This window comes from Oncorhynchus mykiss, chromosome 8, assembly GCF_013265735.2.
Source record: "Oncorhynchus mykiss isolate Arlee chromosome 8, USDA_OmykA_1.1, whole genome shotgun sequence".
NCBI lineage: Eukaryota > Metazoa > Chordata > Actinopteri > Salmoniformes > Salmonidae > Oncorhynchus > Oncorhynchus mykiss.
The window spans coordinates 28,736,325-28,850,254 of NC_048572.1; the positions used below are offsets into that span (position 1 = coordinate 28,736,325).

Here is a 113,930-nt window from a genome sequence, read left to right on the forward strand (position 1 = left end):
TCCCTGCCTGTACCTTGGCCTATCGGATTTCCTGTTATCAACCTAATGCCTGATCTCCCGGGCAACGTTACTAGCCTCTTCCCTGCCTGTACTGTTGCCTTGTTGGACCCCTGTGTATGACCTTTTTCCTGCCCCTGGACCCAGCTACCTGCCTCCTCCTGTGGTCCTTTACAAATAAACGCCTGCTGTGCCCTGAGCTTGAAACCAGCTCTCTGTCTCCCATCATGTTCATTACAGTTTCACACAATGAAAAATTATCCTGTTCATTTGTCCATGCTAATCAAGACAGGATCAGTGAAAATAAATTGTTTATTGTGTAGAAAATGTTTGTTGTGAGCACAAATAAAGCCCTTACTAACACTGAGCCTATTACAAACATCCCAATGCACATACTATTCTATTATGTCTGGTGCAAATTAATGAAATTAAAGGTACTGATCCATTTTTTCAATAAAGGAACACTCCTTAATTTGCCTTTAAAAAAATTACTCTTTATTTTTTTTATGCCTTTTAAACAAACATTAAACTAAATGAACACACTTTCTGAAGGGAGTGGTTCATGTAAAGTAATCAGTCTAATGATTGATAGGTAAAACATTTTAGAATTTATCCACACCTTTCTCGAAAGTGGACATTATATTGTGAAACACAATATTTTGGTAGTATATTATCATCCCCCCTAAAGGACCTTCAGTTCATGAAATGTGACCCAACTTTCAAACCAACTCCAATTAATTTGCCCCATCCTGGAATCATTAGAGCAGCGTTTCCAACGTTATCCAGAGCTAGCTTCCACATTGAGGGCTTAGCTTTTTCCTGTTCCTCCTGCTCCTTCCTGAGGTCCTTTATCTGTGCCTCCATTTCTTGTGCTTTGCAATGAAACCCTTCCTTGAGGAGGTCTTCCTTCTCCTGAAATGACCAACATTGCTTAAATCACTAAAAAGCATTTTACCTCTCTATTGAGCTGTAATCTTGTCCTCTGAATTAGTACGCCCAACTACCAATGAAGAATGTCAATTGCAAATGAAGAAAACACTTTGCTACTGTAGTTTGCAATAGATGTATATTAATTCTGGATAACTTTACAATACGGTAAGCACAAATCAAGTCTATCGAAAGTACCAAGCAGTTACTACAGCAAAAAATACTGTATCATAGTTATTAGGCTGTGAGGCTAACAAAATCTTACAAAACTTTGTGAAATAGAAAACCAATTCGAAGTGCAAAAGGTGACTAAAATGCAGACAAACTGTAAACAAAACTGTCAAATAAAGACTGTTTTGGAAAATCATGTTAGGTATTTTGAGGGGACTATCCCTTAACCCAAAATCAATATACTGCCTGCTGGTCTCCATTATTACAGTTCCTACCTTGAGTTTGGCCTCCAGAACTCTATTGTACTCCACTTTAGCAGTTTCCTTGTCAGCCTCCATCTTCTCCAACAGCTGTTTCTTATGCTCTTCATGTGTTCTCTTCTGATCGTCCATCAGCATTTCCTGGACTCTGATCTGCTCTTCCATGGTTCGTTTCTCTTGCTCAGACGCCTCCCTTTTCGCTTTCTCCTCTAAAGAGAGAGAGAGCAAAACCAAGAAAATGTATTTCATTTATATAATTTTGGGCAACACAATAGGTTACATTTTCCTCGTCTGTAATGGTAAATGATTTTAGGAAACCCATAGTACACAGCCCTTGTATTTTTATTAAAGGTAAAGTTGCAAAGAATACTGTTTGCCACTCGCATTTACTGGATGGATAATTCCAACACAGGTCCTCACCTTCGGCCTTCAATTCAGCTTCAGTTAGAGACTGGTCTGCTGACAGGATGGCCTGACCAGTGCTTTCCTTGTCATTCAGGTACTCCTTCAGTACCTCTTCAGCCTAGAACCACACACATGTATGTACGCACACACACATGATAAGAGTCGATAAGAACAGAACCTCAACCTCCAATACACACGGCACCAGTCTTCCGTTTTAACCAATCAGTGAGGTTGTGTTAGATGCAAGTCCAACATACCTTCACTCCTTTGCCTCCTGTTGATCTGTATTCACTGGTCATCATTTTGAGATCATCGCAGTAGTGTTTGTATCCTCCAGGGGTCATGTAGGAACCTTTCCGAAGTTGAACCTTTAGGGGAGCAAATATGTGTTCGATGATGTGCGTGCATGCCCTCTGGGATTCCTGCGAGTTTTTATCACAGATTGTCGAATATACTTCTTGAAGCGCTTTCTAAGAGAAACATGGAGGGGTTGGTTAGAGAAAAGAGGTTAGGTCCAAACATGTATTTGAACTCCACTGTGATGTTTATGACATACTTTTGTCTAACAGAATTCAAATAATTCAATGTTTTGTGTTTTTATTGGTCACATAAAAATTTGAACAGATGTTATTGTCGGTGTAGCGAAATGCTTGTGTTCCTAGCTCCAACAGTGCAGTTGTATCTAACAATACACAACAATATACACAAATCTGAAAGTAAAATAATGGAATTAAGAAATATAAGGACGAGCAATGTTGGAGTGGCATTGACTAAAATACAGTAGAATAGAATACAGTATATACATATGAGATGAGTAAAGCAGTATGTAAACATTATTAAAGTGGCCAGTGATTCCATGTCTATGTATATAGGGCAGTAGCCTCTAAGGTGAAGGGTTGAGTAACTGGGTGGTAGCTGGCTAGTGATTTGTGGTATAATGTCAGAAAGCACCAAAACTCTTCTCAAATTAGGTATTTTGTTTGACCACTTGAGGGGGGTGGGGGCATGGGTCAAATGTCTTTAAAGGGATGGTTCACCCCAATTACAAAAACATATTGGTTTCCTTGTCTTGTCAGCAGTCTATGGGCAAGATAAGACAACAATCCACACTTTGTCTTTGTTTACCTTGGCTTTGTTTCCAAATGCTAACTTTTTAGCATTTTTGTCAAAAAAACAATGCAAGTTGATATTTCCGATATTAGCATTTTAGCATAGTTTCATGCTCAAATAATCTTAATGTAACTTTTTTGTGCTAATACATTTTGGAAACTTGCGTATATTTGTGTGATGTGAACTATCCCTTTAATTTATACATTTTTGCATAAGTATTGATTGATTCATTAATTGGTTTGAGATCCAAAACAATGATTTATGACCGTCCATTAAGAGTGGAGCAGATATAAAATCCAATTTACATATACTTCCAATATACAATATACTTCTAATAAATACCGCTACACGTTAAACGCAAATGTGTTGCTTGAGGGGAGAAAAATGTTTGGGCTATTTTGCAAAGAGCAAACTGTTTTCAAAGTTTAGTTAATTGTTTTGAGAGCATGGAACTTTTTTTCCCAAGATGCACCAAAATAAAGACTTTCATCCTCCCAAATGCAACCCATGTAATCATGGGTTGCACCTCCAGCACTCGGTCGCATCATACATACCATTGTTATGAACATTCTAAAGACGCCTTAGCCACAGTGACCCCCGAAAGTCGAGGAGTGCTCAGTCATTCTTAAAGGCTTATGATTGTTTAGTCTAAATTACACTATAGTTGCTTGGAAATACATTGACATTGCTAATGTATGCAATAATTAGTAAGAAACAACTTTGTCACCATTATGATGTCATCAAATTTACTTTAGACAGATGGCAATGTTACCATTAGCTAGCAAAGTTTGTCAAAAATACCTAGCAATGCTAATGTTAGCTAGCTAAAACCCGTTGCTCTCCCCTCACTTAGCTAGCTAGCTAACATTATACGACATCTAAAGTAAATCTGATGACATCACAATGATGACAAAAGGTTTTCCTACTAATTATTAGCCTCCTATTGAAATGTCATCGCGTTTCCAAGCCACTATAATGCAAGTCAGAGAAAATCTTCATCAGCTCCAATTGAGAATGAATTGAGTAGACTGTTCAGTCCTCCAGAGTAGTGTACTACGATGCAAGATAAAAGAGTTAGCTATTTAACTTCGGTCAACTCTGAGTTCAACTCGGGATAGCCGGTGACACGAAGGTGGCTCAACTTTTAGCCACCTACGAATCCTTCAGATCTAACCTGCTCTGGGTCAAGGTAAGTCAGGACTAATTCATAGAGACAGATATAGAGGACTCTAATGCCCAAAAGGTTTTACATGGGCATCCTCCATTGAAGACTTTCAAAATTTTGAAGTAGTCAGCTGGATGGGTCTTCCTTTAGGTTAAGGAAGGATCACATGATTCCATCTGGTTCATCAGGAGGGATTGACCAATGAATTATACTCGTGAGCAAACAGTCCATAACTGCAGGTGGCAGTAAATCGCAAACCTTGGCTTTATACCTGTTCAAACAACATACTCTAGGTGGCAGCACACACCCTTTCAGTTTGTTTGCCAACTCATAGAAGTAGAAGAAGACAATTGACTATTTCAAAATGTATATGGCCTCAATGGCGCTGCCCATGCTCTCACAAAGGCCAAAATGGGACAGATACAATAATGCAATTTCTATCTAAGTCCATGGGCTATCTCCATTTATTCTGAATGAAGTGTATGTTGCAAGTTGAAGACCAATGAAATCATATTCCCTCCCTCTCAAAAAGATTGTGTCATCATCCTCTTCAGTTGTATTAATATATATTGTATTAATATTGTATTGATCAATGGTTTTGTATGTTAAAAATAATATTATTAAAATGCCTATCACATTACACATTCAATTTTTGTAATAACAGGAAACATTTACAACTTCACGCAGAAGAGATTTCGGTCTAAATGTAAATGTGGCACTGACTCGCCCATGGATTGATGTTGCCACTTGTGACATGAACGCGCACTAACAAGCCTGGCTTGAACAGGCTCGGGTAAGAGGCTGGTGCACAATCAATATCCACCTTCGTAACATGGTTGAAGCTTGAGCTGGAATGTGAAGCTAACTGAACCTAGCTAACTTTAGAAAAGCCAGAGTACATCTAGATAGATGTGTAGTACTCCACTCAGTCCCAAAGAGAACCTTAATGACAATATTATGATGCAATGTGCAAACCACGAGTATAATATATTCCCATACCATGAGCTCCTTCTGGTACTTCTGTTCTTCATCCTTGAATGAACTATTCATGAAGATGGCCACTGCCTCCCTCTCCATGGAAGCATGAACCATAGACAGCTGCTGCTGGGTCTCAGTGGGAAAGACCACCATCTTTGCCATGCTCTGCTGGTAGTAGGCCTTGGCCTTTTCAAGGGCACTGGAGTTCTCAATCTGGGCCAGCGCCACCACAGCATTGTCCAGGCAGGGTACCTGCCCACTCCGTATCATGTCAACGTACATCTCTGTCAGGTTCCCGAGCACTGCATAGGAAAAATGGGGCTCAGCACATCTGGCAGTAGTATTTGTAGTAGTAGTGATGGTGGTGGATGTAGTAGTTTAAGTAGTAATGATGGTAGTAGCAGTAGTAGCAGTGGTGTTGGTAGTGATTTTAGTGGTAATGATGGTGGTTGTAGTAGTAGTAGTAGATGTTGTTAGTGGAAGTGGTGATGGTGAAAGGTAGTGGTAGTAGTTGTCTGTTGTGATTTTAGTGGTGGATGGTTGTTGTGTTACAATGAGTGTACAAAACATTAAGAACTCCTTCCCAATATTGAGTTGCTCTCAGAACAGCCTCAATTCGTTGGGGCATGGACTCTACAGGCTCTGTCGTAACCGGCCGCGATCGGGAGGTCCGTGGGGCGACGCACAATTGACCTAGCGTCGCCCGGGTTAGGGAGGGCTTGGTCGGTAGGGGTGTCCTTGTCTCATCGCGCACCAGCGACTCCTGGGGCGGGCTGGGCGCAGTGTACGCTAACCAAGGTGGCCAGGTGCACGGTGTTTCCTCCGGCGCATTGGTGCGGCTGGCTTCCGGGTTGGATGTGCGCTGTGTTAAAGAAGCAGTGCGGCTTGGTTGGTTGTGTTGGTTGTGGTTGTGTATCGGAGGACGCATGACTTTCAACCTTCGTCTCTCCCGAGCCCGTACGGGAGTTGTAGCGATGAGACAATTGGATACTACAAAATTGGGGAGAAAAAGGGGTAAAATACTCATCCAGAGGCGGTGCTCCTAGTGGCCGTGGACTTCAATGCAGGAAAACTTAAATCCGTTTTAGCTAATCTCTACCAGCATCTTAAATGTGCAACCAGAGGGAAAAAAACTATTTTCTCCACACACAGAAATGCGTACAAAGCTCTCCCTCGCCCTTCATTTGGCAAATCTGACCATTACTCTATCCTACTGATTCCTGATTACAAGCAAAAACTAAAGCAGGAAGAACCAGTGACTCGCTCAATAAGGAAGTGGTCAGATGACACAGATGCTAAGTTACATGACCTTTTTGCTAGCACAGACTGGAATATGTTTCCCGGGATTCTTCCGATGGCATTGAGGAGTACACCACCTCAGTCACTGGCTTCATCAATAAATGCATCGATGACGTCGTCCCCACAGAGACCGTACGTACATACCCCAACCAGAAGCCATGGATTATAGGCAACATCCACACAGAGCTAAAGGGTAGAGCTGCCACTTTCAAGGAGCGGGACTTAACAGGGAGGATTATAAGAAATCCCGCTATGCCCTCCGACGAACCATCTAACAGGCAAAGCGGCAATACAGGACTAAGATGGAATCGTACTACACCAGCTCCGACGCTCGTTTGATGTAGCAGGGCTTGCAAACTATTACGGACTACAAAGCGAAGCACAGCCATGAGCTGCCCAGTGACATGAGCCTACCAGACGAGTTAAATAACTTTTATGCTTGCTTCGAGGCAAGCAACACTGAAGCATGCACGAGAGCATCAGCTCTTCCGCACGACTGTGTGATCACGCTCTCCGTAGCCGATGTGAGTAAGACCTTTAAACAGGTCAACATTCAAAGGGCCGCAGGGCCAGATGGATTACCAGGACGTGTACTCCGAGCATGCGCGGACCAACTGGCAAGTGTCTTCACTGACATTTTCAACCTGTCCCTGCCCGAGTCTGTAATACCAACATGTTTCAAGCAGACCACCATAGTCCTTGTGCTCAAGAACACCAAGGCAACCTGCCTAAATGACTACCGACCTGTAGCACTCATGTCTGTAGCCATGAAGTGCTTTGAAAGGCTGGTCATGGCTCACATCAACACCATTATCCCAGAAACCCTAGACCCACAATTTGCATACCGCCCCAACAGATCCACAGATGATACAATCTCTATTGCACTCCACACTGCCCTTTCCCACCTGGACAAAAGGAACACCTACGTGAGAATGCTATTCTTTGACTACGGCTCAGTATTCAACACCATTGTGCCCTCAAAGCTCAACACTAAGCTAAGGACCTTGGGTCTAAATACCTCCTTCTGCAACTGGATCCTGGACTTCCTGACGGGCCGCTCCCAGGTTTTAAGGGTAGGTAACAACCCATCTGCCACGCTGATCCTCAACACAGGGGCCCCTCAGGGGTGCACGCTCAGTCCCCGCAAGGCACTACAGAGGGTAGTGCATATGGCCCAATACATCACTGGGGCCAATCTTCCTGCTATCCAGGACCTGTATACTCGTCGGTGTCAGAGGAAGAAATTGCCAAGATCTCCAGCCACCCTAGTCATAGACTGTTCTCTCTGCTACCGCACGGCAAGCGGTACCGGAGCACTATATCTAGGTCCAAAAGCCTTCTTAACAGCTTCTTCAAATGGCTACCTGGACTATTTGCATTGTCCCCATGCAACCCCCCCATTTTTACACTGCTGCTACTCTCTGTTTATTATCCATATATAGTCACTTTACCTCTACCTACATGTACATATTACCTCAATTACCTCGACTAACCGGTGCACCCGCACATTGACTCTGGACCGGTACCCCCCGTATATAGCCTCGCTACTGTTAATTAATTAATTAATTAATTTTTTACTTCAGTTAATTTTTGTAAATACTTTCTTCTTAAAATTGCATTGTTGGTTAAGGGCTTGTAAGTAAGCATTTCACTGTAAGGTTGTGTTCTATTCGGCGCATGTGACAAATAGCATTTGATTTGATTTGATTGAAGTAGATTTAACAAGTGACATCAATACGGGATTGTAGCTTTCACCTGCATTCACCTGGTCATTCTATGTCGTGGAAAGAGCAGGTTTTCTTAATGTTTGATATACTCAGTGTATGGTAGTAGAAATAGAGGTTGTAGTAATAAAGAGGTAAAAGTAGACATGGTAGTTGTGGTAGCAGCAGCACAATTGGAAAAAAGCCATTGTAGTGGAATATTTTCAATTATACCCAATAGACATACACTGTATTTTCTCACACCTATATAATAGTTTAAATACTCACTTTTACCAGTGACTTTCAGGCCACCTATCATGGTCTTAGTCTTGACTTCTTTAAACAAGTGGTCACAGAAGTCTCTGGACTGCTTCACAAAGGAGGGTTCCAAGTCAGCATCTGTCAACTCCTCCATGCGTTTCATTTTCTCAGAGTTGGCAGGACGTTCAAAGACAAAACACCAACGAGGGGAAAAGAATTTCCTCAGACAATCACGAGGCAGGTTGTATTTAACAATCTTGTTGCTCGTACCTTTGAAAAAAAAAAACATAAATGAACAGATAGAACAAATTACAAGACAACAATCCATGTTGTTGTTTTGTTTACCTGACCACTGTCTCCAAATGTGAATTGTCCAAATCATCTTAAAGTAACTTAATTGAGCTAAACAATCAATTGAAGAAACTTTAGGATGATTTGGATATGAAATGTCAAAAATGCTAATATCAGGACCATTGATGTGAACAAATTAGCATTTGTAAACAGTGGCCAGGTAAACAAAACCAAAGCATGGATTGCTGTCTTACTTTGGCAATAGACTGATTGCAAGGTAAGGAAACTAAAATGTCATTTGGTAGAACTGTCCTTTTAAGTAGAACTTTAAGTACCATATATTAAGTTTCATTGATCCATGTGTAGTATTCTCACCTTGTTTCGGTTTAAGAGCATTCTCCAGGTACTGATGTGCGGTGATGGGTTTTCCATCAAGCTTTAACTCTAGTCCGAAATCTCTGACTGCCCACACAAAAGACGGAAAGAAACGGACATAGTCTGCAGATTCATCAATGTCTCCCTCAACCGACTTCACCTTAATGTGGTCTGTCAGTTCTGTCACATAGCTTTAGGGGGCGGTGTTGAGGACAATAAACCCAGACATATCCAGACTTAGTTAGATGACACATCTTTGTTTCTGTCCCATCATGGCATCTGTGAGAGCATGGGCAGCGCCATTGAAGCCATCTCCATTTTGAAGTAGTACATTTTTTCCCACTACTACTTCTATTAGTTGGTAAACAAATTGAAAGGGTACATACTGCCACCTGGAGTGTTGTTTGAATAGGTATAAAGCCAAGGTTGGCAAATTACTGTCCCCTGCAGTTATGGACTGTTTGCTCATGAGTATAATTAATTGGCTGACCCCTCCTGATAACCTGGATGGAATTGTGTGGTCCTTTCTTAACTCATAGGAAGTTATAACCAGTTCACTACTTTAAAATGGTGGAAGTCCTCAATGGCAATGTCCATGCAAAAACTGGTTATGTAGTGATCTCTATCTCTCTATGATCCCCACACTGAGGTTGTGACCAGATTCTACAGGGTTCTGCTATTTAGAACATTATTTGGTAACACTTTACATTAAGTTGCCCTTTTTACTATGTAACTAACACATTAATAACATGGTAGTTAAATAGGTTTTGACCATGTAATTACATGGTAATTGGTGTGTTGTGGAATTAATTACAACACAATTGGAGCAAGGAATGTGTAATTACACTTTCACTTGCTGAAGGTTATTCCACCTGTGTAATTACTGTGTTCCACATGTGTTATACCACATTTTCTTGTTCCACTATGTAACTGTTTTGTAATTACACATTTGAAAGTCACCTGTAAATTACCATGTTAATGACTCAAACCAAAATATTCAATATAGACAAGAAAAATACAATAATTTGTGTGTTATTAGTTTAAGCACACTGTGTCTATCGTTGTGACTTAGATGAAGATCAGATAAAAAAAATTGACCAATTTATGCAGAAATGCAGATAATTCCAAAGTGTTCACCGTATTTACATTTTTCCATTAGGAAACGCCTTCTCTGTGAAGTGCACGTCTGCAATAACTCAATTCGCCCTTGCACTCCTTCTAAACAACGCAAATTGAAAAAACTTGACAATGGGTAAATTCCACAGAAATTAGTACACTCTGTTCATAACAGATTATAGCTTTGGAAACAGAAAACTGTATAGAGATTCGGGCTGTCCCCGACCCCAAAAATATCTTTGTCGACCGAGAGTCGTCTGTTCTTTCAACCAATCGATTGTTTGACATTTTTAAACATGTATTTTTCCATACATTCTATGTGGTTTAATAAATTCAACTATATGCACTGAGCTTGTCTAAAGCTTTAAGAGCTCTGTTTGATGAAATAATTAAGACACACAAATGACTAGAGGGAGTCTGACCGCAATCGATATGGTTGTGCCGCCTGCGCTTTTTAAAAAAAAGACAGCGAGTAAATGTGTGACTAGCACCGATTGTCTCTCTCTCCTCCCAGCTACATCAACCTCCTCAGAACATTAAAAGTGTTTATGGTGCTGTCCGTGTTGCTGAAGCTGCAACATAATTACAGACATTTCTGACTGAAATGTTTTGTTACCGAAATCCCTCAATTGTTTCAGAAAAATATTCCCTATTTCCTCAAACCTTGCTCTCTTTATGTGACATATCATATCATAGCATATCATAATCATATGACTAAATTGGTTATAACAAACTCTGAACATGATAACACACTTGACAGTAAAATGGATGCAGAGGACGTGACAAATAAACTCAAAATAGGGGAATGTTCACTGGTTTCTCAGGAGGTAAAGGGGAGGTCAGATGCGTGGAATAAATTTGACTAGTTGTGGAAAATACTGGAGATCAAGAAAAATAAGGAAACGAGCAAGCGCTACATAGATATTATGTGTGCCAAACAGGTGCTGTTAGATTACAATATAATTGTTCCTGACCCACTGGAATTGTGATACAGTGAATTATAGGCAAGATGGGACATAAAGAGGGACTTTATCGAACTGAACAAACATTTATTGTGTAACAGGGCCTCTTAAGAGTGCAAATATATGAAGATCATCAAAGGTAAGTGATTAATTTTATCGCTATTTCTGACTTTTGTAATTCCTTTACTTGGTTGTAAAATGTTTGTATGCTTTTGTAAACTGGGCGCAGTCCTCAGATAATGTATAACACTTATATTTTTATGAATGTTTAATTTGACTATTTCTGTATTTTGAATTTGGTGCTCTACAATTTCACCGGATGCTGCCCAAAGGAAGTTAAAACTCGTTTTTCAACCACTCCACAAAATTCTTATTAACAAACTATAGTTTTGGCAAGTCGGTTATGACATCTACTTCGAGCATGAAACAAGTAAGTTTTCCAACAATTGTTTACAGACAGATTATTTCACTTATAATTATAATTCACTGTATCAGAAGTTTACATACACTAAGTTGATTGTGCCTTTAAACAGCTTGGCAAATTCCAGAAAATGATGTCATGGCTTTAAACAAAACAAATGCCCAAAGAACAAGTGAGGCAGCATAAAGTACAACAACCAAGTACAAAGTACCGGCTGCCACAAAGCACGGGTACAAACCAAAACCCGGTGCAAACCAGCCGGAAGCGTGCCAACCTTGACAATAAACAATACCCCAAAAAGACATGGAGGGAACAGAGGGCTAAATACACATAGTAATTATGAGGAGATGTAAACCAGGTGTGCAGGAAAACAAAACAAAACAAATGGAAAATGAAAGGTGGAGCGGCGATGGCTAGAAGACTGGTGACGTCGATGCCGCCCGAACAAGGAGAGGGAACGACTTCGGCGGAAGTCGTGACATCTCTCTACTATTATTCTGACATTTCACATTCTTAAAATAAAGTGGTGATCCTAACTGACCTAAGACAGGGAATTTTTACTCGGATTAAATGTCAGGATGTCACACCCTGACCATAGTTTACTTTGTATATTTCTATGTTTTGGTTGGTCAGGGTGTGAGCTGAGTGGGCATTCTATGTTTCATTGTCTAGTTTGTCTATTTCTATGTCTGGCCTGATATGGTTCTCAATCAGAGGCAGGTGTTAGTCATTGTCTCTGATTGGGAACCATATTTAGGTAGCCTGGGTTTCACTGTGTGTTTGTGGGTGATTGTTCCTGTCTCTGTGTTGTTCACCAGATAGGGCTGTTTCGGTTTTTGTTACGTTCTTTGTTTTGTAGTGTTTGTATCGATTCGTGTTTTACGTTTGTTTATTAAACATGGATCGCAATCTACACGCCGCATTTTGGTCCGACTCTCTTTCACACCTAGAAAACCGTGACACAGGAATTGTGAAAAACTGAGTTTAAAAGCAATTGGCTACTTATTATTATAATGATGATCATAACAATAATAGTAGTAATAATAACAATAAGAAAGAGATCAAGAAAAAGGAGGGTTATTTTTCTGACAATTTGGAACAGTTTAAACAACACTAAATAAATAATAAGTAATACCAGAGAGGGTGTTCTAATGAAAAAAACAAGTGCAACCCTTGTATTACAGCCTAGCAAATATTAAAAACAGTCAAATTTATGAAATTGTTTATCTGAAATGTTGTGGTTGTGTGAGGATTGGAGCTCACTGAATTAGTAGGCTATTAAACAAACACTCAAACAGGAAACACAAGCAGGATCTGTCTTATTTCTGTAGATATATATGGATGATTTATAAAGTCAGGCACATTTAACAGTTAGGCTATTGATTATAGACCAAATTAAGATGGGGTTTCCTCTCTCCTCACTTTTCTTAGACAATTAAGGCAAGGGCTGTTTTCTCGTCTTCTGACTGCGCTCCTGACTCCGCCACATTGTTCTCAACACCAATCTGCTTGTTAACTTTGCTATTATGCACATAGCAACATAGTCTAGGAAAAGGCACCAATTTAACAGCACACTGATGTTTCAGAACCGCAGACAGCGAACACTATCAAACGCAGGAGAAAGTGCATTTGTTATAAAATAATGCTGTTTTTATTCATATTGCACCATTGTCCTTAACCATATATATTTTCAGTAGCACATGCCTTAGAGTACCATCCCCACATCCTCCACAATGGATTAGTCCACTCAGACTGGCGCGAATCAGAAAGCTGTCTTGTACACCATGATTTCTTATTTTTTTTTGCTACTGCTCGACTAAAGAAATCGCGGTCGACCAACAGCCTATCGACCAAACAATATAACAGTCGACTAAATGGGGTCAGCACTAATAGAGATCAAATGTTCCATTGATAAGAACATTTGCAGAATGTCAGCCAAAATCCATCTCGCTCCATCTTCACCTACTACTGAGCTTCCTCTCATCAACATATTTGGTAGTGAGTGGAAACACCAACCGGATGCTTCACATTTATACATCCGGTAAAATATCTGTCTCATTGTTCTATCTGTGGCTTAGCTAGCCAACGTCGCCATGATGGCCTACAAGGGTGATCAGGGATTTCTACTGGAGAAGCAGTTTCTGCCTATCTTCATTCATACTGTACTGTCTTTGGACATAGCATGTGGCTTCCATTTTGGCTGCAAAGGAGAGTATGAGATGTCAGTGTGATGTCACTTCCTGGTGACAGCCCAGCGTTCTTCTGGCTTCTTATTTTTCTTATTTTGAATGTGCAAAAGTGCAATGTCAGTCACTAAATAGGGAACAAAAATGTTTCATGAGTTATGTAGCACTATATTGGATCACTCCAATATGGCTCTGCTGTCCCTCCACTCGGTTTGGCTTGTGCCATCTTGTTTGGGTTTGGTCCTTCTTTTTATTACTTGTGACAGAGTGTACCAACCTGGGCGATACTTGGTTTGGTCGAGCAGTATTGGCGGCGCTGAGGATTTGTCTTAGTTGTCTGTGTGACTTGTCTGTCCACCAACCTTCATGGTTTTAGCCTTCGGATCCGGGGAGCCGCCTACCCTGCAAGATCGGGAGACTGTGTACGTTTCGCTCCGGCAGACTTGCAGTTCTCACCTGAGAGTGAGCTAGGAGTCGTGAGGCGCATCACGGTTTCATCTCTCACAGGGCGCAGCCATCTTGCCTAGACTCTTGTGTGTATCACGGTGAATGAGCTATGCAAAGTAGCTAGCTTAACCAGAGTTGATCATTGCAGGACAAAGCACAGTTATAAACACACTTTTCCTTATGTCCTGCCAACCTGAACCCCCACGTCTATAGCAAGAAATAAGCTATAAACGTGTGTGAGGTAGAATGCCTTGCCCCTTCATGGTCAGGCAGTTCACTCTCCACGCCTCCTCCTTCAGATAATGTATGAGACAATGGCTGATACTGTATGTCCCATTCTATACTATCATACAGTATTGCATATTATATACTATAGACACAGTAATCTTACACTGTTGGTCTGAGTATATGCTAGCCTCACCATAGTGAGATTACACTGGTGTTGTTTTTTCACAGCTGAGTTGCGATAGTTTTCTGTCACTATTTTACAGTACAGACAGTAACTATCTTAGTTTCCCATGGAAACTCACATCTCAGCTCTATTACACTGAGGGTTTCAGTGTGTAGCTGTGTTTACTATAGTTTTTCTGTTACACTACTTTACATTACAGACAGTAACTATACTAGTTTCCATCATAAACTCCCATTACAGCTCTATTACACTGCTGTTTTTCACACAGTGTGTAGCTGGCTACCATATTGGAAGGATACCATATTGGAGTGATCTAATAGCTCGCATAATCATGGTTACATTTGTAACATTTCTTTTTCTTTTTTTTTGATTTTGTAGAAGTGAGTTCACCAGGAAGTGATGTCATACTGACCTCTCACCTCTCACAAGCTCCTCTGCAGCCAAAATAGAAGCCACATGTTATTTCTGTCTCTTAATTTGTTGTGTTAATAAAGGTTTGTTATGTAAGTCTCAAAACAGTGAAATAATATTGTTAACTAAATGTTTCATAAGTTTAATGACGATTTTGTCTTTATTGACCAAGTTGGAAAACGCTTTGACATTGTGCCAGTGCTTACAGTAACTTGCTTTCTAGCTATCAACATTAATTAGCTAAATTCTAGCTAGCTAGCTTTACCACCCTGTGTTATTACATTTTTACCAACTAGTTAGTAGGTTCTACCAATAGTTCTTGCTTTGAGTCTGAAATGGGGAATTGAATTTGAATGGTTTGAATATGAATCTTTGTCAAATCCACTAAAGAAAAGTCTAAATGTTCTCCAGTCTCCTTAATTCTCCTTGTTAGCCTATTGTCTGCAAAGGTTGTTACATTGTAACTACAAAGTCATAAACCATTTCACTTCACTTTATATTAAAGATGCACTATGTAACTTAGTGGGTGACCCAAAGTTTAATTTTTGCAACTTTTACTTTCGGGTTTTATACACCAGCTTCAAACAGTTGAAAATACAATGTGTTTTGTTAGAGAAAAGATATTTCACACCGGTTTAGATGATTGTCTATACTATACATCACATAAACTGAAATTCGGCAATCTCTCCATATTGCACCTTCAAGTTGCTTGCTCCTGGATAAGTACATTGCAAATACATGTATATCCCTTGTAACAACATTTTAATTAGAGATTTGGTTGACAAAGATTCTTACATAGTAAGTTCAATGTAAGTAAATGTTCTCCTAATGTTCTCCTGTCTCAATTTCTCCTGGTTAGTCCATTGTCTGTAAAGATTGTTACATTGTAACTACATACATGTAGTAATTATAAAAGTTATGACCGACTGGGTTTCACTTCACTATAAGTTGCTTGCTCCCGGGTAGGTACATGATAACTACAAGTTTATCCTATGTAACTGCATCATTCTTACATTACACTCGAGCCAGCCTTTGAGCCAGGTCAGAACACAGAAATAAACCCGTTGAAAATGACAGGTAGCTAATAACAGGGTGTGCATTGTTACACCTGTTGTTACCAGGTCCTAACCTATTTATTAACCCGGGTTATTACATGCAGATTCAGTGGTAGGGGCACCTTGTAGTTGCGTGTAACTCGGTCACATTGTGGTTTGAGTTATTAACAAGGTAATTCACAGATGACTTTCAAATGTGTAATTGCAAAACATTAGTTACATAGTGGAACAAGAGAATGTGTAATAACATCAGTAGTTACATGTGTGGAATAAACTTCCAATTGTGTAATAACTGATTCCAAAACAACCCTGTTACAGTACCATGTAATTACATGGTAAAAACGTATGTAACTACCATGTTGTTAACAGTTATGACTGTATCAGCTACATAGTAATAGGGGCAACTTAATGTAAAGTGTTACCCATGATTTATTTTGTAGAAATGTATGCAGCGAGCCACACAAATAAACATATTTGTTGTTTACATTGGATGAGATTGTATTGGATAGTATAACACCACCAGGTTGCAAAGGGAATAATATCGAGTTTGAGGGTGTGGCCTGTAACCCTTTCAGCTTTCTGCAAAGTCAAGTCGCCAAAGCTAAGTCTCCCAAAGTCACCCAAACCTTACCACAACTGCTGCTATTTTTCATTACAGTGGCAGAAAAACAATAGCCTGGTTCCAGATCTGTTTATGCTGTTTTGCCAACTCCTAACTCCATTGTTATGCATGACAGCACACAGATCTGGGACCAGGCTAGAAAACTACCCTTTGCTCTGGGCACTATCTCCCCTTCCCCATCTCTGCTGAAGGATACTGTAGTTTCTCCAGGGCGTAGTTGTCGATGGTGCCCATGCTGTTGTACACCAGGGTGCTGCTCAGAAGAACAGCCAGGGAAAATATCCAGTTGTCATTACTATCGTCACCCTGTCAACACAGAAAGATGAGGTAGGTGTTACTGGAGTGATGAGTGAAATAAAGTCAGGGAGTAGTTCAAAGTTCAAGGAGAAAAAGTTAAAAGTTTGTATAATTTCTAAAATGTGCCTTTACTCTGCTGTATGTTTTATATGTACTGTATGCATTTTCATTGCATACAATATTTTGACAATGAAGAGCCTCTTTTTAATCAGTACAGTAGTAGCCTTGCATGTAACTATGTTAAATGTATAACCTTGATCTCCCACCTTCTCCACATCCCCCAGCCCCTCTGTATCCAGCAGCACCAAGGTGTGGTCTGATTTTATTGGGTGGGGCACACACCACATCCAGATGCCCTTAGTCTGGGACTGAATTGTGGCTCCAAGGGCAAAACCTTGAGGAATGAGGATAATAGAACAACATTTTTAGTACATTTAGCTTTGGGCTAGAGGCAGCTGAATGAAGTGTAATAGTGTCACTTCTTTTTTTGTATATCGCTTTCAATTTATAGGCAAAAAGCAAAGCTCTTTAAGTGCAGAAAATAAGTGCAAAAAGATCATTACAAATGTCATGTGCTTAACACAAAAAAAGACCAGTACAAGACATGCAGACAACCGACATGGGCAACCAGGTCCTCCCCACAAACATAATTCTCCTGCCCTAATACATGGACTTATTCAAAATTTATTTTCAGTGTTGATATAGATTTACCAGACCAGGCCCACCTCAACTCAGCCCAGCTCTACACAGCACCGACCACTACCCTAGGGTCTGGCAAAAGAATGTTGGGGGTAGTGCACCACATGATGTAGTCCACACCATGTTTCATTCACATCATGAGCCTACACATGCTGAGAGTTTGGAACTTTGCCAGCCACACTGCCCTCCAAACCATGTTGTGGAAAATATTGAATCAAATACTTCTCAGATACCGGAGCTTGTGAATTCAAATAGACTTTCTTACAGAGAGCAACAAAGCTGAGCAATTCCATGGAAGAATGGTGGCAAATGACCTGAGGGAAGTAACTTCATTAACATGTGGAATGGACTCATATGCTGTGTGTGTATAAATATGCTCTGGAAAAGTGTGTGTTCCGCGGACCATTTAGGCTTCTGATGTGTTTGTATTAAAAACCTATATTGAATTCACAAGTTCTTGTAAGTGTTATATTCTGAAACAAATCTTCACGAGACTTCACAATAACAACATTTACAGTTGACCGGGGCAGCTCTAGCAGGGCAGAAATTTGATGAACTGACTTATTGGAAAGGTGGCATCCTATGACGGTGCCACTTTGAAAGTCATTGAGCTGTTCAGTGTTTTGACACTTATTCACAAGTTTAAAGGTGACATTCTAGAATCTACATCTTCACAAGACGGCAGATGGGTCATAGTAACTGTTAAACTTGACAATGCTATTTTCATCATCTGTAATGTATACGGACGGACATAACTCACCTGCTCCTAATAAGACCCTTTTTACCCTTTTTACCAGGAAAGTACAGGATTAAAGCAACAAATACTCTGAGGCTTTTCTAATTATTTCAGGGGATTTTAACGAAACACCTGATGCATCTGCTGATCGTTTTCCTCCTAGAACGAGTCAAAACCTTCAAAATAGTAACATTATCATTACATTATGCAAGGATCTCTGTGTTGAGGATGCCTGGCGTTATTTCAATCCGGATGCTAAGGGTTATACCTGGACCAACAAATCTATGTCACGTAAATCTAGAATAGATTTATTCCTAATTTCCCTTTTTTTGTTACAATTTGTTATAGATGTAGATCATCAGTTGGCTCCCTTTTCTGATCATCACTTGATTTCCCTGAATTTACAAGCTACTAAAAAATCAAAAGGTACTCGAGGATATTGGAAATTAAACAATACACTTCTTAAAGATACTGATCTCATTGAAAACATCAAATCATTAGCTAGAGATATTTTTGCAAGGAAAGACTTGGGTCATGGAAGTAGATGGGAATTTTTCAAAAATAAAGTCATAATGGTAGCCATTAAACGCACCAAAGAGCTGATGCAATTAAAGAACCTTAGAGAAAAGGAGATGATGAGCAAGCTTGACAGTTTTCAAAAGAAAGATATTCTATCTGAAGAAGAGGAGTCTGTGTTCAGGTCTTTACAACTAGAATTAGAACAGACTTACACGGATTTGGAAAATGGCGCCTTTGTAAGGTCAAGAGCAAAATGGATTGAAGAGGGGGAAAGAAACACTAGTTACTTTTTTGCACTTGAAAAGAGAAGCTACAGAAGAAAATCAATAACTGCACTCAAAATTAACGACGTTTTATGCAAAGATCCCATTACAATATCATCATTTGTCAATTCCTTTTATGAAAACCTTTACAGCTCTCAATTTCAGGAAGATGGTTGTGAAAGCTACATTTGCCACATTCAGAATTATGTTCCTGTAATTGAGGATGATTTCCACTCAGTTTGCGATTCACCTGTGTCAATTGAAGAAATTAGAGGCTCTGAATTCTATGAAAAAAGAGAAATCACCTGGCCCTGATGGCCTGACAGATGAAATCACCTGGCCCTGATGGCCTGACAGATGAAATCACCTGGCCCTGATGGCCTGACAGTTGAATTCTATAGACAGTTTTGGGAGTTACTAGAAGACCCGATTTTCAATATGTTTCAAGATTGCATTAAAAATGGGGAAATGGTCTCCACTATGAAACAGGGCCTTATTTCATTGATTCCGAAGCCTGATAAAAGACCCTTCTCTCATTGACAATTGGAGACCAATTACTTTATTAAATGTTGATTACAAATTGATTGCTCTGGTTTATGCCAAAAGATTAAAGAAAGGAATTAGATACCATTATAAATGAAACTCAAACAGGATTTATGAAGGGATGTCACATAAGCTCCAACATTTGTTTAGTCTTGGACCTTATAGATTATTCAAATGCAATTGACTCAGATGCAGTTGTCTTATTTTTGGACTTCTGTAAAGCCTTTGACACAATTGAACATTAATTTCTCTTTAGGTCTCGTAAACTTTTTGGATTTGGTGAACATTTTATTAAAGTGATTTGCATGTTTTACAAAGATATAAATAGTTCTGTGCTACTAAACCTTAACACTTCCAAAATATTTAGTATCAACAGAAGTGTACGACAGGGATGCCCAATTTTGCCATTTTTATTCATTTTGGTTGTGGAACTTCTATCTTTAAATATTCTGAATAATGCACATTTGTATGGCTTAACCATTTTTAACAAAGAAATCAAAATATCCCAACTGGCTGATGATACTACTCTTTTCTTTAGAGACAAAGACCAGGTCGCACATGCCCTTAATGCTATAACTGCATTTTCTATTGCATCAGGATTAATGTTCAATGTTTCTAAATGTGAAATCTTATGTTTATTTGACTCTGATGATAAAGAAATAGAAAATATTCCTGTAAAGGACTGTGTTAAATATTTAGGAATACATCTGTCAAAAAACCACTTAGTCAGACAACATTTGAATTTCTCTCCTAAAATTAAGAGAACTAAAAATATATTTAATAATTGGCTACAAAGAGATCTTTCTATACTTGGGAGAGTACTTCTGTCCAAGGCAGAGGGACTGTCTCGTTTTGTGTACCCCTCATTATCGTTATGTGTAAATCCAGCTACTTGTAAAGAGATCAATAAGACCTTTCTTGACTTAATCTGGAAAAATAAGTCTCACGAACTAAAAAAATCTGTCCTTTCTAACAAAAGAGCTGAAGGCGGTCTAGAAGTGTTGGATTTTGTTGACATAAATAACACTTTCAAGATAAACTGGTTGAAAAAATGTTTCATCGATACTGATTCAATATTGTATTTAATTCCAAATAATGTGTTTAATAAATTGGGAGGTCTTCAATTTTTACTGAAATGTAATTATATTCCTGAAAGATGACCTGCTAAATTGGCTAGGTTTCGCCAACAAGCTTTAATGGCCTGGAAAACATGTTTCCTGCACAATTTTTCCCCTCATAAAGCTCTTTTGCGGAATAATTCTGACATAACTGTAAGTAATAAGTAATTGTTCTACCCCAGCTGGCATGAGAGGAATATTGACTTTGTTCTTTATATTTTCTACAACAAGGGTAATATTCTCACATATGAACAATTTTTAACATTGAAAGAGTTTCCAATACCTTTCAGAGAGTTTATTTCTGTGATCAAAGCCGTTCCCAGTGGTCTAACTACACTTATGAAAACTCATCTTAATTTTGGGAATGATCACAAAGTTTATCCAGAACTCAGATTGGAAGGCGTGGGCTTACTTGAGAAATCTTGTTGTAATAAATATATAAGACAAATTCTTCATTCACAAAACCAACTTACACCGAGAGGAAAGTTTTTCTGGAACATGCTTATTCCTGACATTGTCTGGAAAAATGCATGGTTAAGGCCTTACAAATACGATATACCAAACAAAGTTAAGGAAGTGCACTTCAAAATGTAAGATATATCCATGTAATTCTATGATTTCCACATTTGTGGCTATTGATGATATCTGCGTTTTCTGTGAAAAAGGTGAGAATCTGTCTCACTTGTTCTTTGAATGTAAATTTGTGGCAGAATTTTGGGAAAACCTTGCAAAGTACTTATTTACCATTATGAACACTGCCTATATTTTTTACATTAAATATATATTATGTTACTATTGTAATGATAACAAAACCACTGAGATTATTGTTATTTTTTTAATTCTTGTTGCCAAATACTTTATACACAAACAAAAATGACAAAATTCTATACCAAAATTACATATTTTTCTGATTGAATTTAATTATCTTATTAAAACATTAACCCTAGTGAATAACAACAAGAATAACATCTTCATGAATCATTATAATAAGATATTTTCAGAGTGAATATAATTGCACTTAAATTGTTTATTTTTTGTATTATTTTGTTGATATTTTTTGTATGTTTGAGTATTGTTAATACCTGTGTTTGGTTTGCTAGACATGTTTGATGTAGCAATGTAAGTTGATTTTTGTATTATGAAAACATTTGAAAAAAAAATAAAGCTAACACGGAACCCAAACCGGCTGCCCGCGTGCACCATCACCTCATTGGTTATACCAACGTGGGTGACTGAAAGACGAACGAGGTTGGTGGCGGTAATGCACCTAATTTATGAAAGTTGTCAATCGCAATATAAAGTCAAGAGAAGAAAAAGACTAGAAGGAGGAGAGATGATTGGAAACGATTCGGTTGACCATTTTATGTGTGGATTAATTGTTGGAGTAGAGGAACTTATGCATTTCAGGTAAAATAACAACTCAATGTTTATATCCCAGGACAAATTAACTAGCAACAGCAAGCTAGCTAAATAGGACAAATTAGCTAGCAAGTGCAAGCTAGCTAGCTGAATTGCCATAAAGGTTTAATGCTTTTTAATGCTAAATCTCCAAATTAATGTAATTGGTTCAGAGTTTTTTTGATATTTTAACCTGCGTGTCCTGATCACGTTTGGTGCCGGTCACAACTTGCAGACTTGTTTACGTGTTGCTGTGCGGTTTGTGCATTTTATTGCCAACCTTACTTTGCTACCTGACAACTTTACGGTTTTTTCTTTTTAATTACCGTTTAAATTTTTGTTTTTTCCCCTCACTCATCTTTCTCACTCCGGATGCTTTATCTGGACGTGGTTCGTCACGACCTCCAACAGCCGAAGCTAAGTAGTAACATTAACATGATGCCTTCTAATTGCAGTCGCTGTTGCAAGCCCAGCTTCAGACGCAATCGTTAGGCAAGGGTAATTTCAGTGTAGGAAAGGATGAAACAGCGTCTGTGCCACCAGCAAGTACAGATAGTAACGTTAGTATAAATCCCCTCGCATGGTCCCCGCAGCCAGACAACTTTCTCATGGTTTCTGGAGGGAAATGCTGTAGGAATGCTCAACCGGTGTCGCTCATTCAGCCGACAGAAACTTTCAACCGGTTTCCCCATTAAGCAGCGAGTCGGAGTCTGATGCCGAGCCTTCTCTTGTCTCTACTCCTCCCGTTACGGGGTCTGAGACGCCGAAGCTTCCCACCATTAGCTCTGACAAATTGAAAACCCTAGTCATTGGCGACTCCATTAACCGCAGTATTAGACTTAAAATGAATCATCCAGCGATCATACACTGTTTACCAGGGGGCAGGGCTACCGACGTAAAATACTTTTTGTAACTAGGGGGCAGTATTTTCATTTTTGGAAAAATAACGTTCCCAAAGTAAACAGACTATTTTGTCAGGACAAGATGCTAGAATATGCATATAATTGACAGCTTAGGTTAGAAAACACTCTAAAGTTTCCAAAACTGTAAAAATATTGTCTGTGAGTATAACAGAACTGATATTGCAGGCGAAAGTCTGAGAAAAATCCAATCCGGAAGTGACTCATGTTTTGAAAGCTCTGCGTTCCGATGCGTCCCTATTGAGCAGTGAATGGGCTATCAACCAGATTCCTTTTTCTTCATATTCCCCAAGATGTCTACAGCATTTTGACGTAGTTTCACGCATTTATGTTGAAGAATGAGCGTAAGCAACTATATTGCGTGGTCACCTGTGGTCACCAAGTGGTCACCTGATGGCTCTCAGAGTGATTATTGCGTAAAATACAGAGGTAGCCATTTTTCCTCTCGGTCCTACTGAAAAGCCAATAGTCCCAGTGGATATATTATCCAATAGATATTTGAAAAACACCTTGAGCAATGATTATAAACAAAGTTTGCCATGTTTCTGTCGATATTATGGAGCTAATTTTGAATATTTTTCTACATTTTCGTGACCGCAATTTCCGGTCGATTTCTCAGCCAAACGTGAAGAACAAACGTAGCTATTTCGCCTACAAAAATAATATTTTTTGAAAAAAGGAACATTTGCTATGTAACTGGGAGTCTCGTGAGTGAAAACATCCGAAGCTCATCAAAGGTAAACAATTTAATTTGATTGCTTTTCTGATTTTCGTGACCAGGTTGCCTGCTGCTAGCTAGGCAAAATGCTATGCTAGGCTATCGATAAACTTACACAAATGCTTGTCTTGCTTTGTCTGTAAAGCATATTTTCAAAATCTGAGATGACAGGGTGATTAACAAAAGTCTAAGCTGTGTTTCAATATATTTCACTTCTGATTTCATGAATCCGAATATTTTCTAGTAATATTTATGTCAGTTGCATTATGCTAATTAGTGTCAGATGATGATTACGCTCCCGGATCCGGGATGGGTAGTTACAACAGGATTTATTAAGGCTAATCTGAAGATGGTGCTGGCTAAAGCTAAAACTGCCGAGTGTAGAGAGTATAGAGATATTGTTATCCACGTCGGCACCAACGATGTTAGGATGAAACAGTCAGAGTTCACCAAGCACAACATAGCTTCAGCGTGTAAATCAGCTAGAAAGATGTGTCGGCATCGAGTAATTGTCTCTGGGTCCCCTCCCAGTTAGGGGGAGTGATGAGCTCTACAGCAGAGTCTCACAACTCAATCGCTGGTTGAAAACTGTTTTCTGCCCCTCCCAAAAGATAGAATTTGTAGATAATTGGCCCTCTTTCTGGGACTCACCCACAAACAGGACCAAGCCTGGCCTGCTGAGGACTGACGGACTCCATCCTAGCTGGAGGAGTGCTCTCATCTTATCTACCAACATAGACAGGGCTCTAACTCCTCTAGCTCCACAATGAAATAGGGTGCAGGCCAGGCAGCAGGCTGTTAGCCAGCCTGCCAGCTTAGTGGAGTCTGCCACTAGCACAGTCAGTGTAGTCAGCTCAGCTATCCCCATTGAGACTGTCTGTGCCTCGACCTGGGTTGGGCAAAATCAAATATGGAGGTGTTCGCCTCAGCAATCTCACTAGGATAAAGACCTCCTCCATTCCTGTCGTTATTGAAAGAGATCGTGATACCTCACATCTCAAAATAGGGCTACTTAATGTTAGATCCCTTACTTCAAAGGCAATTATAGTCAATGAACTAATCACTGATCATAATCTTGATGTGATTGGCCTGACTGAAACATGGCTTAAGCCTGATGAATTTACTGTGTTAAATGAGGCCTCACCTCCTGGTTACACTAGTGACCATATCCCCCGTGCATCCAGCAAAGGCGGAGGTGTTGCTAACATTTACGATAGCAAATTTCAATTTACCAACAACAAAAAAATGACGTTTTCGTCTTTTGAACTTCTAGTCATGAAATCTATGCAGCCTACTCAATCACTTTTTATAGCTACTGTTTACAGGCCTCCTGGGCCATATACAGCGTTCCTCATTGAGCTCCCTGAATTCCTATCGGACCTTGTAGTCATAGCAGATAATATTCTACTTTTTGGTGACTTTAATATTCACATGGAAAAGTCCACAGACCCACTTCAAAAGGCTTTCGGAGCCATCATCGACTCAGTGGGTTTTGTCCCATGGAAGAGATGTTGTGGATCTTAATGTTTTTCCCCATAATCCTGCACTATCGGACCACCATTTTATTACGTTTGCAATTGCAACAAAAAATCTGCTCAGACCCCAACCAAGGAGCATCGTGCTATAAATTCACAGACAACACAAAGATTCCTTGATGCCCTTACAGACTCCCTCTGCCTACCCAAGGACGTCAGAGGACAAAAATCAGTTAACCGAGGAACTCAATTTAACCTTGCGCAATACCCTAGATGCAGTTGCACCCCTAAAAACTAAAAACATTTCTCATAAGAAACTAGCTCCCTGGTATACAGAAAATACCCGAGCTCTGAAGCAAGCTTCCAGAAAATTGGAACGGAAATGGCGCCACACCAAATTGGATGTCTTCCGACTAGCTTGGAAAGACAGTACTGTGCAGTATCGAAGAGCCCTTACTGCTGCTCGATCATCCTATTTTTCCAACTTAATTGAGGAAAATAAGAACAATCCAAAATGTATTTTTGATACTGTCACTAAGCTAACTAAAAAGCAGCTTTCCCCAAGTGAGGATTTCCCAAGCCAAATCTTGACCCAGAAAATATAAAAAACTATCGGCCTATATCGAATCTTCCATTCCTCTCAACAGTTTTAGAAAAGGCTGTTGCGCAGCAACTCACTGCCTTCCTGAAGACAAACAATGCATACGAAATGCTTCAGTCTGGTTTTAGACCCCATCATAGCACTGAGACTGCACTTGTGAAGGTGGTAGATTAATTTTTAATGGCATCAGACCGAGGCTCTGCATCTGTCCTCAGTGCTGCTTTTGATACCATCGATCACCACATTCTTTTGGAGAGATTGGAAACCCAAATTGGCCTACAGGTACAAGTTCTGGCCTGGTTTAGATCTTATCTGTCGGAAAGATATCAGTTTGTCTCTGTGAATGGTTTGTCCTCTGACAAATCAACTGTAAATGTCGGTGTTCCTCAAGGTTCCGTTTTAGGACCACTATTGTTTTCACTATATATTTTACCTCTTGGGGATGTCATTCGAAAACATAACTTTCAATACTATGCGGATGACACACAGCTGTACATTTCAATGAAACATGGTAAAGCCCCAAAATTGCCCTCGCTAGAAGCCTGTGTTTCAGGCAGAAGGAAGTGGATGGCTGCAAACGTTCTACTTTTAAACTCGGACAAAACAGAGATGCTTGTTCTAGGTCCCAAGAAACAAAGAGATCTTCTGTTGAATCTGACAATTAATCTTAATGGTTGTACAGTCGTCTCAAATAAAACTGTGAAGGACCTCGGCATTACTCTGGACCCTGATCTCTCTTTTGACGAACATATCAAGACTTATTTCCATCTACGTAACATTGCAAAAATCAGAAACTTTCTGTCCAAAAATGATGCAGAAAAATGTATCCATGCTTTTGTTACTTCTAGGTTAGACTACTGCAATGTTCTACTTTCCGGCTACCCGGATAAAGCACTAAATAAACGTCAGTTAGTGCTAAATACAGCTGCTAGAATCAAAAAAATTGATCATATTACTCCAGTGCTAGCCTCCCGACACTGGCTTCCTGTCAAGGCAAGGGCTGATTTCAATGTTTTACTGTTAACCTACAAAGCATTACATGGGCTTGCTCCTACCTATCTCTCTGATTTGGTCCTGCCGTACATTCCTACACGTATGCTACGGTCACAAGACGCAGGCCTCCTAATTGTCCCTAGTATTTCTAAGCAAACAGCTGGAGGCAGGGCTTTCTCCTATACAGCTCAATTTTTATGGAATGGTCTGCCTACCCATGTGAGAGACGCAAACTAGGTCTCAAACTTTAAGTCTTTACTGAAGACTCATCTCTTCAGTGGGTCATATGATTGAGTGTAGTCTGGCCAAAGAGTGTGAAGGTGAATGGAAAGGCTCTGGAGCAACGAACCGCCCTTGCTGTCTCTGTCTGGCCGGTTCCCCTCTTTCCACTGGGATTCTCTGCCTCTAACTCTATTACAGGGGCTGAGTCACTGGCTTACTGGTGCTCTTTCATGCCGTCCCTAGGAGCGGTGCATCACTTGAGTGGGTTGAGTCACTGATGTGATCTTACTGTCTGGGTCGGCGCCCCCCCTTGGGTTGTGCCGTGGCAGAGATCTTTGTGGGCTCTACTCTGCCTTGTCTCAGGATGGTAAGTTGGTGGTTGAAGATATCCCTCTAGTGGTGTGGGGGCTCCCTCTAGTGGGTATGGTTATATCCTTCCTGTTTGGCCCTGTCCGGGGGTATCATCGGATGGGGCCACAGTGTCTCCTGACCCCTCCTGTCTCTGCCTCCAGTATTTATGCTGCAGTAGTTTATGTGTCAGGGTCAGGGTCAGTTTGTTATATCTGGAGTACTTCTCCTGCTCTCTAATTCTCTCTTTCTCTCTTTCTTTCTCTCGGAGGACATGAGCCCTAGGACCATGCCTCAGGTCTACCTGGCATGATGACTCCTTGCTGTCCCCAGTCCACCTGGCCGTGCTGCTGCTCCAGTTTCAACTGTTCTGTCTGCGGCTATGGAATCCTGACCTGTTCACCGGACGTGCTACCTGTCCCAGACCTATTATTTGACCATGCTGGTCATTTATGAACATTTGAACATCTTGGCCATGTTCTGTTATAATCTCCACCCGGCACAGCCAGAAGAGGACTGGCCACCCCTCATAGCCTGGTTCCTCTCTAGGTTTCTTCCTAGGTTTTGGTATTTCTAGGGAGTTTTTCCGAGCCAACGTGCTTCAACACCTGCATTGCTTGCTGTTTGGGGTTTTTGGCTGGGTTTCTGTACAGCACTTTGAGATATCAGCTGATGTACGAAGGGCTATGTAAATAAATTTGAATTGATTTGATTTGTGGGGACAAAACAAATTTATGCACGATGGCGCACGCGCGCAGCCGGTTTGTATTCCGTGTAAGTGCAAACTACTGGGGCAAATTCAGAGAAGTGTGCAAGTATTTGTGTGCAAGTATTCCATTTGCTGCGGAAATCTCACAAAATCATATAATGCATGGAAAACCTAGAGAATATCAGTAGCTACTGTATGTGTTGTATTTGGGGAAACTAATACCCCTAAATGTCTTACAGCCTTATTATGGGGTCGGATTTGAGAGTGTTGTCAGCAAAACAAAATCAATGTTGATTTTAGAAAGCATATGTCGATCCTGATGGAGCAGCTGTAGAGTTTCAAATTCCTGTGCGTAAGAACTGGCAAGCAGAGCCTACATTCTGAGGCATCTAAGGAAATGTGCCATATACTGTAGACTGTCAGACCCTAATAATCACTAACCAGGCCTACTACCAGCGTATAATAATATATTGTATTAGGTAATAAATTAAGGTAATAATTAATGTTCCCACCTTTGTTCGTCCCAGCCAGTTTGTTCATGAGGTATGACTTGCCGGTGCGGTACAGGCCGACCACTGCCACCACTACCACATGCTGCTCAATCTGGCTCAGGGTTTCCAGTGCGCTGCGGACCACACACAGTTTCCCGTCACTGTCGTTCTCAATTAGACACACTGGCCCCTCCATGGACACTGTTTGGCCTGCCATTACTTTGTCCTATAGAAACACACTGGCAAAGACACAAACAAATAACAATATAAACACAACAAATAAACGCTCTTTATTTTGTTTGGGGATCAGACAAATACAACATTCTCCCAGTGCAGTAATACAGGATGTGTGATTTATTATGCTGGTATGCCTTATCATACTGGTACAGTGCCTTCTGAAAGTATTCACACCCCTTGACTTTTTCCACATTTTGTTTTCCAATGCCTTGCAAAGAAGGAAACATATTGATAGATTAGTTTTTAAAAAAGCAGATATTGAATATCCCTTTGAGAATGGTGAAGTTATTCATTACATTTTGGCCTGTACGGAATAAAAAATATTCCAAAACATGCATACTCTTTGCAACAAGGCACTAAAGTAATACTACAGGAAATGTGGCAAAGCAAATAACTTTTTGTCCTGAATACAAAGTTTTATGTTGGGGCAAATCCAATACAACACATTACTGAGTACCACTCTCCATTATTTTAAGCATTGTGGAGGTTGCATCATGTTATGGGTATGCTTGTAATGGTTAAGGACTGGGGAGTTTTTCAGGATAAAAAATACATGGAAAGGAGCTAAGCACAGGCAAAATCCTAGAGGAAAACCTGGTTCTGTGTGCCTTGCACCAGACACTGGGAGATGAATTCACCTTTCAGCAGGATAATAACCTAAAAAAACAAGGCCAAATCTACACTGGAGTTGCTTACCAAGAAGATTGTCAATGTTCCTGAGTGGCCAAGTTACAGGTCTGACTTAAATCTGCATGAAAATCTATGGCAAGACCTGAAAATGGTGGTCTTTTTTTAAAGATTATTTATTTAATCTTTATTTAACTAGGCAAGTCAGTTAAGAAAAGCTCTTAGAAACCTACCCAGAAGAACTCACAGCTGTAATGACTGCCAAATGTGATTCTAACATATATTGATTGACTCGGGTTGAATACTTCTCTTATAAAGATACTATATTAGCATTTTGCTTTAAAAACATTTTTTTCTCATATTGACATTACAGAGTATTTTGTGTAGATCGTTGACCAAAAACTACAATTAAATGCAATTTTAATCCCACTTTGTAACACAACAAAATGTGGAAAAAGTCAAGGTGTGTGAATACTTTCTGAAGGCCCCAATTCTGAGTTGAAGTATTTGGAACTTGCAATATTATAATATGCCTCCCCATTTATTTGAAATATGATGGTTATTTTTGATAACTCTGGACAAATTTATGCTCACACTAAATGTCCTCCTGAAGTTAGACCCGGAGCAGAGATGAAGAAATTACAATGTTGCAATAATAAATAAAATCTCTGCAAAGTACATATTGTCACTGATGCATTGTACATGTACATCTATGTACATCTAGGATCTAATATTTTTCAAATAAATAACTACAAATAAATGAAGTGAAGAAGATCTTACCTGTAGACCAGAGCTTAGCTTCAGCTGTGCAGTATGCTTGTTGTTCAGAGTTCTAATGATCTGTTGGCTACAATACAAAGCTTGAAATATTGAAACTGAAACTCTCACGTTTCCAAGAAAGCACATGGGGTGGTTTCCTGGCCCACAGTAATGGACTGACATCTGTTCAGGAGGAAGGCTCTGGTAGCGCCGGAGAGGCGGGAGACTCCGGCAGCGCTGGAGAGGAGGAAGGCTCTGGACGGATGGGCCGGAGAGACAGCCTGGTACGGGGGGCTGCCACCGGAGGGCTGGTGCGTGGAGGTGGTGACGGATAGACCGGACCGTGAAGGCGTACTGGAGATCTTGAGAGCAGGGCTGGCACCAACCGCCCTGGCTGGATCCTCACCCTAGCCCGGCAGATGTGGGGAGCTGGGATGTAGCGCACCGGGCTAAGCACGCGTACTGGGGACACCGTGCGCACAACTGCATAACACGGTGCCTGACCAGCACCACGCCCGCCACAGTTAGCACTGCTATGAGCACTGTAGTGCTGAGATGGCACAGGACGTGCAAGGCTAGGGAGATGCACAGGAGGCCTGGTGCGTGAGGCTGGCACAGTCTTCACCAGACCCCTCGCACGCACCTCAGGATGAGTATGGAGAGCTGACCCCGGTGCCATTAAATCCCTGACACGCTCCGTCGGGCGAATGTCGTGCCTCATGCACCAAACCAGCAAGTCCCTCATATCACTCTCCTCCAATCTCCCCATTAACTCCTTCACAGTCTCTGCTTCGCTCACCTCCAACACCAGCTCTGGTTCTGAGCTCCTCCTTGGCTCCTCACGATAAACGGGGGGAGTTGGCTCAGGTCTGACTCCTGACTCTGCCACACTCCCCCTGTGCCCCCCCCAAAGAAATTTTTGGGGGTGACTCTCGGGCTTCCATCCGCTCTGCCGTGCTAGTTCCTCATAATGCCGCCTCTCTGCTTTTGCTGCCTCCAGCTCGGCCTTGGGGCGGCAATATTCTCCTGGCTCTGCCCAGGGTCCTTTCCCGTCCAGTTCTTCCTCCCATGTCCATTTCTCCAGGTGGTGCAGCCTCTCCCACTGTAGCTGCTGCTGCTCCTGCTGCTGCTGCCTTTGCTGCTGCTGCTGTTGCTCCTGCTGCACCAGTCACTTCTCCTGCTGCTGCTGTTGCTGCTGCCTCTGTTTACCACGCCGCTTGGTCCTTGGTAGGTGGGTGATTCTGTAAGGGCGTTCGTCTGTAGGAGGAAGAGAAGCGGACCAAAGCGCAGCGTGGTGGTTATTCATGTTTTAATAACTCAATACACATGAACAAACTAACAAAACCAAGAAATGTGCAAACGCAAAACAGTCCTATCCTGTGACAAACAAACACAGTGACAGGAACAATCACCCACAAACACACAGTGAAACCCAGGCTACCTAAATATGGTTCCCAATCAGAGACAATGACGAACACCTGCCTCTGATTGAGAACCATATCAGGCCGAACATAGAACTAGACCAAAACATAGAAAAACAAACATAGACTGCCCACCCAACTCACGCCCTGACCATACTAAATAAATACAAAAACAAAGGAAATAGAGGTCAGAACGTGACAGTAGTACTTACAATATAATTTTGCAATATACTGTAGAATACTACACCCTGTAGTATCCCTCTATCATGTGTAGTACTCACTGTAGAAAACTGTAGCATACAATAATACACACTGTAGTATTCCTCAATCATGTGTATTACCTACTAGTGATTGAAGTTATTGAACATCCACTCGTCCCCCGCAATATAATTCTACTACGTTGCACTCTGGCTCTGCCTGCAACAAAATTGCAGACTCAATCTGGCAAAGTTAGATTTGTTTTGGTTTGTTGCATTGAAAAAGGCTGATATAATGTTGATTCGATAACAGAAAAAACGTACACTACCAGTCAAAAGTTTTAGAACACCTACTCATTCAATGGTTTTTCTTTATTTTTTACTATTTTCTACATCAAAACTATGAAATAACACACATGGAATCATGTAGTAACCAAAAAATTTGAAGTTACCTATACATTTCAATCGCGATATAACGTGGATCTTCCGGGCTACAGATTGAATCTAGCCCATGGTCTGCGAATTCTGTTGGAATAAACTGAAACTGAAAATATAATTTACTAGTTATTATATATCTCAATGGACTAGATTCCATTGTCATTGTAGCATATAATGGACGGATAAAGCAGGCTACTATTTTATTCTGCTATGATATTCAACACTGTTACAGACAGGCCAACCAACGTCAGACAGTAAAAACAAGGACATATAAGTAGCCTACACTATAAAGATACAGGATATACAAATAAAGTGTATCATTTTGATTACACTTCATGGTACATCTAGTGGTCTGTAAAGTGCTAGTACATGAGGGAAAGAGAGTGCAGAGATATATGGGGCATGGGTTATGAAAAGTTCCGGGTTTGCACTGCTATGTTTTTTAGGTGTCTTGTCCTGATTGTTAGTGCTCTGTAAACACCTTCAGGAGAATACAAGTGCCCTTCATCTGAAGGGAGCTTGTTAAGAATGTGTGAGGATATGCATTTGACAGGATCAGACAAGATGAAAGTGATTAAAATGGAAATTTCATGAGAGTGGCTTGTACCACTGTGTCACATGTTCCATTAAACACATGAGCCATCCAATCCAGGTCATGTTCAGTAGTCTGGTAAAGTAGCACCACCCATAAAGTCACCTAAAAAATAAAATAAATTGGTTAAATCCAAACATATCCACAAAATAAAGTGAGAGTAGTGACTGTTTGCTGAAGGCGGCCTTGGTTCAATAGTGTTTATTACACCCCTGCACTAACTGCATCATCTGGGGAAAGGTTGTGATGAATGAATAGGGTCCAGCAGAGCAGTATCAGGCCATGGCCCTATTGTTGATTAATGGGCACCATAAAGAGGCATTTGAATGAAGTAGGCCTCTAGTCTTAGCCAGAGAGTGGTGAGAGAGAGAATAGGAAGAAGAGAGATGGGGTAGGTAAAAAGCAAAGGGAATAGAAAGGAGGGACAGACAGACAGATTTAATGTATGTGCTCTCTGACACCTGGAGTTGCATGGGAAACGGTCCAGGAACAAAGGACAATGCCAAAGGACCAGTCAGCTCATCCCCCTCTGATGGGCTAAAATGTATCTCTGCTATAGTATCCAGAGGACTATAGAATGAGTGATAGAATAGTACTATATTATCCATGTCTGGTATCTATCTGAAACTAGTTCACTGAGGATAACTCTGATGCTATCTAAATGGATGTCTGACCTGCCACTCTGACATTGCTCGTACATGTATTTATATATTCTTAATACCATTCCTCTACTTAGCTTTGTGTGTATTGGGTATATGTTGTGAAATTGGTAGATATTACTTGTTAGATATTACTGAAATGTCGGAGCTAGAAACACAAGCATTTTGCTACACCCGCAATAACATCTGCTAAACACGTGTATGTGACCAATACAATTTGATTTGATCTCTGTGGTTACTTGTGTCTGTCTGTACAGGGTGAAGTCTGAATTACTATATGCAAAAAGGTTTTATGGTCCTCTCAGGAATTGTCTCATTTACTTCGGTCTCATTCCCCACACAAGCATTTCAATCACAGGAGGTTGGTGGCACCTTAATTGGGGAGAATGGGCTCGTAGTGATGACTGGAGCGGAATTGGTGGAATGGTATCAAATACATCAAACACATAGTTTCCATGTGTTTGATGCCATTCCATTTCCTCCGTTCCAGCCATTATTATGAGCCGTCTTCCCCTCAGCAGCCTCCACTGATTTCAATGCTGCGACATCCCGTCGAGATTGGGTCTGGGAGTGTTAAGGTTACTGTAAACTTGGTATTGTTTGATTGGTCAATGGTGGTTGGTTTTGGGTTGAAAAGTTATACCTTCATTTGTTATAAAAGGAATGAAATGCCTTTGTTCTCTCTCTTATCCTGTATCCAGTCCATGGAGGAAGGTTGTATGATCAATTATAATTTCGTAGGCTTCTGGCCTAGTAGGCATCTCTTTGTTCATGCTTTGTCCTGTAAATTAAATCTATATACCTGAAATAATGCCTTGTAATGCTTGTTAATGCTTGTAACTGAAGCTTTATGCATTGTATGTGTATCCATTCATTGTACAATGTTAATTAAATATCGGCCTTTGATATAGACCATTCCCAGAGAAATTCTTGCTAGTCTATGTCAACTCATTGTCTAATGCTTGCGTGTATATTTTAATTATCTTTATGGAGTCAGATAAACATTTTAATAGGCTAACTGCTTAGTCTTATTACGAGTCACATGAGAGGTATATATAATATCATATATACTGTATATACACATGTCAAATATTACTGCCCACTACACAGACTCTAAACTCATTATGAGTTTAAATCTTATGTATTTCCTTGGTAAAAAAGTTTTAATAAAAAGTTGGGTCACTATCTGTATTTAGGCATTCTGTCCCACTGAATCTTAGGTCATTTGATTAGTCAAGAGCACACTCTGTTTTGATTATGGAACCATTTGGCATTCAGCTTAATAACCTCTTGCATCATTGGCCTTTTTAGTACTCTTATGCTAAAACGCACAGATTCATGCCCACCAGCCCATGGTTCAATGAGACTAAAGCTGCATCTCCTCTTTTGTGGACTCTGAAACAGATATCTCTTATTTACCTGGATGAGTTGCTAGGTGATAGGTCCCTGAAACATGACAGTGTTTGACAAAGTTTGATCCATTTTGTTAACTTGTGACCTGATTGGAAGGGGGGGGGGGGGGGGTCGGTGGAGGGGTTAGGGGCAGATTGAAAGGGATTATTTTCCATTTCATAACCCATGAATGGGACTCAAACAATATATGGATAACATCAGTTGGACAGGTAAATATTTGCGTTTCATCTCCATCATTCACAGAATAGGAGTAAATATTACAGTGCATATTATTACGACTATTTACAACGTTTGTGTTCCATCAGATGAGCAGGTGCTTTTTGTAAGCCTATGCTACTTACCATCACATTGTTCCTGAAGGTCTTTGTTTAGACAATGACTAGTTGTCATGTAAAAAAGCAAATGAATAGAAAGACATATAAATGGTAATAAATGATGTCATCTGATGCACCACTACACTTTTTAAAGTCACAATGTTTCACAGCTAAGATTTAATTTAACAGACACAGCTAATGGATAAGACTTACTTGGCCCAGATAGTCTCCTCCCTACGTTGATATGAACAATACTTAATTGAATTACCCTGAGCTTGGGAAAAATAGAGTTACAGTCATATTAGGGTGAATAGTGGCTGGAGCGTCAATAGATAATGTTATGAAATGAATATATGACTATAAGTAGAGATCAAGTAAAATACATTCATAATGAGACGTGGGGCTCTATTCAATCCGCATCACTGAAGTTCAGCTTTACAGTGTGATTGAAATTTAAAGGTGCAATACGTAGAAATCACTACACTATTTCCTAAATTCAAATAGTTTGAATAATTTCAGTTTATGTGACAAAACAAGTAGTAATTGTGTAGAGAATTATTGTACCATCTTGTACTCCTGTGAAATATATTTTTCATAAGCAAAAATGTAGAATTTTCAGCTGTTTGAAGCTGGTGTTTCTCAGATAGCACAGCATCTAGAATGACGTAGCGAAGTCAGCACTTTCCTAATGTGGAGGATGACCTCCCTGCAAAAACAACAGCCCAGTCTAACCAAGTTTCACCGAGTTATCAACAAAAATAGGTTTTGAGCGATGTAAGTAAAGTAACGGACCCAGAAGTGTTTTTCGGTTGTAAAGTTGTGTTGAGTTGTTTAAGGTTCCAAATTAATGTTTTTTTTTTTTAACCCATCTATTGACTAAATGAGAGCATAAGTTTCAAGTATCATGCTAGCTAATCTTGGGTGTTAGCCTGGGAGAAGTTACAGGAGAGACGGGTGGGACCAAAGTAACAAAATGTAAACTGATGACCTGGAATACAATTTTAAAACATTTAAGCACAGGCCATTGTCTCCTCTAGTTCATATTGCTTTTATAATGTTAGCAAAATATCAACAAGTGACTGAATGTTAGAAAATGATATGACATCATAAGAATTATCCCTTAATCAATTGAGCTTTAAATCGACAGGTTAGTGGTACAAAAATATATATATCTTTATGATTCTGGTGGTCAATTACCTTAGGTCAAGCCATGGAAATGTGATAAGCATGCTGAGTTTGCCGTTTGTAAAGAGAATAAAGATGTTTATTCTATCAAGACACGAGGAGCGTGCATTACAAGAACAGCTGAAGCACACTGATTGGTACGAACAGTCATTGAAAATGGGGGAAACCATCTTCTACTACATTCTCATTAAACTGAGATGGGAAGATGATGGTTAAATCTGCAATTAGTACCTTTTTGGGCGACCAGGCCAAATTCATATAGAAATTTGTGTTATAGATCTGTCATTCTCATTGAACGCAAGTCTAGTGGTAGATGTATTCTACGTGCACTATTTCTGTTTCCTGTTTCATTTTTATGTCTTTTACTTTCGTTTTGTACACCAGCTGAAAATAAAACATTTTTGGTTTGTTTTGTCGCATAAACTGAAATTAGGCAAACTATTTGATTTTTAGCAACAGGAAATGGAGGAGTGATTTCTGCATAGTGCATCTTTAATACAGCTATTATGTGATCCAATTTAGTCAGATTAATATTTTAAGGCAAAATATTGTGGTTGTGCAACATTGCAATGTTGACGCATGGTTCATTTTCATAAATTGTTAACCATTAATTAACCAGCATTCATTTTTCAAATCGACACAAACATGAAATTATGGCTGATAGTACATTTGTTGAAAGTAATGAGCATTACAAACCAGAAACGTGGAGATAAGATATTGTGCACTTCTCATCAGCTGTTACTTCCATCCCAAGGCTGTGTTACTCCCACCCTGCCTGCAGGTACAAAAGTAAGGTTGCGCTCGTTCTGTTCTCGGTCTATTTGATTTCAACTCATTTACCCTAGAAATTAAATTACATTTGCTAATGGTAGAGGACATGTATAAATTGTTTGTCATAAAATATGGTGTCTCTATCTCTATCTACAGTATCTCTGAGTAATTAGTAAAAAAAAAACAAGGTGTACTTTCCTGCTGGTTCTCCCCTACAAAACCAAAAGTAAAAGATACAAAAATAAAACTTAAGAATAGGAAGCATAGAAATAGCATACATAGAATATATCTACAGCTTCTTAGACTTGCTGTCAATGAGAATGACAGATCTATAACTCACATTTCTATGTGAATTTGGTGGGGTCACCCAAAAAGTTACAGATTGCAGCTTTAAAGCTAATGTTCCTGCTTCAGCGGAGACTGCATTCACGGTAAACGCTGCATATGTAGGTTCAATCTGAAATTCCCTTTACATTTCTATCCCAGAATCTTTTAGCTTCAGCTTTACAGATTGAATAGAGCCCTTACCTTAGATACATGATTCACGAAAGTTGTGTCTATTTTCAAATGATTGTACATCCAGCGCTCGTCACACTTTAGAGTTTGACTGTTTCTGCACAGACATCTCATTGTGTTAGGAGATGGCACTGTCATAGGATGTATATACAATCATTTACATGTTGGTAATTTAGTAGCAGACACTCTTATCCAGAGCAATTTACAATCAGTAGTCTGTAATACAACACACTGGGTGTACTAGATTTACTACAACAATAAACAGGAGGTCAAAGGTCATTCTCCAATCTCCATGGTATATCATCAAAAATCTGATGCATCCTTCTGGAGTATAAATGCATGATTATGTTTTCATCCTGTTTAGTAAGTATAATAATATTTTTGTTCCTTACTTAATCATCTTTTTGTTCCTTACTTAAAGATACACTTAATTATATTATTTCAATAATGTTCCATATTATAATGGGAGGGGAAGTTGTTAAAAACCCTTTATGAAGTGACAGCAGCTATCTTCAGAACAATCCCTTTTTATGGATGTGTATTTGAATGTATTGTTGATGGCTGCTGTGTTAGGTAGGTACAATACACTATATAATTTGAAGGAAGAACAAACCTGATGAAACAGCAACTTTTCTCCCGTCTTCTTTCAATCTTATAATGGATTTTACATTTGCTTTAATGATTTTTAAAGCAGTTCCTGGCCTTGCACCTAAATATGTGCCTGGTCGGTCCGTCAGATCCTCTGGCACTGACCTTTTAGTTGTTCCAAAGGTCAGAACCAAAATGTTTGGTGAGGCTGTATTCAGCCACGATGGTGGTCCTGGCCTTTGGAAAAGCCTGCCGGTGGACATGAGGGTCTAGGTAACTGTAGACATTTTTAAGAAAGATCTTAAGATGCACCTTTTTAGCCTTGCTTTACTTATGGTGCAATACTATACAGATAGTAATACTATCTGTTTTTACCGGAAACTATTATCTGTGCATGGTACATCAGCCCGAGGCCTGTAATGCATGTTATGTTCTGAATGAAGTAGGTCTACTTGGTCTCATAGACTAGACACAGCATAGTCGCATAGTAAAGTAAATACGGACACTCAAATTAATATAATATGTTATGCTTGGTATGGTATGGTAACATCAGACAGATGGTTACATAATGCAAAATTGAAAGTAGGTTGGTTGGTCAGGGTGGATGGGTAGGTGTATAACGTAAATGTATAGCAACCCAGAGGTTGCGAGTTCAAATCTCATCACACACAATTTTAGCTAATTAGCAACTTTTCAACAAAATACTACTTTTTAGCTACTTTGAAACTACTTAGCATGTTAGCTAACCCTTACCCTAATCTTAACCCTTTTAGCTAACCCTTCCCTAACCCTAACCCTAACCTAAACCCTTTAACCTTACTCCTAAACTTAACCCTAACCCCTAACTCCTAACCCTAACTCCTAGACTTGCTAAAGTTAGCCAGCTAGCTAACGTTTGCCACCAAGCAATAATTTCTAACATATCATACATTTAGCAAATTCATAACATATCGTACGTTTTGCAGTTTCGCAACATATAATGCAAATTGTGATTCGTAACATATCATAGGAAATAGGTGATGGACATCCGCAAATGACTACATACCATACGAAAGTAACATATGGAGTGTCTTGGATCTGCATACAGAATAATGCTAAATGCTCTGAGACCAGGTTGGGCTCAGTGGCAGAATTTTTAAGAGTGGAAAGGGGATAATGAAGTGCATTTTATATAGGCCTCCAACATACAGTATACAAGTCCGTACATCAATTACAAATATTTTGCACTGTTTCGACCTCTTCACCGTTCCTGCTGCATGACTAAAATCTTTGATGAATTGGGGGCTCAGATTGTGAATCCTGTTACTCTTTCCACCTCTTTCACCAGAAAAGAAGGACAATTTAATGAAAAGCGAGAAATAGACGTACGGACATTCAGCAGTGTTTGCAGGCTCAAATTTCCTATTGCACAGCTCTCCGAGAGCTCAATCAGAGTGCTTTCTTAGAACTAATAAAGGCAGTTTTGCGTCAGAGGTGGACCTGTGTTTGTCCTGTATCAAATGATTGTATGGTTGTGTTTGCACAAAAACAGGGTTTACAATGAACGCAAGTCATTATTAAATCCACTGAAACACTTACGCTGATGGCAATGACAGTTACGTAGAACCAACCAAGATAAATTGTCAAAAAGGTCAGTTACAAAGAAGACTATTAGGCCTAATATTCATGGCAAATATGAGAAATACATCAACCTTTATTCATTTTACCAAATAAAATGTAGTATTTGTTCTACTAATGTTATAGAAATGACCAGTAAGACACTTTCCATGAGTTGAATTGCCAAACTGTTTATTGCCCTTTAAAACAGATACACAAGGTTGACCGTTGAAAAACCAATTATCCCATGCCTATAGCCTATGGGACACCTCACAGTTTACATGTTCACCTAAATATGTTATTTTCAGAGCCAGCCCATTATAATCTCAATGCAACTCAATGTTTATTATGCGGTTCTTGCTATTCTAGTCTAAAGGAAACAGAAAATGCTCAAATAATTAGCCTCAGAGCAAACCCATTGAAACAACACGATGAGCTAAATTTAGCCATCACCTGGCCTTTTTGTTTGGTGTGGTTTGTTATTGTAGAAGGGGTTCACAATTAGATGAATGATGAGCAGGCTCTGCCACAGCACAGGGGAAAATCACAATGCCTATTGACAGTCCCATCCCCCTCTCAATGATAGATAGATAGATAGATTTCTAAAGCAGCTTGTGTCATTCTGTGTGTATTGGACGTCACCAACACGCACAGATTGCACTGACATATCGTGTCCACCTCCAATATCAGATTTCCATTGTTGGTCTTTTTGTCTTCTCAGTCACAGCCATAGAGATAGATAGAGAACTCATATTTGTATCTGTGCCATTATAGTGTCTGTGACAGCATGGGCATATCCATTTTGAAGTAGTCAATTTTCTTCTTCACGATTAGCTGATTCCTCCTGATGACCTGGTTGGACATGACTCCAACAGGGTCACCAGGAGGGATCAGCCAGTTGTCTACATGAAAATGGTAGAAGACCTCAATGGCGCTGCCCATGCTTATAAGACCTTTTGGTCACTAGAGGCCTCTATCATTCTCTATGGTCACAGAACACAGGGGTTGGTAGAGGCCCAGGGTCAGTGGGCCCTCTTGTGTTCAATACTTGACAATGCAGGCATGGCAGCAACAAAGAAAACACCCACAATCATTACAACTGCAACCATAATGTTACCTATATTCACCCCACGTATAAGTTTATTAGTGTTATAGAGAGGCTAAAGCAGTGATGGCCCAGGACAGAATACCAGCCAGGACCACAAGGTGAGACAGAAGAAGGGTTTCCCGCGTTGGAATAGCCGACCTGGGGACAACGGGTATGGTGGACTGGCCTCTTTTGGCAGGTCGGGTGTAGATGTAGGGGTGATCCTAAACATCCAAAACAGCTTTAGTCACGAAATAAATTGAGGTCACTGATAAACAGCTTCTATCTCCAGGCCATCAGACTGTTAAACATTCATTACTAGCCGGCCTCCTCCCAGTAGACACTGTCACTAGCCGGCTACCACCCGGTACTCAACTCTGCACCTTAGAGACTGCTGCCCTATGTACATATAGTCATTGAACACTGGTCACTTTAAAAATCTTTACATATTATTTTACCCACTTTATACAGTGCATTCAAAGAGTATTCAAACCCCTTGACTTTATCCAAATTGTGTTGCGTTACAGCCGTATTCTAAAATATATTAAATATTCACAACCGTTCAAAAATTTGGGGTCACTTAGACACTTCCTTGTTTTTGAAAGAGTTGCAAAGAAAAATACATATTTCAGACTGGCAAATAAAAATAAAATATTAAGTTGGGCAAAAGAACACAGACACTGGAAGAGGAACTCTGCCTAGAAGGCCAGCATCCCGGAGTCGCCTCTTCACTGTTGACATTGAGACTGGTGTTTTGCGGGTACTTTTGAATGAAGCTGCCAGTTGAGGATTTGTGTAGTGTCTTGTTTCTCAAACTAGACACTCTAATATACTTGTCCTCTTACTCAGTTGTGCACCGGGACCTCCCACTCCTCTTTCTATTCTGGTTAGGGCCAGTTTGCGCTGTTCTGTGAAGGGAGTAGTACAACGCGTTGTATGAGATCTTCAGTTTCTTCACATGGAATAGCATTCATTTCTCAGAACAAGAATAGACAGACGAGTTTCAGAAGAAGTCTTTTGTTTCTGGCCATTTTGAGCCTGTAATCGAACGCACAAATGCTGATGCTCCAGATACTCAACTAGTCTAAAGAAGGACAGTTTTACTGCTTCTTTAATAGCACAACAGTTTGCAGCTGTGCTAACATAATTGCAAAAGGGTTTTCTAATGATCAATTAGCCCTTTAAAATGATAAACTTGGATTAGATAAAACAATGTGCCATTGGAACACAGGAGTGATGGTTGCTGATAATGGGCCTCTGTACGCCTATGTAGGTATTCCATTAAAATTCAGCCGTTTCCAAAATTAAAAATTCAGCTACAATAGTCGTTTACAACATTAACTTCTCTAGGGTAGGGGGCAGTATTGGGATTTTGGATGAAAAGTGTGCCCAAATTAAACTGCCTGCTACTCAGCCATAGAAGATAGAATATCAATATAATTAGTCGATTTGGATAGAAAACACTCTGAAGTTTCTAAAACTGTTTGAATGATGTCTGTGAGTATAACAGAACTCATATGGCAGGCAAAAACCTGAGAAAAAAATCCAACCAGGAAGTGGGAAATCTGAGGTTTGTAGTTTTTCAACTCTTGCCCTATCAAATACACAGTGTGTACGGGGTCATATTGCAATTCCTAAGGCTTCCACTAGATGTCAACAGTCTTTAGAACCTTGTTTGATGCTTCTACTGGGAAGTGGGGGCGAATGAGAGGTGAATGAGTCAGAGGTCTGCCAGAGAGCCACGAGCCTCACGTGTTCACGTGAAATTTAGCTTGAGTACCATTGCATTTCTGCAGGAAATTCTCCGGTTGGAACATTATTGAAGATTTATGATAAAAACATCCTAAAGATTAATTCTATACATCGTTTGACATGTTTCTACGGACTGTAACGGAACTTTTTGACTTTTCGTCTGCTCCTAGTGATCGCAAATCGTGAGTTTGGATTGTGTACTGAACGCGCAAAACAAAAATGAGGTATTTCGACATAAATTATGGACATTATCGAACAAAACAATCATTTATTGTGGAACTGGGATTCCTGGGAATGCATTCTGATGATGATCATCAAAGGTAAGTGAATATTTATAATGCTATTTCTGACTTCTGTTGACTCCAACATGGCGGATATCTGTTTGGCTTGATTTGTCGTCTGAGCGCCGTACTCAGATTATTGCATGGTTTGCTTTTTCCGTAAAGTTTTTTAAAAATCTGACACAGCGGTTGCATTAAGAAGAAGTGGATCTAAAATTCCATGTATAACAGTTGTATCTTTCAGCAATGTTTATTATTCTGTAAATTGATGTGGCTCTCTGCAAAATCACCGGATGTTTTGGAACTACTGAACATAACGTGCCAATGTAAACTCAGATTTTTGTATATAAATATGAACTTTATCGAACAAAACATACATGTATTGTGTAACATGAAGTCCAATGAGTGTCATCTGATGAAGATCATCAAAGGTTAGTGATTCATTTTATCTATTTTCTGCTTTTTGTGACTCCTCTCTTTGGCTGGAAAAATGGCTGTGTTTTTATGTGACTTGGCTCTGACCTAACATAATCGTTTGGTTTGCTTTCGTCGTAAAGCCTTTTTGAAATCTGACACTGTGGCTGGATTTATAAGTGTATATTTAAAATGGTGTAAAATACATGTATGTTTGAGGAATTTTAATTATGGGATATCTGTTGTTTTGAATTTGGCACCCTGCAGTTTCACTGGCTGTTGACGAGGTGGGACGCTATCCTAGAGAGGTTTTAACAATGTCTACACTGTATTTCTGATCAATTTGATGTTATTTTAATGGACAAAAATGTTTATTAAAAAAAACAAGGACATTTCTAAGTGACCCCAAACTTTTGAACAGTAGTATACATATGTAATGAGTAAAGTAGTATGTAAACATTATTAAAGTGGCCGGTGATTCCATGTCTATGTATTTAGGGCAGCAGCCTCTAAGGTGCTGGGTTAAGTAACTGGGTGGTAGCCAGCTAGTGATTTGTGGTAACGTCTTTAAAGGGATGGTTCACCCAAATTCCAAAAACATATTGGTTTCCTTGCCCTGTAAGCAGTCTATGGACATTAACCATGTCTACACTGTATTCCTGATAAATGTAATGTTATTTTAATGGACAAAAAATGCGCTTTTCTTTCAGAAACAAGGAAAATTCTAAGTGTCCCCAATTTTTTCACGGTAGTGTATATTTACACACAATACCCCATAATGACAAAGCAAATGTTTTGCAAATGTATACAAAATAAAAACCGTATTTATATAAGTGTTCAGATCCTTTGCTATGAGACTCGAAATTGAGCTCAGGTGCATCCTGTTTCCATTGATCATCCTTGAGATGTTTCTCCAACTTGATTGGAGTCCACCTGTGGTAAATTCAGTTGATTGAACATGATTTGGAAAGGCACACAACTGTCTATATAAGGTCCCACAGTTGACAGTGCGTGTCAGAGCAAAAGCCAAGCCACGAGGTCAAAGGAATTGTCCATAGATCTCAGAGACAGGATTGTGTCAAGGCACAGATCTGGGGAAGGGTACCAACAAATGTGTGCAGCATTGAAGGTCCCCAAGAACACAGTAGCCTCCATCATTCTTAAATGGAAGAAGTTTGTTACCATCAAGACTCTTCCTAGAGCTGGCCGCCCGGCCAAACTGAGCAATCGGGGGAGAAGGGCCTTGGTCAGGGAGGTGACCAAGAATCTAATGGTCACTCTGACAGAGCTCCAGAGTTCCTCTATGGAGATGGGAGAACCTTCCAGAAGGACAACCATCTCTGCAGCACTCCACCAATAAGGCCTTTCTGGTAGAGTGGCCAGACGGAAGCCACTCCTCAGTAGAATGCACATGACAGCCGTCTATGAGTTTGCCATAAGGCACCTAAAGACTCTCAGAGCATGAGAAACAAGATTATCTTGTCTGATGAAACCAAGATTGAACTCTTTGACCTGAATGCCAAGAGTCTGGAGGAACCTGTCACCTTCCCTACGGTGAAGCATGGTGGTGGCAGCATCATGCTGTGGGGATGGATTTCAGCGGCAGGGACTGGGAGACTAGTCAGGATCGAGAGAAAGATGAACGGAGCTTAGTACAGAGAGATCGTTGAAGAAAACCTGCTCCAGAGTGGTCAGGACCTCAGACTGGGGGCGAAAGCTCACCTTCCAACAGGACAACGACCCTAAGCAAGTCTCTGAATGTCCTTGAGTGGCCCAGCCAGAGCCTGGACATCGAACATCTCTGGAGAGACCTGAAAATAGTTGTGCTGCAATGCTCCCCATCCAACCTGACAGTTTGAGAGGATCTGCAGAGAAGAAATGGGGAAAAACTCCCAAATACAGGTGCCAAGTTCTAAAACCCTTTTTTATGCTTTGTAATTATGGCGTATTGGGTGTATATTGATGATGTAAATGTTCTCTTTAATCCATTTTAGAATAAGTCTGTAACGTAACAACGTGTAAAAAGTCAAGGGGTCTGAATACTTTCTGAATGCACTGTATGTATATACTGTATTCTTGTCATGGCTCATCCTATGCAACTACTACTGTACACACATTTCTATTCACATACTGTCCATACTGTCTATGCACACCATTCACATACACATACAGTGGCAAAAAAATGTATGTTAACTCTTTGGAAATACCAGGATTTCTGCATAAATTGGTCATACAATTTTATCTGATCTTCATCTAGGTCACAACAACAGACAAACACAGTCTGCTTAAACTAATAATGCACAAACAATTATACGTTTTCTTGTCTTTATTGAACACACCGTGTAAGCATTCACAGTGCAGGTGGGAAAAGTATCTGAACCCTTGGATTTAATAACTGGTTGACCCTCCTTTGGCAGCAATAACCTCAACCAAACGTTTTCTGTAGTTGCGGATCAGACCTGCACAACGGTCAGGAGGAATTTTAGACCATTCCTCTTCACAAAACTGTTTCATTTCAGCTACATTCCTGGGATGTCTGGTGTGAACTGCTCTCGAGGTCATGCCACAGCATCTCAATCAGGTTGAGGTCAGGACTCCATAAGGTGGATTTTCTTCTGTTGAAGCCATTCTGTTGTTGATTTACTTCTATGTTTTGGGTCGTTGTCCTGTTGCATCACCCAACTTCTGTTGAGCTTCAATTGGCAGACAGATAGCCTTCTCCTGCAAAACGTCTTGATAAACTTGGGAATTCCTTTTTCCATCGATGATAGCAAGCTGTCCAGGCCCTGAGGCAGCAAAGCAGCCCCAAACCATGATGCTCCCTCCACCATAATTTACAGTTGGGATGAGGTTTTGATGTTGGTGTGCTGTGCCTTTTTTTCTCCACACATAGTGTTGAGTGTTCCTTCCAAACAACTCAACTGTAGTTTCAAACTTCAGATGTGCAGCAATGTTTTTTTTTGGACAGCAGTAGCTTCTTTCGTGGTGGCCTCCCATGAACACCATTCTTGATTAGTATTTTACGTTTCGTAGACTCGTCAACAGAGATGTTAGCATTTCTGTAAGTCTTTAGCTGACACTAGGATTCTTCATAACCTCATTGAGCATTCTGCGCTTACAGTCATCTTTGCAGGAAGGCCACTCCTAGGGAGAGTAGCAATAGTGCTGAACTTTCTCCATTTATAGACAATTTGTCTTACCGTGGACTGATGAACATCAAGGCTTTTAGAAATACTTTTGTAACCCTTTCTAGCGTTATGCAAGTCAACAATTCTTAATCTTAGGACTTCTGAGGTCTCTTTTGTTCAAGGCATGGTTCACATCAGGCAATACTTCTTGTGAATAGCAAACTCAAATGTTGTGAGTGTTTTTTATAGGGCAAGGCAGCTCTAACCAACATCTCCAATCTCGTCTCATTGATTGGACTCCAGGTTAGCTGACGTCTAGGGGTTCACATACTTTTTCCAATCTACACTGTGAATGTTTAAATTATGTATTCAATATAGACAAGAAAAATACAATAATTTGCGTGTTATTAGTTTAAGCACACCATGTTTGTCTATTGTCGTGACTTAGATGAAGATCAGATCAAATTTGATAACCAATTTATGCAGAAATCCAGGTAATTCCAAAGGGTTCACATACTTTTTCTTGCCACTGTATTCTCTGGTCTGGAAGCTAAATCCCTACAATTCTATCTATTTTGCCATGGGATTTTGTACTGTATTTAAATGCTGTATTCTCGACATGTTCCTTCTATTATTTCTACTACTGTACATTGCATTTCAGTTACCCTGCTTATACACACTGCATTTGTGTATATACTGTATTCATTTATATACTGGATACCTCACTCTAATATATCTACTATTGTACATATTATATCTGTGTAAATTAATCTGTTGTGTATACATATAGATTGCATTTGGCTTACTGTTACAGTGCTACAGTATTTTGGTTAATTGGATTCATTCTGAAATTTCACAATCATTTTTTGTGTGTTTTTTTTTGCATTATTATTTGTGTAGTTTGACATTTCACTGCATTTTTAAGAGCTAGTAACATCCGCTAAACTGGGTACGTGACCAATAAACTTTGATTTGAGTTGTATCCTATTCCTACTTCCATTCTCTTATCGTAACATAATATAGTCTGTAATATATACAGTGCCTTGCGAAAGTATTCGGCCCCCTTGAACTTTGCGACCTTTTGCCACATTTCAGGCTTCAAACATAAAGATATAAAACTGTATTTTTTTGTGAAGAATCAACAACAAGCGAGACACAATCATGAAGTGGAACAACATTTATTGGATATTTCAAACTTTTTTTAACAAATCAAAAACTGAAAAATTGAGCGTGCAAAATTATTCAGCCCCCTTAAGTTAATACTTTGTAGCGCCACCTTTTGCTGCGATTACAGCTGTAAGTCGCTTGGGGTATGTCTCTATCAGTTTTGCACATCGAGAGACTGACATTTTTTCCCATTCCTCCTTGCAAAACAGCTCGAGCTCAGTGAGGTTGGATGGAGAGCATTTGTGAACAGCAGTTTTCAGTTCTTTCCACAGATTCTCGATTGGATTCAGGTCTGGACTTTGACTTGGCCATTCTAACACCTGGATATGTTTATTTTTGAACCATTCCATTGTAGATTTTGCTTTATGTTTTGGATCATTGTCTTGTTGGAAGACAAATCTCCGTCCCAGTCTCAGGTCTTTTGCAGACTCCATCAGGTTTTCTTCCAGAATGGTCCTGAATTTGGCTCCATCCATCTTCCCATCAATTTTAACCATCTTACCTGTCCCTGCTGAAGAAAAGCAGGCCCAAACCATGATGCTGCCACCACCATGTTTGACAGTGGGGATGGTGTGTTCAGCTGTGTTGCTTTTACGCCAAACATAACGTTTTGCATTGTTGCCAAAAAGTTCAATTTTGGTTTCATCTGACCAGAGCACCTTCTTCCACATGTTTGGTGTGTCTCCCAGGTGGCTTTTGGCAAACTTTAAACGACACTTTTTATGGATATCTTTAAGAAATGGCTTTCTTCTTGCCACTCTTCCATAAAGGCCAGATTTGTGCAATATACGACTGATTGTTGTCCTATGGACAGAGTCTCTCACCTCAGCTGTAGATCTCTGCAGTTCATCCAGAGTGATCATGGGCCTCTTGGCTGCATCTTTGATCAGTCTTCTCCTTGTATGAGCTGAAAGTTTAGAGGGACGGCCAGGTCTTGGTAGATTTGCAGTGGTCTGATACTCCTTCCATTTCAATATTATCGCTTGCACAGTGCTCCTTGGGATGTTTAAAGCTTGGGAAATATTTTTGTATCCAAATCCGGCTTTAAACTTCTTCACAACAGTATCTCGGACCTGCCTGGTGTGTTCCTTGTTCTTAATGATGCTCTCTGCGCTTTTAACGAACCTCTGAGACTATCACAGTGCAGGTGCATTTATACGGAGACTTGATTACACACAGGTGGATTGTATTTATCATCATTAGTAATTTAGGTCAACATTGGATCATTCAGAGATCCTCACTGAACTTCTGGAGAGAGTTTGCTGCACCGAAAGTAAAGGGGCTGAATAATTTTGCACGCCCAATTTTTCAGTTTTTGATTTGTTAAAAAAGTTTGAAATATCCAATAAACGTCGTTCCACTTCATGATTGTGTCCCACTTGTTGTTGATTCCTCACAAAAAAATACAGTTTTATATCTTTATGTTTGAAGCCTGAAATGTGGCAAAAGGTCGCAAAGTTCAAGGGGGCCGAATACTTTCGCAAGGCACTATATATATATATATATATATATATATATATATATATATATATATACATATATATATGTATACACACACACACAGTTGAGGTCGGAAGTTTACATACACTTAGGTTGGAGTCATTAAAACTAGTTTTTCAACTACTCCACAAATTTCTTGTTAACAAACTATAGTTTTGGCAAGTCGGTTAGGACATCTACTTTGTGCATGACACAAGTCATTTTTTCAACAATTGTTTACAGACAGATTATTTCACTTATAATTCACTGTATCACAATTCCAGTGGGTCAGAAGTTTACATACACTAAGTTGACTGTGCCTTTAAACAGCTTGGAAAATTCCAGAAATTTATATCATGGCTTTAGAAGCTTCTGATAGGCTCATTGACATAATTTGAGTCAATTGGAGGTGTACCTGTGGATGTATTTCAAGGCCTACCTTCAAACTCAGTGCCTCTTTACTTGACATCATGGGAAAATCAAAAGAAAACAGCCAAGAAAAAAATTGTAGACCTCCACAAGTCTGGTTCATCCTTGGGAGCAATTTCCAAGCACCTGAAGGTACCACATTCATCTGTACAAACAATAGTACACAAGTATAAACATAATGGGTCCACCCGCACAGGATGGAGATGCATTCTGACTCGTAGAGATGAACGTACCTTGGTGCGAAAGTGCAAATCGATCTCAGAACAACAGAAAAGGACCTTGTGAAGATGCTGGAGGAAACAGGTACAAAAGTATCTATATCCACAGTAAAACGAGTCCAATATCGACATAACCTGAAAGGCCGCTCTGCAAGGAAGAAGCCACAGCTCCAAAACCACCATAAAAAAAGCCAGACTACGGTTTGCAACTGCACATGGGAACAAAGATCGTACTTTTTGGAGAAATGTCCTCTGGTCTGATGAAACAAAAATAGAACTGTTTGGCCATAATGACCATCGTTGTGTTTGGAGGTTAAAGGGGGAGGCATGCAAGTCGAAGAACACCATCCCAACCGTGAAGCACGGGGGTGCTGCAGGAGGGACTGGTGCACTTCACAAAATAGATGGCATCACGAGGATGGAAAATTATGTGGATATATTGAAGCAACATCTCAAGACATCAGTCAGGAAGTTAAAGCTTGGTCGCAAATGGGTCTTCCAAATGGACTCAATCCTATAGAAAATGTGTGGGCAGAACTGAAAAAGCGTGTGGAAGCAAGGAGGCCTACAAACCTGACTCAGTTACATCAGCTCTGTCAGAAGGAATGGGACAAAATTCACCCAACTTATTGTGGGAAGCTTGTGGAAGGCTACCCGAAACGTTTGACCCAAGTTAAACAATTTAAAGGCAATGCTACCAAATACTAATTGAGTGTATGTAAACTTCTGACCCACTGGGAATGTGATGATAGGAATAAAAGCTGAAATAAATCATTCTCTCTACTATTATTCTGACATTTCACATTCTTAAAATAAAGTGGTGATCCTAACTGCCTAAAACGGGGAATTTGTAATAGGATTAAATGTCAGGAATTGTGAAAAACTGAGTTTAAATGTACTTGGCTAAGGTGTATGTAAACTTCCGACTTCAACTGTATGTATATATATGTATATATAATAGTATCAAATACAAACAAAGGACACTCAGTCACAGCTCAGGTCTTACCATCGGTGGGCAGATGAGCTCGATGGGGTCAGAAAAGCTTGACACCATAAACTTCCCTCCCTCTGGCTGGAACTGGGGAAATTAGATAAGAAACATCTGATGGTGACATCGCTAATGTTTCAACTATTGTACCTTTCTGTTATTTCTTGTCATGCTCCCTTCCAAATACTCCATGAACAATTACACATATGCAGTGTATGGAGTTACAATCAGCATGTATTTAAAAGGGTGTTGGGATAATTCTGACCTTTCAATAGAAAGGCTCATAAATCAACACAATTCAATTCAGAATCAGCCACTGTCCCTCTTCTTTGTTGATGTGTCATGGTTTTGGATTGTAGTATGTTTGACAACGGGATCGTGGCATCTTTCATTTTTAGACCTTTCCAGGAATGAAACATCTGCAGTAGGACTAATTACCAGCCTTCACTCAGCCAAAGTGACATAATTAATACCAGTCATTAGTAGCAGACTGAATGGAGAAATTGTATGAGCAATGCTCATGACCTTTGATCCTGCTAGCTAGATATTAGCATATTGTTAGCATCCTGTTAGCATTATGTAGCGCTCACCATGTTGTTCCACAGCCCCTTAGCTAGCTCCTCATGGCCCTTTATGGTGAAGTGAAAGCAGTCATGGGTGAAAAAGGTCATGTCGATCTTGTCATTCTGTTCGGAGAGACACAAACATCACAACAGTGACAGGTCATGGGAATAATTTAAACTATTCTCACATAAATGTCTCTGTGAATGTGTTACCATGCATGATTTTCTCACATAGTCTTTTGTATACAGTATCAGTCAAAAGTTTGGACACAGCTACTCATTCCAGGGTTTTCTTTATTTTTACTATTTTCTACATCGTAGAATAATAGTGAAGACATCAAAACAATGAAATAACACATATGGAAGTAACCAAAAAAGTGTTAAACAAATCAAAATATATTTTTCTTCAAAGTAGCCACCCTTTGCCTTGATGACAGCTTTGTACACTCTTGGCATTCTCTCAAACAGCTTCATGAGGTAGTCACCTGGAATGCATTTCAGTTAACAAGTGTGCCTTGTTAAAAGTTAATTTGTGGATTTTTTTCCCTTCTTAATGCATTTGAGCAAATTAGTTGTGTTGTAACAAGGTAGGGGTGGTATACAGAAGATAGCTCTATTTGATAAAAGACCAAGTCCATATTATGGCATAAACAGCTCAAATAAGTTAAGAGAAATTACAGTCTGTAATTTATTTAAGACATGAAGTTCAGTCAATGCAGAAAACTTCAAGAACTTGAACATTTCTTAAAGTGTAGTAGCAAAATCCATTAAGCTCTATGATGAAACTGGCTCTCATGAGGACCGCCACAGGAAAGGAAGACCCAGTGTTACCTCTGCTGCAGATTATAAATTCATTACAGTTAACTGCACCTCAGATTGCAGCCCAAATAAATGCTTCAGAGAGTTCAAGTAACAGACACATCTCAGCATCAACTGTTCAGAGTAGACTGCGTGAATCAGGCCTTCATGGTCAAATTGCTGCAAATAAAACACTACTAAAGGACAGCAATAAGAAGAAGAGACTTGCTTGGGCCAAGAAACACAAGCAATGGACATTAGACTGGTGGAAATCTGTCCTTTGGTCTGATTAGTCCAAATGTGACATTTTTGGTTCCAACTGCCATGTCTTTGTGAGACGCAGAGTAGGTGAACGGATGATCTCCTTATGTGTGGTTCCCACCGTGAAGCATGGAGGAGGAGGTGTGATGATGTGGTCGTGTTTTGCTGGTGACACTGTCTGTGATTCATTTAGAATTCAAGGCACACTTAACCAGCATGGCTGCCACAACATTCTGCAGAGTTACACCATCCCATCTGGTTTGCGCTTAGTGGGACTATAATTTGTTTTCAACAGGAAAATGACCTATCACACCTCCAGTCAGTGTAAGGGCTATTTGAGCAAGAAGGAGAGCGATGGAGTGCTGCATCAGATTACCTGGCCTCCACAATCACCCGACCTCAACCCAATTGAGAGGTTTGGGAAAAGCATCCTATGAAAAACAGTCAAAAGTGGTCAGCATATTTGGGAGCTCATTCAAGACAGAAAAGCATTCCAGGTGAAGCTGGTTGAGAGAATGCCAAGAGTGTGCAAAGCTGTCATCAAGGCAAAGGGTTGCTACTTTGAAGAATCTAAAATAGAACATATATTTTGAAATGTTTAACACTTTTTTGGTTACAAAATGATTCCATATGTGTTATTTCATAGTTTTGATGTCTTCACTATTATTCTACAATGTGGAAAATAGTAAAAATAAAGAACAACCCTGGAATAGTAGGTGTGTCCAAACTATTAACTGGTACTGTATGTATAAACTATGTGAGATAATCACGCATAGCTCATAAATATAATATATATATATATATATATATATATATATATATATATATATATATATTGAAACAGGCTTGAAACAGCAAAAGAATTCCAGATAAAAGCCAAGAGACTTTACCGGGAGGCGAGGAGGGTCTGCTTGTTTCATGAAGGGCTGGAGAACAACGGCAAAGTCCTCCCTGAAGAAGCTATCGCTGTGGAGGAGCTGCTCCAGACGTTTCTGGAGAGTTAATGAGGTGTGTGTTAGCGTAGGGCTAGAACAGAAATATGCACACTGCTGTGAGGTCAGACATTGAAAAGACGTATTTTCCAGACATTCAAAATAAGTATTTTTACGGAAGTTGACATTGATAAAAAAACTACATGTCAATGAAGAAATCATTATTTCACATTCCAAAATGTTCTTTAAAATTTAAATAGGAATATGGAGCCAACTGAAGATTGCAGTACAGAATATTTATTTTTGCTCCCATCTGTCACATGTATTTATGTTAGCTTTTTCCAAAGCTTAAGAACTGGCAGTGGTCAAGTTTAAAGTTTCCAGACCAACAGAAAGAAACACACAGAAGAACACTTCAACTACATTAACAATCTCAGTAACGGTTTCAGAAACTTTTTTCTTGTTATGACTGTGATATGTGGTTGTTTATCTACCTTAGTAGAATGTCACTCTGGATAAGAGTGTCTGCTAAATGACAAATGTAAATGCAAAAATTAACACAGGTTATTATTTTAATGAGCTCCGATTTCCAAACAAGACCACATTTGGTCTTATCTGAACCAATCATAGACGTCTACATTTCACAAGTTTGGACAGTATAGCACAGTACAGTAGAGCACAGTAGAGTACAGTAGAATGCAGTGTAGTACGGTACAGTAGGGTGTAGTCAGGTACAATACATTACATTATACTGTACTATACTCTACTGTACTGAACTATACTACTTTTCTTTACTGTCCTGTACTCTGCTGTCCTGTACTCTGCTGTGGTCTACTGTTTTGTACTCCTATACTATTCTGTCCAAACTTGTTTATGTTTGGTCAAAATCAAGTCCAGTCCAGATCAAATCTGAACCAATTATGGACTTCAATGTTTGGGCCAAATCAAGGCCAGTCCGGACCAAATCTTAAACAACTATAGATGTCTGTTTGGGCCAAATCAAGTCGGGTCTATCCCAGACATCTGTAGATGGTGGAATGAAATTGGATCAGATTTGGTCCGGTCCGAACCGGACCAGAAATGAACGGCTGGGGACGTTGAAAACACGTCTGTGAATGGGGTGGAAATCAAGGCCAGGGGAGACTAAGCAAATTTACACTACTTTTCAATGTCCATGGACGTCGGTCAGTGCCCTCGGGCTACATTTCAAATACTCAAAGAATCTGTTAAAGATCTTTTAAAGAGTCTGCCTGGAGTGCCAGATGGGAGGGTTTTGCAGGTTTGGGTCTTTTCTATTAGTTTATTAAACCCTACAGGTTCAAACAGGCACAGATAAAGTAAATTAATAGATTTTTTCCGTTTTTGAAACCCAGGTCTGCCGACACTGATAGGTTTCTGTGCTGTAGATGGTGGCATTAACCTCCAGGCCACCCACCTGAAACTCTAGGTTGATCTCCACTAGCTCCTTCAGTTCAGGGGAACCAGCCCCGGGCTTGATCAGGCAGGAACAGAATGATCTGGAACAAATTATGGGTCAAGAATCAAGGTCATGTTCAATAGGCCCGAAATGTGGTACCTTCTAAATTTCTACCAATAAGAAACGCTGTGAAACATTTTGCTACGGTGTGTTTTAATGAGAATGACCCTAGGATCCAACTCGGTTACATAACAATTCAGGGCATCCTACGGATCTTTAAAATATTGACGTGGGGTCCCACATAAGCGACATCATCATACACAATAGAGCGAGTTGATCACACCAATATTTAAAATCTGCCACGATTGCCATTATTGGCTCGCCTTAATTTGTTCCCTCCTTAAAGGAACATAAACATTGGGAAGAGACAATAATACCATCAGAAGTTGCCCTGCCGTAACCTGACAATGCCATATTGCAGAGTCTACCTTTGATGCTTATTGGGAGCCCCTAGAGCCCTCAAACTCAACTCTGGACCTCGAAGCCAGTCCCACTCTATTGTTTTTGTTGTTGCCCTCTAATCAGGGACTGATTTAGACCTGGGACACCAGGTGGGTGCAGTTAATTATCAGGTAGAACAGAAAACCAGTAGTCTCCAGACCTCGTAAGGAAAGAGTTGAAAATATTTTCAAGATGATGTAGGTGCAAGGGAAGAGTGACTGTGTTCATTATGGTTTACATTTCAAGGAGATTTGGACAATTGGCTCAAGGAGGGGTGAGGCGAGAGGCTTGAGGGTGCTCTAAATGTACACCGTAGTAGGCTGAGGGTGTCCTAAAATGTACACCGTAGTGCATAGTGGTTGCATTCTAAGGTCAAAGGTCAAAGCCAGGTCACTCACCGTTGGAGCAGGCAGCCTGGGGTGGGCCTCTGGACCTGCCTCAAGGTTTCCATGGGCAGGATTTGAACTACATTCACAATCATACGGGGAACCTAGACCGCAACCATAGAATTAGAATCATTCTATTTCTATGACCGCAACAAAGAGAAATGCAAATGCAAATGTTGCCATGTTAACACACACACACATACATTACACAACGGGTGGGTCTAATCCTGAATGCTGAAGGCTGGTTAAAACCACATTCCAGCCGGTTCCAGAACAAAAAGACTGAACGACTGGGTCGCGTCTCTGGCAACCGAACCAATAGAACGAACGACCAGCCGGCTTGGGTAGCAACCATAGATTTGTGTCGGGATCATTTCTTGTGGAATGATAAAATAGTATGAATAAATTAATCCAAATAACGTTTTTAATTAAAATATGTCAATCATTGTTTGAATAACCCGTTGTATGATAATGCATGAGAAGCCGGTGTTTGAAGGATACATTGGCAAAGTCTTGGCAATATCTCCTCCAAAAACCAGCTTTGAGGGCATTATCAGTTCTTAATACCCCTATTTTGTGGTATCCAATTGGTAGTTACAGTCTTGTTCCATTGCTGCAACTCCCGTACGGACTTGGGACAGGCGAAGGTCGAGAGCCGTGCGTCCTCCACACCAATGTGTCAGAGGAAACACTGTACACCTGGTGATCGTGTCAGCGTGCATTGCACCCGGCCCGCCACAGGAGTCGCTAGAGCATGATGGGACAAGGACATCTCTGCCGGCCAAACCTTGCCCTAACCTGGACGGCGCTGGGCACCGTCCCATGGATCTCCCAGTCGCAGACAGCTGTGACAGAGCCTGGACTCGAACCAGGATCTCTAGTGCCACAGCTAGCACTGCAATGCAGTGCCTTAGACCACCGCGCCACTCGGTAAACCATTGTATAAAAGCCCTTTTGTACAATGGTTTACCAACATATTCAAATAATGATTAACATATTTTCACTAAAAATGTTATATTTTTATCCCTTGCTTGCTAGCTAGCCAACTATGACTAATTTACAGTCACGTCAAATAGTGCAGCCAGAATAACATAAGCTGTTTTCTAGTGACATTTATTTGGATAAATCCATAACAATGAGCTAATGAGGTGCAATTTTACCTGGCACAGAAAATGTGCTCACTCATCAGGACACTGTTGCTCAGTGTCCTAGCCAACAACACACTAACACAATCACTTCAAACTGATGCTGGAAAGATTGCAAATTAGCTGTGTTTCGTTTTTACTTTTTTTCAAATCTTTTTTTTTTGTATCCATAAAAATGATGCCAGCTGATTCATGATTTCGATTGACTGAGAAAAGATGCCTGCCTGTCTGTCTTATTCTGACTCCCGACAGATTCATTACTGGAGATGGAATTAGAATATTGTAACAATGTTGCAAATGTCGGAGTGACAGACTGCAAGGTTTATACAAATCTCCGCTGTTGAAAACAGGGCTGTATCCAGGCACTCTGCGGTTATAGCAAGCTAGGACTGATGGTTTGGTTAGCTAAACTAGCAAGTTTGTTTGTTTAGCTAACAAGGCAACTAATGTAGTTATCTAGTAAACTTGCTAGCTACTTCAGTGGATGTTGAACAAACTTTTACCTGCAAATCAACACATTTCTAGCCGTACATGTGCTAAATTATAGCCATGGTATAAAACGGATAATGAACTCGGGGCTCTATGCTTTCTCTGGAAAATAATGCAACTCTGTTGAAGGTTAGTTCCACTCCGCTAGCGCATCTTGGAACACACCTTCCACGTCATTCATTATTTTCCAGAGAACGCATAGCCCCTCGTTGATTATCCCTTACCTATACTCTACCGTTGTGAGTGTTAAGTGTTGTAAATCATAATTTATAATGTGATAAAACAGTAGTCTATGTATTTTCCCTATTTATTCAGGGAAGACCCATTGAGAAGTATACTTTAAATGGGCAATCTGCAGTTGCTACGTCCAATTAATGATATGTACCCACTTATTATTGAAGAAAATAACGTATAAATACCTCCTGAGCTTAGTTCAACTGTCGTACCCCATCAGAACCCAGAATATGAGCTTGTTTTTTTCCCCATGTTTAAAAACAAGGTAAATATAAACAAACACTATAGCCTCAAAACATCGTTAAAACTATCATTTGTATATCATAGACGGTCAGAACTGGCATCCATAGCTCTGTCTATGAATTTGAGAGTGATGGCATTTCTCCACTGCCATCCCTCATCTTTTTACCAAAACAGGGGCGGGGAGTACGCTTTCTTTGTTGTTTCAACTGCCGATTGCCGCTTTAAGGGATTGTAAAAATACAAAAAAATTCATAGATAATATTTGTGAGCTCTCCCGATGTTACCTCGTTCATTAGCATTTCCAAGGAGTTCGTCATGTAGTGAATGTAATTGTCCACTGAGAAAAGAACCTGGGAAGGAGAGTGTTGAAACAAGCGCCAAAGTAAACACCTTTGCTCTTTCTTTATGATATTGCACATGAAGTTGCATAGCCTGCATATTACAATGACACAGACCTTATCCTTGCAGTAATCACAGATGTCGTTCATGCCTATGAGAATGGTCAGCAGCTTCCAGTCCTCATCAAAGTTCAGGCCCTGTGTAAAGAAAGGGATGAACGAGGGGATACATTAGTCAGTCAGTACTTCATTTACCACTGTAATAAAATTGCTATTCAAATCAATAAAGCATTCTTAGACATTGGTTGGAAAAGAGAGTTGCTGATCTCAAATGTAATCATAATCAAATCCCGGGTGGGTGCCAGTCTGTTTGTCTAGCTGTTTTATTTTGGCAAGATAATGATTCCCCAAAGGTTTGGTTTGGTATTGAAATGTATTTATTACCAATTTCACGTGTGTTTATGGTATTTCCAAATGTATTATTACCATAATCTTCATAACCAAATAGAGCACTGATGAGATGGAGTGGTACACACTTCTAAACACCTGATGTCGTTTTTGAGTTCTGCTCTTCTTTAGTTGGCTAAAGCAGAAACACACCGTAACCTATGCTACCATTTTTTTTCAGTGATAAGGTCTAAATAGCACAAGTTGTTATCAGACGCGTTTGAATATAACAGGGTTTTATCCTATACAGTATGTTGGAGACGTAGGGGGGTTCTTACCTCATAGTTTCTCAGTGTGTCGATGAGATGTCTGGTCTGCCCTGGTAGATTACTAAGGGACAGTTACGCAACATTACAATACACATCATAACACTGAGGCAAAAAGCACCAGCTACAGTCTGCAATTGGTACATTCCTTTTGGGATTTTAAATTGATGATAGCCATTGATTATTGCGGGAATGTAACTTATAAACACTGATGAGCTTAGTTCAACTGTCTTACCCCACCCAAACACCAAATAGAAGCTTGTTTTAATGTTGTTGTAAGCAAACACTGTATAGTTTCAAAACTAGGTAAACTATTTTGAACTCATGGCTGGTCAGTCTTGGCATCCATAGCTCCAACTCGAGTTATGAGTATATAGTATATATGAGTTTAAGAGTGGTGACATATCTCCAGCCCCATCCCTCAGCTGTTAACCAAAACAAAGGGCAGAGTGGTCAGTTTGTTGTTGTTTTTTTTCATCCCAGACTGTGGCTTTAAGCATGTTAAATGTGAAATATGTCTCCAATAGTATTAATGACGTGAATGAACATTTGCACATTTTATTGAATACCAGAAATACTGAATTTACAAGTGGCTGAATCAGACAAATGTGTTTGTTTGTAGAATGAGTTGTTTAAATTTTTTTTTTAAATAGCAGCATTTTGATATTTCGTGAGTTGTGCATAACATAAAATCATAAAATCATTTAGATTGTGATATTAGTGAAGGTCAAAACTGTGACACAATGTCCTGTCTTAGCATGGAATAGGGAGATAATATTATCAGGAGGAATACTGGGAAATATGACTCTTTCAGAACATTATCAGAGAAGGGTTGGTCAAGGCTAGTATCACCATAGAGTTGGATAGAGAGCAACCCTGGACACTGCCTTAATTCCAATCAGGTCAGCAGGAGGAGTCAGCCAATGAATTATACTCCTGAGCAAACATTCCATAACTGCAGCTGTAAATGGCTGTAAATCACAATCCAGCACAACAGCACCTTTTCAGTTTATTTACAAACTGCCAATACACTCTTGGAAGTAGAAAAATAAGCAATTGACTACTTTAAAATGGAGATAGACATCACTGTCTCTGTCCATGTCGTCACAGAAGACACCATTGCAAGGATAGGAGGTGTGGCATCTTTCCATATCTAGAATTGCCACATTCATATTTTTCTTATTTTCAAAAGTCTAAATGAAAAACTTTAAAACGAACAACCCAAATATCAGATTATTTTGAGCTGTTACAGAATGAAATGAACAATAAGTCCACAGACAGAAATAAATAAATGAGTGTAGCACAGGCAGCTACACATAATATCGCTGAAATCGTCAGATTGTGTATGTAACTCTGGCCTCATCAAGAAACGAGGTGTGACAACAACGTGATTTCGAGGTATGGCTACACGAGACTAGTGTAACTAAAATGTGCAGTGTCATTTAACTAAATTCTGCAGCCACTTAAAAGCTAGTTTAGATATGCTATGAGACATCAGACCACTGTGTTATACAAGCATTGTGCCAGTATCATGGCACAAACTTGCGTTTTAGTGCACGCAACTCTATGCATCACTTTCATTGGTTAAATCTCTGGCAGACAGACAGTATATTTGCATATTTCACCATAGTGGTTTCTTACAAGGTGTTGTGTCCGGTCACGGCCAGGTTGAATCCTGTTTCACTGAGGGGGGCTGAGGTTCCATGGACAGTCTTGGCCGGTGCAGCACCAAGCACATTGGGATTGAAAAGCCTTACGATATCTAGAGCACATGCCAAGGAGGGTTCACACAGGGAAAGAAAATCAAATATATATATATGTATTGTGTGTAGATTGAGGATATAAGTGATATAAGTGAGTGCTGGCCTTTTTTATTTGATTGATTTTTGGTTCCAAGTACCCTTTCTATTGGGTTACACAAGAGGATTTAGAGCTGAGCACATTCTCTTCCTTTGTCTCTGGGGTGAAGTTTCCCCTCCATACAGATCTAGGATAAGCTTTCCCTCACCAATTCTAACCTTAACCATTAGTGTGGGAAATGCAAAACTGACCCCAGATCAGCATCTAGGGGCAACTTCCCCCTACACCTTACGCTCACACAGGTAGAACTTGAAGGATGATAGGACACTGTGCATTCTATCGTCAAGGTAGATGTTGCCTCTAACCATAGATCAAGGTTCTGCTATTACTTCAAACCTAACCATAACCAGGCAAAAACTATGCAAGATAAAGCCTGAGTGCCAGTATTGCTGTTCTATTACACCCACTCCTTGTTATCTATGGCTTTACAATTATAGAAATTAAGTTGGCAAGAGCACAAACAGATCTGGGACCAGGCTGCCCAAGCTCCGTCTGGTTAGAATTCATTTGTGCCAATGAATGACTAATGTTCTTACAAAGCTCAAGGTGGTATTTGAGTCGAAAGGCACTTACTTGCCAGTGTAATGACATCTTGGTATGATCCATGGCCCCCGATGCTGCAAGGTACAATACATTTTCCACTATAGGGTCATTAAGTTGTCATTCAAAACAATTGCATTGCTTCCAAATTATGACAATAATTGACTGATTATTATTAGACAGAGAACTACCATTCAGAATACCCAAATAACGGATAAGAAAGCATACATTACTATGTAAAGTTGTCTTATTCTTATCATATTCTCATCTAAAGACAATTAATTGGGTACCTCCATGACACGTGACGGAACTCGATAGGAATCCCAAGGACGTTGGTGGCATTGGCACCTATGGCGGTCTGAATAGAGAGGGCAAGACAGTCCATGTAGCAATTCATCAAACAATCAACCACAAGGTGAGTCATATGATTATACCTGTTAATAACACTTTCCTTTCAAGTGAGACAGTAACCACAAAACTGTCAATAGCAAACTACAGTGTGTTAATCGAAACAGTAACTTCCAGTATGATACAGCCATGACTGCAATTAATGGTTATTCAACTATGACATTGACATACAGTGCCTTCGGAAAGTACTCAGAACCCTTATTCTAAAATGGATTAAGAAAAATCTGAAATCTACACACAATACGCCATAATGACAAAAAAAAATGGAATTGCTTTAAAAATAAAAAAACAGAAATACCTTATTTGTGTAAGTATTCAGACCCTTTGCTATGAGACTCAAAATGTATCTCAGGTGCATCCTGTTTCCGTTGATCATCCTTGAGATGTTAGTACAACTTCATTGGAGTCCACGTCTGGTAAATTCAATTGATTGGACATGATTTGGAAAAGGACACACTGTCTAAATAAGGTTCCACAGTTGACAGTGCATGTCAGAGAAAAAACCAAACCCTGAGGTCGAGGGAATTGCCTGTAGAGTGCATAAACAGGATTGTGTCGAGGCACAGATCTGGGGAAGGGTACCAAAAAATGTCTCCAGCATTGAAGGTCCCCAAGAACCCAGTGGCCTCCATCATTCTTAAATGAAAGAAGTTTGGAACCACCAAGACTCTTTCAGGAGCTGGCCAGCCGGCCAAACTGAGCAATCGGGGACAAGGGTCAAGAACCCAATGGTCACTCTGACAGAGCTCTAGAGTTCCTCTGTGGAGAAGGGAGAACCTTCCAGAAGGACAACCATCTCTGCAGCACTCCACCAATCAGGCCTTTATGGTAGAGTGGCCAGACAGAAGCCACTCCTCAGTAAAAGGGACATGACAGCCTGCTTGGAGTTTGCCAAAAGGCACCTAAAGACTCTCAGACCATGAGAAAAAAGATTCTCTTGTCTGATGAAACCAAGAGTGAACTCTTTGGCCTGAATGTCAAGCTGGAGGAAACCTGGCACCATCCCTACGGTGAAGCATGATGGTGGCAGTATCATGCTGTGGGGATGTTTTTCAGTGACAGGGACTGGGAGACTAGTCAGGATGGGGAAATGATTAAAGGAACAAAGTACAGAGAGATCCTTGATGAAACCCTGCTCCAGAGAGCTCAGGATCTCAGACTGAGGAGAAGGTTCAACTTCCAACCACACAGCAATCCTAAGCACACAGCCAAGACAGCGCAGGAGTGGCTTTGGGACAAGTCTTTGAATGTCCTTGAGTGGCCCAGCCAGAGCCCGGACTTAAACCCGATCTAACATCTCTTGAGATACCTGAAAATAGCTGTGCAGCAACATTCCCCATCCAACTTGACAGAGTTTGAGAGGATCTGCAGAGAAGAATGGAAGAAACTCCTCAAAAACGGGTGTGCAAAGCTTGTAGCATCATACCCAAGAAGAATTGAGGCTGTAATCGCTGCCAAAGGTGCTTGAAACAAAGTACTGAGTAAAGGGTCTGAATACTTATGTAAATGTGATATTGTATTTTTTCATAAATTAGCAACAATTTCTAAAAACCTGTTTTTGCGTTATTTTATGTTATTGTGTGTAGATTGAGGAGGGGAAAATGATTAAATCCATTTTAGAATAAGGCTGTAACGTAACAAAATGTGGAAAAAAAATGTTGGAAAAGTCAAGGAGTCAAGGATTATTTCCCGAAGGCACTGTACGTGCCAAAGATTAGCAAATTCAGCCATTATGATTAACGCAATCTGCCCGAACGATTAGAACATTCTGAGTTCAATGTTAACTTTTTTTTTCTCTCACTGGCCTGAACAGAATTTCTAATGGCCCTGACCTGCGGTGGTTTAATGGTTTAAATGCATTGAGGTCTTGAGCCCACAACAGCTTTAAATGAATTGGTTAGTTGTGTTGGTCCAGTCCAGACAGTTCAGTTAAACTCATTACAGTAACTACTTTCCATATATTTCCATGCAGCGTTGAGTGAAACTGCTCCATTATGCTAGATGGCATGGTTTCGCATTTACTAGTTTTAGTTTCGAAAAGGTGACACACCAGTTGCTTTAAAGGGGAAATACAGGTTTTGAAAAACAACAAAGCAGCCACCCCATCACTTGTTTTTGGTAAACAGCTGAGGGATAGGGATGGAGAAATGTAACAACTCTTAAATTCATAGACTGAGCTGTGGACACGAGGACTGACCATCCATGACATCAACGTTATAGTTTTAAAGGCCCAGTACAGTCAAAAAACGTGATTTTCCTGTATTTCATATACATTTCCACACTGTGAGGTTGGAATAATACTGTGAAATTGTGAAAATGATGATGATGCCCTTCTAGTGTAAGATAATAATGGTTTTGTTGAGATGGAGTTTTTCCAAACATCTGCCAATAACAGCTAATTTTCAGTTTTCCCTTCCCCACTCAGACCTTCCCAGACAGTCCAAACAAAATTCTTGCTTGACAAATTGGTCTTTGCTAAAATGTTCTTATATATATTTTAATTTGTTATTTTTTTTATTACATTCAAAACCATCACAGTAAGGTATTTAATTGGTTCCCAGAAATGATTAGATATTGAGATACAATTGTCTGCATTGGACATTTAACCATGGTTTGAAGCTATACAACGTTTGTTTATAATTTAATTGTTTAGAAACAATGGAGCAAAATGAGCTTATATTTTGGGTTTTGATGGGGCACGACTGTTAAACATGAAGCATTTGTAAATTATATTCTTAAAGAATCAATGGCTATTTATCATTCATTGCAGTCCACAAATGGATGTACCAATCACGTACCCCTTTAAGTAACACCCACAGCCCTAAAAACTCTGGTCAAGAGTCGAGTGTAAAGTGTTTGTGTTTTAGACAAACTCAACGTTGAACTCACCGTCAGAGAATCCCCCAGGGCAGCAATGACTTTAATGTCCGCTGCCTTTACCAACTCAACTAAAGAGCAAGAAGAGAGACAAAGTCAAGAGAGAGGACACATTGGTGGATATTGAGAGAGAGAGAGAGATTTATAATGACCAGCCATAATGCACACCATTGCTGACCCAGGTGGCCTCCTACACTGTCCACATATCATGTTAGGTTGTAGAGGGCTAATATAAGAGGTGTGTCACTGTGCTTGCCTCCTTTCTTGTCCCTCACTGGGATTGGACCGGGGACCATGCTTGACAAGCGGTCACGTCTTTGTTTATTACACTAGAAAAGCTAGCGATACAATAGCGTGATTCGATTTCAAGCTAGCGATTGGATTTACAGCTGGGGAGGGAGGTTATGAATCCTACACCATTACACTAACAACATTGATTCAATTGTTCAACTCCCACAAGGAGAACATACAACAGGGTTCCCCAACTGGCGGCCCGTGGATGATTTTATTTGGCCCCCCAAGTTTACTGTGCAAAAACAATAATAATAATATAAAATATATATATTAAAATATTGCTTCACACAAAAGACTAAAAATCCAGCAAATAACCTCCAAGTGATTCAAATTTTGGAATCTGTTCCAAAGTATTCCCAAGTATACATGCATAGCAGAGAGATATACAGTGCATTCGGAAAGTATTCAGACCCCTTGAATTTTTCCACATTTTGTTACGTTACAGCCTTATTCTAAAATGTATTAAATTGTTTTTGTCATCTCATCAATCTACACACAACACCCCATAATGACAAAACAAAAACTGTTTTTTATACATTTTGTAAATGTATTAAAAAAAATACAAAAAATAAAATATCACATTTACCTAAGTATTCAGATCCTTTACTCAGTACTTTGTTGAAGCACCTTTGGCAGTTATTACATCCTTGAGTCTTCATGGCACACCTGTATTTGGTCTGAATACTTTCCGAATGCACTATACGTGATCATATACAAATGCAAGCAAGGTTTGAAATTATTACATTTTAGTCAAATATAATATCTGTTGGGCGTCTTTGCAATCAATTTAGTCTACAAATTATTTGTAATTATGTTCCGGGCCCCTGACCATCCACTCAAGAAAATCTAGTTGATGATCTCTAACATACAGTATTTACTCAGAGAGAAGGCAGTTGAAGATGTCTCTAAGGACTGGTCTAGGATCTGCCCCTAAAACCCTAGCCTTGCAATGAATAAAACTGGCCTGGGATCAGTTCACATATTGACTTTCTAAATCAACTCTAATGGATGGTCCCATCTTACCTGATGAGGGGACAGTGGGCGAGCGACTCATGTCAGGACATTGAAAAGGAGAATGTGTGAAGTTCACCGGTCTGGTATTCTCTGGAAACTCCTGAAAAAAGAATGAGAGTGAAGGAGAGAAAAGAATAGATACACAGATAGAAATTAGACCGCAGTAAATATGTCTGTACATATTTCTGATTATAATGGGGGAAACGATGGTCCCCTGGTACCAATACGAGTTGCAAGGGAACAAGAATCCACATCAGACCAGAAAGATGTTCCAACCTCTAAGATACAACTGTGTGTGTGTGTGTGTGTGTGTGTGTGTGTGTGTGTGTGTGTGTGTGTGTGTGTGTGTGTGTGTGTGTGTGTGTGTGTGTGTGTGTGTGTGTGTGTGTGTCAAATGCTATCAATGCCGAACAAACATCTACAAACATTCAGATAACCTGACATGACACTGAATATTAACTTGAATAACAAACAACCAAGGTCATGTAGTCATAGCAGAATCAGTCAGTCATGTCATTAAAGAGATAGTTCACCCAAATTACAAAATTGGTTTTCCTAACCTGTAAGCAGTCTATGTACAAGTTATTACAGCAATCCATGCATTGGTGTAGTTTCCCTGGCAGTGGCTGGCACTGTTACCAAATGCTAATGTTTTAGCATGTGGCAAAAATCCCATTCAAGTCCCATTCAAAATCCCATTCAAGTTTTCACACATCATGTTCAAATCACGCTAATATCATTCCAATGACTTAAATGGGATTTGTGGCACAAATGCTAAAATGTAAGCATGTGGAAACAGTGCCAAGGAAACAAACCAAAGAATGGATTGCTGTCATACCTTGTCCATAGACCGCTTACAGGGAAAGGAAACCAATATGTCATTTTGCAATTTGGGTGAACTATCCCTTTAACTGTAGCATGATGTACAACTACACATACCAATGTGTAAGTGATGTACACAAAGACCAATGAAGTATCTTCAGGTAATTCAAGTCAGGTAACAAATGCTTAATTAACATACTATAGATCAATATCTAGCATAGGTCTCCTTGATGTGAGATGACATAACACACTTATAAGCACTAAATAACCATTCAATCAAATGTTATGAAGGCCTTTACATTACCAAAGGTTACCGAAGGCGCATACTGAAAATAAAAGCTCTGGGGAGAAGTTTCCCCTAGGTACAAATCTAGGATCAGCTTCCCCTCCCCCAATCATAACCTTAACCATTAGTTATGTAAATGTACAACTGCTCCAACATCAGCGTCTAGGGGCAACTTCACCCTAGACCAATCCTACACCAAGATGATAAAAGCGTCAAATGGGACAGTACCTTGTGGAGAGCCTCCTGGCTGTAGTGTCGTATGCCTTCCTCATACTGCCACCACCACTTGTTGCCTTAGAAGGAGACAGTATCCATGAAGGGGTGTCTTCCCAGCAGGCAAAACTGGTTGGAATGATGTCATTACAACAACCAGAAACTGGTTGAAATGACATCATTATGATGTCATTACAACCAGTTTTGCCTGCTGAGTTTGTCCTGGTGCTTACATAACCCAGCCAATACAAAGACCAAGAGAAACTGAAGTCAGGTTATGAGGAAAGCATATTTTTTCTGTTGTGATTACGATCTACTTCTGTAGTCTTCATCATCACTGCTGCGGGCTGCCAAACTTTTATATGTCTAACTTTTGAAACCAAAAATCCCTGATGTTCCTTTTTAAACAGGTCCTCCATTATCTAAACCAACATCGACCTACCCAAGCCAGGCCCCTCTTTCAGAAAAAACTGCTCGCCCCAACAATGTGGCCACAGTAACTGACAAGTGTGTGGAATGTGTGTGGAATGTGTGTGTGTGTGTTGTGTGTGTGTGTGTGTGTGTGTGTGTGTGTGTGTGTGTGTGTGTGTGTGTGTGTGTGTGTGTGTGTGTGTGTGTAAAATGTGAAATATGCACAGATAGGGACTCTGTGCATGCTGTTCTCCTGCTGGTTCCAGCACTTACCTTTGGCAGAGGAGACTAGCGCACAGGTTGCCACGGCAATCAAAAGCCACCCCATAGTGGCGTGTGGTGTGTGGGGACAGCACAATGTGATGCACGGCCAGAGGGCACGGCCATTATATGAGGCCAACCTTATCTCCCCCACCCAAAACAGCTGAGTGACAAAGTCCGGGCCCAGTTATACAGAAAGCATAAAGGATCGGTCATAGAGCTAGTAGCACAAGGGAACTGACCTCCACACAGCCAATTAGCCATTATTATAGACAGGTCCGGCTTTAGTCTTTTGGGGGCCCTTAGCGCAATTTGGTTGCGAGGCCCCCCCACCAAGTGGATACATTTGTATTTTTTTTATATTTCCTGCAATTCTACACATTTTTGCCATGGGGTTTAAAGAAAATTAAACTGCAAAAGAAAACTGCAGAAAGCTTGCTTTCTACACATTTTGCCATTGGGCGGAGAGACAATTTGGGAATTTTTTAACAAATGTCATGGAATTCTACTAATTTTGCCATGGGGCACAGAGACATTTTTGCAGTTTTAAAGCAAATTTCATGCAATTCTACACATTTTCCAACATATCCCATCATATGCTACAACAAAGATCATGTTATATGATCCCATGACATTTGGTTTGAAAAACTGGGCCCAGGTTATACAGTGTCTAGGATAAAGCTGGGGGAGTACCATTTCTACAAGTACGGGTACTGACATGGACTACGAGACCGCTGTCATCCACTCTAGGCTGGCCTCGGAACAGCAGCACAGTGCTCAGGCCATGTTCAACTTGGGCTACATGCACGAGAAAGGCCTGGGCATCAAACAGGTGGGCACACGCACATAAACAAACTCATTCATACACACATGCAACCCTATAAGTCTAACCCCTTACTTTCCCCCCTCCTGTAGGATATCCACCTGGCCAAGCGTTTCTACGACATGGCTGCTGAGGCTAGTCCTGAAGCTCAGGTGCCCGTCTTCCTGGCTCTGTGTAAACTGGGTCTGGTCTACACCCTGCAATACCTGCACGACCTCAACGTGAGTGTACAGTACAGAGCACTTCCTGGAACCGGTGCCTCTGGGAGTTTCATTTCCCTGGTCGTTTCCATTTCAACTCATGGGGGCCAGGCTCAATGTTTGAGGCTAACTTAATTTATTACATTTGTACAGGATTCATGGGATTGTACTATGTTTTTTCAATGTAGTCAATGCTCTCTCTCTCTTTTTGATCCCTCCGACCGACCCTCTCTCTTTCTCCCCTCCCACCCTGTATCATCTCTCTCCCCCCTCCACCAGATGAGTGAGGTGGTCAGTCAGGTGGACCTGGACCAGCTCCTGGGCCCTGAGTGGGACCTCTACCTAATGATGGTAATCGCCCTGCTGCTAGGCACCGTCATCGCCTACCGCCAGAGACAACACCAGGCAATGCCCCCTCCTCCCCCTCCTCCCCCAGCCAGGCCTGCTCAGGAGCAGGCCCAGCCGGAGGCCCAACCTGAGGCCCAGACCCAGCCTGAGGCCGAAGAGGCGCAGCAGTGAGCGATAGAGATGGAGTGGGAAGAGAGAAAGGGAAGGTGATATCCTGACCCATACCCTCTTCTCTGGTGGGGTGGGTAAAGGCAGACTAACATGCTCCCATCTTGGGCACCACCTTTTCCCTCCTGACTCCGGCATGTTGACCACAGACTGTAGGCTACTGAACAGGCCAGACTCGCCCTACTTAACTCTCTGTCTCTGTCAATGCTCTCAGACCTTCCAAGTTGAAGAATGAAGAAAGGAATCGGTGAGAGGGAGAGTGGAGTAGGTTGATGGACAAGGCCATGGAACAGAGGCTGTAGAAAAGACAATATAGACTCAACCTCTTAGTGTGTGACTCAGGGTACCGGCAGCAGAATCACTTCTCAGAACTAGCCACGGGGGGCGATCGAGGCATCATCTTAATTATCGTCCGATCTGGGAATGAAACTGTCTTGTTTTGTGCACTCTAGTAGTGATTGGGCTTCGGAAACAGCAGCCAGATTTTTTCCCCGCTTTTCCTTTTCAGATTTGATGTACGAGTTTAAGGTTACAACTCTACTTATCGGCAAATAAGATTCCAGATGTCTACATAAACCTTGAAATACCAACATATTCGTCAGGTGGCAGCAATCAGAACTGGGCATGTGAAGTCATCTTCATCTCCTTGTTTTTAGCAAAACATTTTTCACAAATACTCTTTGTTAGGAACATGTTTTGTAAGCATGTTCTGTTCATAAACAATGAATATTTACAAGCTAGTTTTTTCCAACATGGTTTTGTCAGCACATTTGCTTGATTAGCAAGCGTTAAAGCTTTTTTTGAGCAAATATTTATTTAGCAAACATGCATTGTTTGTCTTTCAATGTAGACGTTTTCTTCAGGATCTTATTTTGTTAGCGAATATCCTTAGTTAGCACAAATGTTGAACTAATGAAGTAAACATAAACGTGCTCATTTATTTGACATCCAGTTCAAAATCTTTCAGTACGTAGCTGAACTTTGGTCAACTTACTTGTTTGAGTGGACCAAGTAATGAAAGATATTATTGTCAGTCATTTCAGCTCTGCTTTGGTATGGTCAAGGATCAGAATGAAGGATAGAGAATCCTTTGCTACCCCTTCACTAGCTACTCCATTTCCTTCCTCATTGCAGCGCATGATTCTGTGTCTCAGATAAAGTTTGATTCTTGAGATATTATCCATATAGCCTAATACAGATAATATCCTTAAGATAATATTATAGGGATATTGTAGAATGCTGATCCTCACCATAGATGCTCCCTTACACCAAAATCCTGAGTGAATGCTAAGTTGAAGAAATCTGTTGAAGAAAACCCTTAAGTCTCTACACCGTATGTGCCTGATGGTGGTGCACACTGCTAAACTCTTAAAGGTACACTTAGCAAGATGACATCATCAATAGAACAACATTAGACAATGGCAACAACAGAATTCAAATCTGCCAAGAATACAGTTATTAAACCTATGTAACAATTTGCATCCTCTCTTGTAGCACGCCCACATTGGGAATAGCCAATCATTTCATTCTTGGCAGATTTGTATTCTCTTGATGATGTTGGTCACGTTCCCCTGCTCTGACGTTGCATGCATCAACCAATGTTTGCGTACCACGTCGTCGACTGTGCCGTCGGGCACCAAATTGCGATAACATAATGTGGTTGGCTGATACGTAATGCCTATCCAGGGGTTGTAAGGTCTGGCATGTGTCAGAAACGTCTGGGTATAAGGAACACGACCGTTGTCTGTAAGTAGGAAGTTTCCCCATTTTGTATGATGATGTCAACTTGCTGAGTATAGCTTTAACCCTTTGTGGCATTTTATTTTATTTTACAATTCTCTGTATTTGTTTGTAGTCTGTCTACATTGACAATTTATTATGTTATTGTAGGTACATTTTCAGGTGGCTCCATCTACTAGTAATTGGTAGTTTCTGGCACCATGGTTAATTTTCTCCTGTTTAAACTGTTTGATTTGATAAGTTGAACTGCAACAGGAAGACAGATGGTGGCCTTTTTGTCAAGACTCATTAGAAGAAAGCAGTGACTTTTTCAGACCATTTGACTTTGTTATACATGGTTCCACTCAGGGTCATAATCGGGGTGTGACTATAGGCCACACCCCCTCACCAATAGAGCAGGTCGTTGCTTCTCCAGCTTCTGCTTCGATCAGCTCAGGGGCTCTGTATCAAACTTTTCAGAGTAGGATCAGTTTAGCCTTTTAGATCATAATGAATAAGACTACTATGAACAGGAGGGATCTGATCCTAGATCAGCAATCCTACTCTAAGAATCTTAACATATATGGCCTCAGATCTTCGTATTTGAGTATATGGTGGAAATGGGAAATGCTGTGTGCCAAGGTAAAAATCATTAGAGTACTTTCAGCAAGATGAGGTATAATACCACTGAGAGAAAGAGAACATTTTCACCATGCATGTACTATTTCCAATGGAATATGACCCCTATTTTATTGCCTACGGAGGAGGATCTCTCCTTTGCATAATGTACAGAGAAATACACATATTTATTAGCAATACATAACATTCAATGTATGAACTTATATAAGATGTAAAGAGAATGATTCCGATTTTGTATGGGAAGATGTTTCAAGTAAGATCACTCACCATAACATACCAATGATGTTCTCCATGCTCAGTTTGGTTTGAATAGAACATCAACACAAGGTACGATATAATAAGTCACACACTATTTCCTTGTCTGCAATGAAACATTGGCCCAGGTCGTCGAAAGACTACAATGGGGATCGTAATAAATACCAAAACTCCCCACTGTACACTGAGTGTACAAAACATTAAGAAACCTGCTCTTTCCATGACAGACTGACCAGGTTAAAGCAATGATGCTTTATTAATGTCACTTGTTAAATCCACTTCAATCAGTGTAGATGACGGGGATGAGACGGGTTAAAGAAGTTTTTTTGAGCCTTGAGCCAACTGAGACAAGGATTGTGTATAATGTGCCATTCAGAGGGTAAATGTGCAAGACAAAAGATTTAAGTGCCTTTCAACGGGGTATGACAGTAGGTGCCAGGCGCACAGGTTTGTTTCAAGAACTGCAGTGCTGCTGGGTTTTTCAAGCTCAACAGTTTCCTGTGTGTATCAAGAATGGTCCACCACCGAAAGGACATCCAGCCACCTTGACACAACTCTGTGAAGCATTGTAGTCATGGGCGGCCCGTCAGGAATTTCAGGATCCAGTTGCAGAGGGAGGTGTTTAGTCCCAGGGTCATTAGCTTAGTGATGAGCTTAGTGGGCATTATGGTGTTGAAAGCTGAGCTGAAGTCACTCTCACATAGGTGTTCATTTTGTCCAGGTGGGAAAGGGCAGTATAGAGTGTGCTTGAAATTGCGTCATCTGTGGATCTGTTGGGGCGGTATGCAAATTGGAGTGGGTCTAGGGTTTCCAGGATGATGGTGTTGATGTGAGCCATGACCAGCCTTTTAAAGCCCTTCATGGCTACCAACATGAGTGCTATGGGGCGGTAGTCATTTTGGCAGGTTCTTTGCTTTCTTGGGCACAGGGACTATGGTGGTCTGCTTGAAACATGTTGGTATTACAGACTCGGTCAGGGAGAGGTTGAAAATGTCAGTGAAGACACTTGCCAGTTGGTCCTTGCATACTCTGAGTACACGTCCTGGTAATACGCCTCGTCTGGCCCCGCGGTCTTGTGAATGTTGACCTGTTTAAAGGTCTTGACCTCATATGGAGGATCTACTCCAGGGATCATCAACTAGATTAAGCTGTGGGTATGGATGTTGATTTGATGGATTTTCAAGGGGCCGGAACATTATTACAAATCATTTGTCGACTGCAAATTGACTGCAAGAAGCCCAAAGACATATAGTCACATATCTCTCTCTATTATACGTGGGAATACTTTGGAACAGATTTCCTCAAATAAAATCAGATTTACTAGTGGGAGGGTTTTTCTCAGAAAACATGGGGTGTGAGGCAAATAAAGTCACCCGCTGGCGCGAGTTGAGGAACCCTGATCTACTCGTTGCTACCGAGTTTGTATGCTAGCTTGGTAGCTAGCTCAAGTTGGCTAACAATAGCAAGGTAATATTACTTTTATATTGGATATTTGGTGGATATTCTGTTTTCAATCTTCAATAGCTCTTACGCAAAGCGTGCCATGACTATGAAGACACTATACTCTGAATTAGTGGAGGATGGACAAAAATCCACAGCTTTCTTTTTTGTTATATATATTTTGATGTTTTGTTGTTGCTTTAAATCTTCAACAGCTCTTACACAGAGTGCCATCACTATGAAAATTATATATTCAGGGGGGGTGTGTTGATGATAAGAATTGGAGGAATTGACTGGGTCATGAACCAGGACACGGTGGAGTAAAGTATAGAGTAAGGCTGTTTATTAACAGTGAAAAGTATTGCTCTAGCGTGCACGGGCTCGTTCACACTTGACTCAGAGAGAGACAGCGGGAACGCGCCCCGAAACATGTCGTGCATGAGAATTTGTACATAGAATGACGTAGGTAGAATCGTCTTTGTTCTTGCTTCGGACTGGTTGGCGTGGAACAGCAGGGCAGGGTCTGGTCCCGCTGTCCCTTCTTCATTGCTGCAGAACTGAGTTCTTTGTTCTCTGTGCTGGTGTGTGTGTTTAGAGAGTTTCAGTGTGTGTGTTATCGTAGCCAGCCACCTGTGTGGGGGATGCCAGTGTAGTTAGTATCTGCTGGGAACAGGGGGAGGGGAGGTTATGAGACAGAGAGCATTTATTAGTGCAGGCTATGATTGCATGGTTAGGCCACAGGCAGACAACAGTCAGTGAATGCTTTATTACATGTGTTAATATGTTATTACAGGTGGCACTGGATTTTTGACCATACTTATCTAATCAGCAGGCAGAAGACAATTAAGTGGTAATGCCCGAGAAGCCGGTGTTTGGATAATGTATTGGCATGGGTGTTGTTAGCCCGGGAAAGATGTATTGGCATGGGGGTTGTTAGGCCTGAGAAGAAGTCGAGGGCCAGAAAACCGTGTCAAGATATCCTCCAAGCACTGTCTTCGAGGGCATTATCACTTTTATACAATGGGTTACCAACATTTTCAAATAATGATTGACATATTTCCTGTAAAACTTTATTTTCGTGTATTTATTCATACTATTTCATCCTTCCACAAGATATAGTCCCGACACAAATCTAGGGTTGCTACCCAAGCCGGCTGGTCATTCGTTCTATCGGTTCGGTTGCCAGATACGATCCAGTTGTTCAGTCGTTTTGTTCTGTATCATTGGACGCGACCCAGTTGTTCATTTGAAATGTTCCTTTGCAATAATGGCTGGCAACTGTCACACTGGTATAAATGATTCGGGAGACAGGCGCAGGAAAACCGTATATATTTTATTTTTATTACGCCCAAAATTACGGCGTGCCGTGTAAAAGCACGGGGACATAGACCAAACAAACACAAAAACACAGGGTTGAAATCCAAACAAAAGAGCGAGGAGAACCTTGAATAAATAACACTAGCGCACAATGATTATCACAGGGGATGAGACCCGTAATCATCTGCGCAATCCACAAGGGCACACAGCACAGGTACTCACACGCACTAAAGGACATAGTAACAATACATCGACAGCACCATGGTGAACCAAGGGCACATATATACAAATACAATCAGTGGGAATAGGGGCCAGGTGTGCGCAATGAAAGTTCCAGAGGGATCCGTGACAGCAACGTTCATGTCCCTTGCTTACAGTCAGAATAACAAGTAGCCGCATTTGCATTTGTTTAAGTTGTTTTCTAGTGACATTTATTTGGATACATCCATAACAATGACCTAATGAGGCGTGATTTCACCTGGCATAGAAAATGTGCTCACTTGTCAGGACACTGTTGTTCAGAGAAGCTAGTCAACAACACACTAACACAATCACTTCAAACTGAAGCTGGAAGACTGCAAACTAGCTGCACTTCCTTTCGTTTGACCTTTTTTCAATGATGCCAGCTGATTCATGATTTCGACTGGCTGAGAAACGCTGCCCGTCTGTCTTGTCCCGACTCCTGACACGTTCATAACTATGGTACAGCTGAAGATCGAATTTGAATATCGAAACAATGTTGAAAATGTCAGAGAGACAGACAGGTTTATACAAATCTCCGCTGTTGAAAACTAAATGTTAATCGAAAATAAATAATGTCTAGATGCTTTTTATAGTGGATATCAGATGGAACAGAGTAAATAGGCATTTTAACGTTGTGGATTTAGCCGGTGGTAACTTGTGGAAAAGACACCGTCTGGAATGCGGGTTTAACCATATTCTAGAATATCACACAATGTCTTGCAGACAAACTGCTTGCAATTCCGAAAAAAATATTACATGTGTTCTATGTTGCTGCAGTCCTATGTAAATACAGTGAAACAACGTAACATACATTACCATCCCCTGGGAAAATCATTATATTAGGTCATACATCACATGCACCCAGTCATTTATTCAGTTATTAACAATATACAGTACAACTGAAAGCAAATAACAGTTCAAATACAATAGATTTAAAATATAACTCAAAGTAGTGTCTTTACAAATCCAAGCAGCTGCCAGTCTAAATTCTCGTTAACCCTTATTGTAGTTAGCCAAAACCACTTAACTCATGTGGAGTCACAGCAAAGACTAGTATGGCATTGTCATCTGAATAAGTATTTTTTGTAATGCTCTGACGATAACTCGACTCCCTTCCTTACAAGACTAAGAAAGTTCAGGAATGAGGCCTCCAAAACTGGGCCAACAAGGAGGAGGAGAGCAAGGCCAAGGGCGACTCTCCCACGCACCACAACTTTCTGTATTGGAATCATAGAGTCCAATGTGCAGAGGGGGTCATCAAGAAAAGGTAACTTTCCCTTAAAACAACACAGAACATGCCTTCTGTCCTCGTGCGACAATGTTCTCCCAGGAAAACCTATTTTTTTAATCAATTCATTTCTGCCTCTTACTGGTTGACCATAATAAAGGTCATACCCACTCCACATATTTATATATATTTTTTATACAATTGTCAGATATTCCACTAGTTAATACACTTTTACAACATTTCTGAAAAGTTAGATTTTTGGCATTATGAGGCTACTCATACAATTGACGTCACATTGATATCATATTTCTAGCGCTTGTAAGGATCTGTCCTTCAAAAGTGGGTAAATATTTTTTTATTGGACTGTTTACCGATCTGTACATACAAACACATTCTGTAATAGCAAATCTATTCTCAAAATTATCAAATGGCCAGGTTCAGTTGTATGGATGATTTTAAAACTATGTAGAGTTTCAAACAAAGCAAAGAAACGGAATGAAAATGTGATTAATATGACAACAGAATATTTCAGCTACAGTCCCAGAGGGTGGCTTGCCACTAAATTTGGACTGTCATGTGTGTGCCATGTACAATCACAACCTTTCTTTCACAGATCCCTTTTAATTCATTCCATGCTTACTTTGCAAATTCTTTACTCCACATGTTTTACCTTATTATATAGTTTCCTTATGTCATTTCCTTATTTGTTGTGATTCATCTGTATTTCTAAACTTTCAGATTCCTTTGGAGTACGTGACATGGTTGTTTTACCGTGCAACTTGGGGGAAGAGGATTCTATAAAAAAATATAAAGAGAAACATTTCCACAAATACAGGGCAAGCCGTTCGAGCTTTGTCAGGCAGATTGCCATCACAGGGTGTATGCCCTGACATTACCACAGATGTGCCCACAGGCGATCAGAGACAGCCAGCAGCTGAATAGGTCCACGCTCTACGTCCGTGTGATGGTAAATGTAGTAGCATAACTTAACCTAACAAGAGACCATGTTTCTATAGACCCGGGGTTCTCAAATTAGGGTGTGAGGTACTGCAGGGGGTCTGAAGCCAGATCTCAAAATATATAGTATACCTTGTTTTTTGTACGTCATTTCTTTGAAGGAATATTACTGATTACAGATCAAACACATTTTTGCCAAGGGATCCGAGAAATAAGTTTAGATGGTGTAATACAAAACAATGTAATATTACTAATCTACAATCTAATTGATGTGCTTAACCCTGGCCAACATGGGCCTGGGAGGCCAGTAGAGTTGTGTTCAGTAGAGTTGTGTTCAGATTATGAGGGGGTCTCTCGTAACATACTTCATAAACAACAGGTGCTGACTAACAGTGAAATGCTTACGTGCTGGCCCTTCTCAACAATGCAGAGATAAATCAAATAAAGGAGATAATGGAACATTTAAAAAAGGAATGATAAAAGTAACAATAAATACAGAATGGGTAATAATAACTTGGCTGTATGCACATTGATGTGAAATTGAGGTAGATACAGTTTAAGTTGGAAGTGTTCATACACTTAGGTTGGAGTCATTAAAACTTGTTTTTCAAACACACCACAAATTCCTTGTTAACAAACTATAGTTTTGGCAAGTCGGTTATGACATCTACTTTGTGCATGACATAAGTCATTTTTCTACCAATTGTTTACAGACAGATTATTTCACTTATAATTCACTGTATCACAATTCCAGTGGGTCAGAAGTTTACATACACTAAGTTGACTGTGCCTTTAAACAGCTTGGAAAATTCCAGAAAATTAATTAATGTCTTTAGAAGCTTCTGATAGGCTAATTGACATAATTTGAGTCAATTGGAGGTGTACCTGTGGATGTATTTCAAGGCCTACTTCAAACTCAGTGCCCCTTTGCTTGACATCATGGGGAAATCAAACAAAATCAGCCAAGACCTCAGAAAAACAATTGTAGACTGGTTCATCCTTGGGAGCAATTTCCAAACGCCAGAAGGTACCACATGCAAGTATAAACACCATGGGACCACACAGCCATCATACCGCTCAGGAAGGAGACGAGTTCTGTCTCCTAGAGATGAACGTACTTTGGTGCAAAAAGTGCAAATCAATCCCAGAACAACAGCAAAGGACCTTGTGAAGATGCTGGAGGAAACGGATACAAAAGTATCTATATCCACAGTAAACCAAGTCCTATATCGACATAAACTGAAAGGCCGCTCAGCAAGGAAGAAGCCACTGCTCCAAAACCGACATAAGAAGCCAGACTACGGTTTGCAACTGCACATGGGGAGAAAGATCATACTTTTTTGAGAAATGTCCTCTGGTCTGATGGAACAAATAGAACTGTTTTGCCATAATGACCATCATTACGTTTGGAGGAAAAAGGGGGAGGCTTGCAAGCCAAAGAACATCATCCCAACCGCATGGGGGTGGCAGCATCATGTTGAGGGGGTGCTTTGCTGTAGGAGGGACTGGTGCACTTCACAAAATAGATGACATCATGAGGCAGGAAAATTATGTTGAAGTATTGAAGCAACATCTCAAGACGTCAGTCAGGAAGTTAAAGCTTGGTCGCAAATGGGTCTTCCAAATGAACAATGACCCCAAGCATACGTTGTACAAGTTGTGGCAAAATGGCTTAAGGACAACAAAGTCAAGGTATTGGAGTAGCCATCACAAAGCCCTGACCTCAATCCCATAGAAAATGTGTGGGCAGAACTGAAAAAGCGTGTGCGAGAAAGGAGGCCTACAAACCTGACTCAGACCTTCATCTGACACCACCTTGTATAGAGGTCCTGGATGGCAGGGAGCCGTATGCACTACCCTCTGTAGTGCCTTGTGTCAGATGCCAAGCAGTTGCCATGCCAAGTGTTGTGTTCGATGGAGCGGCCTTCCGTTTTCTGTAGTCCACGATCAGCTCCTTTGTCTTGCTGATGTTGAGGGTGAGGTCGTTGTCCTGGCAGTCTTGACCTCCTCCCTATAGGGTGTTTCATCATCGTCAGTGATCAGGCCTACCACCGTCGTGTCGTCTGCAAACTTAATAATGGTGTTGGAGTCGTGCAGGGCCACGCAATTGAGGGGGAACAGGGAGTACACGAGGGGACTAAGCACACATGTGTTGAGGGTCAGCGTGCTGGGTGTGTTGTTGCCTGCCCTCACCACCTGGGGGCGGCCCAACTGGAAGTCCAGGATCCAGTTGCAGAGGAAGGTTTTCAGTCCCAGGATCCTTAGCTTAGTGATGAGCTTGGAGGGCACTATGGTGTTGAATGCTGAGCTGTAGTCAATGAACAGCATTTCCACATAAGTTTTCCTCTTGTCCATGTGGGAGAGCAGTGTGGAGTGCAATAGAGATTGTGTCATCTGTGGATCTGTTGGGTCAGTATGCGAATTGGAGTGGGTCCAGGGTGTCTGGGATGATGGTGTTGATGTAAGCCATGACCAGCCTTTCAAGCATTTCATGGCTAGAGATGTGAGTGCTACAGGGTGATAGTCATTTTGACAGGTAACCTTGGTGTTCTATGGTGGTCTGCTTGAAACATGTAGGTATTACAGACTGGGAGAGGTTGAAAATGAAAACACTTGCCAGCTGGTCAGCACATGCTCTGAGTACACATCCTGGTAATCTGGCTGGCATTCGGCCTTGTGAAGGTTAACCTGTTTAAAGGTCTTACTCACATCGGCTACGAAGTGAGTGATCACACAGTGTTGCTTGCCTCAAATTAAGCATAGCTTGTCTGGTAGGCTCTGATCACAGGGCAGCTTGCGGATGGGTTTCCATTTGTAATCTGTGGTAGTTTGCAAACCCTGCCACATCCGATGAGCATCAGAGCTGGTGTAGTAGGATTTGATTTTAGTCCTGTATTGACACTATGCCTGTCTGATGTTTTGTCGGAGGGCTTAGCGTGATTTCTTATAAGCGTCGGGATTAGTGTCCCACTCATTTTGAGTGCTTTTGCCGGGACTAAGGAAATGGCCAGCAAGATGTTCTCCCTCCAGTGCCAATTTTTAAGCAACCTTGAGGAGCACGAAGGAGGGGAGCATAGCTTGAAATGGACTGACCCAAGCCTGCACTATATATGTGTTGTGGTCAGGGGGGGAAGTAGAGGTGAGTGAATGACACTTTCCATCATGTGTTTTCCATCCAGAGGTCATAAACAGTCATGTTATTAACACAAACCTGTACTGTTGTCTTATGTGTTTCATGAAATTAGTGCATCTACTATGTCAGCTCCATCCCACAGACACTCTACAGCCCGCAGCATATCTCACGCAACGTGCAGTCACTCTCCCCCTGCCTGTAGGCCCTCTCCTCCAGCACCCAGTCGCCATCCACCTGCCAGCAGGCCCTCTCCAGCACGCAGGCCCTCTCCCCCTGCCAGCAGGCCCTCTCCAGCACGCAGGCCCTCTCCCCCTGAGGAAGAGTATGTTTTGGGGGAATTTTTGTTACATTTAAATACAATACTAGGTTAGTCAGATGATAAATCACACTTATGGTGTTGCATGTATTTTTGTGCCCTATTTCGCAAGTTGAGAAATAGCATTCAGCAGTCAGTTAGTCCTTGCATCCAGAGCTACGTAAATGGATTTGAGTGATAGTACCAAAACTTGGGTTTTGAGAAATTTAGTATGATGGGATTGGAGTTATTTAACGTTACGATTAAGGATTGTAACTTTATCAATATACAAAACGAGTCATCTTGTTGACAGAACAGTGATGCTTTTGTTTCAGACCAGACCTGAAGGATTTGCTGATGGCCCTGAGGTAAAAAGTAGATTTCAACAAAGAGGCACCTGTCGGCAATGTTGTCAATGTGGTCAGGGCAATGGTGCTGGAAAGTGCTAAACGGACTTTCAACTGGCGCACATTCGACCCCTGCAGGAAGCTAAATGTTATTCTTGTAGACACGTGTGGAAAGGGTGAAGGAGCAATGGAGGCTGGTGGGCCGTCCCGTAAATTTGTCAGGCTTCTTATTAAAGCCATTCTGAATCCATTTTTTATGTTGGACCAGAGGACCAGAAAAGCCTGGCACTTGACTCCATAGGTATGGTCATCATTTATGTTCATTTATACCCTGATGAAGACAGCTTGTCTGTCAAAATGTTGAACATAAATATTTTTGCATCTGAGCTCCTAGCGTGTGCATCTCTCCTTTATTTTTTTAGGGGTGGGGCCATGCGCCTTCTCCGATCAACTCTTCTGCCAGTTATCAGAAGAACTGACCCCACCGTGCACACTGGCAGAGGTGGATGATGAGGAGTTGCGTGCAATCTATATGGGTATGTATGACGGTGCACACTGCTGTTTGAAGTGTTGTACTAAAACATGCTCTTCATTGGCAGCCTCTAACTCTATTGGTGATGCATTGTGTGACAGATACCAAGCCCAGAAGCGGCACCTTCAAGCTTAGCGTCAGTTTCATATCAACATAGCCCAAGCAGTGACGAGGCAGCAATGTTTGTATTCTGTTGATTTTGGATAGCAAGTGGCTGTCCTTGTATTGTAAAATGTCACACTTAACAGTGATTCTGCTTTGTTAACAATGCAATATGGTTGAGGTGACTAAGTTCCATTTAGAATCACATTTTGAATATCAAATTCCTAATTGTACTTCTCAATCACAGTTCAAACGGACTAAATGGCTCAGTGGTGGATCATAGTGTAGTCTCAGGTATTTGTGGAGAATTGCATTCTGTAATTTGTTTGTCATCTATGCTAATGATCACATTTGCTCTTTTAAAAAAGGTTTAAAGAGGGTCTAATGACCCTTGGTGTCCTCGATACGTTACAGTCCAGCACCGCCGCAATGAGGAACGAAGAGGAGTTAGTGGTGGGCTTCTGGAAGGACTGGCTGATCGATGTCGAAGGTGAGTTTACCTAGAAGTAGTAGAAGTAGAAGTAGTAGTAGTAGTAGTAGTAGTAGTAGTAGTAGTAGTAGTAGGTTTAATTGGCAAGTTCGCTGTCAGACATAATTCTACGCCAATTTACAATCATAGATAATAGCGAAATAGTAAAATTCTACACTAGCACAAATCTTGTAAAGAGATTCTATGGGAGTTTGGCAACTACGTAAGTATTTTTTTTAAACTCCCGCTTTGGGTTGGATGTGCAAATGTGTAGTTCATACATGCATAATCTATGCGCATAATGACTGTTTTACCTCAGTTTGCCAAAAAATCCCAAGTTTTAAAGGAACTACTTTCTGAAAGATGTGCAGCGCAATTTTCAGTACATTTTCCCATCGTGGGCCAGGCCCCTAGCAATTCAAGTTCCTTCCAATGGGCTTCAGCCCCACGCCATTTGAGTGACAGTTAGCAAGATGCACACACACCAGAGCAATGACGTCCTGCACATATCTGCACAGATATGGCGTAATACGCCATTTTCGGGGACTCATTTAGGCTCTTGGGCGCTACTTTCAGAACTACAGGCAAAAGAAGTATGCAAATCTGACAGAGAATCTCTTAATATAATGTAGTTTAAAATAAGTAATATATACAAAACAACAAAGTTTGGAAAATGCAATAGTACTTGGGTAGACATTAACCTTACATTCTTGTCATTTAGCAGACGCTCTTATCCAGAGCGATTTACAGGAGCAATTAGGTTTAACTGCTTTGCTCAAGGGCACCAATTTGATTTTCCACCTTGTCGGCTCAGGGAATTGAACCGACAACCTTTCTGTTACTGGCCCAACGCTCAGCCACCTGTAAGGCTTAAGCCCCTGTGGTAAATGGTGTGTGCATTGATTTGTTTAGTGATAGCAGCCTGTCCAGATACCTTGGCTGGTTGGAAGAAGCCAGTCTACAAACTGGGAGCTACGCAGGAACTTCGCTCACAAGGGACATGATTGGGTTTCGAGGGCTTCACGATAGCTGGTGTATGACACGCCTATGATTATTATTCTGGTCCCATTGAGCAGTCAAGGTTTGAGTGAGGCCAGAGTACCAGGTAGGGATTATGTATATTTAATTAAAACACAAATCTGGAGAGAAACTATCCCTCTAACTCTTGAAGATGTACTGGTTTTTGCCACTGGGGCATCAAAGATCCCACCATTTGGTTTTGATGACAAGCCAACCATTGAGTTCCTACACTAAAGTGCTGCAGGAACAAAAAAGGATCTTCCCAGAGGCCAACACATGTGCGTTAAAGTTGTGGCTCCCTGTGCATGCCACTTTTGAGTACTTTATGAAGTGGATGACCTTCAGTATCCAACAGTCACCAACCTTTGGAAAGGCCTGAAAGAGGCACAGACAATCTGGGCAGGAGTTGCTGTGTCTTTCAATATCTGGAAATGTTGTTCCAAAAACAGACAGCAGAGGGAGTTATTTGCTTGTATCTACATCTGTTGTTTTGTTGATGGGGAAAAATAGCAGAGTGAATAATATGTGAATGCTTGGTCGAATAGAAACGTGAAGAGAAATGCACTAAGGAACATAATATACACTGTGTACAAAACAAGGACACCTTCCTAATATTGAGTTGCACACCCCTTTGCCCTCAGAACAGCCAAAACAGCATCATCACGGACAGCAGAAGTCTTCGCATCGACCATTCTGGAATCACGCCCCGAGAAGACACTTGTTTTTCCTTATGTCTTGAAGATATGTTGTATCATGTGATTACACTAAGAGATGTGCCACTCTCAATGTCATTGTTGTGTCACTAAGATATCCTGGCATTTCCAACCTGTAGTGCGTGATCTTTGAAATCTTAGAAACAGGATATAAAAAAATGAATTTGTTATTCCACAAAGAAATATGGGGTATGTTCAACCCATCATTTTACAATAATGAAGGAGTTCAGCACTGATTATGTCAGTGTGGTTATGTTGACCCATATACCCACACTGCAGACAATAATGTTTTTGCTAGGTCATTTGTCTGCTTGGAGGGGAATATGTCTGCCAAGTGAATGTTGCTAAAGTAAGAAATATTGATGCCGTTTATCTTTAAGGAAGGGAGTCGATCAGTTTATCACCAGCCTCCTGTCCCTACACCCTTTACAGAACTGTTATGTAACGGTCGTAAATTGTTGCATTTAGTCCTTGTTATTGCTAGAAGGGATACATTTGAAGTTTACTGAGTTAGATCAAATGGTACAACGTTTATAATGAATGTAAACCACTATGGAATTTATGCATCTCCACAGAAGTGATATTTCCTTTTGCCGTAGCTCTTTGCCTTGGCTTTTGTTGTTAAGCAGGACAATTTTTAGCTCTGTTGTTGTATCTTTTTGAGGAGTTAAAGTTTGCAAAAGTAAAAAAAGTTGGAACAAACATTGAAGTACTATTACAAAAAGGTAACATGTATGCAGTAAGATGTTTCCTTTGGTTTTTGTTCATACCACAAAAAGGTCACTATTACAGTTGTAATGTTGTAAACCTACTGTAATCCAGTCCTTGTATTTGTACAGAAATACTCAAATTGCATGTTTCACTAGGGACATATAATTGTGCTTGGAAGCCCTGTGAACAACCATTGTAATGCCAGCATACCCAGAGTATTTCAACTAAAGTATGTCAGACCTCAGTTCTTATAAGCATAAGTAATCTAACGTAAAGAGGGATGTTACAACAGTGAGGAATGATATTCAATGCACAAATGTGAAGAGAGCTACATTTCTAGGACATAGCTGAGGGAAGCCAATTCTTTGTCAGATTGGTGCCAGAGCTGACATGTCCACTAATCCCGAGCAGGATCAATCTAATCCCAGAGAATGAGTTCACGCCCTTGACAGAGCACTAGAAAACACACCAACCCTCCTGAATTGTCAGAGTACTGAACAAGGATGCTGTACTGTTATCTTACCACTGTTTCTGCCCCCCCACCTCTAGTTGTCTTTCTCTTCCCTCGGATTCCCTGTAGAGAGGAGGGGAGGGAGGGAGAGAGGCAGCAGCTGGCAAATGTAATCCATTCCCATGTTAGGGTCATCGCTGCACTGAGGGTAGCTACGTGTTCTACTGAATGCATCATCCTCCACCCAGGTCACCGCTACATTATCCACTGTATTATGTTTTGCCACTTTACCTTTTACACTTTGACAATCTATTTGATCTCTTTCTCTCCAACTGATGTCTGCTGAGTTCTCTGGCTCTAAATGGTATTACATATTACCCAGGTGGGCGCTACGCATTGGTGGTGAAAACGGAGAGTTTATGCTGCATGCGACGTAAAAGCCCTTTGAGCACCTGGTGAAAGACCCGTATGTAAATCCAGTCCATTATTGACTGAATTTTTAGGAAGTGTAACTCCAAGATGCACTAAAACACCACCACTTGGCCTACCGGTATATTGAGCTAAATTACAGAAAAGCATTTATTTGAATAATTCAGTTTTGTTTAGTGGCTATTATTAGACCATGCTTCTTGAATTTCTTTTTCTTTTTTTTACAGAAAATTGCTTCTGAAAGGAAACACTGGCTAAACCTTTTACTGGTGAGAGAATTTCAAAATTGTTGATAAAGGCCTGTGTGTGACTGTCAGATTATTTATGGCAGGGGTACTCAAGTACTATTTAAGAAGGTCCGGTCACACAAATTTCCTAGGTTGCAAAAAGGTGTCAATTATCGGCATAGTAACAACCCCCCCCACCTCACAATTCATGCGACCCGAAACTTCACACCCCTCGTTGGCGAATAAAACATTTTGCAGTTGTAAAGCTAATTTCCGGTAATCGACACATCTGTGTTGATTTGATACCAGGGGTCGAAGCTCTACCGAGTTCAATATTGACCCCGTTCTGGGTCCGCGCTCCGTATTGACCCCGTTCTGGGTCCACACGGGCGGCCAGTTGAGTATGGGTGGGATTTATGGTAGATCTGATTTAGTTTATTATTTATTTATTTGTTTGGAGGCCGCAAAACACTCCGAGGCCCATTCTTTGCCCTCTTTCACGCAACCGAGCAATGCTCGGATGTAAAAAAATACATAAAAAAAAAGATCCAATACAAATGGATTTACTCCCTTCACAGCAGAAATAAGTGCCTCATTGAATTGTTTTCCAAACAAGGATACTGATTCCTCATCTCATAGAGCATCATTATTTTAATAGGAGCCTTGCTTGGGAGAGATAGTGGTGGAGGAGTTGTTGTGATGGCCAAATATCAACCGAACACGTGCTATGATTAGTACAAGTTTTAATAACTGGCTAGAATAATTTACCAAACTAAAAATTGTTAGCTGACATGGGTAATTGAGTGACTGACACAATAAACTGCTGATGCACAACCACATTTTGAACTTGCACCTCGTGTACCATTCTAACTTAACGGTCGGGGCCCCCATAGCATGACATAAAATAATTCTCATGTCCAACAGCTGACTTTACCATTGTCCTTAATAGGGTTGGGTGGATTGGAAATCAATCAGGAATCTAAAAATCCTTGTTGGGGGGGGGGGGAAGAAAAAAAAAGTATCCCACCAAATCTGGTCATGGTCATTACACTTAAGTAGATGGTGAAGGAATACCAAAAGCAAACACATTTTCCTAAATTGGTTTCTGTAACAGCTGTATAGTCAGTTATCAATTGCCCAATGTGTTTATAACCTGTTGTCATTATTATGACAGAAAAGTCAAGTCACTATAACCATAACATACACTGAGTGTACAAAACATTAAGAACACCTTAATATTGAGTTGCACTCTCCCTTTTGCACTCAGAACAGCCTCAATTCGCTTGGCCTCTAAAAAGGTGTTGAAAGCATGCCACAGGGATACTCCCTCACTGTGACAATGTACTAGATGTTAAATGGGGGAATTTTACAGAATCATTTTGAAAAATGCCAATCGGAGTTTTTCCTTTCGGCAACTGACAGACAATGAAGTCCTTGATGTGCTGTTGACATAATACATGAAGAAACATACAGGGGCCGACCATTTGGATCCAGGTCTGCTCAAGTGTACAGCGTCCCTCATTGTGGGCTCAATAACCCACATCTTTAAATGTAACACTTATCAGGAAATCTTCCTAAAGTGTGGAAATCAGCTTATGTGACGCCACTACATAAGGGAGGCGATTGCTGTGATCTTGACAAATTAAAGCCTGAGCTGAGGGAACCAGAAGCTGGAGAAGCAAAGACCTGCTCCATAGGGGAGGGGGTCGGGCCAATAGTCCCACCCCGATTATGACCCTGAGTGGAACCATGTATAACAAAGTCAAATAGTCAGTGCTTTCTCCTAATGAGTCTTGACAAAAAGGCTGTGCATGAAATCTCTTCCTGTTGCAGTTCAACTTACCAAACAGTTTAAAAAGGATTAAAAATGAAACATGGTTCCACAAACTATCAATTACTAGTAGATGGAACAAACGTCAATGCATTCACTCAGGTTTTTTGTGTAAGGGAGCATCTATGGTGGGGATCAGCATTCTATAATATTATCTCAAGGACATTATCTGTATTAGGCTATATGGATAATATCTCAAGAATCAAACTTTATCTGAGACACAGAATCATGCGCTGCAATGAGGAAGGAAATGGGGTTGCTAGTGAAGGGGTAGCAAAGGATTCTCTATCCTTCATTCTGATCCTTGACCATACCAAAGCAGAGCTGAAATGACTGACAACAATATCTTTCATTACTTGGTCCACTCAAACAAGTAAGTTGACCAAAGTTCAGCTACGTACTGAAAGATTTTGAACTGGATGTCAAATAAATGAGCACGTTTATGTTTACTTCATTAGTTCAACATTTGTGCTAACTAAGGATATTCGCTAACAAAATAAGTTGCTGAAGAAAACGTCTGCATTGAAACAACTCATGTTCGCTAAGGAAATATTTGCACACAAAAACCTTTAACGCTTGCTAATCAAGCAAATGTGCTGACAAATCCATGCTGGAAAAAACTAGCTTGATAAAGAATCATTGTTTATGAACAGAACATGCTTACAAAATGTGTTCTTAACAAAACTTATTTGTGAAAAATATTTCGCTAAAGACAAGGGGATGAAGATGACTTCACATGCCCAGTTCTGATTGCTGCCACCTGACGAATATGTTGGTATTGCAAGGTTTATGTAGACATCTGGAATCTTATTTTCCGATAAGTAGAGTTGTAACCTTAAACTCGTACATCAAATCTGAAAAGGAAAAGCAGGAAAAAAAATCTGGTCTTTGTTTCCGAAGCCCAATCGCTACTAGAGCGCACAAAACAAGACAGTTTCATTCCCAGATCGGACGATAATTAAGATGATGCCTCGATCGCCCCACGTGGCTAGTTCTGAGAAGTGATTCTGCTGCCGGTACCCTGAGTCACACTCTAAGAGGTTGAGTCTATATTGTCTTTTCTACAGCCTCTGTTCCATGGCCTTGTCCATCAACCTACTCCACTCTCCCTCTCACCGATTCCTTTCTTCATTCTTCAACTTGGAAGGTCTGAGAGCATTGACAGAGACAGAGAGTTAAGTAGGGCGAGTCTGGCCTGTTCAGTAGCCTACAGTCTGTGGTCAACATGCCGGAGTCAGGAGGGAAAAGGTGGTGCCCAAGATGGGAGCATGTTAGTCTGCCTTTACCCACCCCACCAGAGAAGAGGGTATGGGTCAGGATATCACCTTCCCTTTCCCTCTTCCCACTCCATCTCTATCGCTCACTGCTGCGCCTCTTCGGCCTCAGGCTGGGCCTGGGCCTCAGGTTGGGCCTCCGGCTGGGCCTGCTCCTGAGCAGGCCTGGCTGGGGGAGGAGGGGGCATTGCCTGGTGTTGTCTCTGGCGGTAGGCGATGACGGTGCCTAGCAGCAGGGCGATTACCGTCATTAGGTAGAGGTCCCACTCAGGGCCCAGGAGCTGGTCCAGGTCCACCTGACTGACCACCTCACTCATCTGGTGGAGGGGAGAGAGAGATGATACAGGGTGGGAGGGGAGAAAGAGATAAGGTCAGTCGGAGGGAGCAGAAAGAGAGAGCATTGACTACATTGAACAAACATAGTACAATCCCATGAATCCTGTACAAATGTAATAAATTAAGTTAGCCTCAAACATTGAGCTTGGCCCCCATGAGTTGAAATGGAAACGACCAGGGAAATGAAACTCCCAGAGGCACCGGGTCCAGGAAGTGCTCTGTACTGTACACTCACGTTGAGGTCGTGCAGGTATTGCAGGGTGTAGACCAGGCCCAGTTTACACAGAGCCAGGAAGACGGGCACCTGAGCTTCAGGACTAGCCTCAGCAGCCATGTCGTAGAAACGCTTGGCCAGGTGGATATCCTACAGGAGGGGGCAAAGTAAGGGGTTAGACTTATAGGGTTGCATGTGTGTATGAATGAGTTTGTTTATGTGCGAGTGCCCACCTGTTTGATGCCCAGGCCTTTCTCGTGCATGTAGCCCAAGTTGAACATGGCCTGAGCGCTGTGCTGCTGCTCCGAGGCCAGCCTATAGTGGATGACAGCGGTCTCGTAGTCCACGTCAGTACCATAACCATAGAAGTGGTAGTCCCCCAGCTTTATCCTAGCCACTGTATAACCTGGGTAACAATGTTGAACATACAGTACACACGTTAGTACCAGTGGTGTAAAGTACTTAAGTAGTACTTTAAAGTAGTTTTACTTAAGTCGTTTTTTGGGGTATCTGTACTATTTATATTTTGACAACTTTTACTTTACTACATTCCTAAAGAAAATACTGTACTTTGTACTCCATAAATTTCCCCTGACAACCCAAAGTACTCGTTCCATTTTGAATGCTTAGCAGAACAGGAAAACTGAAATTCACACACTTATCAAGAGAACACTTGGTCATCCCTACTGCTTATGTTCTGGCAGACTCACTAAACACAAATTGATATTTTGTGAATCATGTCTGAGAGTGCACATGGCTATCCTTACATTTTTTGAAAAGAAGGGCACTGTCTATGTTAAACCCTTTACTTAATATAAGGAATTTGAAATTATTTATAAATTTTACTTTTGATACTGAAGTATATTTAGCAATTACATTTACTTTTGATACTTAAGTATATTTAGAACCAAATACTTAGACTTATCAAGTAGTATTTTACTGGGTGACTGTCACTTGAGTAACTTTCTATTAAAAAAAGGTATCAATACTTTTACTCAAGTAAGACAATTGGGTACTTTTCCCACCACTGGTTAGCACCATAACCGTAGAAGTGGTAGTCCCCAAGCTTTATCCTAGCCACGATATAAGCCGGGCCCAGTTTTTCAAACCAAATATCATGGGCTCAGATACCATGCTCTTTGTTTTAGCATATAATGGGATCCTTCCATTTGGTCTTAAAACTGCATCTAAAAATGAGGGACCACATCTGAAGAGGAATCAGAATTTAACACAACTCAGGATAATTTTGATTTGGATGAAATGTTTTGAAAAGCTTGGCCCTGGGCAACACAGTTGAAGATACAGTCTCCCCCAGCTTCATCCAACTGTCCTCCCCTACAATTACTGAAGGGCACAAAGACCAGCTCAGTACAGCAAAAATATGGAAGGGTGATTAATGAAGGAGGCTCAACCAACCCTGTGCTGCTGCTCTGGTCCAATGGAGGAGGGCTCGAGGGTATGTCTCGTTCTCATTGAAGATCTGCGCCTCCTCTACTTAAAACGAAACACGCACACACACACGGTTCAAATACAAAATGGCACCAACTGGTTTAACATCATGGTAAGTGCTTATTAAAACACATTCACAAAGGTCATGTCTGTAAATAGATATCAGAAGGGCTGCACAAAGAAATGGATTGTTTGGCCTGGTGTCGCAATTTCTTCATATCTAAACAACCACAGGGGATTCATTGCCTTCCAGTGATTAGAGTTCTGAACACATTACAACAGATGGCGGGCCACAGACAGTCCCTAGGCCATATGCTTGGTTCACATGTTACAGGGTCACAGTGCTCTCTGGTGACCAATGTACATAGAAACAAATTTCCTCCCGGAGCGTGTAGTTGTTCCCCTCTCCTCATTCATTTAAAAAGGAAGGATCATGGCTCCCTTATACCCATGCTTACCGCAATCCAAATGCTTTTGAAGCCTTGCGGGGGAGTGAACAAGTGCACAGTTCAGGGAGAGAAACAGAACTGGGCTGAGGTTCTAAGATGGTTGCTGCTAAACAGAACGGAACTCAAACTGTTCCCCTGTCAGCTATCTAGGGGATTCTTATGACAAATATTGTGTATTTGTTCTTACTCTGGTCCAGGATGAAGGCCACGTTGCTCTGCGCCACTTCGTAGCCCTGCTCGGCCAGCAGCAGGTACTGCACCAGCGCCCCGTCCATGTCGCCGTCCTTGAAGTTGCCGTAGGCTGCCATCAGCCTGTCCGACCAGCGCCCACGCTCACACACATTCTTGAAGAGCTGCCCGCAGACATACATATGAAGACACAAAGACAGATGCAGTTAGAAACACAGAGAGACAAGAACAGGCAATTTGAGGTGGAAATTGCCCATAATCACAGATCTAGGATCTGATTACACAACGCTTGATTTGAACTTTTACCATTGGGAGGATAAAAATGAACCCAAACCTGGTTGTGGATCAATGGCTAAAGAATGGGTAAGTAGGTTTTGGATAGACAATGACTGACACGGAGTAGCAAATGGCTAAATAATTAACTAATGGATGACGGCTAATGGAGGACAATAAATAGCTAAACAGGCTAATTGGTTCATGCCTAGCTAGAGGACGGATTAATGCATTGATCTAATGGATAAAGGTTAACAGATGGCTTATTTAAGCAATAAGGACCGAGGGGGTGTGGTATATGGCCAATATACCACGGCTAAGGGCTGTTCTTAGGGACAATGCAATGCGGAGTGCCTGGATACAGCCCTTAGCTGTGGCAATATACCACAAACCCTGGGATGCCTATTTGCTATTATCAAATCAAATTTATTTATATAGCCCTACGTACATCAGCTGATATCTCAAAGTGCTGTACAGAAACCCAACCTAAAACCCCAAACAGCAAGCAATGCAGGTGTAGAAGCATGGTGGCTAGGAAAAACTCCCTAGAAAGGAGTTTAAAGGAGTATTATAAACTGGTTACCAATGTATTTAGAGCAGTAAAAACAAATGCTGTCATACCCATAGTATATGGTCTGATATACCATGGCTATCAGCATTTAGGGCTCGAAACACCCAGTTTATAATGACGATTAATGCACAGCTAACGAAAAGCTAATTAACTGTGAAAGGCTAGCTAACGGCTAGCTCCAAGGTGGCTAGTGTAGCAGGGTTGCTTGATACTTATTGGCTAATTAACTTAAGCACTGAGCCTCTGAACTAGCTAGCTAATTCTACAGCTTTCCAATTATAGAGCACTATCTAAATGGCTAGTTAATGGCTAATGCTGTAGCTAGCCAATTACAGTGCATTCGGAAAGTATTCAGACCCCTCGACTTTTGCCACATTGTGGTTACAGCCTTATTCTAAAATGTATCAAATATTGTTTTCCTCAATGTGTACAAATGTATTAAAAATAAAACAAATACCTTATTTACATAATTATTCAGACCCTTTCCTATGACACTCGAAATTGAGCTCAGGTGCATCCTGTTTCCATTGATCATCCTTGAGATGTTAATAAAATTTGAGTGGAGTCCACCTGTGGTAAATTCTATTGATTGGACATGATTTGGAAAGGCACTCACTTGTCTAAATAAGGTCCCACAGTTGACAGTGCATGTCAGAGTAAAAACCAAGCCATGAGGACGAAGGAATTGTCCATAGAGCTCCGAGACAGGATTGTGTTGACGCACAGGGTACCAAAAAAACGTAATTGAAGGTCCACAAGAACACAGTGGCCTCCTTCACTCTTAAATGGAAGAAGTTTGGAACCACCAAGACTCTTCCTACAGCTGGCCGCCTGGCCAAACTGAGCAATTGGGGGAGAATGGCCTTGGTCAGGGAGGTGACAAAAAACCCGATGGCCACTCTTACAGAACTCGAGAGTTTCTCTGTGGAGATGGGAGAACCTTCCAGAAAAACAACCATCTCTGCAGCACTCCACCAATCAGACCTTTATGGTGACGGAAGCCACTCCTCAGTAAAAGCCACATGACAGCTCCCTTGGAGTTTGCCAAAAGTCACCTAAAGACTCTCAGACCGTGAGAAACAAGATTGAATGCCAAGCATCACGTCTGGAGGAAATCTGGCACCATCCCTACGGTAAAGCATGGTGGTGGCAGCGTGGGGATGTTTTTCAGCGGCAGGGACTGGGAGACTAGTCAGGATCAAGGAAACGATGAACGGAGAGAGATCCTTGATGGAAAAACTGCTCAGGACCTCAGACTGGAGCAAAGAATCACCTTCCAACAGGACAACGACCGTAGGCACATGGCCAAGACAACGCGGGAGTGGCTTCGGGACAAGTCTCTGAATGTCCTTGAGTGTCCCAGCCAGAGCCCATACTTGAAACCGATCTAACATCTCTGGAGAGACCTGAAAATAGCTGTGCAGCAACACTCCCCATCCATCCTGACAGAGCTTGAGAGGATCTGCAGAGAAGAATGGGAGAAACTCCCCAAATAGTGGTGACAAGCTTGTAGTGTCATACCCAAGAAGACTCAAGTCTAATTGGTTCCAAAGGTGCTTCAACAAAGTACTGAGTAATGGGTCTGAATACTTATGTAAATGAAATATTCCTGTAAATCAAATTTGCCAAAATGTATAAAAAAAACAAAACAAATGTTTGCTTTGTCATTATGGGGTATTGTGTGTAGCTTGATTAGGGGGAAAAAATATATTGAATCAATTTTAGAATAAGGCAGTAATGTAAAAAGTCAAGGGGTCTGAATACTTTCTGAATGCACTGTTAGTACAGCAGCTAGCTAATGGCTAGCTAGCTCACCTCCACGGCGGTGTGGCAGGAACGCAGCACGCCGGTGCCTGTGGCGTGCATCTGGGCCAGGTTGTAGAATGCCAGAATGTGCCCTGCCTGTGAGGCCAGATTGAAGAACTTGAAGGCCTGCTTGTAGTCACGCTTCACCCCGATGCCATCTGGGGAGGAAGAGGAGGAATGGATAGACAAAAGTGAGTGAGATACCCAACAAAGAAAAATGGTGTGCAAGAGAAGACAAATAGCATTTCTATGTTTGTATCACAAATAGCATTGAAAATTGGCTTAAACTACAATGCATTTTATTTAATAGTCTAGGTGCCTACTTTGTTTCATGTTTAACAAAAAGGCTGCCCACCAAATTTAAGCTCACAGATCAAATACAGGGCAAAAGAAAACATGTCAAATGGGGGTATGTACTGGTTAAAAAAAGGAAAGACTTGGCTGTTTAATGTTGCTACTGTATGTCTCAACTCTCATTAGAAAAGGGAATAACACCCTGCTGAAACAGGAGCAAAACGGTGAACAGTGGTATTGACGAGAAAGGCATCCGTTTCAGTAGTGCGAGTCGCGGCTCATAATGGAGAACGCATTATTTCTTTTAGAAAATGACCTCGCAACTCAAGTAGACAATTGACAATGACTGCATATCATCAGCAATCATTTCTGTAATCAGCTGTTAACGATGATGTGCGGAGCGCTTTATATCCGTAGAAAATCATTTATGCCTGTACTAGACTATGGGGATATTTTATATATGAATGCTTCCACTCAGTGTTTGAGATCAATTGACACCCTTTACCATGGCACTTTGAGATTTATTTTAAACTGCAAAGCCCTTACGCACCACTGCACTTTGTATACCAGGGTTGGCTGGCCTTCTCTAGTCACTCGTAGGCTCAGGCACTGGTATACTTTTATTTACAAAGCCATTTTGGGTTTACTACCTTTTTATTTGGGCATTTTTATTGTTCAGAAATGTGGTGGGTACTCTCTTCGTTCGCTGGACTTCATCCTGCTAACTGTTCCAAATGTCCGAACTGAATTTGGTAAAAGGGCTTTTATGTACTCTGGCGCCATCGTCTTGGAACGCCTCACAAAATACTTTTAAACTGGAAGAACTTGTCCCGATTGGCATTTTTAAATCACTGATGAATGATGTTGAGACTGATTCCCTGACCTGTCAATGTTTTTAAATGGGCTGTTATTGATTTTGTTATAGTCTTTTTACTAGATTACTTGTAGTTTTTCATGTTGTTTGTCTGTCATTTTTGTAATGATTTGGTGCTGCCTATCTTGGCCAGGACGCTCTTGAAAAATGGATTTTAAATCTTCCTGGTTAAATAAAGGTTAAATAAATATATTTGAAAAGGTGTATATCCCTTCTTACTAACTTTACAGCATTGTTGCGTTAGACAGGCGTATTTGTTCAAATGTTTTCACTTTGATGATCAGGACCTGTTAGTGGTAGTTTTGTGAAGAGGAAAAACAAGACATTGTTTTCCAGTGAGGTAATTTTTTCTGAACCAGATTGACAGCACTCGGACCCAATGAGAATGGGGTGGCCAATCATATTTCATGAGTAGCCATTGACACCCCGCTGATAACACCCCTGCTGCAAAGAGTGCAGAGTTGGGAGCAGAACGTTGGTGGGCAACTAACATTGCACTTCCAGGAAACCAAAAGGGGTAAGGCTGCTTTATACAACAACAGAAATAAAGGGATGGTCTATACACACACACACACACACACTCACTGTAGTACATGGTGCCCAGCTGAAGCTGTCCATCCACCCAGCCCTGCTCTGCTGCTTTCTGGAAGTACTTCAGTGCCAACTCGTAATTCTGGAGGATGGACACACACAAGATTGTGTAAATCACACAGGAAATACCGACATACAGTGCATTCTGACCCCTTCACTTTTCCCACATTTTGTTACGTTACAGCCTTATTCGAAAATGTATTAAAATCCCCCCCCCCCTCAATCTATACACAAAATACCCCATATTGACAAAGCAAAAACAGGCCCAGAAATTTTAGCAAGTGTATATATAAAAAAAAAAGGAAATATCACATTTACATAAGTATTCAGACCATTTACTCAGGACTTTGTTGAAGCACCTTTGGCACCAATTACACCAATTATTTGGGGATTTCTCCCATTCTTCTCTGCAGATCCGCTCAAGCTCTGTCAGGTTGGATGTGGAGCGTCGCTGCACAGCTATTTTCAGTTATCTCCAGAGATGTTCGATCGGTTTCAAGTACAGGCTCTGGCTGGGCCACTCAAGGACATTCAGAGACTTGTCCCGAAGCCACTCCTTTGAATCCAATCAATTGAATTTACCACAGGTTGACTCCAATCAAGTTGTAGAAACATCTCAAGGATGATCAATGGAAACAGGATGCACCTGAGCTAAAATTTCAAGTCTCATAGCAAAGGGTCTGAATACTTTCCAAATGCACTGTAAACCTAAAGCACACAGCTGCTGGATTCTATTGCCTATGCCAATGTCTACAAAAGCTCAATTTAGGAATGTAACCACAGTGCAAAGCAGGGACAGGCAACTGTCGGATCGATCAATTCCACCCCCCCAAAAAATGTCAAATTAAAGTGGGGGTCTCAACTTACTGTTGAGAGTTAGAATGGTAAAATACAAAAAAAAGGTGCAAATTTGGTTGTGCATCAGCAGTTCTCTATGTCAGTCAGTAGGCAGGTTTCCATTGCTTTTGTCAAAAAAAACCTGGGTCAATGTCGCAAAAATAATAATTGCATCATGGTAACAGCAGACATAGGAGAAAGTTTGTAAAGATCAACAGCATTTTTATTCATTCGACAGGGGTGTACTTTTCTTTTGTTAAACTTGCGACAAATGGAAACTGTTTACAGAATAAATATTTGCTGAATACTTTAAGGTACGCAGGGCACGTGATATCATTTAACTGAATCCCTTTGAAGGTATGCAGGACACGTGATATCATTTAACTGTAAGCTACACTCCACATTTCATTCTAAATGCCTACTGCTTGCAAAATAAAATGTAACTATAAAAATAATGTTTCTTTGCAGGGCAAGGATTGTTCTGACTTTCAAGAATGCCTGAATTGCTTTGCCTTGCTTTTCTGGTTGGCTGAATGAAAGTTTCACCATCCAATTATTACAGATCTACGATACGTTGCCACATGATAATTATTAGAATATGGCAAATATTGGTCAATTATAGTATTCTATCCATGCTGGCTTTCGCAGGTTACCTGAGACATGAAAGATCGGTGGGAGGGCACACAGGCAGTCGCCAATTTATTAATACGCAATTTGACTAAACGGGTAATGGCAAACACTTCAACTATTCCATTTTTATTTGTTTTTGGGTGTGACGTTATTACGTCCAGTTGTTTTTAATCAACACAACATAGTTCAAATGGAAACGCACCCTAGCAGGCAATTGTCGCCTATATTCTCTATGCCAATGTTCTAAGTGCCTACAAAAACAAATATATATAACGTGTGTGTGTGTGTGTGTGTGTGTGTGTGTGTGGGGGAGACAGGTTCATGGAAACATAGCTACTGACAGCTAATCTTTTTTTAGATTGGATAAGTTAGTCTAGCGGCCAGCTATATAAACTTGAAGTAATCATAGTCGAAATACCAACCGGGGGCCACGATTGATTTTGTTAGTCACTCTCACGCAGATATCATATTAAAAACTGCAAACATTTATCTCCACCCCATAGCAAAATGTGCAGAATTGCAGAGGGAGAGCGGTCACTCACCACTGGCACACCTCTCCCGTACAGGTACGCCATGCCCAGCCCACTCTGCCCAACAGGGTTACCCTAGGGGACAAGAACAGCGAGTAGCGACATCACAAAGAGACAGAAACCACCCAAGACACAACAATAAGTATTGAAAATAATAGTGCACTCTTGAAAAAACCATATATATATATAAACCTGTTAAAATGTCCTATTAATATAACAGATTGATCCTGAAATAGCATGTGCATTGAAAATCTATGTACAGTATAGGAATGTTTCTGTCCTACAGTTTGACCACGATAAGTAGAGGATTGTTACATTCAGTACAGGCACTGTGGGCTATGTGCAAGATATCCATAGGAGTGAATGGTTTGACATTAGTAAAAAAAGAACCACACACACACATACATACATACATACATACATACATACATACATACATACATACATACATACATACATACATACATACATACATACATATATATATATTTATTTATTTATTATGGATGCCTAACAATCCATGGTTGGACCACAGATATAGAATGTCAATTCTAGTCAAGGTTTGGTTACTCACCAGGTCAGAGGCCTTCTTGAAGTACTGCAGGGCCGTCTCATTGTTCTGAGACAAGTACTCACTGCCCTCCGAGTACATCTGAAAGATAGTGAGAGAAAAAGAGAGTGAAGAGAACAAATGAAAACAGAGTAAGAGAAACCACTGAACGGTAGCACAGTCACAGAGTAAGGTAGAGTTACTTGCTTATTTCTCCACAGTGCTACAGGCCTATAAGATCATGCAATAATCTTACCTTCCCAAGGAAGGCCATGGCATGCGTGTTCCCAGCATTGGCGGCCTGGTTGAAGTAATCGTAGGCCCGCTGTCGACAAAAAAAAAAACATCTCCACACATGAACTTCACACTAAATACAGGAGTCAGCAAGACAGAGCTACAGATGTAGGAACATAATTATAATGCTTTTTTAGGGTCGATACATTTTTTGTTAGGGAAAATCAAGTCTGAAATTTCTAAGTGGATATGACAAACTTCAGAAGCCTTTTTAAACTTCAAATACACTGCAAGTTTAAAATTTCCTGCACAGGGTGATCAAATTAAGATCCTACACCTGTAGTGTTTGAACAAGGTTGAAAATGGGTCAGGGAAAGGTTACCTGGTGGTTCTGCTCCACCCCCCGACCACCGTGCAGATGCAGCTGGCCCAGTCCCACCTGTTGGGAGCAAAGCATGGGGTCATAGCATAAAACACCACGTCGGAGAACCAAATGGCCCCCTAAACCCTACATGGTGTACCACTTTTGACCAGGGCCCAGCTTTTCAATCATTACCCGCTAACTCATTATCATGCTATATTCATGCAATCACCAGAGAAACTTTAAAATTAGATAATTAGAATATTTCCATCAACTCCCACGAGGAACGGCATAATGCCTCGCTGCCAAATATACTCCTGAACTCATCATTTACGGAATTTTTCATTCTCCCTGACTGTCTAGCTCACATGTCAGACAAGGCCCACGGGCCATCTGGCTAGTGACATTTATATATCATTGCGCAGGCTGGATTTGGGTTGTCAATTCATTTTGGCCCACTTACATACAGCCACCAACACACTGTACTACAAGTTCCAGCAAGCACTGCCAACATGCTGCGCACCAAATGGAAGTGCATTGACACATATCCCTCCTCCCAGACCCACCCACCTACAAGCCAGCCAGTACACGTTCATATTGTACATTTATATTGTACGTACGTTTATAAGTGGACATTATGAAGAACAATTTTTTTTTTTTAAGTCCAGTTTTGGTGGCATTTATATGCATGTTGTTTTTTCCCCAATATGGCCCGTGCTGCGATTGAATTCGACACCCCTGTCCTGGCTTTTATTTTATATAGTTAGTTCTTAAATATCACATTATAAGAAAAAAAATATATAGGTCCATTAACTTTTTCTACATACTTTATACTTAGTTTTAGTCATTCAAGTTGACACGGAATGCCTTTTCCATCGCAAAGAATCCTAAAGAATTTCCTATGCAGAAAAAGAAAAAACCTCATAAGAGCAGTGTGCCCCATCTGAACCCTAACCTGGGCCTGGACATCTCCCTTCTCAGCCAGGAACTGGTAGTATTGGATCAGGTCTTCCTCCAGCATGCCGCTGGTAGAGCCCGGGTTCTCCACCTCGTCCAGCAGACGCACCCTCTGCACCGCACTGCCCCCAGTCAGGGACACGTCACTGGCCACTGGAGGTTAAGGAGAGAAAGAATGAAACAAAAAAAAAACTCACTGCTCTTTGCATAACGCCTAAGGAAAGCCTCAGGACTCAAATCTTGCTGCCATAAACTTGCTCTGTGAATCAAAAAGTTACTTTTTGAATGCAGCCTTTCCTTTCATCAGTTTGCAGCACCTACAATGGAGGGCTTTTCAAATGCAGGTCTCCTCAATTCAAAACACTAACCAGGTTTCCATCCAAACTTTTTATGCGAGTCAAGTACATGTCGGATAAAACATTTCACGACAGGCCTGATGGAAACCGCAAATTTGTCAGTAAACACTCCAAATGTCGACAAAACGCTTTAGACAAGACGGGATCTTTTTTTGTGTCTATAAAATGTATTATGCTAAGTAAACTTGGAGTCATGCGATGATATGCTGCGTGGTTCTCCCACCATGACTCTGGAAAGCATGTAGTTTATTAAGCAAACAGAGGAAATTAAATTACGAGAAAGTCACAGGGTGGTGAAAATGCACCGTGATGAGCTTGATGCTCCCAGACAATAAATAGGTTATTATTCTGGTGACATGATGATCAATGCTTGCCTGAAATTTGATAAAAATAATCTTGCTCTTTTTTTCATAATCTCATCATCTGCACTGTATCCATGAGCTGTTGGCTAGAGCACACGTGCCAAGAACATAGTGAGCACATTTGCTAAATTACACAACATTTTTGGTGGCAGAACCATCAGTAGTGTTGAAAATGCGATGGGAATTTAACCGCAACAGTAAAAAAAAAAAAAAGAATTATGCACTTAGTTTTATCCGCAACAAGTCAATATGATGAAAACAAATTGTTTTTTTGCCGAATTTAGAATATTCACATGAAAATCTGTCACCTATTGTATAGAAACCTAGCTACTGAGACAAACTCATCTGAGACAGTGAAAGACGTTCATTGGTTGAGAGGGGGCGGCCTCCTACCGTGATTGGCCACCAGTCTGTAGTGCGTCAGTGCTGATTCGCAGCTCTGGGGTACGCCCACACCACCCCAGTATCGGTATCCCTAAAGAGAGAACGGTAGCATAGGACGGAAAGGTCAATCATTATATCCAGAAGGAAGAACAAGAGACATTATAAGGCTTCTCTACTCAAAGATACAAAGAGCAGAAGTAGCTCACCAGAATCATATGAGCCACCAGGTTTCCGCCCAAAGCCCCAAAGGTATAGTAAACCAATGCCTGAAACAGAGTTGGAGGGTTATGCTTTACATTCCAGGCTTAGCAGCCAACTTTGACATTATCTAGGAAATAGCACTGGGACGATAAACCAAAGATAATCAACACCGACCAAACTGACAACTTATTGTGGACTTTCTGCTGATATCGTTCATTACGATAAATAACCTATAGGGCCCTACTAGAGTAATATGAAGTTTGAAATGAAGTAAGTTTGCTAGTATCAGTAATTGTTAAATGGGACAATTGATAGCTACAAGATTTAAAATAGTAGTAATAGTTAAGGGTTACATTTAACTTATAGTTAAGAGTTATATAAAAAAAAAAGTGGTGCACTGTAATGTTATAAATTCATAGTTGTACTTATTATAATTCAGTCAATTTATCGTAATATGGATGAGTGTCCATGTCGCCCTGCTCTACTACAAAAGCTACCTCTGAACAAAAGAAGCTTTTGATCAGTATATAGGCTACGTGTAAAAAGGAGAGTTTTGGGGAGAGAAAGTGGAGAGGCTGGGTGTTGGTACCTTTGCTTGACTGGAGTTCACGCCTAACCCAGCAGCGTACAAGAAGCCAAGTGCCTATAGGAAGTACAGGGTGGAGCGTTAGGTTACCTACAACCACACAGAGACGCATGAACACGGATGAAATCATATATGCATTCATCAATTGTCCGTTTTTGTCCGTCAAAAGTTAACTTCTTTTAAGCGAGTTGCATACGTAAAAAGACTGTCATTGTGCATTATTTGATGGGCAATCAACCCTGTTGTTCATCAACGAATGACTCCCATTGAAAAACCAAGGTCAATCAGTAATTTTAACAAAAATCTACATGCCGGTAGCCTTAAGCAGATTCTTACACATTCTTACAGAGAATGTGTAAATGGCCCAATAGGACTACAGTTGTAGGGATAGTGCAAGATTTGGGCAATTCATTAAAATGGTAGGAAGCATGAGATTTTACTCACCAAAGTAACACTGTGGTCAAAGACTCAGTAACTTAGTCACGATCTGGTTACCTATAACTATTTTTTTTGTATTTATTTTTTTAAATGTGTATATTTATTTCCGGACACCTTCTAAACTACCCATAATGCACTATTTCTCAACGTCATATGGAGAATCTACTCTGTATTAGCTAGCCATGCAGACCAATTGTTGGCAGTGGTGAGCTACAATCGACCAAATCACGTGGTGGTGGGATGTAAACAACAAATCAGATCCCCCACACGAGGGCCGCATGATCTAGCGTTACACAATGACTGGAAGTCAATGGGATCAGCTAGCTGATTGCGTCAACGCTATCTTATCCCGTAGACTTCCAGTCATTGTGCCAATGCTAGTTAGCAATCACCACAGAAATTACCTTTAACTTACCTCCAAACTGCATGAGACTAAAAATGGTATATTCAAGTGTTCATCTGACTGTGGATAAGTAGAAAAGAATTGCCCCAGTCTCGCACTATCCCTTAAAAGGGGCATGTTGACATCTTAGACAATTCCTGGAGACAACCTGAAACTCCATTGTCTCAATGACCACGTTTAAATGCAGACCAATATCCTCTTATTGTGATGATGTTTTCATCTTTGTCAAACAAATCACTAAAGAAAGTAGGCTTCTTGCGCAGTTCGGTCCACCATAATTCCATAATATATTTTGCTCATGCTCCATGCAGCCTACTTTCACCCCTAATTTAGACAATTTGTGATTTCCGACATTTGGTAGGCCATATTATATTTTCTGATATTTGGTAGGCCATATTATATTTTCTGATATTTGGTAAGGCCATTTGTTTGTCAACTACAGTTAGATACGTGCAGCTTCTCTTCTGTCATAACTTGTTGTCCTAGAAGACTAAATAAAGTAGTGCTCACCAGAATGTCTTACATTGATAGAATGCATGCATTAGTAACCTATTTAACACAGCTAAATTTGGCTTTTTCATTTAGGGACCAGGGAGAAAATGCAATAAGTCCAAAACAATGGAAAGCTGGGTCTTGTGCAAAATGTCCAAATGTCATCAGTTGACGGTTAAGGAAATTAAAAGCTGAGAAAACATTGAAAGACGTTTCTGATAAGACTTCAGTTCATCTTGGGCGCAAATACTGTCTGCTTGCATAACAGTGTCAAAGAAAACACATTACACAGGCATTTCTCAAGTGACGCTAAATGGGGGGGGGGGGGGGGGACGACGACGACGACATTTATCTTCTGTTGTATCATTTTACTGCATGAAATATATAATTCTGCAGGAGTTAATATTATATAACGCTACATTTTTCAGTAACTATTCCATTTAACCCATATGAACATCATTTAGGAATATTCTGTTTATTCATGGATACTTGAACAGCTTATTCCCGAATAAGACATTAAGCGGGATATGAGTTACAACCCAGAATACGATGCACATGTAAAGTGGTCAATGAGACTACCCTGGATCCATTAAGTTTAAATAGAAATGTTGCATTACCATCTGAGCTTTGGGGGAGCCCTCCAGGGCCAGTTTCTCAAACAGCTCCTTGGCCTTAGGGATGTTCTGGGCCAAGTAGTCCCCAAACAGCATGGCGTAGGCCACCTTCTCCATGGCCTTGTGGTGGCCCTTGCCGGCAACCTTCAATAGCTTCTCATACAACCTGGTGAGGAATAAGATTACGAATAGGAGGAAGGTTGTATTAGTCTGAAATTAAAATATATTAAATTGGCATTTTGTGTCACTGGACAGATAGACACAACACCCCATAATGTTAGTGGAATTATGTTTTTAGACATTAAAAATGAAAAGCTGAAATGTCTAGAGTCAGTAAATATTCAACACGTTTATGGCAATCCTAAATATATTGAACAAAGATATAAACTAAACATGTAAAATGTTGGTCCCATGTTTCATGACCTGAAATAAGAGATCCCAGAAATGTTTCACATGCACAAAGGCACCAATTTGCTTACATCCCTGTTTGTGAGCATTTCTCCTTTTTCAAGATAAATCCATCCACCTGACATGTGTGGGATATCAAGAAGCTGATTAAACAGCATGATCATTACACAGGTGCACCTTGTGCTAGGGACAATAAAAGGACACAAATGTGCAGTTGTCACCACACAATGGCCACATATATCTCAAGCTGGGGGAGCTTGCAATTGGCATGCTGACTGCAGAGATGTCCAACAGAGGCGTTTTCAGATAATTTAATGTTAGTTTCTCTACCATAAGCTGCCTCCATCGTCATTTTGGAGTATTTGGCAGTATGTCCAATCAGCCTCACAACCGCAGACCATGTGTAACCACGCTATTTCAACTGTGCTGGGCAGACTGCTTGTATGGTGTCGTGAGGGCGCGCGGTTTGCTGATGTCAACGTTGTAAACAGTGTCCCATGGTGGCAGTTGGGTTATGGTATGGGCAGGCATAAGCTATGGACAACGAACACAATTGCATTTTATTTATGGGAATTTGAATGCATAGAGATACCGAGATCCTGAGGCCCATTGTCGTGCCGTTCACCTGCCACCATCACCTCATGTGTCAGCATGATAATCCACGGCCCCATCGTCGCTTGGATCGGTACACAATTCCTGGAAGCTGAAAATGTCCCAGTTCTTCCATGGCCTGCATACTCACCAGACATGTCACCCATTGAGCATGTTTGGGATGCTCTGGATCGACGTGTACGACAGCGTGTTTCAGTTCCCGCCAATATCCAGCAACTTCGCATAGCCACTGAAGAGCGGGACAACATTCCCACAGGCCACAACCAACAGCCTGATCAACTATTTGCGAAGGAGATGTGTCGCGTTGCATGAGGCAAATGGTGGTCACACCAGATGGTTCTGATCCACAGCCCTTACCCTTTATTTTAAAAGGTATCTGTGACCAACAGATGCATATCTGTATTCGCAGTCACATGAAATCCATAGATTAGGATCTAATGACACTAACCTGCAAAAAAAAGAAAGTCACAGCTGTATTGAAGTGGGGTGTTTTTAGGGAATCTCAAAAGCAAGAGGAAGAACGATAAGACTATGTGGGATTTCTAGAGTGTTCTTGCTGTCAGAAAGCACACTCATGAACATTAAAGGTGAACACTGTAGACGAGACAATGAAGAGGAGAAGAGGGAGAGCTCACTCTTTCTTCTGGCTCTTCCGGTTGGTTCCGTTGATCATGCGGAGGGCTGTCTGGTACTCCTTTTCGGTCTCCTCCGCTAGATGCCTCTGCTCCACCTGCTCTTCCGCTACAATATACAACACAACTAGAGTTGCAAAGGGAGGGTATATTTCTGGTAACTTCCCAAGTTTACCAGTAAACTACCAGATTTTTGTGTAACTTTCAAGGTTTTTGGGGGAATTTTATCAAATGGCATCTAGTGGCCTTGTTTGGTACATTATCACAAGTATCTTATTTCAGGCCCTCTATGTGGCCTCATCACATGTAAAATATATAATACAATTATTCTTAAAAAAATAGAATGGCAAAGCTGTAAAACATCCTAAATATACCATTGGTGTTGAATATGAAGGCTTCATTATGAAATATCCCTTATAATTACACACTTATTTTACTATGTACAAATGTCTTTGTAAATGTTTTGGCGCCAAACTGGTGGCAGTTATGAAAAATTACAATAGCTGGAAGAGTTGCTTCATTGAAAAGTGAATAGAAAATAATTAGGCTATTTACTCTTTAAGAATAAGGTATTTCCACTAGAAACTCAAGACAATATGGACAGACATAAAAAATGAACACACAAATGCATCATTTTAAAAAGGTATTAAACTATAAAATCACCAAATTTACAAAGATTCTAGTAACTTTGGTAAATTGCAGGTATTTTTGCAACCCTAAACACAAAGCAACTTTATTCATCCGCCAAGAACAATTTGTTTCAGCCACATGAGTAGTGTGTCCATGTCTGATTCCCTCTAAGGCAGAGAAACAGGAAAAACATTATTTATTTTTACACATATATGCTTTAAGGGAGACTTACTCTCACAGAAGCCCCATCTCTTGTCCCTGTCATAGTCGTAGGTGGTGGCGCACCACAGGCGGTCGTCCCCCCGGCCATCGGTGGTACAGTCCACATACTCCTTCCCCAGGAAGAGGAAGGGGAAGAGACAGGGCTTACCATTGGCTGTGCCGCCATTCACCACAGGAACTGCATCAACCAAAAAGCACAGGGCAGGGTGGTATGTTTAAGCAAAAACACTGACAGGAAGCAGATGGATGGTGATTAACATGTGTGGCAAACAACAAATTGAAGCTCAAATCTGTTTTAAGTTAAGCTAAAGATTGAACCAGTCTGGTTAAATTATGAAAGAAACCCTACAGTACAGTGGCCAAATGGTGCATATACCCTTCACCAGAGTACTTTCAGAGATGTCACAGGTGCAAGCGTGTTTTAATTTCCCACGAGGGCCAACCGTTTCACTGAGTGCAAGTTCAAAAAGACACCGCATTGTTGCCATGCTCAAGGCCAGGTGTCAGCAAAGCTTAGTTTGTCCCAGTTTCTCAAAATGCTTCCTCAATGTTCTCAGCCAAGATGTTGTCACTACAAACATGTTCCCAGTTCTAGAGGTATACATGTGGGGTAGCTGAAATCTATGGAGTGAAACTGTCAGTGGATTGCAGACAAATATAATTAATTACTACATAGATATGAAACATCTCCATGTAACATTACACAATTACTTTATTAGTCAAAACAGACAAGTCATAGAAATCAAACTGCAATGGCCACTAGTGACACCTGGCCAATAAAGGCTATCTTACGGATCCTTACCCTCTTTAGGCCTTTCCTCGACGGGAGGAGGTTGAGTGGGCAAGTCCTCCTTCTCTTCCCCCTCCAGCCCACCTTCCTGGACCCCACCTTCCTGGACCCCACCATCGAGTCTTCTCTCCCCCTCGGCCTCCCTGGGGGCAGTCACCATTCCTGCTACAATCCTGGCACCTACTGGGACCTCATCCTCCTCAGAGTTGGGCTCATGGTAAGACTAGAAGGGGAAAACAAGCAATATGAGAGGATTGAGGGGTTACATGATGTAATAACTTATTATATTGTCATTAGCTTGAAGGTTAGTGGATTTGAGTGAGACCAAGGATATACACGTGTTTTCTTATGGTTGGTTCTTCGCAAAGCAAATCTGCTTTTGCCATTTATAAAGCTAACCTATACTTTTACCTAGGTAGGCCTACTTCCACGTCTAAATGCAATGGAAAAGGTCACAGCCGGTTTATTTTTAAGTTACTGCTAGCTACCTTCAATTCAGGAGCATGATCATTATTCCCTTCTGGCTCTTCATCTGCAGAAAGACAACATCAAAGAAAAAAGTAATTGATTAGGTATTATGCATCAGCTGACAAACAATATTCATCTAAAGAGCAAGACTACGTTGAATAAAGCACTTTCCTGCTGACAGTAATGATAACTGACGTTAGTGCCTCAGAAAATGACAAGCTTGCTAGCTAATGCAATGCTAGCCAGCACTAGCGTTACACAATCTGTCAAATAGTTCATGTTGACATCTACCTGGCTGACTTTTTTTTATTTTTACTTACCAGCTGTTGTTCCGTGTGAGAAAACTATTAGGAGAATCACCATAGGCAAAATCATCCTCGTAGTATTTAATGACCCTTTCGACAACAAGCTAACGATTGCTAGCCAGCTAATTAACCAAATTAGCTCCGTGGCTAATGTTAAACATTAAATTACAGGAGTATTCTTCTCGTGCATACGCTGCTAACTAACATTCATTAGGACAAAGCCAACGAAATGAGGATAAAGCCCACAAAATAAATAATAATTGAAATGAAGGTGCAGCTTAAAAAAAATATATATAATGCTTTCTAACAGCTAAAGTTAACATGCTAGCTAAACAAAAGCTATAACGTTAACGCCGGTAGGCTTCACTATGCTTTGAAATGAATATTTCTTCAGCTAGTTATATGTACGTGTTCCTGGTCTTTGAAGCTTGTTAATAAATAGCAACGATCAGCTGTACTTAGCTAATATCGTTCGCAGTTTAAGACAACAGCTAGCAACCCCTGACCCTTGAACACCACTTCCTAATCCCTCCGATAGACCAATCCTAGACCACGATGACTGACATTGACCAATCGTTGATGATAGAGGACATGTCATCCAATCGGGTGTGCACACACACGTTTCTTGCTTGTACAGTAGACAGATTCGTCCACGACAGTCGAAACGCCTTCTGACACATATCGGGATCTTCTCTCATGCAAATTTGTGTGGCAAGCAATACAATGCACTTGGGAGCCCCCAAAGAGCAAATACTGAAGAACTACTAGCAAATTTTAGCATAATGGGTATAGTAAGCTACTGTTATCTGCCAAAATTAAGGAAACACTTAAGTAAATGAGGGATACAAAGTATATTTAAAGCAGGTGCTTTCATCCACACAGGTGTGGTTCCTGGGTTAATTAAGCAATTAACATCCTATCATGCTTAGGGCCATTGCTGTACAACAGGATCTCGTTGCCATTTGATGCACTGTCCTGGAAATGTGCATGTACACATTTGTTAACACTAGAATATTATTAACTAAAATGGATCATTTGAAAGTGTGGGTTCACAGCTCCAATCCAGATGTGTTGGTCATTACTGAGATGTGGTTAAGGAAGAGTATTTTGAATACTGATGTTAACCTTTCCGGTTATAAACTTTTTCAGCAAGACAGATCTTCCAAAGGTAGGGGAGTGGCAATCTTTACCAAGCAACACCTTCAGTGCTCGGTTGTCTCCACCAAGTTTGTCCCCAAACAATTAGATTTGCTGGTTTGATTTATAAGTATCAAACTTTCAAATAGCACTTTGTTGCCTGTTGCAAGGTGCTATCGTCCTCCATCAGCACCGGCCTGTACCCTACCTGCCCTAAGCTCTCTCCTGGCCCCTTACACTAAATCTGAATTTGTCCTGCTAGGTGACCTAAACTGGGACATGCTTAAACCACCTGACCAAGTCCTAAAGCAATGGGACTCCCTAAATCTTTCTCAGATTATTACCAATCCTGCAAGGAATGGCTCCAAACACCCAGAAAAGTTTACTCTTCTTGATGTTATCCTCACAAATAATCCTGATAGGAATCGGTCTGGTGTTATCTGTAATGACCTTATTGATCACTGTTTTACAGCCTGTGTTCGTAATGGCTGTTCAGTGAAACGACCTGTCCTGATTTGTCATAGACGCTTGCTAAAAAAACTTTAATGAGCAAGCCTTCCTTCATGAACTGGCCTCTGTAAAATGCTATAGAATCAGCTTGATCCCCTCTGTCGAAGACGATTGGACCTTTTTTGATACTTTCAGTGGTATTGTTAACAAACATGCCCCCATAAAGAAAAGTAGAATTAAAAACAGGTTCAGCCCCTGGTTCTACCATGGTCTTGCAGAGTTACTCCACCTTAATAATTGCATTTGGCGAAAGGCTCGGCACGCGCATACTCAGACTGACTGGCTCTCGTTCAGGTAAATGAGAAATAAGTGCACTTAGGCTATCCGGAAGGCCAAAGTTAGTTACTTTAACTTGTTATGGCTGGGGGCAGTATTGAGTAGCTTGGATGAATAAGGTGCCCAGAGTAAACTACCTGCTACTCAGGCCCAGTTGCTAATATATGCATATTATTAGTAGATTTGGATAGAAAACACTCTGAAGTGTCTAAAACTGTTTGAATGATGTCTGTGAGTATAACAGAACTCATATGTCAGGCAAAAACCTGAGAAAAAAATCCAACCAGGAAGTGGGAAATCTGAGTTTTGCAGTTTTTCAACTCTTTGCCTATCGAAAATACAGTGTCTATGGGGTCAAATTGCACTTCCTAAGGCTTCCACTAGATGTCAACAGCCTTTAGAACCTTGTTTGATGCTTCTACTGTGAAGGAGGGGGGAATGAGAGGGGATTGAGTCAAAGGTCTGCCAGAGAGGCATGAGCTGACCACGCGCGTTCACGTGAGAGTTAGCTTGAGTACCATTGCATTTCTGAAGACAAAGGAATTCTCCGGTTGGTACATTATTGAAGATTTATGATAAAAACATCCTAAAGATTGATTCTATACATCGTTTGACATGTTTCTACGAACTGTAATATAATTTTTTAAACTTTTTGTCTGAACTAAGCAATCGCGCATTGAGCATTTGGATTACTGGGCTAAACGCGTGAACAAAAAAGAGGTATTTGGACATAAATGATGGACTTTACTGAACAAATCAAACATTTATTGTGGAACTGGGATTCCTGGGAGTGCATTCTGATGTAGATCATCAAAAGTAAGTGAATATTTATAATGTTATTTCTGACTTCTGTTGACACCACAACATGGCGGATATCTGTATAGCTTGATTTGTTGTCTGAGCTCTGTACTCAGATTATTGCATGGTGTGTTTTTTCAGAAAAGCTTTTTTGAAATCTGACACAGCGTTTGCATTAAGGAGAAGTGTATCTATAATTCCATGTATAATAGTTGTATCTTTTATCAATTTTTATTATGAATATTTCTGTAAATTGATGTGGCTCTCTGCAAAATCACCGGATGTTTTGGAACTACTAAACAAAACACGCCAATGTAAACTCAGATATTTGTATATAAATATGAACTTTATCGAACATAACATACAGTGGGGAGAACAAGTATTTGATACACTGCCGATTTTGCAGTGGTTTTCCTATTTACAAAGCATGTAGAGGTCTGTAATTTTTATCATAGGTACACTTTAACTGTGAGAGACGAAATCTAAAACAAAAATCCAGAAAATCCCATTATATGAATTTTAAGTAATTCATACATTTTTATTGCATGACATGAGTATTTGATCTCCTACCAACCAGTAAGAATTCCGGCTCTCACAGACCTGTTAGTTTTTCTTTAAGAAGCCCTCCTCCACTCATTACCTGTATTAACTGCACCTGTTTGAGCTCGTTACCTGTATTAAAGACACCTGTCCACACACTCAATCAAACAGACTCCAACCTCCCCACAATGGCCAAGACCAGAGAGCTGTGTAAGGACATCAGGGATAGAATTGTAGACCTGCACAAGGCTGGGATGGGCTACAGGACAATAGACAAGCAGCTTGGTGAGAAGGCAACAACTGTTGGCGCAATTATTAGAAAATGGAAGAAGTTCAAGATGACGGCCAATCACCCTCGGTCTGGGGCTCCATGCAAGATCTCACCTCGTGGGGCATCAATGATCATGAGGAAGGTGAGGGATCAGCCCAGAACTACACGGCAGGACCTGGTCAATGACCTGAAGAGAGCTGGGACCACAGTCTCAAAGAAAACCATTAGTAGCACACTATGCCGTCATGGATTATAATCCTGCAGCGCACGCAAGGTCCCCCTGCTCAAGCCAGCTCATGTCCAGGCCCGTCTGAAGTTTGCCAATGACCATCTGGATGATCCAGAGGAGGAATGGGAGAAGGTCAGGTCACAAAAATTGAGCTTTTTGGTCTAAACTCCACTTGCGTGTTTGGAGGAAGAAGAAGGATGAGTACAACCCCAAGAACACCATCCCAACCGTGAAGCATGGATGTGGAAACATCATTCTTTGGGGATGCTTTTCTGCAAAGGGGACAGGACGACTGCACCGTATTGAGGGGAGGATGGATGGGGCCATGTATTGCGAGATCTTGGCCAACAACCTCCTTCCCTCAGTAAGAGCATTGAAGATGGGTCGTGGCTGGGTCTTCCAGCATGTCAACGACCCGAAACACACAGCCAGGGCAACTAAGGAGTGGCTCCGTAAGAAGCATCTCAAGGTCCTGGAGTGGCCTAGCCAGTCCCCAGACCTGAACCAAATAGAAAATCTTTGGAGGGAGATGAAAGTCCGTATTGCCCAGCGACAGCCCCGAAACCTGAAGGATCTGGAGAAGGTCTGTATGGAGGAGTGGGCCAAAATCCCTGCTGCAGTGTGTGCAAACCTGGTCACGAACTACAGGAAACGTATGATCTCTGTAATTGCAAACAAAGGTTTCTGTACCAAATATTAAGTTCTGCTTTTCTGATGTATCAAATACTTATGTCATGCAATAAAATGCAAATTAATTACTTAAAAATCATACAATGTGATTTTCTGGATTTTTGTTTTAGATTCCGTCTCTCACAGTTGAAGTGTACCTATGATACAAATTACAGACCTCTACATGCTTTGTAAGTAGGAAAACCTGCAAAATCGGCAGTGTATCAAATACTTGTTCTCCCCACTGTACATGTATTGTGTAACATGAAGTCCTATGAGTGTCATCTGATGATCATCAAAGGTTAGTGATTAATTTTATCTCTTTCTGCTTTTTGTGACTCCTCACATTGGCTGGAAAAATGGAAGAAAAAAAATTCTGTGACTAGGTGCAGACCTAACATAATCGTTTGGTGTGCTTTCGTCGTAAAATCTTTTTGAAATCGGATACTGTGGTGGGATTAACAACAAGTTTATCTTTAAAATGATGTAAAATACTTCTATGTTTGATGAATTTTAATTATTAGATTTCTGTTTTGAATTTGGCGCCTTGCACTTTCACTGGCTGTTGTCAAATCGATCCCGTTAGCGGGGATTCAAGCCATAAGAAGTTTTTAAGGAGCAGTTCTCTCTCTGTGGGTCTAATCCCAAGAAGTTTAGGAAAACAGTTAAAGACTTGGAGAATAAACTCTCCTCCTCAAGGCTGCCTATGTCCCTTAAAGTTGATGTGGTTGTTACTGACAAGAAGCACATGGCTGAGCTCTTTAATCACCACTTCATTAAGTCACGATTCTTATTAGACTCAGCCATGCCTCCTTGCCCGTCCAACATTTCCTCATCTCCCACCCCTTCTAATGTGACTATCCCTGATGCTTCTCCCTCTTTTTCCCCTGCTCCGATACAAAGTTTCTCTGAGTCCGAGTCACTGAGGCCGAGGTGATGAAGGAGCTCCTAAAACATGACCCCAAAAAAACATCTGGGTCAGACTCTTTCCAGAAGTTCAGTGAGGATCTCTGAATGATCCAATGTTGACCTAAATGACTAATGATGATAAATACAATCCACCTGTGTGTAATCAAGTCTCCATATAAATGCACCTGCACTGTGATAGTTTCAGAGGTCCGTTAAAAGCACAGAGAGCATCATGAAGAACAAGGAACACACCAGGCAGGTCCGAGATACTGTTGTGAAGAAGTTTAAAGCCGGATTTGGATACAAAAAGATTTCCCAAGCTTTAAACATCCCAAGGAGCACTGTGCAAGCGATAATATTGAAATGGAAGGAGTATCAGACCACTGCAAATCTACCAAGACCTGGCCGTCCCTCTAAACTTTCAGCTCATACAAGGAGAAGACTGATCAGAGATGCAGCCAAGAGGCCAATTCTTAAAGCCAAGAGGCCGAGAGTGGCAAGAAGAAAGCCATTTCTTAAAGATATCCATAAAAAGTGTTGTTTAAAGTTTGCCACAAGCCACCTGGGAGACACACCAAACATGTGGAAGAAGGTGCTCTGGTCAGATGAAACCAAAATTGAACTTTTTGGCAACAATGCAAAACGTTATGTTTGGCGTAAAAGCAACACAGCTGAACACACCATCCCCACTGTCAAACATGGTGGTGGCAGCATCATGGTTTGGGCCTGCTTTTCTTCAGCAGGGACAGGGAAGATGGTTAAAATTTTGTCTCATATTTATATATA

The 113,930-nt window shown here is 40.8% G+C and overlaps 4 protein-coding genes and 2 long non-coding RNA genes across 7 annotated transcripts; 3 read left to right on the forward strand and 3 right to left on the reverse strand.

The window, feature by feature from the left end:
- Positions 1 to 469: 469 nt before the first annotated feature.
- On the reverse strand, positions 470 to 30,349 carry LOC110529748 (guanylate-binding protein 1). Its single transcript, XM_021612228.2, has 11 exons — positions 30,269 to 30,349; positions 28,646 to 28,863; positions 17,138 to 17,265; positions 16,771 to 16,880; positions 8,943 to 9,133; positions 8,304 to 8,546; positions 5,035 to 5,315; positions 2,018 to 2,230; positions 1,776 to 1,878; positions 1,371 to 1,564; positions 470 to 909 (listed from the first exon to the last, which is right to left on the reverse strand). The coding sequence occupies exons 2-11, from the start codon at positions 28,839 to 28,841 to the stop codon at positions 691 to 693; spliced, it is 1,878 nt and encodes a 625-aa protein (XP_021467903.2). The 5' UTR covers positions 28,842 to 28,863; positions 30,269 to 30,349; the 3' UTR covers positions 470 to 690.
- Positions 30,350 to 40,112: 9,763 nt separating this feature from the next.
- Positions 40,113 to 68,033, reverse strand: si:dkey-177p2.18 (phospholipase B1, membrane-associated). Its single transcript, XM_021611343.2, has 16 exons — positions 67,899 to 68,033; positions 67,230 to 67,294; positions 65,903 to 65,993; positions 64,598 to 64,656; positions 61,591 to 61,658; positions 61,334 to 61,377; positions 60,542 to 60,662; positions 58,913 to 58,964; positions 58,305 to 58,385; positions 58,134 to 58,199; positions 55,751 to 55,842; positions 54,870 to 54,951; positions 53,393 to 53,494; positions 51,471 to 51,566; positions 50,899 to 50,970; positions 40,113 to 41,248 (listed from the first exon to the last, which is right to left on the reverse strand). Exons 1-16 carry the CDS (start codon positions 67,951 to 67,953, stop codon positions 41,087 to 41,089), a joined length of 1,308 nt encoding a protein of 435 aa, XP_021467018.2. The 5' UTR covers positions 67,954 to 68,033; the 3' UTR covers positions 40,113 to 41,086.
- A 372-nt stretch (positions 68,034 to 68,405) lies between these two features.
- On the forward strand, positions 68,406 to 70,092 carry LOC110531084 (protein sel-1 homolog 1-like). The gene is made up of 4 exons (XM_036986863.1): positions 68,406 to 68,410; positions 68,592 to 68,718; positions 68,802 to 68,930; positions 69,189 to 70,092. Exons 1-4 carry the CDS (start codon positions 68,406 to 68,408, stop codon positions 69,426 to 69,428), a joined length of 501 nt encoding a protein of 166 aa, XP_036842758.1. The 3' UTR covers positions 69,429 to 70,092.
- Positions 70,093 to 73,418: 3,326 nt separating this feature from the next.
- On the forward strand, positions 73,419 to 77,719 carry LOC110529749. Its single transcript, XR_005052849.1, has 3 exons — positions 73,419 to 73,505; positions 76,163 to 76,305; positions 77,005 to 77,719. It is a non-coding gene; the product is annotated as an uncharacterized LOC110529749 (long non-coding RNA).
- A 1,747-nt stretch (positions 77,720 to 79,466) lies between these two features.
- Positions 79,467 to 86,653, forward strand: LOC110529751. The gene is made up of 4 exons (XR_002474437.2): positions 79,467 to 80,678; positions 81,421 to 81,534; positions 82,001 to 82,122; positions 83,763 to 86,653. It is a non-coding gene; the product is annotated as an uncharacterized LOC110529751 (long non-coding RNA).
- Positions 86,379 to 108,503, reverse strand: LOC110529750 (protein sel-1 homolog 1). 2 transcript variants are annotated; one of them, XM_021612230.2, is made up of 21 exons: positions 107,821 to 108,503; positions 107,521 to 107,564; positions 107,045 to 107,255; positions 106,253 to 106,420; positions 105,394 to 105,499; positions 103,742 to 103,904; positions 101,795 to 101,848; positions 101,211 to 101,270; positions 101,014 to 101,095; positions 99,901 to 100,055; positions 98,967 to 99,023; positions 98,607 to 98,675; positions 98,375 to 98,452; positions 97,813 to 97,875; positions 95,798 to 95,885; positions 94,054 to 94,202; positions 91,393 to 91,558; positions 90,724 to 90,798; positions 89,541 to 89,713; positions 89,329 to 89,457; positions 86,379 to 89,074 (listed from the first exon to the last, which is right to left on the reverse strand). In XM_021612230.2, exons 1-21 carry the CDS (start codon positions 107,873 to 107,875, stop codon positions 88,844 to 88,846), a joined length of 2,376 nt encoding a protein of 791 aa, XP_021467905.2. In that variant the 5' UTR covers positions 107,876 to 108,503; the 3' UTR covers positions 86,379 to 88,843. The 2 variants fall into 2 exon arrangements, with proteins under 2 accessions (XP_021467905.2, XP_021467904.2); XM_021612229.2 differs by having other exon boundaries at positions 90,724 to 90,801; positions 107,821 to 108,502.
- Positions 108,504 to 113,930: the final 5,427 nt, after the last annotated feature.

What these genes read in the sequence shown, in the direction of transcription:
- LOC110529748 (XM_021612228.2), bottom strand. Translation starts at nt 28,841, where the DNA reads ATGGCAGGCCAAACAGTGTCCATGGAGGGGCCAGTGTGTCTAATTGAG. An exon ending in ACTGGCTGGGACGAACAAAG is followed by an intron (nt 17,266 to 28,645) that starts GTGGGAACATTA and finishes TCATTCCTCAAG; the next exon opens with GTTTTGCCCTTGGAGCCACA. An exon ending in CCTGAAAGTCACTGGTAAAA is followed by an intron (nt 5,316 to 8,303) that starts GTGAGTATTTAA and finishes TTTCCTATGCAG; the next exon opens with TGCTCGGGAACCTGACAGAG.
- si:dkey-177p2.18 (XM_021611343.2), bottom strand. Translation starts at nt 67,953, where the DNA reads ATGGGGTGGCTTTTGATTGCCGTGGCAACCTGTGCGCTAGTCTCCTCT. An exon ending in CCAGGCTGCCTGCTCCAACG is followed by an intron (nt 54,952 to 55,750) that starts GTGAGTGACCTG and finishes AATTTGTTCCAG; the next exon opens with ATCATTCTGTTCCTGCCTGA. An exon ending in AGCTCATCTGCCCACCGATG is followed by an intron (nt 41,249 to 50,898) that starts GTAAGACCTGAG and finishes TTGGATGTTTAG; the next exon opens with GATCACCCCTACATCTACAC.
- LOC110531084 (XM_036986863.1), top strand. An exon ending in AAGGCCTGGGCATCAAACAG is followed by an intron (nt 68,719 to 68,801) that starts GTGGGCACACGC and finishes CCCCTCCTGTAG; the next exon opens with GATATCCACCTGGCCAAGCG. An exon ending in AATACCTGCACGACCTCAAC is followed by an intron (nt 68,931 to 69,188) that starts GTGAGTGTACAG and finishes CCCCTCCACCAG; the next exon opens with ATGAGTGAGGTGGTCAGTCA.
- LOC110529750 (XM_021612229.2), bottom strand. Translation starts at nt 107,875, where the DNA reads ATGATTTTGCCTATGGTGATTCTCCTAATAGTTTTCTCACACGGAACA. An exon ending in CAGACTGGTGGCCAATCACG is followed by an intron (nt 100,056 to 101,013) that starts GTAGGAGGCCGC and finishes CTTAACCTCCAG; the next exon opens with TGGCCAGTGACGTGTCCCTG. An exon ending in GGCCTTCATCCTGGACCAGA is followed by an intron (nt 90,802 to 91,392) that starts GTAAGAACAAAT and finishes TTTCGTTTTAAG; the next exon opens with TAGAGGAGGCGCAGATCTTC.